We start from the raw sequence: 141,330 nt of genomic DNA, 5'->3' as shown, positions 1-141,330 counted from the left end.
TTTTAATTATGTGTCTTGAACCACCTTTGAAACCTTGATGACACTGGCCAAATGTACATCCAGGACAGTATTACATTATTGTTCCTAATATATTACCTCTTTCTAGATTATATCAACCCACTTACCACTGCTCTGTGGTAGTCCAAGTAGGGTGAATGCTCTGGTGTGAAATAGTAGGCCAGTTTTATTGCTTCTTTAATCAGGACAACAGTTTTCTAGCATAATTGCTAAATAGTTTTCTATGATCAATTATCCTTTTAAAATGATAAACTTGGATTAGCTAACACAGTGTGCCATTTTTGAACACAGGATGGTTGCTGATAATGGGCCTCTGTACGCCTCTGTAGATATTCCATTCAAAATCAGCAGTTTCCAGCTACAATAGTCATTGACAACATTAACAATGTCTACACTGTATTTCTGATCCATTTGATGTTATTTTAATGGACAGAAAATGTGCTTTTCTTTCAAAAACAAGGACATTTCTAAGTGACCCTAAACTTTTGAATGTTAGTGATATCGTGATGGTTATCCAATACTGCCTATAAGTACAGTATGTCTAAGCTCTGAGTGAACTCTCAAATCATATATAAATGATTTACCCATTTGGATAACAGCTAAAAGTATACCTTATTTTAAAGTGACAGACCTACAAACATGTATAACTGAGTTATTAACATTTATAACTACAAAATTATACCATATTTTAAAGTGGCAATCCACTGACCATTAACAAATGAGTTACCAACATTTAAAACGGCTGAAAAGAAACCTTTCAAAAAAGTGGAAACCTACTGACCATTTGTTAATGAGTTGCAAATATTTATAACATCATATAATCTCCACAATCATGCAATACATAGTAAGAACAACATTTAATTTAATTAATAAAAGGATACATTGGGAAAACAATTTCACAGTTTTTCCTAATTGTTTACACACTAATATTGGAACTTGAAATGCAATCACCGAAACCTGAAACTCATGTACCAAATCCCTAAACCAAGTCTGCAAAATTGCAAGCACAATTCCTGCTTTACACTCAGTTTTCAATTCCATATCACACGTTTTGCAAAATACTACACACAGTTCTCTACATTAGGCACAACATTCAAAATTAATATATCTTCAGCCCCTTTGGAAAGCAACGCCAATCACAATGCCAAGCTCTATACACCAGTTGGCAACACCCACTCCTCACAGGTGTGAACACTAGTTGCTGAATTGTTCACTTGTTCACTTATGAATTGAGTATGAGGAAGGCTAACCTTGAGCCGCTACACGGTTACATCTATCATCCGTACATTTAGAAATGACAACTGGAAAGTTACCTACAATCTACACTATGCTCTTTATGCATGTATACTGTAGTATACTGCAGTCTGACATATCAGTAGGCCTATGTTACTCAGTGATTGTTGGCCAATGTTACAGTAAAGCCATTTCATATTGAAAGAAAATTGATTATTTTAGCTTCCTGTAACCAATCACATCATATTTGTGGATCTCCTGCAGAACTGAGAGACGGCCAGGCCATAGTGAAAGACACCGGGTGTTCACACCAAAACAGGAGGCCGCTATTGTGAACATGGTGGTGGCAAACAACACCATTAGACTACAAGAAATCCTGAACCACATAATCACTACACATTGGACCGTGTATTACAGCGCAACCGAATCCGGATGAAACAGGTCTACAGGGCGCCATTTGAGGAAACTCAGAGGGTTAAAGAACAGCGCTATGAATGTGTGCAAGTAAGTACTATACTGTGAATTTACTATCATATCAGCACTGTATAGACACATTACAGTACTGTAATCCAGTGTATTGTGACTCACCATATTGACTGCTGTAGGTCTATGTTGTCTGGTTGTCTGTTTCAGAGAGTCTTGGAGCTGGATGCTGCTGCAATTCAGCACGTTTGTATTTACATTGATAAGGCTGGCTTCAGCCTAGCCAAAATAAGGGGACAGAAAAGGAACATTATTGGCCACGGTGCAATTGTGAATGTCCCTGGACAGCATGGAGGGTATATCACCATGTGCACAGCCGTTAGCCAGGAAGGCGTCCTCCATCCCCACGCCAACCTTGGTCCCTACAACACCTCCCTTCTCATCACATTCCTGGACACACTACATGGCATCCTCATTCCAGCCGAGCAGAAGGGTGGACCAGGGCAGCCCAGGTATGTTGTCATCTGGGATAACGTGAGTTTCCACCGGGCTGCTCTGGTCCGCAACTGGTTCATCGACCACCCACAATTTACTGTTCTATACCTCCCACCATATTCCCCATTCCTAAACCCAATTCAAGAGTTTTTTTTCGGCATGGCGATGCAAGGTGTATGACCACCATCCCCTCGCGTGCATGCATCTTCTCCAGGCAAAAGAGGATGTATGTGGTAAAGTTGATTTGAGAGCTTTCGGGAACTTGATCCGTCACTCCAGAAGATTCTTTCCCCGTTGTTTAGCCATGGAGAACGTATCTTGTGATGTAGATGAGGTGCTGTGGCCAGACCAAAATAGGAACCAGGATGCAGCCTAATGTCTTTTTTCTTACATTTTGCATGTGCTTTTGTCTTTTTGTGTTTAGAGTTTAGAAAGAATGAGCCACTTTAATTTTTGTACAGAAAATCCTTTATCTTACTGAATGTTTTTCCTGGTTTTCTCCTGTTGGGTACGGAAAGTGTTACATACACAAGTGTTAAAAAATACTGCATTTTGGAAATAAATGGCAATGCTTTTGTTACTGTATTGCATTTGTGTGTGTTTATTTATGTATATTTCAGTAGGTATACATTACTGTAACAATCTTTTACAACCGGCTACAGTGTAACACTGAAAATGCAAAAGGCATAAACCTACTGATGGGATATTCATAGTAGTGTTTTGTGTTGAGCACATCAGTGTGTTGTTGGTTGGTAGACAGATCTATTCATATGACGTGTGTGTGGACCATTTTGATGCAAAAAAAAAACATTTTGGAAAGAGATAAAACAGTTTTGAATGCAATGTTTGTTTTTGCTAGAGATTTGTAGTGTTTTGCATTTTGCATTTGTGGTTTTATGTTTAGAGTTTTGGGAAAATTGGCCAAAGATTAAGCAAACGTGTGTAAACAATTTGGAAAACTGTAATTGCAGTGTCTCGATCTGTAGCCTATCATTGGTAGTGAATAGCCGAGATTAACAGGGGGTGTCAGAATATACATTTTGGATGGGATTTTAAATGAGTGTCCTGACACTCTGTGGTCATTAAAGATCCCATGGCACTTATTGTAGGGGTGTTAACCCTGGTGTCCTGGCTAAATTCCCAATCTGGATCTCATATCATATCATCATGGTCACTTATTCAACCCCAGCTTACAATTGTCTCATTCATTCCCCCTCCTCCCCCCGTAACTATTCCCCAGGTTGTTGCTGTAAATGAGAATGTTCTCAGTCAACATAGCTGGTAAAATAAGGGAGAAAAAAAATACATTAGGTTACAGCCTTATTTGAGAAATTATTAAATCATCAATCTACACACAATACCCCATAATGACAAAGCAAAAACTGAAATTTACATACATTTCAGTAAATTACACATTCACATAAATATTCAGATGCTTTACTCATACTTTTTTGATGCACCTTTGGCAGCGATTACAGCCTCGAGTCTTCTTGGGTATGACGCTATAAGCTTGGCACACCTGTATTTGGGGAGTTTCTTCCATTCTTCTCTGCAGATCCTCTCAAGCTCTGACAGGTTGGAAGGCGAGCGTTGCTGCACATCTCCAGGGATGTTCGATCAGGTTTAAGTCTGGGCTCTGAGTGATCATTCAGAGACTTGTCCCGAAGCCACTCCTGCGTTGTCTTCGCTGTGTGCTTTGGGTCGTTGTTGTCCTGTTGGAAGGTGAACCTTCGCTGCAGTCTGAGGTCCTGAGAGCTCTGGAGCAGGTTTCCATCAAGGATCTCTCTGTACTTTGCTATGTTCATCTTTGCCTCGACCCTGACTAGTCTCCCAGTCCCTGCCGCTGAAAAACATCCCCTCAACATGATTCTGCCACAACCATTCTTCATCGTAGGGATGGTGCCAGGTTTCCTCCAGACGTGATGCTTGGCATTCAGGCCAGAGTTCAATCTTGGTTTCATCGGACCACAGAATCTTGTTTCTCATGGTCTGAGATTCTTTAGGTGCCTTTTGGCAAACTCCAAGCGGGTTGTCAGGTGCCTTTTACTGAGGAGTGGCTCCCATCTGGCAACTCTACCATAAAGGCCTGATTGGTGGAGTGCTGCAGAGATTGTTGTCCTTCTGGAAGGTTGTCCCATCTCCACAGAGGAACTCTAGAGCTTTGTCAGAGTGACCATCGGGTTCTTGGTCACCTCCCTGACCAAGGCCCTTCTCCCCAGATTGCTCAGTTTGGCTGGGTGGCCAGCTCTAGGAAGAGTCTTGGTGGTTACAAACTTCTTCTATTTTAGAATGATGGAGGTCACTGTGTTCTTAGGGACCTTCAATATTGTAGAAATATTTTGGTACCCTTCCCCAGGTCTCGACACAATCCTGTCTTGGAGCTCTACGGACAATTCCTTTAACCTCATGGCTTGGTTTTTGCTCTGACATGCACTGTCAACTGTGGGACCTTATATAGACAGGTGTGTGCCTTTTCAAATCATGTCCAATCCATTGAATTTACAACAGGTGAACTCCTGTAGAAACAGTTGTACAAACATCTCAAGGATGATAAATGGAAACAAAGGGTCTGAATACTTATGGAAATAAGATATTTCTGTTTTAAATGTTTTATAAATTATATATATATATATGACGTATTTACTTGAAGAACTAGGCAGCAGCTCTATAGAGATGAGACGACTTGAAATGAAATCATAAAGTCATCAAATAAGTTTGATGGTTAAGCAAGTAATGTGAATAAATGATAGTTAATAAGTGATAAAATGTCACTACCATCATGAGTCTTTTATTAATTGTTTTATTCAATGTTCTTACAGCATTCAATCCACATAATGCATAGCGCATTTAATGTCTAAAAAAGAATTGAAACCTAAATCAAAAACATGATTATTTTTTAATAATCAAACCGAAACCAAACCGACCTCAAAAGGCACTCATCGCTCAGCACTACAGTCCTGACAAATGATGCAAGGTAGCTAATTTACCAGCTACCTAGCTAGACAGTATCTGAGTTCACAGGTTATATAATTTAGCTAGCTAGCGTCCTAATCCCAAAACGTTGGATAAACAAATTGCATGTAAATTCTGTCATGTTGACGTTAGTTAGCGAAGCTACTTTATCACATTATCTCATTAGCTAGCTAACTATATCATGGCAAAGATTATATAATGCTAAACCATCTAGCAGAATTTCTATATTCAAAAAGACGTTTCTGGTTTTACCTAATGCTAGCTAGCTAGCTAGCTAACATTTCCCGAGCTAGCTAGGTAGTTTCTATCCCACAATGCTTCTGTCTGACCTTTAAACACTTCTCTCCATCCTTTCACAACACACTGTCACATGATGTCAGTGTCAACACAAAATTCGGGGCACATTTCAGGTTTCAAGAATGAATTTCAAGAATGTTTCATAGATGGGCAGATCTCACAAATTCGGGGTAATTTCTCCTAATCCAGCAAACCACATCAATAATATGCCTTGAAATCTTCAGATGAAGCCTTCATTCTTGGAATAAGTAAGGGTACCAATGCGTCATCAGAGTTTCACACGTGGGGCAAAACACATCATTGGATTTGACCATTGATCTGAAAACCAACTATTTCTGTTCCTATGACGGCAACAATTCATCACATACAAAAGAGAGACAATAACTATTGTTCAACTGTGCAACCATAAAAAAATAAGGTTGCATGGGGATACATAAGGGTTCAATATTATACGCATTTGTAAGTGCTTTTATAAATGATTAATAGCTGGAGGTAAATAGTAGCTCACTATTTGGCAAGCACTGACTGGCTTTCACACTATTTTTACCAATTATAACCAATTTATATAACCCATTTATTAATAGTTTATAATGCATTTACAAATGATTAAATAACTGATAATGACATAATTACAAACCATTCATAATCCCTTTTAAAATGGAACCTTATTGTAAAGTGTAGCCATTCTTTCTCGCTACTTAGGTCTATTTCTTAAAAACCTCTGAAAATAGTTTCGGTTGACCTTGCTGGAAACATTCACAATCTTATCCAGTCTGTTCTTGTTGCACACATTCAAATGACTAAACCAGGCCACCATAGAGAAAGACTGAGTATATAAACACAACAGTAAGGAGATATAGCTACTTTAAGCCCCCATCCATACTTTATAAGCCCTATTATAAACTGCACAACATTTGCCTCTTTCATGACGCTATGTGCACAAGAGTAATGTAATATTTAGGATAAATTACCCAGAATTTGTAAGACCTGCCCATCTATGAAACACTCTTGAAATAAAGACGAATGAGAGAACCCACTGACACGTGATGGAGTGTGTGGGCTGCCAACAAAGATTTCCTAGCAGCAGGTACTACATCAGAAGATTTCACAATGTGTTATTGTGGTCCCTTGTGGCTCAGTTGGTTTTACTGGCATTTTCAATGCCAGGGTTATGGGTTCGATTCCCATGGGGGACCTGTGTGAACAAAAATGTATGCACTCATTACTGTAACTTGCTTTGGATAAGAGCATCTGCTAAATTACTCAAATGTAAACATTTGATTTGAGGGGCCTTTGGAAGATTGTCAACATGTATATATATATATTTTATTCGGTTCAATGAGAAAATCACAAAAAAGTAATCAATAAATGTTAACATGTGTAACACACCTGTCACACCTCAATACACAGCTACTATTTCTGAATATGAAAAAATGCAATGAATGAAAGCAGAAAAAAAATCGAACTTTAATTAAGAGGCTTCATGAATTGAATTACTTATATGCATCCTGAAAAGGAAGAATGACACACAGAGGAGGGCTTACCTGTTTGGAAATCCTCAAGGTCAAACATATTTAGCCATGATATGATGTCATGGTACAAAATGTTTACATTCACAACTCTCACATGTCATGTTTCACACACATTTCAAGGATTTCCTACAGAATTCCCACCTGGCTTTCAGCATCCTCGACTCAAGATAAAATGTCCTTACCTGTCAGCATATTTTTGTGCCCATATACCCTTATTTGGGGGTCCGTTATCTACGTGTATATGCCTGAGGAAAGAGTATAAAAAACTACCCTAACTACTGCCGTTTCACCCATACCTTCTCGGGGCTCTAAGGTAAGTGCTGTGCTCAGTATTCGTACTGTATGTGTGTGAGCTGCAATGACTAACACTATGTCTGGTTTTAATGATTTTCCCTATGTGGTTGTATTTATCCTACAGTTCTTTTGCTGCTATGTTTGTGTTGAAGTTCACTGTGGGTCTCCTGACCCTGATGCTGGTGTCCTCTGCCTGGGTTGAGGAACTGACTGAAGTGAGTGACACAGGATATGGAGCTACCATGCCATAAGATCGCTGCTTTGCTAAACTCAGTCAAACAGTCTGCATATTCAAAGTAACAGTGGGACCTTAAAAATCCTTCACACAATAAATACAGTGAGCTCCAAAAGTATTGGAACAGTGACACATTTGTTGTTGTTTTGGCTCTGTACTCCAGCGTTTTGGATTTGAAATGATACAATGACTATGAGATTAGCGTGCAGACTGTTAGCTAAAATGTTAGGGTATTTTCATCCATATTGGGGGAACCGTTTAGAAATTGCAGCACTTTTTGTACATGGTCACCCCATTTTAGGGGAACAAACATGTATTATGTGTATTAAAGTAGTAAAATGTTAAGTATTTGGTTCCATATTCCTAGCACACAATGACCACATCAAGCTTGTGACTCTACACATTTGTTGGATGCATTTGCTGTTTGTTTTGGTTGTGTTTCAGATTCTTTTGTGCCCAATAGAAATTAATGGTAAATAATGTATTGTGTCATTTTGGAGTGACTTTTATTGGAAATAAGAATATAGTAGGTATCTAAACACTTCTACATTAATGTAGATGCTACCATGATTACGGATAATCCTGCATGAATTGTCACGCCCTGACCATAGAGAGCCAAGGCTAGGCAGTTAAGGCAGTTAGGCAGCTAAGGCAGTTAGGAAAGCCAAGGCTAGCTTTTTCAAGCAGAAATTTGCTTCCTGCGACACAAACTCAAAAAAGTTCTGGGACACTCTAAAGTCCATGGAGAATAAGAGCACCTCCTCCCAGCTGCCCCCTGCACTGAGGATAGGAAACTCTGTCACCACCGATAAATCCACTATAATTGAGAATTTCAATAAGCATTTTTCTACGGCTGGCCATGCTTTCCACCTGGCTACCCCTACCCCGGTCAACAGCCCTGCACCCACCACAGCAACTCGCCCAAGCCTCCCCCATTTCTCCTTCTCGCCTCCCCCATTTCTCCTTCTCCCGTATCCAGTTAGCTGATGTTCTGAAAGAGCTGCAAAATCTGGACCCCTACAAATCAGCCGGGCTAGACAATCTGGACCCTTTCTTTCTAAAATGATCTGCCAAAATTGTTGTAACCCCTATTACTAGCCTGTTCAACCTCTCTTTCGTGTCGTCTGAGATTTCCAAAGATTGGAAAGCAGCTGCGGTCATCCCCCTCTTCAAAGGGGGGGGACACTCTTGACACAAACTGCTACAGACCTATATCTATCCTACCCTGCCTTTCTAAGGTCTTCGAAAGCCAAGTTAACAAACAGATTACCAACCATTTCGAATCCCACCGTACCTTCTCCGCTATGCAATCTGGTTTCAGAGCTGGTCATGGGTGCACCTTAGCCACGCTCAAGGTCCTAAACGATATCATAACCGCAATCGATAAGAAACAATACTGTGCAGCCGTATTCATCGACCTGGCTAAGGCTTTCGATTCTGTCAATGCCCACATCCTTATCGGCAGACTCAACAGCCTTGGTTTCTCAAATGATTGCCTCGCCTGGTTCACCAACTACTTCTCCGATAGAGTTCAGTGTGTCAAATCGGAGGGCCTTTTGCCAGGGCCTCTGGCAGTCTCTATGGGGGTGCCACAGGGTTCAATTCTTGGACTGACTCTCTTCTCTGTATACATCAATGATGTCGCTCTTGCTGCTGGTGAGTCTCTGATCCACCTCTATGCAGACGACACCATTCTGTATACTTCTGGCCCTTCTTTGGACACTGTGTTAACTAACCTCCAGACGAGCTTCAATGTATTACAAATCTCCTTCCGTGGCCTCCAACTGCTCTTAAATACAAGTAAAACTAAATGCATGCTCTTCAACCGATCGCTGCCCGCACCTGTCCGCCCGTCCAGCATCACTACTCTGGACGGTTCTGACTGAGAGTATGTGGACAACTACAAATACCTAGGTGTCTCGTTAGACTGTAAACTCTCCTTCCAGACTCACATCAAACATCTTCAACCCACTGGCTCCAGGTCATCTACAAGACCCTGCTAGGTAAAGCCCCGCCTTATCTCAGCTCGCTGGTCACCAAAGCAACACCCACCCGTAGCACGCGCTTCAGCAGGTATATCTCACTGGTCATCCCCAAAGCCAATTCCTCCTTTGGCCGCCTCTCCTTCCAGTTCTCTGCTGCCAATGATTGGAACGAACTACAAAAATCACTGAAACTGGAGACACTTATCCCCCTCACTAGCTTTAAGCACCAGCTGTCAGAGCAGCTCACAGACTTGTTTTTCTACTGTATTATTGACTATGTTTTTTTTACTCCATGTGTAACTGTGTTGTTGTATGTGTCTGTAACAATCTTCTTCATCTGAGGAACAGGAAAGATCGGACCAAAACGCAGCGTGGTAAGTGTCCATGTTAATTTAATATAACTGAACACGAAAATACAAAATAACAAAGTGAAACAACGAAAGTCGAAACAGTCCTGAAAGGTGACACGACACAAAAAAGGAAACAACTACCCACAAACACCAGGTGGGAAAAGGCTACCTAAGTATGGTTCTCAATCAGAGACAACGATAGACAGCTGGGAACCATACCAGGCCAAACACATAGAAAAGAAAACATAGAATTCCCCCCCCACCAACTCACGCCCTGACCAATCCAAAATAGAGACATAAAAAAGGAACTAAGGTCAGGGCGTGACAGTACCCCCCCCCCCCCCCCCAATGGTGCGGACTTCGGCCACAAAACCTAAACCCATAGGGGAGGGTCTGGGTGGGCATCTATCCGCAGTGGCGGCTCTGGCACGGGAGTCTTGGCCCACTTAGGTGGCGCCTCTGGAGCGGCCCCTGACTGGGGACCCTTGCAGCGGGCCCAGGACTGGACGGCAACTCTGGCAGCTCCGGACAGGAGGGCGACTCTGGCAGCTCCGGACAGGAGGGCGACTGGCAGCTCCGGACAGGAGGGCGACTTTGGCAGCTCCGGACAGGAGGGAGACTCTGGCAGCTCCGGACAGGAGGGAGACTCTGGCAGCTCCGGACAGGAGGGAGACTCTGGCAGCTCCGGACAGGAGGGAGACTCTGGCAGCTCCGGACAGGAGGGAGACTCTGGCAGCTCCGGACAGGAGGGAGACTCTGGCAGCTCTGGACAGGAGGGAGACTCTGGAAGGAGAAGATGCAGAGACAGCTTGGTGTGTGGGGCTGCCACAGGGCCCACCAGGCTGGGGAGACCTACAGGAGGCCTGGTGCGTAGAGGAGGCACCGGATAAACCGGGCTGTGGGGGAGCACTGGAGCTCTGGTGCGCAGCCTTGGCACCACTCTTCCAGGTTGAATGCCTACTTTAGCCCGGCCCCTCCAGAGTGCAGGCACAGGTCGAAACGGGCTGTGGGGGGGCACTGGAGATCTGGTGCTTACCACTCGCACCTCTCCATTAGGCTCAATGCCCACTTTCGCCCGATATGGGCGGAGCGCAGGCATAGGCCGAACAGCACCCTCCCAGTGCCTCGGAGACACGGTACGCAGAGCCGGCGCAGGATACCCTAGGCCGAAAAGGCGCACCGGAGACCAAACACGCTGGGCTGGCACAATCCGCCCTGGCTGGTTGCCAACTCTCGCATGGCACTTGCGGGGGGCTGGCCTATAGCGCTCTGGGCTATGAGCGCTCACTGGCGACACTGTGCACTTCACAGCATAACACGGTGCCTGACCAGTACTACGCTGCTTCCGGTAAGCATGGGGAGTTGGCTCAGGTCTATCGCCTGACTACGCCAATCTCCCCGTGTGCCGCCCCCCCCCAAAAAAATTGGGGGCTGCCTCTCGTGCCTGCTGCGCTGCCTTACCTCATATCGCCGCCTCTCCGCTTTCACCGCCTCCAGTTCTGCTTTCGGGCGGCGATATTCCCCAGCCAGTCTCCAGGGTCCCTTACCGTCCAATATCTCCTCCCAAGTCCAGGATTCCTGAACCCTCTGCTCCTCCTTACCACGCTGCTTGGTCCGTTGGTGGTGGGTAGTTCTGTAACGATCTTCTTCATCTGAGGAACAGGAAAGATCGGACCAAAACACAGCGTGGTAAGTGTCCATGTTAGTTTAATATAACTGAACACGAAAATACAAAATAACAAAGTGAAACAACGAAAATCGAAACAGTCCTGAAAGGTAACACACCACAAAACAGGAAACAACTACCCACAAACACCAGGTGGGAAAAGGCTACCTAAGTATGGTTCTCAATCAGAGACAACGATAGACAGCTGCCTCTGATTGGGAACCATACCAGTCCAAACACATAGAAAAGAAGACATAGAACGCCCACCCCAACTCACGCCCTGACCAAACCAAAATAGAGACATAAAAAAGGAACTAAGGTCAGAGCGTGACAGTACCCCCCCAAAGGTGCGGACTCTGGCCGCAAAACCTAAACCCATAGGGGAGGGTCTGAGTGGGCATCTATCCGCGGTGGCGGCTCTGGCGCGGGACGTGGACCCCACTCCACCTTAGTTTTGGCCCACTTAGGTGGCGCCTCTGGAGCGGCGACCCTCGCCCCCGACCCCGGACTGGGGACCCTTGCAGCAGGCCCCGGACAGGAGGGCGACTCTGGCAGTTCCGGATAGGAGGGCGACTCTGGCAGCGTGACAGTGTCGAACTGCTTTGCTTTATCTTTGCCTACCTGGTTAAATAAAGGTGAAATTAAAATAAAATAATGATGAGTGAGAAAGTTACAGACGCATGAATATCATACCCCCCAGAAAATGCTATCCTTCTGTTATTGTGATGGTGAGTAGTTAGCATGCCTTGAGGGTACAACATTTGTGATATGGATGAAAATACCCTCAAATTAAAGCTGACAGTCTGCACTTTAACCTCATAGTCATTGTATATTTTCAAATCCAAAATGCTGGAGTACACAGCCAAAACAACAACAAATGTGTCACAGTTCCAATGCTGTTGGAGCTCGATGTATATTCCTGTATTTTGTTCTTCATGAATTCATATTCTCTATATTCACTTTATATGTATTCTCCGTTGTTGTTGTCTTTTTTCACATTGTCATCCAAAGTTTGAAGGTGAGAAAAAACAGTTTTGGCACTATCTCACATTACCAAGCATATAAATAATAAAAGCAATGTCATGATTCAGCATACTTCATGGATCCAATGTTCTTTCTTACAGAGAATGTTGTGGAAGAAGACACCTCTGCTGAGCTCTCTGTTGGTGAGCTGCTGACCAGAGCCAACAGGGACCTCAGTAAGTTGGTTCAATGTTCAAGGAATAGAGGATGCAGATTAATTATTTAGGACTAGCCCCCACAGTAACCTGTTCTCCATGTTCTTTTCTCAAGCCCCAGAGGCCGATGAGCCTACTCTGATGGGTGACATTGCCATGCCCTCGGAGAAGAACGCTGACCCCTGCACCGCCACCGGGTGTCTGTGGCAAAAGTACAGTGACGGAAACATCTGGGTGCCCTACGTCATTGCCAACCACTTCTGTAAGTGTTCACTTTCGTGTACATTTCATTTCATATGTGGAGATATTGTACAAGCGATGGAACAATTTCACTATCTGTTGTTGTTCATCTACAACAGCATCTCGTGAGATAGCCATCATCCAGCGTGGTCTTGACTCCTTCGCCGAAACCACCTGCATCCGCTTCTTCCAGCGCCAGAACGAGAGGGACTATCTCAGCATTGAGTCTCGCAGCGGGTGATCCTGAATTTAAATAACATTATTAAACAAATGAAACATCACATCAATACGTATGTAACTGAATTTCCCTTTGAAGATTATAATCCATACAAGAATACATTTTGATCCCCAGCACCATGTATCTCTTATGAACCCCTTACCCCGAGATTTCCTAAAACCCTTACAATGAATTAGATGATTAGTGAAGGCCTTATTTCTGGCATTGGCTTGGTGCACCTTGACCCTCCTCTGCTCTTCTTCCCAGATGCTACTCCTATGTTGGCCGTCAGGGTAATGCCCAGACTGTGTCTCTGGCCCGTCAGGGCTGCCTGTACCACAGCACCGTCCAGCATGAGCTCCTCCACGCCCTGGGCTTTAACCATGAGCAGACCCGCAGCGACCGTGACAACCACATCCGTGTCGCCTGGGAGAACATCATTGATGGTCGATACCATTCATTTATCCTGTTGCCCTTTAACTTACTTTCACTTTACATGATAAGAAACTGCCTCTATCTCTAACTGCTAATTCTAACAAAAGACAATATTTTTTTATACTGTACTTGTCAGCATGCCTGCTTTTTGTTTTTCAAGCTGTAGTGTGATCTATAGTTCTATAGTTGTTCATTTCTGTTTAATATTGTAACTGATTGATCCTGCTCATAACGTAGGGTGAAACACAGCCTATCAGCTCTATGAACATTTTGTCTTTAATCTGTTCATCCCAGACATGAAGTACAACTTCGACAAGATCGCCACCCTGAACCAAGGAACTCCCTATGACTACAACTCTGTCATGCAGTATGAGAGGTCAGCTCTGTGATGTCTTTCTAACAATTACAAATATTTCTGGAATGGACCCCAATTATACGTAACGTTCCATCCCTTCCGCAGTGTCCTTTCATTCAGGCCAAGATATACTGTAGCAGTGACATTGTTGAGTAGGCATAAATTGTATTGCATTGTGATTTGGTGTGGTTACAGGTACGCCTTCTCCAAGAACAACCGCCCCACCATGGAGCCCATCCCCAACAACAACGTGTCGTTCGGCGAGGCCACTCAGATGAGCAAGAACGACATCGACAGGCTGAACAGGCTGTATGGCTGCTGTGAGTACTGTCACACTGAACAATTTACAGTACTTGGGTTTGGATGATTAAAATATAGGCCGAGGCTGCTTGACCGGATCAAATCTCCTCATTCCGACCTCAGGGTTTGCCTCTTCCCCAGAGCTAATATAGCTCGAATGTACCTAGAGCTTAATAACTGTGAGAATTGCGCCATTGAGGGTGGGAGTATATATCACACTGGACATAGCTTGATGTGTATGACTAAATAATCACTATCGTTTCCTCCTTCCCCCCCCCAATAGAAACCTGTGGTCCCACTTCCCGATGAACTCAAGATCATTCCGCTCAAGGAGTAGAGTGACCTCTAGTGGTAGAACTATTCGAATTCAATTAGCCTCTTAACATCAAGGCTGTGCAACCTCTAATAATCACAATAAAAATATGATCAACTGAAATCAAAAGCTTCATCTGTGTTGATCCTTCCATTTCGATACAAGTTCTCCAAATACGTGTCCATACATGCTTTACTCAACATTAGTATTATGACGCGTCGAACAAGTATTACAGCTATGGAACATCTTCACAGTAACCCTGGACAGAAAAATGTGTGGTGTGTTTTGAATAAGAAATACTGTCGTGGAAGTCTTTTGTGTTTACTTCTACGTTAGAAAAGTATAATAACCAGTTTGAGGAAAATATAAAAAGTGACTTCTCACTCACAACATTTAACTCATCTCAACAGAGAATACGTCAATGTAAAATTTGAATGCACAGTATTATCTATAAAAGTGTGCAATATCCATAGTTTATCTAAGTTTTCCCTAATTCCCTTATAGTACATAGTAGGAATTTAGACAGTGAAGCTATTATGTTTAATTTGGCTCTATACTCCAGCATTTTGGATTTGAGATTAATGTTAAATATGAGGCGACAGTACCGAATGTCACCTTTTATTTTAGGGTATTTTCATTCATATCTGTTTTACTGTTTAGAAATGAAAGCACTTTTACGTATCTAGTCCCCCCGTATTCAATTTAGTCAAAAGTTGAGTATTTGGGCCCATATTCCTAGCATGCAATGACTACATCAAGCTTGTGACTCTACAAACTTGTTGTATGTGTTTCTTAAATTGTGTTTCTTAAATTCTGTCTGGTTAATCCCTCTTACTTCGGACGTGTGAGACGTGTACGGGGGGACTAGGGGACTAGATACGTAAAGTGCTTTCATTCACTGCCAGTCCTGTCTAGTCCAGCGACGGTGGGTTTGTGCCCATAGGCGACGTTGTTGCCGGTGATGTTCAGCCTCCCTCAGTCCAGCCTCTCTCAGCCTATTGCTGACAGTCTGAGCACTGATGGAGGGATTGTGTCCGTTCCTGGTGTAACTCGGGCAGTTGTTGTTGCCATCCTGTACCTGTCCCGCAGGTGTGATGTTCAGATGTACCGATCCTGTGCAGGTGTTACACGTGGTCTGCCACTGTGAGGATGATCAGCTGTCCGTCCTGTCTCCCAGTAGCGCTCTCTTAGGCGTCTCACAGTACGGACATTGCAATTTATTGCCCTGGCCACATCTGCAGTTCTCATGCTTCCTTGCAGCATGCCTAAGGCACATTCACGCACATGAGCAGGGACCCTGGGCATCTTTCTTTTGGTGTTTTTCAGAGTCAGTAGAAAGGCCTCTTTATTGTCCTAAATTTTCATAACTGTGACCTTAATTGCCTAGCGTCTGTAAGCTGTTAGTGTCTTAACGACCGTTCCACAGGTGCATGTTCATTCATGGTTTATGGTTCATTGAACAAGCATGGGAAACAGTGTTTAAACCCTTTACAATGAAGATCTGTGAAGTTATTTGGATTTTTACAAATTATCATTGAAAGACAGGGTCCTGAAAAAGGGATTTTTTTTTCTTCTTCTGAGTTTAGGATGCCAATACCAGCCAGCCAGCACCATGGTGAGAGACATAAGCACTGTTGTTTTAGTTTGTTTTTATGTTGTGTTATCATCGTCCTATCCTCTGTTAGTTTTGCAAGCAAGTTTAGCCTAGTAGCTAGGTACTGTGTGTAGCCTAACCTAGGTACCATGTTAATGTTATTTATTTATTTTCTGAACCACACCAAAAAGAAGTTCCCTTGCGGGAAAAACAAAGTTATTCTATTCTATTCTATCTTATTTAACTCTGATTGTAACGGTTGTTCTCCTCCTTTTCATCCGAAAAGGAGGAGTAGTGATGGAACCAAGGCGCAGCGGGTTGTGAACACATAATTTATTTAAAGATAAGACGAAAAAACACGAACTTCACTATAACTAACAAAACAACAAATGGAGTAGATAGACCTGGACGACGAACTTACATAAACACGAAGAACACACGAACAGGGAAAATAGACTACACAAAATGACGATGTACAAAAACAAACCGAACAGTCCCGTATGGTGCGACAAACACTGACACAGGAGACAACCACCCACAACGAACACTGTGAAACAACCTACCTAAATATGACTCTCAATTAGAGGAACGCAAAACACCTGCCTCTAATTAAGAGCCATACCAGGCAACCCTTAAACCAACATAGAAACAGAAAACATAGAATGCCCACCCAAACTCACGTCCTGACCAACTAACACATACAACAAACTAACAGAAATAGGTCAGGAACGTGACATAACCCCCCCCTTAAGGTGCGAACTCCGGGCGCACCAGCACAAAGTCTAGGGGAGGGTCTGGGTGGGCATCTGACCACGGTGGTGGCTCAGGCTCAGGGCGAGGTCCCCACCCCACCATAGTCAATCCCAGCTTACATCTCCCCCTACAAATGACCACCCTCATATTACACCCACTTAATCTTTTGGGTAACATCGAGACAAGGGGCAGCACCGGGATAGAGGGATAGCTCAGGACAGAGGGATAGCTCAGGACATAGGGATAGCTCAGGACATAGGGATAGCTCAGGATAGAGAGGTAGCTCAGGATAGAGGGGCAACTCCGGACTGAAAGGCAGCTCCGGACAGAGAGACAGCTCTGGACTGAGGGGCAGTTCTGGACAAATAGCCGCTCTGGGCTGAGGGACAGCTCATGACTGGCTGACGGCTCTGGACGCTCATGGCTGGCTGACGGCTCTGGACGCTCATGGCTGGCTGACGGCTCTGGACGCTCATGGCTGGCTGACGGCTCTGGACGCTCATGGCTGGCTGACGGCTCTGGACGCTCATGGCTGACTGACGGCTCTGGACGCTCATGGCTGACTGACGGCTCTGGACGCTCATGGCTCACTGACGGCTCTGGCAGATCCTGTCTGGTTGGCGGCTCTGGCAGATCCTGTCTGGTTGGCGGCTCTGGCAGATCCTGTCTGGTTGGCGGCCCTGGCAGATCCTGTCTGGTTGGCGGCTCTGGCAGATCTTGTCTGGTTGGCGGCTCTGGCAGATCCTGACTGACGAATGGCTCTAGCGGCTCCTGACTGACTAACGGCTCTGACGGCTCGGGACAGACGGGCGGCTCTAATGGCTCGGGACAGACGGATGGCTCAGACGGCGCTGGGGAGACGGATGGCTCAGATGGCGCTGGGGAGACGGATGGCTCAGATGGCACTGAGGAGACGGATGGCTCAGATGGCGCTGCGGAGACAGATGGCTCAGATGGCGCTGCGGAGACGGATGGCTCAGACTGATCCTGTCTGGCGGAAGGCTCTGTAGGCTCATGGCAGACGGGCAGTTCATGCGGCGCTTGGCAGACGGACAGTTCAGGCGCCGTTGGGCAGACAGCAGACTCTGGCCAGGTGAGACGCACTGTAGACCTGGTGCGTGGTGCCGGAACTGGAGGCACCGGACTGGAGACACGCACTTCAAGCCTAGTGCGCGGAGCAGGGACAGGGCACACTGGACTCTCAAAACGTACTATATGCCTGGTGCGTGGTACCGGCACTGGTGGCACCGGGCTGAGTGCACGCACCTCAGGACGAGTACGGGGAGAAGGAACAGTGTGTACAGGGCTCTGGAGACGCACAGGTGGCTTAGTGCGTGGTGCCGGAACTGGAGGCACCGGGCTGGAGACAAGCACCATAGAGAGAGTGCGTGGAGGAGGAACAGGGCTCTGGAAACGCACTGGAAGCCTAGTGCGTGGTGTAGGCACTGGTGGTACTGGGCTGGGGCGGGGAGGTAGGGCCAGAAATACGGGACCGTGCAGGCGTATTGGCTCCCTTGAGCACTGAGCCTGCCCAACCTTACCTGGCTGAATGCTCCCCGTAGCCCGACCAGTGCGGGGAGGTGGAATAACCCGCACCGGGCTATGTAGGCGAACCGGGGACACCATGCGTAAGGCTGGTGCCATGTAAGCCGGCCCAAGGAGACGTACTGGTGGCCAGATATGTAGAGCCGGCTTCATGGCGCTTGGCTCAATGCTCCATCTAGCCCTACCAGTGCGGGGAGGTGGAATAACCCGCACTGGGCTATGCACACGTACAGGAGACACCGTGCGCTCTACTGCGTAACACGGTGTCTGCCCGTACTCCCGCTCTCCACGGTTAGCCTGGGGAGTGGGTGCAGGTCTCCTACCTGCCCTTGGCCCACTACCTCTTAGCCCCCCCCAATAAATTTTTGGGTAGTACTCACGGGCTTTTCGGGCTTCCGTGCAAGACGCGTCCCCTCATAACGCCGGTTCCCTTCTCCGATTGCCTCTGCTCTCCTCAGTGCCTCCAGCTGTTCCCATGGGAGGCGATCCCTTCCCCAGTCCATTCCTCCTTCTTGCGCTGTCCCTTCCTCTGATTACACCGCTGCTTGATTCTGGATTGGTGGGTGGTTCTGTAACGGTTGTTCTCCTCCTTTTCATCCGAAAAGGAGGAGTAGTGATGGAACCAAGGCGCAGCGGGTTGTGAACACATAATTTATTTAAAGACAAGACGAAAAAACACGAACTTCACTATAACTAACAAAACAACAAACGGAGTAGACAGACCTGGACGACGAACTTACATAAACACGAAGAACGCACGAACAGGGAAAATAGACTACACAAAATGACAATGTACAAAAACAAACCGAACAGTCCCGTATGGTGCGACAAACACTGACACAGGAGACAACCACCCACAACGAACACTGTGAAACAACCTACCTAAATATGACTCTCAATTAGAGGAACGCAAAACACCTGCCTCTAATTAAGAGCCATACCAGGCAACCCTTAAACCAACATAGAAACAGAAAACATAGAATGCCCACCCAAACTCACGTCCTGACCAACTAACACATACAACAAACTAACAGAAATAGGTCAGGAACGTGACACTGATGTCAATAGAATCTCCAGATACCTCATACCGTATTGCATCGACATTAAATTAAAATGGGTAAGTAACCATGGCTGATGCCATATTGTAGAGAATGGCATATTCACTCACTCACTCATCTTTGCTCGCTCCTTGGAGCGTGGCACCTCAACATATGGATCTCCACACCATCCTATTCTGTGCCAGGTCCCAGGCTGATGTGGTGCTGATTCCGAGGGGGTGTAGGTTGTCATCCAACTGGTAGGACCATCTCTGGCTCTTGGTCTTCCTCTTTGGTGTGGCCAGTTGGGGCATGGCTCCTTGAGGATAAGGGCAGGCTCCAAAGGTGGGTTAGATTGGCCAGGTGACCAAACAGTCGGAGACGGGAGAATCTAACCAGGGTGGAGACAGGTGGTTAGTTGGTCTTTTGGAGTATTATAGAATTTGGGATGTGGTCGCGCCATATACCCAGTACTCTGCGAAGGCCCTTGCAGCCAAAGGCGTCCAGGTGACGTGTGAGGTCCAAAGTGAGAGTTCATGACTCTGATCCGTACATCAGGATGCAGATGACCATGCTATTGTAAATGCAGAGTTTTGTTTTCAGAGACAGGGTCCATTGTTTCCAGATGTTATCGAGGCTGGTCATGGTTGAGGCTGCCTGGCCAATTAGTACTGTAGGTAGATGTCGGTGTTGCTCCTTCAGTTAGTTGTTAGGGTGCTTCCAAGGTAGCAGCACTTAGGAACAACGCCACGACGGTGGGAATCCATAACAGGCTTGTTGGAGGGGGGTTCAAAGTCACTTAAAGATGCACTCTCAAACTTTTGTATAATTTTAGCCAGTAGTTTCGAAAGGGGTGCTTACGAGCCAAAAGTGGTCCCCGTTTTTTGTGGATTATGTCATCCAATTGTGTACTATGTCATCCATTTCATGGGATATTCTACAAATGTGTTGTGCTTAAGATCCCTGAGTACATCTTTAAGGACTGGATTTTTGTTTTGTCCAGGCTGATCATGTGCCTGAGTGGGTCTCCTCATCCATGATTTCAAGGGCAAGATGTAGTCTTCCCAGTGAGAACCCGGAGGGTTTTGTAAAGAGCCCAGGGGTTGCTTACCTTAGAGGCAGCCTTGGCTTCATCAGCAAGGGTGTCATGCCACGTCTGTTTGTCCTTGTTGCACAAGGAGTTCAACCTTCTGAACTTCTGTACACTTCTGGCCTCACTTGTACTCAGAGTTTCCTGAGATGAAGTACTCCTTTGTTATTTTGTGACCAAATATCTTTGCAGCTGCTTCAGTGATTTTGTTCTTGAAGATCCCCTCTGGATTGGCTGGGATATTGTGGGCGGGAACAGAGAAGCGGTTGTGCAGCTTAAGCTGGAAGATCTGTTTTACAGCAGGGAACTGTAGTTTAGCAACATCAAACCTGGGTTGATTGGAGGAGGATGCATTGCGTTTTAGGTGAAGATGGAGGGTCATGCATAGAAGCCTGTGTGATATGTGTTATCAAATTCTGCACTGCGGTAGACCCAGCAGTTTGAGGAGGTATGTCAGCGGGGGTTAGTGAATATGTGATGTGTATGTGATCTATTTACTTGATTTTGCGGCCATCATTACTAATCTGTAATGTATGTATTTATGAGAGTAGAAGGATTGTTCAGTCCTTAGACTGTGGCTGGTTAAAAATTCCAGGAGTCCGTTACCATTGTCTTTTCGGATGCAAGAGGCATAGTTGTCCTAGTGCGCTATCAAAGCCATTGCTGTCAGAGCCAGTAGTTCTATTGGTTAGGCTTTCCATCTGTGTAAAATAAGTCATTTTCATCTTCTGAGGCCACAGCTGTTGGATCATAACACACTATAACTGTGAGCTTGCCGTGTTATATAATAGTCAGGCTAGTAGGAATCGGTTGTGTATTGCTCACCAGGATATGAGGGGCCGATTTGCAGCGGCTGAGTAAGCTAGGTCCACACCTTGACGATGTAATTCTCTGCCTGACCAGAGAGAGGTCATGCCGTTGGAGGTGCAGGTGCCAGAGCAACTCAGTTAGCAGAGCAATGGCAATGTTCATGCTCAACAGTTCGTTGGCTACTAGTTGAGCCATCTTTTTTCATAGATAGGACATTACAGCTTGCAATGTTGAGTGTGGGTCCAATATTCTTATGGTCAAGGTGGTCCAGGGTCAAGTCATCAGGGCCAGTCTGAGTAGAATTTCATTTTTGTCAAGGTTTTGTGGCAATGTCTTTTTCTGTGGTGGGTTGCTAGCCCAGCGCACAATCTCTCCATTAATTTATATATCGCCCTGTGAGGGCGGTGCAGGTGCTATTAGCCAGCAGTAGCTCGCCCTGGATGCGGTATTGAATACTAGGGTCATTGCTGGGGTCATTGCTGGAGCTGTTGCCCGGGGAATATAACAAGGAGGTTAGCACTCTGACTTAGTCTGATTTAGTAGAGACGGGCATAGCCTTGTATTTATGCCATTAACCTTGTATCCAGAAATAACTGAAAACATCTCTACAGTTTTGAGCAGCGGTTGGATTGAGGACATGGGGTTTTGAATCAGCAACAGAATGACACCATTATATAAATAAAGCACTAAACTCATCGTGAGAGCAATGAATGAATAGCGGAGACCAGGGTTGGTTATCACACGTTTTACTCTTCTGTGTATTTCTTAGCACCAGTATATCTTACAAGACTATTTTCAACATTAGGAGAAAGACCAAGGTCTTTGGTTGAAATGGGGACCCTTTTTATCCTCACATCTTATTCTGACATGGGGATAAAAGCCATCAAACACACTCTGTCCACCTGTGACAACCAGCCCCATTTTCTTTTGTAACAGGAAATGAAGCAATATAGTATACAGTCTTAGAAATTGCATTTCTTTGATAGAATGATATTCCAAACAAAATTCAGCGTTTTATGCCTCAAATTTAGTGTCAAATAAAAACTGAGTCTAGGCTATATTTGTTTTTAATGAAGGCATACTGTACATACCGTTTTCAAGGACAAAGCTAAGGCTTTGATTTCTGGTCTTAGAAAACAGTAGAGTATAGTTCAGTACAGTACAGAAAAGTACAGTACAGTACAGTACAGTAGACCATAGTTCAGTACAGTACAGCACACTAGAGTAGAGTACAGTATAATTGACTGTATTGTACTGTACTCTACTCTATTGTGCTGTGATGTGCTGCGCTCCACTGTGATTTACTGTGCAGTATTGGGATGTCCAAAACTGTGAAACATAGACATCTATGACTGGTAAAGATTTGTTCCGGTCCGGGCCAACCAAATGTGGTCTTGTTTGGGGGCGGAGCTCATTAACATATTAGCTATTGTAGAATAATACCCAAACATGCAAAGGAACATTCTAAAATGTTCTACTTTGTGTACCTATTTAGGATACATCACCATGAAGAGAATGACATTCATAATTATGCATTTATGTATCGGGGACCCATGATGTCATTCTGTTACCAACATTCTATTACTGTGGAATTGCCCATAACCAACCCCCAAAATTGTTAGAATGGAGTTGTGACAACCAACCCCACATTCCATGTAACAACCCCCCAGAAATAGGTTTGAATTATAGCTCTCCATTTCATCTTTTTAACAAACATAATTGCTGATGGATACTCCCAAAATGCATATATTACAAAGAAAGTTCCTATAAAAAACACATTAATTCCCCTCACTCTCAATGTTTTGTCATGCTGACATTAATTGACCAGTTGGATGAGTTCTTTCAAAGAATTCACACATTTCACCTTTAAAATTATTGCACGGTGACATTTAGTTTGGGAGTAATTAGGACTATGACAACCAACCACTGAGAAAACCTAACCCCTGAGAAAACCTAACCCCTGAGAAAACCTAACCCCTGAGAAAACCTAACCCCTGAGAAAAACTAACCCCTGAGAAAAACTAACCCCTGAGAAAAACTAACCCCTGAGAAAAACTAACCCCTGAGAAAAACTAACCCCTGAGAAAAACTAACCCCTGAGAAAAACTAACCCCTGAGAAAAACTAACCCCTGAGAAAAACTAACCCCTGAGAAAACTAACCCCTGAGAAAACTAACCCCTGAGAAAACTAACCCCTGAGAAAACTAACCCCTGAGAAAACCAACCCAGGTCAAGCCTAACCCATTGAGTAAACAACAAAATAAAGGCCTAAGACATCTTTGTTTTTTCATTTTATTTGACAGGTGCTTTATTTGCACGGGCAAACATTTACTGTATGGGAGATCCAAAGGAAAGATTATCTCTCATAGTGGTTGTGAAAGGCTTCCATAATGGCAACTCCCACACCCACAGACAGAAAATCCTTTAAAGGAAATGTAATGTTGTTCTCTTACTTTTGCATTTTGGAAGTCTGAAACAATGACATGAGGAGGTTACAATTACTGTAGAGGTACAGTCCAGTACAGTCAAGGATGGTAGCCTATTTGTTTTTCCAACTACTTAAGTCAATTTGTGGAAAAACCTCTGATAATTGTGTCGGTTGCCCCTCTATGACCTTGCTGGAAACCGTTACAATCTTATCCTGTGTGTTCTTGCACACATTCAAACGAGTAAATCAGGCCACCTTAGAGAGAAATAAAGTTAACAAACCCAACAAAATGGATGTAGCGAGCTACTTCTAGCCCCATCCATAGGCCTACAGTATAAGAGACAACATTTGATTACGCTATGTGCACAAGAGTAATGTAACATCTATGATGAATGAGAGAACACACTGACACCTAATGGAGCGCGTGGGCTGCCAACAAAGATTTCACAGCAGCAGATAATACATCAGAAGATTTCACAGTGTGTTATTGGAGCAGTCTTTTGGAGATTACCAACATGTTGTGTTTTTAAAAATATGTTGATTTCTGTTCAATGAGGAAATTACGAAAAAGATCCAACTTTTGGAGAATTTTTTTTTTACACCTCAAGGTATAACTACTATTTCTGAATATGAAAAAAAGCACCTGATTTGAAGTCCTCAAGGTCGAACATAAGAACACAAAAAGTTTACATGCACACTTCACACATGCCACGTTTCACACCGGTTTCAAGGATTTCCTGCAGAATTCCCACCTAATGTCCTCAACTGTCAGCCTATTTTTGTGCTCATATTCCCTTATCTGGGGGTCCGTTATCTACGTGTGTATATATGCCTGAAGACAAAGTATAAAAAACAACCCTAACTACTGCCATTTCACTCATACTTTCTCGGAGCTCTGAGGTAAGCAATGTGCTCGGTATTGTGTGAGTGAGCTTCAATGACTAACACTATGGCTGGTTTTAATGAAATTCCCTTTGTGGTTGTATTTATCCTACAGTCCTTTTGCTGACATGTTTGTGTTCAAGTTCACTGTGGGTCTCCTGGCCCTAATACTGGTGTCCTCTGCTTGGGCTAAGGAACTGACTGAGGTGAGTGACACAGGATACGAAGCTACCATGCCAAAACATTGACTGCTTTGCTAACATCTATCGAACAGTCAATGCATATCCAAAGTAACACTGGGACCTACTGGGACCCAGAGAATGGCAGTATTTCTTTTAAATGTATTTGAAATACGTACAGTATTTCCATTACCTTTGAGTATTTTGTAATATACAGTGCCTTCGGAAAGTATTCAGACCCTATTACTTTTTTCACATTTTATTACGTTACAGCCTTATTCTAAAATTGATCAAATAATTAGCAATCTACACACAATACCACATAATGACAAAGCGAAAACAGGTTTTTTGAAATTTTGGGAAATGTATTCAAAATAAAAAACAGAAATACCTTATTTACATAAGTATTCAGACCCTTTGCTATGAGACTCGAAATTGAGCTCAGCTGCATTCTGTTTCCATTGATCATCCTTGAGATGTTTCTACAACTTGATTGGAGTCCACCTGTGGTAAATTCAATTGATTGGACATGATTTGGAAAGGCACACACCTGTCTAAGGTCCCAAAATTGACAGTGCATGTCAGAGCAAAAACCAATCCATGAGGTCGAAGGAATTGTCCGTAGAGCTCCAAGACACGATTGTGTCGAGGCACAGATCTGGGGAAGGGTACCAAAAACTTTCCGCAGCATTGAAGGTCCCTAAGAACACAGTGGTCTCCATCATTCTTAAATGGAAGAGGTTTGGAACCACCAAGATTCTTCCTAGAGTTGGCCACGCTCGGCCAACCTGAGCAATAAGGGAAGAAGGGACTTGATCAGGGAGGTGACCAAGAACCTGATGGTCACTCTGACAGAGCTTTAGAGTTTCTCTGTGAAGATGGGAGAACCTTCCAGAAGGACAAGCATCTCTGCAGCACTCCACCAATTTTTTATTTTGTCTTTTTATTTCTCCTTTATTTAACCAGGTAAGCTAGTTGAGAACAAGTTCTCATTTACAACTGCGACCTGGCCAAGATAAAGCAAAGCAGTGCGACACAAACAACAGAGAGTTACACATGGAATAAACAAGCGTACAGTCAATAACACAATAGAAAAAAAAGAAAGTCTATATACAGTGTGTGCAAATGGCGTGAGGAGGTAAGGCAATAAATAGGCCATAGTAGCGAGGTAATTACAATTTAGCAGATTAACACTGGAGTGATAGATGAGCAGACGATGATGTGCAAGTAGTGATTTTGGTGTGCAAAAGAGCAGAAAAGTAAATAAAAACAATATGGGGATGAGGTAGGTAGATTGGGTGGGCTATTTACAGATGGACTATGTACAGCTGCAGCAATCGGTTAGCTGCTCAGATAGCTGATGTTTAAAGTTAGTGAGGGAAATGTAAGTCTCAGGCCTTTATGGTAGAGTGGCAAGACGCAAGCCACTCCTCAGTAAAAGGCACCTGACAGCCAACTTGGAGTTTGCCAAAAGGCACCTAAAAACTCTCAGACCATGAGAAACAAGATTCTCCTGTCTGATGAAACCAAGATTGAACCCTTTGGCTTTAATGCCAAGCGTCACATCTGGAGGAAACCTGGCACCATCCCTACGGCGAAGCATGGTGGAGGCAGCATCAAGCTGTGGGGATGTTTTTCAGCGGCAAGGACTGGGAGACTTGTCAGGATCGAGGCAAAGATGAACGTAGTAAAGTACAGAGAGATCCTTGATGAAAACATGCTCCAGAGCGCTTAGGACCTCAGAAGGCGGCGAATGTTCACCTTCCAACAGGACAACGACCCTAAGCACACAGTCAGGACAATGCAGGAGTGGCTTTGGGACAAGTCTCTGAATGTCCTTGAGTGGCCAAGCCAGAGTCTGAACTTGAACCCGATCGAACATCTCTGGAGAGACCTGAAAACCTGAGCTTGAGAGGATCTGCAGAGAAGAATGGGAGAAACTCCCCAAATACAGGTGTGCCAAGCTTGTAGTGTCATACCCAACAAGACTTGTGGGCTGTAATAGCTGCCAAAGGCACTTCAACAAAGTACTGAGTAAAGGGTCTGAATACTTATGTAAACTCAGTTTATACATTTTTTTATTAGCAAAAAGTACATGTTTTTCCTTTGTCGTTATGGGGTATTGTGTGTAGATTGATGAGTAAAAAAAACGATTTCATCCATTTTAGAATATGGCTGTAACGTAACAAAATGTGGAAAAAGTCAAGGGGTCTGAATACTTTCCGAAGGCACTGTATATTTATTTTACCTGAACTACAATCCAATGAATTTTATGACAAAATACTTTCAAGAGCTGTCATTTTTATTTAAAAAAAGACAAAATACTTTTCTATAATAATTGTTTTTATAGTGGTTCACAATTTAGTGGCTCCTTTCAGCCTGCGTTGGTATCAGAAGTCTGATCCCCGCAAACCGGGAATATTCACAGAACATTAGCTAAGATTCCTATTCAATTCTAGTTAGGGTTTTATCTAACATTAGCATGATAACATCCCAAAAACATTAAAAGAATGCTTTTGATAATTAAAAATATACATTTTAATGTTTGAAATAAAATGTCCTTGGAATGCTCTAACATTCACTAAAACATTGTGAATAACATCTGTAACATCAAAGACAAAACATTCCCCCAAATTTCTCATTAGGTTTCCAGGTAATGTAATAACACTATGTTCCAGTAAGGTTTTCCCAGCAAACAAAATGTGGTTCTGTAAAAGTTCCCAGAACATTTGTTAGACCACGGCAAATAACACAAAAACTGTACAGTCATGCTGATGATGATACAGTGGTTGTACAAAACATTCACCTGATGTTAGAAGAATGTTCTAAGAACACATTTTGTATGTTCTTTAATGGTTCCCAGAACGTTTCATTAGGTTGTGGTGACAGTCTGGTGAGGACATTGTGGGGACATCACAAAAAATATGTCTCCAAAACATTAAAACGTGTCCAGTTGTGCGAATCATTTTACCATGTATATTTTAGTGCAAAAAACATTTACCTGATTTTACAAGAATGTTCCCAGAACACATTTGGTCTGTTCTTTAAAGGTTCCCAGAATATAGCTTTAGGTTGTGGGAACAGTCTGGTGGGAACATTATGGGAACATCACATAAGATATGTACCCAAAACACAAAAACTGTTCAGTTGTGCGGATGATTATACAATGTTTATTTTAGGGAGACTGTGTTACGGAGAAGTGTAAAATGCTTTTTTTAGGCTGGATCATGTTGTATTGTATTGTATTGTTGTATGTTTTAATTATGCAATGTATTGATTGTTGCTGCCTTCTTGGCCAGGTCTCCCTTGAAAAAGAGACTCTGGCTCTCAATGGGCTTTTCCTGGTTAAATAAATGTTACATTTACAAAAAGGGTGCAAAAAAACATTCACCTGATGTTACAAGAACGTTCCCAGAACAAGAAATGTGTAGCTATGACAAGAGATAGGTTCCCAAAACACAAAATATGCTCAGTTGTGATGACATTCACACAATGTTAAAGTGCGGTTGCACAGGATATTACGCTAATGTTGTAAAAATGTTGACAGAACACTTGGTCTAAGTTATTTAAAGGTTTGCAGAATATTTAATTAAGTTATGGGACTTGTCTGGGATGTTGCTAAAATATTATTGTGATATTCACGCAGGTTGCACAAACATTACCACAATGTTCCACGATTTTCAAATAAGTCATGCAGTTTTTATGATGTTCAAAGCATATTTGTTGTAGGTTTCACATAATATTCTATTGATGTTCACGCAATATACATTTTACTTTGTCTCGGATGTCCTCAGAACATTTCAAGAACATTTAGAAAATGTTATATTTACCACAGCATTCTCAGCATTCAAATTTGTAGCTCCTTAAAGCATGTTGGAATACCAGTGGTGTAAAGTACTTAAGTAAAAATACTTTAAAGTACTACTTATTAAGTCGTTTTTTTGGGGCATCTGAACATTACTTTACTATTTCTATTTTTGACAACTTTTACATTTACTCCAATACATTCCAAAAATAAAATAACGTACTTTTTACTCCTTACATTTTCCCTGACACCCAAAAGTACTTTTTGAATGCGTAGCAGGACAGGAAAATTGTCTAATTCACACACTTACCAAGAAAACACCCATGGTCATCCCTACTGTCTCTGATCTGACAGACTCATTGAACACAAATGCTTCGTTTGTAAATTATGTCTGAGTGTTGAACTGTGCCCCTGGCTATCCGTAAATTTAAAAACTTGAAAATCGTGTCATCTGGTTTGCTTAAATTATTTATACTTTTACTTTTGGTACATTTAAAACCAAATACTTTTAGACTTTTACTCAAGTAATATTTTACTGGGTGACTTTTACTTTTACTTGTCATTTATTTGTATCTTTACTTTTACTCAAGTATGAAAACTGGGTACTTTTTCCACCACTGTGGAATACCTCCCCATTAAGTTTCTTTTTTATTTCTCACATGTTGACAATCTGCAGCTTATTTAATTTATAGGACATTTGAACAGTATAATATGTGTGTCGTCCGGGGTAGGCTGTCATTGTAAATAAGACTTTGTCTCAACTGACTTGCCTAAATATATTTTTTTTACATCATATAAACACAATCATATTTTTTGCACTTCATATGTTGACAATCTGCACATGTGGCGTTTCTTTCCCAAGCCAGGTCTTTCAGCCTCTGCACAACCAGGGAAGGTCTCTTACATCTTATTTTTCAGTATATAGCCATGGCAATATGTGACCCGTTTCAGGAAACTATGTGTATGTCGCGCGTCACTACTTCACAGGAGAGGCATTTGAACTTTTTTTAATCAAAATGTGTTTTTTGGCAGAAATGCCTTCTGGAGCAGGTAACTTTGATGTGCCTTTACCACTAACTTATATGCCATATGTGAATAAGAATAAAATTGTTAAATTACGAGACTAGTTGGTTTAGCTACGGAAAAAGACTGGAACCTTCCCGCCAGTCATGATTGGCTGAGATAATGGCTGGGCTGGACATGCCGAGAGATGCGTTCGGATTGGTGGTCAGGAGCAAGCCACTGGCAGCATCGGGGATGGGGTAAATATTTGGTAGGTAGAACGCACTTCTTTGTAATTAGCAGAGGTGGGACCAAGTCATTGTTTTACAAGTCACAAGTAAGTCTCAAGTCTTAGCACTCAAGTCCCAAGTCAAGTCCCAAGTCAAGTTTCAAGTCAAGATCGTCAAGTATCAAGTCAAGTCTCAACTCCTAAACTTTGAGATTTCGAGTCCTAAACAAGTTATAATGTGCTCCTCACCAAATGTAATACCATTTCATATTTTTAACAAGAGTAATAGTTAGTATATTACATGAATGCTTTTAAAAATATCTATATATTTATTACTTTCCAAATAAATGGTTTTAGGAACAGCAGTAACATCAGCCAGTTGTAGCTCAATCTTGGGTGCAATGATCACGTTCCCGCACTGGCTGACTGTGTGGAGGCTCATTGATTTAACGTTACGTTAGCCTACATGCTACACTAGTAAAGTTATAAATTATATAGCTATCAGCTATGTTAGCCACAACTTACCGTTCTTTGTGCAGCTTCAAATGTCGAACAAAGTTGGAAATTGTTGCGCCTCCGTCTGTAATTTTCTTCCAGCATGTTTTGCAAGGTGCAATCCGTTTTTTGTTGATACAGCGTCGTCTTTATATCCAAAAATAATAATTTGGGGTATCATCTTTCCAAGGGCTCCATTTGAATTCACCCGCCGACGTTCCTCTGCACTGCCACACACAACTTTTTGTCAGGTGGCACAATTTGATTGGCTGCTGTCCGATTCAAACTGTAATCCGTTGAATGAAGAGTTGATGCACTGCATACTTTTTAAAATAGCATCATTTTTAATATTTGACCTTGGGGAGTGTATCAAGTCAGGTCGATTCAAACGGCTCAAGTCCAAGTTAAGTCACGAGTCATTGGTGTTAAAGTCAAAGTCGAGTTGTAAGTCATCATATTTGTGACTTGAGTCTGACTCGAGTCCAAGTCATGTGACTCGAGTCCACACCTCTGGTAATTAGCACTGCCAGACACAGAACACCACACGGGCATGATGACAAACGTTCGTGAAAAATAAACATTTGAAAAAATATATATTGCCTAGAGAAGTTCTGAGATTATTGTGTTGGTCGTTTGAAGTAAACAGTTATCCAAGTTTGTGGGCACGCCCCATCTATCTAGCAGGTGGTATCTGCATTCACTATGAATGCTAGATTTTGTGGTACACTATGAGCAGCAGTATACAGAAGAAATCGTAACTTCCCGGTTCTACCAGAGAAATGTAGAACTGATGCATAACAACATATCAACTTTCCCACAGTACATTTTTTTTAAATGCTGTGCCATTATGCATCATTTTTATTGAATTACCTTTTAACTTGTAGGGATGGGCACTCTCGAATGTCTTATTTATAGGCTACCCTGAGTTCCTCTGTTTCATATTTCTATCATAATAAATATTAGCCACTGTCAATATTGACTCTCCGTAGGCCTAACCACGCATATTCAACTGCCAATTTACTGTTAGTTCCCTTCAGTTGTATTGCCTACATTATCATTCAATTTAATTTCATTGTTTGGTTTAACTTGATTTGCTTCCTTGCTGAGGACCATTAGTAACAGTTGATAATATAATAAAGGCATGTTGTCTAATTAAATCATTTTCGAGCAGAGCGCAGACCAAGCCGTAACAGTTTGAACCCTACGCATGGTGCAATACTTGCCCTTGTCATCACACAGTTCCATGGTTAGTGTAGGCGATAGACAAGGGTGTAGCCTTCTATTGTACACTATTCTCCCTATTATAATTCTATGTACACTAACCTTCTATCCAGGGGTTGGAACCGGTTCAGGGAACAGAACAGAAAACCGTAACAGAAAGACATTTTCAGAGGAACAGAATCACAACCTGGAATGCAAGTGATCTACAGTCGTGACCAAACGTTTTGAGAATGACACAAATATTAATTTCCACAGTTTGCTGCTTCAGTGTCTTTAGATATTTTTGTTACTATGGAATATTGAATTATAATTACAAGCATTTCATAAGTGTCAAAGGCTTTTATTGACAATTACATGAAGTTGATGCAAAGAGTCAATATTTGCAGTGTTGACCGTTCTTTTTCAAGACCTTTTTCAAGACCAAGACCTCTGCAATCCGCCCTGGCATGCTGTCAATTAACTTCTGGGCCACATCCTGACTGATGGCAACCCATTCTTGCATAATCAATGCTTGGAGTTTGTCAGAATTTGTGGGGTTTTGTTTGTCCACCCGCCTCTTGAGGATTGACCACAAGTTCTCAATGGGATTAAGGTCTGGGGAGTTTCCTGGCCATGGACCCAAAATATCGATGTTTTGTTCCCCGAGCCACTTAGTTGTCACTTTTGCCTTATGGCAAGGTGCTCCATCCTGCTGGAAAAGGCATTGTTCGTCACCAAACTGTTCCTGGATGGTTGGGAGAAGTTGCTCTCAGAGGATGTGTTGGTACCATTCTTTATTCATGGCTGTGTTCTTAGGCCAAATTGTGAGTGAGCCCACTCCCTTGGCTGAGAAGCAACCCCACACATGAATGGTCTCAGGATGCTTTACTGTTGGCATGACACAGGACTGATGGTAGCGCTCACGTTGTCTTCTCCGAACAAACTTTTTTCCGGATGCCCCAAACAATCGGAAAGGGGATTCATCAGAGAAAATGACTTTACCCCAGTCTTCAGCACTCCAATCCCTGTACCTTTTGCAGAATATCAGTCTGTCCCTGATGTTTTTCCTGGAGAGAAGTGGCTTCTTTGCTGCCCTTCTTGACACCAGGCCATCCTCCAAAAGTCTTCGCTTCACTGTGCGTGCAGATGCACTCACACCTGCCTGCTGCCATTCCTGAGCAAGCTCTGGACTGGTGGTGCCCCGATCCCGCAGCTGAATCAACTTTAGGAGACGGTCCTGGCGCTTGCTGGACTTTCTTAGGCACCATTAAGCCTTCTTCTCGACAATTGAACTGCTCTCCTTGAAGTTCTTGATGATACAATAAATGGTTGATTTAGGTGCACTCTTACTGGCAGCAATATCCTTGCCTGTGAAGCCCTTTTTGTGCAAAGCAATGATGACGGCATGTGTTTCCTTGCAGGTAACCATGGTTGACAGAGGAAGAACAATGATTCCAAGCACCACCTTCCTTTTGAAGCTTCCAGTCTGTTATTCGAACTCAATTGATCTCCAGCCTTGTCCTCGTCAACACTCAAACCTGTGTTAATGAGAGAATCACTGACATGATGTCAGCTGGTCCTTTCGTGGCAGGGCTGAAATGCAGTGGAAATGTTTTTGGGGGATTTAGTTAATTTGCATGGCAAAGAGGGACTTTGCAATGAATTGCAATTCATCTGATCACTCTTCATAACATACTGGAGTATATGCAAATTGCCATCATACAAACTGAGGCAGCAGCCTTTGTGAAAATTAATATTTGTGTCATTCTCAAAACTTTTGGCCACAACTGTATACTGTTCTGGAACAAAACCATTATTTTAAAAGCATGGAAAACAGTTAATAGCGTTATTTTACGTTTCTTGCATTTTTTCCCAGTCCCACAAAAAAACACAACACAGCTCCCATGCAAAGCCCTTACTCTTGTCACTCATAAATGTATTCCGTTGTCTGCCAACCAGCTGAAAATCTTTGCCAGTAGGTGTGTGTGTAGGCTACCTTCCCCTCCCCCTCTGAAGCATAGGCTACTGTAGCCTACTGACATTACAAGTGTGATTCAGAAATTAGGGAGAGAGATATTTAATTAGGAAAATAATGGATTTACTTTTTTAATGTTAGTTAAGGATACTATCTATGTTTCCCACCTCCCCCACCCTCTCTTGCTCTCTCCCAACCTGCAAAATCGCAGCCGCATCTCACACCCTACACTTGTCTGTCCAATGCATGTAAACAACTATAGCTTGCCCGCTCCAGCAAGCTGCTCTATCCGCATTGATTGGTGAAGAAATGTAATGTTGAGCTAAATGTAAAACTATATATACTTCAGAGGTTTAAAAAGGAACAGAAAGGAATTATATAAACCGTTACATTTTTGGGTTTCAAACGGTTTCCTAACTTTATTTTGCTGGTCGGAATGCGTAAAGTCGGAATATTCTTTCAACATCCCAGACAACTCCCATAACTTAATTAAATGTTCTAAGAACATTTAAAGAACAAGGACCAGGTGCTCTGTCAACATTCTTACAACCTTATAGGAGTGTCTTGTGCAATCTAACTTAAACATTGCATGAATATCATCACAACTGAGTATATTTTGTAATGTACCCACACTGTTCCCACAACCAAATTAAATGTTCAGGCAACCTTTAAAGAACTCAGAAATGCTGTTCTGTTAACATGCTTGCAACATCAAAGGAATGTTTTGTGCACCCTGACATGAACATGATCTGAATGTCAGCACAACTGGAAAGGAACATATCTTATGTGATGTTCCATAAATCTTCTCACCAGACTGTACCCACAACCTAATAAAACATTCTGGGAACCTTTACACAGCGTTCTAGGAACGTTCTTGCAACATCAGTTGAGTGATTTATACAAACATTCTATAATTACCAGCACAACTGGACAGTTTTTGTGTTATGAGAACTTGCACAGAACCAGTTTTGGTTTGCTTGGATGGCACTATATTGTGGGATGTCTGTTATATTACCAAAATGTTAATGTTGATGTAGAAATGAACACTTGCAAAGCATACCTAGTATTATTCTGATGAGCTTTGCCCTGAAACAAGGCCAATACAAAAACGGTCTGCTTTTCAGTTGTTCATTTGTACATTTACATTTGAATCATTTAGCAGACACTCTTATGCAGAGCGACTTACAGGTAGTGGATTCAACTAGGTAGATAAAGAAGACAATCACAGTCATAGCAAGTAAAACATTTCTGTAACAATTACTGAGAATGTTGTTGTTAACGGGGCTACTTGCTAAAATAATGAAAACGTAAGTTGTAATTTATTTTGTTGGTCTTATTTTGTAATTGTATTTTGTCATTTTTGTCCATCCCTGCTGTGACCTTAAAAAAACTTCACACAATAAATATATTCATGTAATGTGTTCTTTATGAGTTTGTACACTTTACATTCATTTCATTTGTATTCTACTTTGTCATTGTCTGTCTTATTTCATGTTGTTCCCCGAAGTCTAAAGGTGAGAAGAATAAAAACTATTTTGGCACTATCACACATTTTCAACCATATGAAAAATATTAACAATGTCATGTCATGATTTAGCAGACTTTATGGATCCGATGTCCTTTTTACAGAGAATGTTGCTGAGGAAGACACTTCTGCTGAGCTCTCTGTTGGTGAGCTGCTGGCCAGAGCCAACAGGGATCTCAGTAAGTTGGCACTATGTTCAATGCTCAAGGATTAAAGAGCATTTTTTGACTAGCCCTCAGAGTAACCTGTTCTACGTGTTTTATTCTCAAGCCCCCGAAGCCGATGAGCCTACTCTGATGGGAGACATTGCCATGCCCTCGGAGAAGAACGCTGACCCCTGCACCGCCCGCGGGTGTATGTGGCAAAAGTACAGTGACGGAAACATCTGGGTGCCCTACGTCATTGCCAACCACTTCTGTAAGTGTTCACTTACATGTACATTTCATTTCATATGTTGAGATATTGTACAAGCGATACAATCATTTTACTATCTCTTGTTCTTAATTTGATCTCTACAACAGCATCTCGCGAAGTAGCCATCATCCAGCGTGGTCTTGACTCCTTCGCCGAAACCACCTGCATCCGCTTCTTCCAGCGCCAGAACGAGAGGGACTATCTCAGCATTGAGAATCGCAGCGGGTGATCCTGAATTTAAATAACATCGTTAAACAACCTCTTGCGAATATAGGGGGTGCTGTTTCGCATTAGCATAATTTGCACTACAGATTAAACGGCTTCCTACTCAATTCTTGCTCGTACAATATGCATATTATTATTATTATTGGATAGAAAACAGTCTCTAGCTTCTATAGCCGTTGGAATTTTGTCTCTGAGTGAAACAGAACTCAATCTACAGCACTTTTCATGATAGGGAGTCAGATTTCAAACATTTTGGCCACTGATCTGGATTCAGTTTGAAGGTCCGTGTAAATGCTATGGAGAAACAGACACGTCTTACGTCTTCCCCTGGATGTCAGTGCGTGATGACGCTTTGAATGGAGTCGATTGCGCAATCAGGGGCTGCATAAAACAGCAAATACCGGAAGTAGCTTCCCTTTGCTGCCTGCGCCTTGCGCGCGAAGGACATCGGACTCGCCTCCTTCCAAGCTTTAGTTTAGCCAGTAATATTTCTCTGGTCATGTTTTTACTCGTTAGAGGTGTTAAAAACATCATAAGGTAGTTAATTTAAACCGTTTTATAGCAATTTATATCCGTTTAGTGCGATTTTGAGGCATTGCTTTGTGTTGCACTTTGAAGCGCCGGGCACGTTTCGGGGTCCCGGTCGAACGTTAGTGGGCATTTCAACGGACAAGAGGACATCTTTCGACCAAAAGACGATTAGACCCAAGAAAGGATTCTTTGCCCAAGATTCTGATGGAAGAACAGCTCACAGTAAGAACAATTTATGATGATAAATCGTGTTTCTGTCGAAAAATTTTAAACGCTTATGGCGCCATTTTGTTTTCTATAGCTTCGCTTGGCGCAACCTGTATTGAAAAGTAAGGATAATTTAAAAAATGTAAATCAGCGATTGCATTAAGAACTAATTTGTCTTTCGATTCCTGTCAACCCTGTATTTTTTTGTCAAGTATATGATTAGCTTTCAATTAAACTAGATCACTCTGAAAGATGACGTCAGACATTTTGAGGCTTGATTTGCTACTATTTTCATCGTATAACCACGTTTTTTTATGGCTAAATATGCACATTTTCGAACAAACAATATATGTATGTTGTAATATGATGTTACAGGAGTGTCATCGGAAGAATTCTGAGAAGGTTTGTGAAAAAATTAATATATTTTGGCGATGATTACGTTATCGCTCTCTTTGGCTTGAATTCATGCTGGGGTAACGTTTGCATATGTGGTATGCTAATATAACGATTTATTGTGTTTTCGCCGTAAAACACTTAGAAAATCTGAAATGTTGTCTGAATTCACTAGATCTGTGTCTTTCCATTGCTATGTGCTGTGTATTTTTAAGAAATGTTTTATGATGAGTAAATTGGTAATACAAGTTGCTTTCTGTAGTAATTCTAGTCGCTTTGGTGAGATTTGTGATGGTGGCTGCAATAGCAAACTATGATTTATACCTGAAATATGCACATTTTTCTAACAAAACCTATCCTATACAATAAATATGTTATCAGACTGTCATCTGATGAGGTTTTTTCTTTGTTAGTGGCTATCAATATCTTAGTTTAGCCGAATTGGTGATAGCTACTGATGCAGTAAGAAAATGGTGGAGTAAAAAAATTGTTGTCTTTTGCTAACAGTGGTTAGCTAATAGATTTACATATTTTGTCTTCCCTGTAAAACATTTTACAAATCAGAGATGACGGCTTGAATCACAAGATCTGTATCTTTCATTTGGTGTCTTGGACTTTTGATTTCATGAACAATTTTTTTTATGATATCCCTGTAACTTTAGGCTAGGCTATGCTAGTCAGCAAATATGCTGGGGGGGATCCCGGATCCGGGTTTGGTGGTCGGTAGAGGTCGGTACACTTAGAATATTACATCAACACATTATTCATTGAATTTCCCTTTGAGGATCATCCATACAATAATTGTTTTTGCAAACATGCCCGTTTCCTTTATCCTTCATGATTTACCTTTATCTTTCATTAGCCTGAAGTTTTCTGAACGTTATGCTGCGTTCGTAACCAAGTGGGAAGTGGAGACGACAAAAGGTTATTTATAAAAAGCAATCGATTAATATGGGTTTTGAACACTATAATTAGTTTACAACAGGGGCGAAAATCTGATATCAACCTTGGAGGGGACAATTACATGAAATTTTCTCAGGAGCAATTCCTGAGGGGGACACCAAAAGTAGTGCTGTAACACATAGACTATGTTGTAATATGTTAAATGTATATTGAGGGACCATAATCACTACTACTGGATAATTGTTAGGTACAGTAGTTAACTGAAGGGTTGTCCCAACTTGTTTAAATCATTATAATACTACTAATAATAATAGTTATAGCAATGTTCCTTATCAGTGCAGTGTTCCTCTCTCTTGAAACGTTTGCGGTTCTATAAATTGTGGGTGTGGCTGATATGGTTTTGTGTCATCACTGAGGTAACTGGACGATGCTGTGCCACTGTCCCCTATACTGGTGCTGCTGGCAACAAGGGTGACACCTGGTCCTGCCGTGGCTGTGACACTGTCCTCAAGTCTCTCTCCTTGGCTCTTTCCCTTTCACCACCCTCACTGACTCACAGTCTGTCTCCTAGAAAAGAAATAAGGTGTTTGCTGTACTCCTAACTACCGGTACCCAAAACTACACAATTAATCACAACAGCAATACCATTGCCTTAAACAAATCTTGGTTCAGTCACCAGTTTAAATTGAGAGTGGGGGTATTCATGGCATTTTCCAATTATGTCCCTATTTTACAAATCAAAAAAATTGAGAACCTTTCATAATGTTGCCAAACAAAGACTCAACAAACTTACCTGAGACTCCCTGTCTCTGCCAGTCTGTCCCTGCATATCTGTCCCCAGCTCTGCTGTCTGTGTGCCATCTGTTGCCTGCTCTGCCTAATGACATCATTGTGAAATATTTCCATTAGCATTTCACTTCTTTCTTATGAACATTTTATCAACTGGTCTTTGAGATATTAGGCTACTAGAGTTCTTACTTTGCGTTTTGGTGTTCTGAAAAATACTCTGATGTCCGTCTTTTTACTTTTTTCTGACATTTTTCTACCTGGCTGGCTGGCTGACCGGTCTAGCTGCACACACACATTTACACAACACATGCTGCAACGTTTTGAAATTTTTACATAGTTTGTTTCATATTGGCAGGCTTCCAACAATAGCTGAATTTGCAAAGCTAGCGAGCACCAATTCCGTTTCTGTGGTGTTTGCTATAATCTTTGCTACCTGGTTAAAGGTGAAAAAAATAAAAAATTCACTAGCGACAATTTAGCTTTTGCAACGAGACCATTAAATATATTTAAGACAATGGTATAAGAGAGTGTAGTTTTGTTCAGTTTGGACTTCAGTTTATCGCTAACCTTATCACACGGACTTTGAAGCACTACAGCTGCATGCTAATCTTGGAATAAACTGACGATAGCAAATATTCCATCTTTGACGACGCCACATAAATGGAATAGGTACTAGCTAGCTTGATAGTTAATGTTTGCTTTAGTTTGCGCGCTAGCTCTGCAAATTCAGCTAGTGTGTGAACCCTGCAACATGAAAAAAATATATACATTGCTAAAGCGCGATTGACTGGATTACCTCACGTCAGTTACGTACATTGAGTGCCTTTCGGACAGTAGATACGAGCCCTCTATTACCTTGCCAGCTAAAGAACTGGCAGTGGATCAAACCATTGTGAGGCAAAGGGCGGGGGGGTCGCAATCTTGTGAAATTTAAAAACGCGCTATTAAGTGTCTATAATCAGTACAAGTGCTTTCATTGCGTATTATTAATATTATTGAAATTACATAGTTATGTTTACAGTGATATATTGGGGGGGACAAATCATATTTTCCCCAGGATGGGGGGGTCGTGTCCCCCCCGTCCCCCCTGGGATTTCCGCCTATGGTTTACAAGCATGATATCTGCACTTTTAGTTGATGGTATGCACAAGTTGTTGGCCATTAGCCAATCAGGGTTTCTCAACGAGTTCAAAGCCTGTAAATGCATCGAACTGGTGTATTCATGACTTCACAACTGGTAAATTCCAACCTCCCACTTGATAACGAACGCAGCATTACTGAACTGACTACATACATAATTTGGATATTTTCTGGCATTGGATTTAATGGTCTGCCTCGATCCTCCGCTGCCTTATATCCTCAGCTCTAGAATTTCAATAACATCCTTAAACAATTATAATGTCACATCAACACATAGTTCATTGAATTTCCCTTTGAAGATCATAATCCATACAATAGTTGTTTTTGCAAACCTGCACTGTCAGGTGATTCCCACCACCATTCATCGCTTATGAACCCATTACCCTGAGGTTTCCTAAAACCTTTACAATAAACTAGATGATTAGGGAAGGCCCTATTTCTGGCATTGGATTGGGACACCTTGACCCTCCTCTGCTCTTCTTCCCAGGTGCTACTCTTATGTTGGCCGTCGGGGTAATGCCCAGACTGTGTCTCTGGCCCGTCAGGGCTGCCTGTACCACAGCACCGTCCAGCATGAGCTCCTCCACGCCCTGGGCTTTAACCACGAGCAGACCCGCAGCGACCGTGACAACCACATCCGTGTCGCCTGGGAGAACATCATTGATGGTTTGATACCATGCCTTTATTCTGTATCCCTTTCACTGACATTCATTTCTAATGATAAGAAATGGAGTGCCTCTATCTCACTGATAATTCTAACAATACACACTGGGTTTTTCAAGGAGTGACTTCTTTGGGGTTGCATTTGACTTGTCAGTAAGCCTGCTGTAACATTAGTGTAATCCAGCTGTAACATTAGTGTAATCTATGGACCCCAAATTTGAGGCCTATAGATGATATTACAGTTGTTGTTCATTTCTGTTTAGTAAACAGGTAGCTGCTGAAGCCGTCTAAGTGGTTGGCTTCTGAGCCCATCATACCACTCCTAGTCCCTCTGATGGACTCCGCCTTTCCCAATCAAATACAACAGGTGTAGACCTTACCGTGAAATGCTATACTTACAATCCTTTAACCAATAACAAAGTTTTCAGAAATATAAGAGTGAAGAAAACCTTTTCGAAATAAACTAAAGTAAAAAATATTAAAACAGAAGAAAAAAATGCAACACAATAAAAGAACAATAACGAGGGTACCGGTCCCGAGTCAATGTGCCGGGGTACAGGTTAGTCCAGGTAATTGAGGTAATATGTACATGTAGGTAGGGGTAAAGTGACTTTGCGTAGATAATAAACAGTGGATAGCAGCAGCATTAAAAAAGGGTGGGTCAATGCAAATAGTCCCGGTAGCCATTTGATTACCTGTTCAGCAGTCTTATTGCTTGGAGGTAGAAGCTGTTAAGGAGCCTTTTGGACATAGACTTGGCGCTCCGGTACCGCTTGCCGTGCGGTAGCAGAGAGAACAGTCTATGACTAGGGTGGCTGGAGTCTTTGACAATTTTTAGGGCCTTTCTCTGACACTGCCTGGTATAGAAGTCCTGGATGGCAGGAAGCTTGGCCCCCGTCATGCCCTGTGCCATATGCACTACCCTCTGTAGCCCCTTGCGGTCAGATGCTGAGCAGTTGCCATACCATGCGGGGATGCAACCAGTCAGGATGCTCTCGATGGTGCAGCTGTAGAACTTTTTGATAATCTGAGGATTCATGCCAAATATTTTCAATCTCCTGAGGGGGAATAGGTGTAGGTCGTGCCCTCGTCACATTTTTTGGGGTGTGAACTTGAAGCTCTCGACCTGCTCCACTACACCCTCGTCCATGAGAATGGGGGGTGCTCGGCTCTGCTTTTCCTGTAGTCCACGATAATCTCCTTTGTCTTGATCACGTTGAGGGAGAAGTTGTTGTCCTGTCACCACACTGCCAGGTCTCTGACCTTCTCCCTGTAGGCTGTCTCATCGTTGTCTGTGATCAAGTCTTTCAAATGACCAGCCTTTCACTGTCTGTGATCAGGCCTTTCCCATGACAAGCCTTTCAAAGCACTTCATGGCTACAGATGTGAGTGATATGGGTCAGTAGTCATTTAGGCAGGTTACCTTGGTGTTCTTGGGCACAGGGAATATGGTGATCTGTTTGAAACATGTAGGTATTACAGAAAATGTCAGTGAAGACAGTTGCCAGTTGGTCAGCGCATGCTCCGAGTACACGTCCTGGTAATCCCTCTGGCACCGCAACCGTGTGTATTTTGACCTGTTTAAAGCTCTTACTCATATCGGCTACGGAGAGCGTGATCACAAAGTCGTCTGGAACAGCTGGTGCTCTCATGCATGCTTCAGTGTTGCTTGCCTCGAAGCGCGCATAGAAGTCATTTAGCTCAACTGGTAGGCCCAACTGGGTATCTCGCGGCTGGGCTTCCCTTAGTAGTCCGTAATAGTTTGCAAGCCCTGCAACATCCAACGAGCGTCAGAGCTGGTGTAGTAGGATTCACTCTTAGTCCTGTATTGAAGCTTTGCCTGTTTGATGGTTCGTCGGAGGGCATAGCGGGATTTCCTATAAGCGTCCGTATTAGAGTCCCGCTCCTTGAAAGCAGCAGGTCTACCCATTAGCTCAGTGTGAATGTTGCCTGTAATGCATGGCTTCTGGTTGGGGTACGTACGGTCACTGTGGGGACGACATCATCGATGCACTAATTGATGAAGGTACTATTGTATAGTTTTTAGCCAGTAGACTCCTAGGAAAAAAGGTGCAATCTAGAATCTAAAAGGGTTCTTCGGCTGTCCCCATAGGAGAACCCTTTGAATAACCTTTTTTAGTTCCAGGCAGAATCCTTTTGAGTTCCACGTAGAACACTTTCCACAGAGGGTTCTACATGGAACCCAAAAGAGTTCTACCGGGAACAAAAAGGGTTCTACCTGGAACCAAAAAGGGTTCTCCTATGGGGATAGCCAAAGAACCCTTTTGGAACCTTTTTTCTAAGAGTGCAGTTCTGAAAGTAGCACTCAGGAGCCAAAAGTGGTCCCCAAAAACTGCATCCCATGTCACATATGTGCACCACGTCATATCTCTAGTAATGTATTCAATTATTTTCTTTGTTATTGTTTCGCCGTAATACTACTAGCCACCTAGAAATTTGGCTTCAGCTAGCCCAGATTGGTTCCCAATCTCAACCGTACAGAAAGACATGAACTTAAGGGTACTTTGGTGAATTTACGAGGCATTCAAGACAAGACATTGCGAGATACAGATTACCAAGACATATGCACATGGTTCTTTCTGCTTGCCCCTTTCCTCTCTCCCTCACGCTGGTTCACCTGCTCTTTCTCTTCACTAATGATGCGAGCATGTGTTCAGTCTTCGTTCTGTTGCATGTAGAATATCCTAGCCTATTCATTGATGATAGGCCCTGCTTTACTGAAGTTGCGAGATGTTGCAAGCCAAGAAATTGCAAGATACAGCATTCCATTGCGAGATACAGCTTTTTCTTGCCGATAGATAGGCCTAGTGAACGGTTCCAACTGTCTGCCTGGTGACCAACCAGCCTATAGTGTACCCCTCAGAAGTACTGCAACTAACCAGTCGCCTCCCTTTCAAAAATACTGAATCTTAAGAGTCGATTCCTAGCAGAATCTTGAAATGGGAGTCAAGGAGTTGAGGAATCAATCACAGAACCAGTCAAAAGTTTGGACACACCTACTCATTCAAGGGTTTTTCTTCATTTTATTATTTTCTACATTGTAGAATATAAGTGAAGACATCAAAACTATGAAATAACACATATGAAATGATTTAGTAACTAAAAAAGTGTTAAACAAATCAAAATATATTTTAGATTTTAGATTCTTCAAATTAGCCACCCTTTGCGTTGATGGCAGCTTTGTACACTTGGAAATCTCTCAACCAGCTTCATGAGGTAGTCACCTGGAATGCATTTCAATTAACAGGTGTGCCTTGTTAAAAGTTCAGTTGTGGAATTTCTTTCCTTCTTAATGCGTTTGAGCCAATCAGTTGTGTTGTGACAAGGCATGGGGTGGTATACAGAAGATAGCCCTATTTGGTAAACGACCAAGTCCATATTATGGCAAGAACAGCTCAAATTAGCAAAGAGAAACGACAATCCACCATTACATTAAGACATGAAGGTCAGTCAATCCGCAAAAATTTCAAGAACTTTGAAAGTTTCTTCAAGTGCAGACGCAAAAACCATCAAGCGTTATGATGAAACAAGCTCTCATGAGAACCGCCACAGGAAAGGACGTTACCTCTACTGCAATAGATAAGTTTGATGTGTGCGTGCTCAGTCCCCTCCTGTACTCACTGTTCACTCACGACTACATGGCCAGGCACGACTCCAACACCATCATTAAGTTTGCAGACGACACAACAGTGTAGCCTGATCACCGACAACGACGAGACAGCCTATAGGGAGGAGGTCAGAGACCTGGCCAGGTGGTGCCAGAATAACAACCTATCCCTCAATGTAACCAAGACTAAGGAGATGATTGTAGACTACAGGAAAAGGAGGACCGAGTACATCACTGGGGCTAAGCTGCCTGCCATCCAGGACCTCTACACCAGGCGGTGTCAGAGGAAGGCCCTAAAAATGGTCAAATACCCCAGCCAACCCAGTCATAGACTGTTCTCTCTACTACCGCATGTGAAGCGGTACCAGAGTGCCAGGTCTAGGAAAAAAAGGCTTCTCAACAGTTTTTACCCCCAAGCCATAAGACTCCTGAACAGGTAATCAAATGGCTAGCCGGACTATTTGCATTGTGTGCCTCCCCCAACCCCTCTTTTACGCTGTTGCTCTCTGTTTATCATATATGCACAGTCAGTTTAACTATACATTCATGTACATATGTACATACTACCTCAATTGGCCTGACCAACCAGTCCTCCCACACATTGGCTAACCGTGCTATCTGCACTGTGTCCCGCCACCCACCACCTGCCAACCCCTCTTTACGCTACTGCTACTCTCTGTTCATCATATATGCATAGTCACTTTAACCATATCTACATGTACATACTACCTCAATCAGCCTGACTAACCGGTGTCTGTATGTAGCCTTGCTACTTTTACAGCCTCGCTACTGTATATAGCCCCGCAGCTGTTTTTCACTGTCTTTTTACTGTTGTTTTTATTTCTTTACTTACCTATTGTTCACCTAATACCTTTTTTTCACTATTGGTTAGAGCCTGTAAGTAAGCATTTAATTGTAAGGTCTACTACACCTGTTGTATTTGGCGCACGTGACAAATAAACTGTGATTTGATTTGAAGTTCATTAGAGTTACCAGCCTCAGAAATTACAGCCCAAATAAATGCTTCACAGGGTTCAAGTAACAGACACATCTCAACATCAACTGTTCAAAGGAGATTGCTTGAATCAGACCTTCATGGTCGAATTGCTGCAAAGAAACCACTACTAAAGGACACCAACAAGAAGAAGAGACTTACTTGGGCCAAGACTTACTTGGGCCAAGAGTCCAAATTTGAGATTTTTGGTTCCATCCGCTGTGTATTTGTGAGACGCAGAGTAGGTGAACGGATGATCTCCGCATGTGTGGTTCCCACCATCAAACATGGAGGAGGTGGTGTGATGGTGTGGGGTGTGGTTTGCTGGTGACACTATCAGTGATGTATTTAGAATTTGAGGAACACTTAACCAGCATGGCTACCACAGCATTCTGCAGCGATACGCCATCCCATCTGATTTGCGCATAGTGGGACTATCATTTGTATTTCAACAGGACAATGACCCAACACACCTCCAGGCTGACCAAGAATGAGAGTGATGGAGTGCTGCATCAGATGACCTGGCCTCCACAATCACCCGACCTCAACCCAATTGTGATGGTTTGGGATGAGTTGGACCGCAGAGTGAAGGAAAAGCACCCAACAAGTGCTCATTATATGTAGGAACTCCTTCAAGACTGTTGGAAATGCATTTATCATGAAGCTGGTTGAGATTAATGCAAAGAGCGTGCAAAGCTGTCATCAAGGCAAAGAGTGGCTACTTTGAAGAATCTAAAATATAACACGTATTTTGATTTGTTTAACACTTTTTTTGGTTACTACATGATTCCATATGTTTTATTTCATAGTGTCAATGTCTATTCTACAATGTAGAAAATAGTAAAAATAAAGAAAAACCCTTGAATGAATAGTTGTGTCCAATCTTTTTACTGGTACTGTACATGTAGGTAGGGGTAAAGTGACTATGCATGGATAATAGATAATGAACAGTGCAATTCAATGCAAATAGTCCAGGTAGCCATTTGATTAGCTGTTCAGCAGTCTTATTGCTTGGGGGTAGAAGCTGTTCAGAAGCCTTTTGGACCTAGACTAGGCGCTTCTGTACTGCTTGCCGTGCGGTAGCAGAGAGAACAGTCTATGACTAGGGTGGCTGGAACTCCCAAAAACACATCAATGCTCATGAAACGAACTCCAACAAGAAACGAGGGATTATTAGACCACTTATCTTCATCAACAACTTTGATCCTTTTTGCAACTTTCCTCTTTATCTGCTGACAAGATAACTACTCTAACAACCAACCTACAGTGGGATAGGCCAGAGTCCAAATTTCCATTCGGACATGCTGATTGGCTGAAAGGAATGGCCTTTTCTACAAATGAGGGGATTCAATTAAGCTACCCCGGGTTGCACAAGGCTATGGCCAGTCACGTTACTGGGTGAAGCCGGACTGGGAGGCCAGAGAGGAAGAGAAGAGTCTTCTCCTGCATGTGGCGATTTCTTGTATGGAGGTCAATGAGAGAGCGTCGAATTTGGTTAACAAAAAATGTAATTTCTTATTTGCTATGCGTGGCTTATTTGATCAAATAGAAGTTGTGTAATGCTTAGGTTGTTATTAGTGTAATGATATACGTAGGACACATGACTTCCTGGCAACTTTGAGAAAAAACACTTTATATCAGAGTTGTCCCTGTTGTCACACTTGTATCTGCCTTCTCATTGGCTAGAATGGCAGCCTGGTCTCATGGACTAGGCTTAACATAGTAAATGCAAATCAGGGACACTCAAATTAGTATGATAATTTATGTTTGGTATGGTTACATAAGACAGAAGGTACTTAATGCAAAAACGAAAGGAGGGTGATTGGTCGGGTGGATGGGTTGGGTGTGTAAGGCGAACGTCTAGCAACCCAAAGTTGCGTGTTTGAATCTCCTCACGGACAACCTTAGAATTTTAGCAAAATAGCACTTTTTCAACTACTTACTTATATTTAGCTAATTTGCAACTACTTGGCATGTTAGCTGCCACTTCCCATAACCTTAACCCTTTTAGCTAACCCTTTTCCTAACCTTAACCCTTTAACTAAATCCTGAATTTAGCCTTAACCTTAACCCTAACCTCAAACCCCTAGCCTAGCTAGAGTTAAGAGTGGCCAATGGAGTAGCCTATCTGGTCAATATAATGGATAATCGGTGGGGAGGCATGACCTGCTGAAATCGAACCATAATCTGCGCCTCTTGACTTATTGTCAATACGGCAGCATGATGCATCGTTCAGAAACATAGGCCTACATCTCTTTTCCATAAAATATATGTTTGAATTGTCAAACTAGTTTTCATTGGGAAGGCAGATCTTGGCCTCTATTCAGTCTGTATAGCTGAAGCATTACAGATTGAGTGATAGAAATGTCATGATCATTTCTGATTGAGCCGACATATGCAGCGTTTACTGTGAATCCAGTCTCCGCTATAACACAGGAATATTGCCTTTACATTTAAATGATGCTGAACTTCCGCAATACGGACTGAATAGAACCCAAAACGTTTTTACTAAAAGCAAAATCACCTTCGCATGTTAAAACACAGAATCCTACATTACTCCACGTGCTTAACACGCTTCACTTTTGATTTGAGCCCAATTCGCCATTGGCCAGAGTAGAGGCATCCCCTTTCAAAAATGAACGCAATCACTTTACACCCGGGCACCAGGGCCATCTTAATCGAATCCCCTTACTGACTTTGCTCATGAAGTAGATTGAAACACAGCCTATCAACTCTGTGAACATTTTGTCTTGTGTTTCTCCAGAGTATAAGTACGCATTCGATAAGATCGCCACCCTGAACCAGGGAACTTCCTATGACTACAACTCTGTCATGCAGTACCACAGGTCAGCTATGAGGTCTTTATAATCATTACAAATATGTCTGGAGTGGACCCCTATTGTATTGCAAGTGCTAATACACCATCCATTCCTGTGAGCTGTCATTCAGGCCAAGCTATATTGTACCTTCAGCAGTGACATTGTTGAATAGGCATGTATTGTGATTCGGTGTGGTTACAGGTACGCCTTCTCGAAGAACAACCGCCCCACCATGGTGCCCTTCCCCGACAGCAACGTGTCTTTTGGAGAGGCCACTCAGATGAGCAAGAACGACATCGACAGGCTGAACAGGCTGTATGGCTGCTGTGAGTACTGTCACACTGAACAACTTACTGTACTTGGGTTTGGATGATTAAAATATAGGCCGAGGCTGCTCGAATGGCTCATACATCCTCGTTACAACCTCCTGGATGCCTCTTCCCCAGAGCTAATATAGCTCTAATGTACCTAGAGCTTAATAACTGTGAGATTGATGGTGGGAGGATATATTACAATGGACATAGCTTTATGTGCATGAGTAAATAATCAACAAAAATTATAATTTCCCCCCAATAGAAACAGTTGGACACCTGTGGTCTCACTTCCGATGGACTCAAGATCATTCCGCTGAAGGAGTAGAGTGACCTCTAGTGGTAGACCTGTTAGAATGTAATTTGCCTCAAAACATCAACACTGCAAACTGAAAATCACAATAAAAATATGATCAACTGAAATCAAAAGCTTAATGTGCATTGATCCTTCCTTTCAATACAGTTCTCCAAATATGTGTCCATACAACATGCTTTACTCAATCTAAGTATTCTAATGCTAAGTATTCTAAACAAGTATTAAATAAGTAGACAATTATTTTTACCAGCTTGAGGGAAAGACTTCTTTCAACAAAATTTTACTAATCTCAACAGTGGATACATCAATATCAAATTTGAATGCACATTATCTATACAATTTCATAATATCCATAGTTCAATCAAGTTTCTCCCAAATTCCCTTAAGGTACGTAGTAGGAATGTATGTACCCAGAGTGTACTGGGCTACTCTGCATAAAATTATACTGGTCCATGAGTATACTGGTATACCAATATTGCCAACAAATTGTGGTGATTTACTGAATCTTATAAAAGTACCAAAATCACTGTGAAAACAATGAATAAATAATCCATTGAGTAAATAACAAAATAACAGAGGCCTGAGAAGAGATGAATATTGTTTGTCACACTTTCACTGTCCACCATTGGCTTTAAGTTTGTCAAGTTCTGTCTGTATCAGATCAGCAGTGTAGTTCTGATCACAGGAGCGAAGGGCCTTTATCATAGTGTCTGTTTTGGCCTCAGCTTTCTGCATTTTTCGCCATTCCTTCAAAAGCTCCACCACTTGCTCCTCCAGGTCATTAGGGTGTTTCTGTGAGATGTGGTCCAGTTTGGCCTCTGGCAGGCCAAGTTTACGGCCATATGCTCGCCACCTCCTTCCAAGGTTGTCAGTGATCACTTTGGTTGCAATGTCAAGTTTTACTGGGAAGAGAGAAGATGCCAAGGAATGTAAATAAGTCCCCTACAAAAGTCATATTTCCAACACACTGCACTATATACAGTAGGCTATACATTATCTGAGGAATACAGTTGCATTTCATATTTGCCCTCAGAGGAAATATCCTATTTACACTGGCAAACATTTACTGTACGGGAGATCATGTCAGAAAGATAGTGACAATGTAGCCTAATATCTTTCATAGCAATTGTGACAGGGTTCCCGAAATAACATGAAGTCATGATCTCTGATACATTCTTACATTCAACAAGACATAGGGCACTCCCCTCTGTAGAATGACTAAGCAACACCTCCCTTTTAACTGTTGAAACAGGCGTCAGAGCCCAAGAAAAAATGGCCTATGCTATGTCAACATTTTGCCATCAATATTCGGGAGTGGGGATAACCACTTAATTTACCTTGCTCCTCGTCGTTAGGAAGATCATTCGGTGATCCAGCATATTGACTTTCACAGTTGGTAATTTTGTCTGCAAGATCTAAGCGGCCAATGTCTTTCAAAAGCGAAACTAGAAATACCGTGTTGTCAGGTCCAAGTTTATTTCTTTCCATTAAACCCGTGAAAAGTTGTAAACCATTGGTCATCTTCTCGAGACGATTTTTCCCTATTTCTTTAATACAAAGGAACTTCATTTTCTCCAATTGATCACCAACAAGTTCACCTGAAATCTTCAGCAAAAGGTTGTTAAATGAGCTCATCTTGGCAGTAGTGAAGCAAGTAACTTCCTCACACACGACAGCCCGTCTTCTTTGGGATTGGGTTGGCGGATCGCATTCAACTTTCAAGGTGTATATATCGCCACCTACTGTACGGGATTGGGAGCCCAGGCACGTGCAAACTACATTAAATTCTCTTCATTAGTCCCGTTCCTCTAAGAACGTGAAATAGACCCCTAGACACCACTTCCCTCCTCTCGTCTCCCCACACTACACCACCCGAACATGCCTCTCTAACCCTGTCACACAACCTCTCCCTGTCTACTTCATACAATTCACAAAATTACCAACACATGCTCCCCAGTTTCCTCCGGTAAACACTCATCACACATTCCCGTTTGTCTCCCTATCATCCACAACGTGGCATTCAAACCTGTGCCCAAACCGTAGTCTATTGCACACAACTTCATCTCTCTTACATCCCATACTCCCCACCTCTTCCTTTACTGACCAATGCATGCCATAAAATTGCCTCCCTCTACTACTAGCATCCCACTCCCTTTGACAAAGATCGAGCCCTTTTTCCCGGATCAAGGACTTGACTTCTCTGCGGCCCTGCGGGACCTGAATATCTACCCCCTCTCCTCAACAGCACTCTTAGCCACCACATCAGCCTTCTCATTACCCTCCACACCCACATGGCTGGGAACACAACAAAAGATGGCCATCACTCCCATTCTCTCCAATCCCATTAACAGCACCATCATCTCCACCAACAAGTCTCCCCAATTCAACTTGCCCTTCTTCACACTACTCAACACTGCAGCCGAATCGGAGCAGACCACCACTGTGTGGTTTCACCTCCTCCACCCATCTCAAACCTACAATCATGACCATCATCTCTGCCGTATACACTGACACAATCAGTTAACCGTTTACATACTCCAACATTCAAATCGGGGATATATACCCCAGACCCCACCCTTCCACTCACTGGATCCTTTGAACCGTCTGTATATATCCTTAAATACAAATAAAACTGGATTCTCTCTATATCTCTCCACATACCTTCTCACGTCCTCACCCCATTCTCTCCTGGCCTCAGTCACGTCCCCATAGGCCCTCTGCTTACCCCCTCCTCACTACACACACACACATGACAGCTCTTGCCAATGTTTCCACTTTTGATTAACACTAGTGGCACTTTTGTTCCATGATCAGGGTGAAAACATTGTATTGCTAACATGAGACATCAATTATATAAAGAACACATGACACACATATACTGTACACTTCTCATAACTTGTATTCTTTTATTGGAATCCAAAAATGTTAACTTTAGGCTGACAGAGACCTCTAGTGTAAATATAAGCCCTGCTGTCAAAAAAAAGAAAATCTCAACTGAAATATGAAATAAATGTAGTACTATCCTAATCAATTATAGTTGTAATGTTGCTGTACAATTCAGGTAAAGATTTAATACACCAAGTTGATCTCTACTGCTCCAGTTAAATCTATATCAAGAGGAATATCAAGGAGTGAAATATCTAAGGATCAGTTGGGAATAAGATGCCACTCGAATCAAAAACAAGGTATTGTGGCTGCCATTCAGCGTCGGCCTATAAGTCATACAATGAACATACATTAAGTCGATTAGTAGTTGAAAAAAAACACAAAAAAACAAGAATGTGTCCTTGCATCAGAAATTAAAATATGAGGTAATGCAATATTCTGCAGTGTCCTAACAAATACATTTTAGCCTACGTTTATGGTCAACAGAGTTCTTTCTATAAGCAAAATGAAAGACATCTTATATAATCAGTATCAAGCACCTGGGTATGCATCCAGGCGTAATGTAATATTCCAAACATATTATATGGCAAGAAGTCGATGTTTACACATTTCAATACCGTGGACACACAAAACAGAAGTTTAAGACAGTTAAATATTGTACATATCATTGAAAATAAAGTATATCATAATTGTTCATTGTGAATAACGTAATTCATTCCAACAGTGGGGGGGGGGGGGGGGGGGGGTTAGGTTCCATGTCATTCCATTGAAGTGAAGTAAAAAATAAAAATAAATAAAAAAACACCTGTTTGATCAGAAGTCTTATGGCACAAAAAAGGGACTAAATCAAAGGTCTGTCACATTCCTAAACACAGATTTACAGATCATACTGTATAAAAAACAGTGGTCACAAACAAGAAAAACAGGGACATGGTACCACAAAGGATAGACCTTTTTTTTTTCCTCTCGTTTGTTTTTGTGCTTCATTTGGCCTTGGTTTGATCATGCGGTTTTAAAAAGGCTTTTAATGATGTTGTGCAACTTGTGTTAAGATTTTTTTTTAATGAAAGTTGATCCTGTTTTTACAAATCATATACACTGAGTGTACAAAACATTAGGAACACCTGCTCTTTCCACGACAGACTGACCAGGTGAAACCGGGTGAAAGCTATGATCCCTTATTGATGTCACCTGTTAAATCCACTCAAATCAGTGTAGATGAATGGGAGTAGACAGGTTAAAGAATAATTTTTTATCCTTGAGACATGGATTGTTTGTGTGCCATTCAAAAGGTGAACGGGCAAAACAATAGATTTAAGTGCCTTTGAACAGGGTATGGTAGTAAGTGCCAGGCGCACTGGTTTGAGTGTGTCAAGAACTGCAACGCTGTCGTTTTTTTTTTTTTTTTACACTCAACAGTTTCCTGTGTGGTCCACCACCCAAAGGACATCCAGCCAATTTGACACAACTGTGGGAAGCATTGGAGTCAACATGGGCCAGCAACCCTGTGGAACGCTTTCAACACTTTGTAGAGTGCATTCCCTGATTAAGTCCATACCCTGAGGGCAAAAGAGGGTGCGACTCAATATTAGGACAGTGTTCCTAATGTTTTGTAGACTGTGTATATTGATAGGATTCAATATTGAATATGTATCAGATATGCATTAAAAAGTATAGTTTACTTACAAATGAAATGCAAAATGAGCTGACAAAATACCTTCTTCTCCTTGAAATAGTTGTCTGTGCATGGGATCCATTTAAATTTTTGTTAATCAGAAAATAAACTCCTTCAAAGTAATTTGTGTTTATGAAACAGAAATGTAGGCCACTGTCCCAGTCTAAATGTTTGAATTGCTAGAATTTTATTCACAACATGGCTATTATAAAGTTTTCCATCCAAACTTTTTATGCTGGTAAAGTACATGTCAGGGTAAAAAAGGTAATGACAGGTCTGATGGAAACAGTCAAATGTTTAGTAAACTTTGCAAATGTCGACAAAATACGATCGACAAGGTGGGTTCTTCTTGTGTAGGTAAAATTAATTATGCGAGAAATATCGGTGGAATAACCATCATATCGAAGTAAACTTGGGAGTCACGCGATGACATGTGTGGTCCTGCCACTACGAATCGTCGGGAAAGCAAGCAGTTTTTTAGGCTACAGATTAAATAAATTATGATGAACTTCACATGGTGGTGAAAGTGCTAGGTGATGAGCTTGATGCTCCTTTCCAGTAAATATCGAGGATCTTATTCTGGTGATATGATCGTCGATGCTTGGCTGCTATTTGACAAATAAAAATAATCTCGCTCTTTTGTCCATAATATCCTCATGTAGGCTATATGCGCACTCTAGCCAACAGCGCGCCAATACGTTGGCTAGAGCGCATTTGCCAATACCAAAGTGGGCACACTCGCTATATAACGTAACATTTTTTTGTGAGAAAACCATCAGTAAATTTGAAAATGTGATGGATACCTTTAACTTGTAGGCAATTTTTTTATTCGGTATGTGGGAATTTAACTGCAAAAGGTATTTTTATGTGTACTACGTCATCATGCACATACTTTTATCTACAACATGTCAATTTCACGGAAACATCTCTGGTGGGAAAATTTGCATATTGTTTTTTTGCAGGTTTTAGAATATTTGCATGAAAATCTGTTGCCAATTGGATGTCTAATAGTCTAATAACAAACAGGACATAAAAAACATGACATAAGGGCAAATTGGCATGGTAAACAGGCAGAATGGCAAGCTCCTTTACCTGATCTCAGTGTCTTAAAAAGGCAAAAGTTACAAAAAAACCATTAGCTAGCAAAATTGCATATTCAAAAAAGATCTATATGTTTTCCTGCATTGTATTATTTTTGTGCAAAAGAGAGAAAAAGCACTTTGAGCCTTCTGCCTGATACCTGGTTCACCAAAAAGATGGGCAATGACTTGCTACAAGTCAGAAGGGGTGCAGGTGCAGAAGCCTGCCAATAACTGCCTCCCTCTTTTCTTGAGTAGGCCGCTGTGTGTGTGTGTGTGTGGAGTGTGCAAGTCCAGACAGAGGGACTGAAGGTTTTTAAACAGACCAGATGAACGGACAGATGGAGCCGCCACCTAGGGCACTAGCAGTTAGAATGTGTATGCGAGGCAGGGCGAGAGCGGGGCTGAAAAGGACTTTGGTTGGTGTGGTTGTCTCGAAGGAGCTTCTTGCCCTCTTCCTCCTTCATGAAGAGCTCCACCATGAGGATCTTCTCCTTGTGGATCTGCAGACTGATGTCCTTGGGAATGTCTGGGATCAGCCAGTCAACAAAGTCACTCATCAGCATCACCACATTCTAGAAGGGAAGACAGATGGTACGGATCGGAGGCATTTCTTTCACAATTCCTTCAATACAATTCCAAAAACAGTCATTCAAAAGGATATGATAAAAATACTTTCAGCATAAAAAGATTAAACCCTCAATGACTCATAGGTTTGTTTTTGTATAGGCATCTGACCTGAAAAACAATGACAAAGGCCAGCCGGCAAGCCAGTATAGCCCAGAACTCCTTGGAGAGGTCATAGGGGGTGTTGGACCATAGTGTCTCTCTGTAGTCTTTGTATCTGGAGAGAGGATAGAATTGGCAAAATGATTGACTATAAATGACAACGCATCCAAAGAGTACGATAGACTTCACACACATTCTCATGATGTAATACCTATTTGAAAACAAGGCACAGTAAACATGTCGGCCCCCGCAAGAATGACGCAGCGCCCCCCACCTGGGACAATTAGTGGCAACAATTCAAAAACGGGAGAGGCTATCCGGACACGCCTGGTGCCCAAATTGAGAGTCGAGTGGAGATGAACGGATTCGGTTCAGTCAGTCGTCCTGATGAGCCCTTCCCAGCTAGCTAGTTGATGCTAGCTAGCTGGCAACAACAGCAGCATGGCTCTGGTTAAAACTTGTAAAATAAAGTGAGTATTTCGAGGGGCGAGGGAGAAATACCTTGTAGTATTGGTCACCATCTGGATGTCCCTGGGACATGGAAACAAGCTAACGCAATGACAAGTCGGTGTGAATGACAAGTGCAACAGTGTAGAATCGAGGTGTTTCCAATTTACCAATGTTGCTTCTCGCTGGGCAGCAGTTGCTTCACCGGGCAGCTGTATCACATGTCGCTGGCGGTAGCTACGTTAGCTACTTTATGTTTAGCTCACATAATACAATTTAAAAGTATGCATTAAGGTGTCATGTCATAAACACGGCAAAAACAAATGTAGACATGAATAAATGCATATTTTTTACAATGATGGGTTAGCGCCAAGACAGACAGATCAAAACAGCTCACTCTTCAAAACAGCTCACTCTGTCAGTCATCTAGTGTACGCAATGAACAAAAATTTAAACGCAACATGCAACCATTTCAAAGATTTTACTGAGTGACAGTTCATAAGGAAAATCAGTCAATTGAAATAAATTCATTAGGCCCTAATCTATGGATTCCACAACTGGGAATACAAATATGCATCTGTTGGTCAAATATACCTTTAAAAAAAAGTAGGGGCATGGATCAGAAAACCAGTCAGTATCTGGTGTGCCTCATGCAGCGCGACACACCTCCTTCGCATAGAGTTGATCAGGCTGTTGATTGTGGCCTGTGGAATGTTGGCCCACTTCTCTTCAATGGCTGTGTGAAGTCGTAAACGTCAGTCCAGAGCATCCCAAACGTGCTCAATGGGTGACATGTCTGGGGAGTATGCAGGCCATGGAAGAACTGGGACATTTTCAACTTCCAGGAATTGTGTACAGATCCTTACGATATCGGGCTGTATATTATCATGCTGAAACATGAGGTGATGGCTGAATGGCACAACAATGGGCCTCAGGATCTCATCACGGTATCTGTGCATTCAAATTGCCATCGATAAAAATGCAATTGTGTTCATTGTCCGTAGTCCATAGCTTATGCCTGCCCCTGCCATAACCCCACTGCCACCATGGGGCACTCTGTTGACATCAGCAAACCGCTCGCCAACACAACACCATACACACTGTCTGCCATCTGCCCGGTACTGTTGAAACTGGGATTCATAATTTGCCCACTGAAGTCGGTTACGACGCTGAACTGCAGTCAAGTCAAGACCCTGGCGAGGACTATAAGTATGCAAATTAACTTTCCTGAGACGGTTTCTAACAGTTTGTGCAGAAATTCTTTGGTTGTGTGAACCCACAGTTTCATCAGCTACAGATAATTCTGCAGGTGAAGAAGCTGGATGTGGAGGTTCTGGGCTAGCGTGGTTACACATGGTGTGCGGTTGTGAGGCCGGTTGGACATACTGACAAATTCTCTAAAACAACGGCTTATGGTAGAGAAATGAACATTGAAATATCTGGCAAAAGCTCTGGTGGACATTCCTGCAGTCAGCATGCCAATTGCACACTTCCTTAAAACTTGAGACATCTGTGGCATTGTGTTGTGTGACAAAACGGCACATTTTAGAGTGGCCTTTTATTGTCCCCAGCACAAGGTGCACTTGTGTAATGACCATGGCGTTTAGTCAGCTTCTTGATATGCCAGACTTGTCAGGTGGATGGATTATCTTGGCAAAGGAGAAATGCTCACTAACAGGGATGTAAACACATTTTTGCACAACATTTGAGCGAAATAAGCTTTTTGTGCTTATGGAAAACTTCTGGGATCTTTTATTTCAGCTCATAAAACATGGGACAAACAGTTAACATGTTGCATTTATATTTTTGTTCAGTGTTTCTAAATCATTGGGCACAGTGTTTCCTTCGCTCCCGCTTGCAGAGCACTGCTGGGGGAAGTAGCTCGATAGTGTAGCCAATGTTATCATGCCAGTGTGACAGCTAAAACATTCATTGGAGTGATTTTCACCCAAAATGTACAACTACGGCATTAACATCTATGTTTTGGGATGAAATAAAACAAACAATTTCTCTGATAAAAACAGAATGATTCTGAACACTCTCCTAAGTCCCAACTATGGCAGACAAGTTTTAAATTCTCACTGAATTTTCTAGCCACAAGCATAAACTAGCGAGTTGGAGAAGGCTCATTAGGATGACTGATGGAACTGACGGAACCTAATCCGTTTGTCCCCACTCAACTCTCCCTGCATGACATAAGTCATCAATATTGGGAACCAGGCATGTCCATATATCCTCTCCCAATTCAACCTAGACTATACTGAAAGTAACAAAACATGTGCCCGTTAGAGTGCCATTGTGTGGTCGATATGAATGTGATTGCATGTGTTGAGTCTTGAGAATGGTTGCAAAGGGACGATATATTACTGGAAACTTGTGAAGTTTACAAGTAAACAACCAGAATTTTGGTTTCTTTCAAGGATTTTATGTAATCTATCATAAACAGATTGTTACAGGTGTCTGTAATTATCTTTGGCACACTGTGTGGCCTTATCACATGTAAAATATATGAAATAATATAGAATGACAAAGCTATAAAACCTCCTAATCCATCAACTTTGTGAATACCATTGGTGTTTAATATGAGGGTTTCAGCATTATCCCTTTTATTATACACTTGTATTTATTTTACGATGTCAATATGTCCACTATATATAAAAACGTATGTGGACACCGCTTCAAATTAGTGGATTCGGCTATTTCAGCCACACCCATTGCTGACAGGTGTATAAAATCGGGCACATAGCCATCCAATCTCCATAGACAAACATTGGCAGTAGAATAGCCTTACTGAAGAGCTCAGTGACTTTCAACGTGGCACCGTCATAAGATGCCACCTTTCCAACTAGTCAGTACGTCAAATGTATGCCCTGCCAGAGCTGCCACGGTCAACTGTAAGTGGTGTTATTGTGAAGTGGAAACGTCTGGGAGCAACAACGGCTCAGCCGCAAAGTGGTAGGCCACACAAGCTCACAAAATGGGAGCGCAGAGTGCTGAAGCGCGTAACGCCTAAAAATCGCTTGTCCTCAGTTGAAACACTCACTACCGAGGTCCAAACTGCCTCTGGAAGCAATGTCAGCACAATAACTGTCCGTCAGAGCTTCATTAAATGGGCTTCCATGGCCGTCAAGCCTAAGATCACCATGTGCAATGCCAAGCATCAGCCGGAGTGGTGTAAAGCTCACCGTCATTGAACTCTGGAGCAGTGGAAACGCGTTCTCTGGAGTGATGAATCACGCTTCACCATCTGGCAGTCTGACAAACGAATTTGGGTTTGGCGGATGCCAGGAGAACGCTACCTGCCAGAATGCATAGTGCCAACTGTATAATGGTCTCGGGCTGTTTTCCATGGTTCGGGATAGGTCCCTTAGTTCTAGTGAAGGGAAATCTTAACGCTACAGCATACAACGACATTCTAGACGATTCTGTGCTTCCAACTTTGTGGCAACAGTTTGGAGAATCCCCGTTCCTGTTTCAGCATGACAATGCTCTCCGTTCACAAAGCGAGGTCCATACAGAAATGGTTTGTCGAGATCGGTATGGAAGAAATTGACTGGCCTGCACAAAGCCCTGACCTCAATGCCATCGAATACCTTTGGGATGAATTGCAACGCCTACTGCGAGCCAGGCCTAGTCGCCCAACACCAGTGCCCGACCTCACTAATGCTCTTGTGGCTGAATGGAAGCATGTGTCCGCAGCAATGTTCCAACATCTAGTAACATCTAGACCAACTCCATATTAATGCCCATGATCTTGGAATGAGATGTTTGACATTTTGGTCTTGTAGTGTATTTGTTGTCAATGTTTTGTTGTTAAACTGGTGGAAGTTGTGAAAAAAGTCAATAGTTGGAAGAGTTGCAGAGTTTATTGAAAATAATGCCATTGTTGATTTGATGCTTTTTTTCATTAATTAGGCTATTTTTCTCTTGAACCATATGATCTATCTAATATAAACTCATGGACACAGATATAACAAAAATAAAAGTTATTTAAGTATAAATGACAAAAGTGACCATGGATTCTGTTAATTGCCCAAATTATTGAAGACTCCGGTTGCTTTGGTAAATTACCATTAGCTTTGGTCAATATTGTTGTTTTAATTACTAGTCTGGAAAATATTGCATTGAGACCTTTCGTGCAGATCGATAATTTGGTACCAGAGTAGCGTTTTTAGTGTTTTTCACAACATTCAAAATGGCGGAAAATCCATCATGGTGGACCTTATGGGTCGGTGAGGCAAACTTGTTCCTTGTGAGGAGAGGGACCTATGTAGCGAATTTCATGACATTATGTCAAACAGAGTGCGGAGCGTGACCTTTCAAAGTTGTAATTTTCACCATCTGGCCAATCAGCACCACCATCTGGCCAATCAGTGTCATTTTGTAAATGCCGGACCTCTATGGCAAGACATCATTCACCCAAGTTTCGTCAAAATCGGGCCAGTGGTGACGTACACACATACACACGGAGACAGATTCATAGTCCTCTTCCCGATTTCATCGTAGGGGGCAATAATATTTTGACTGTCTTACCTGCATATCTGCACGTCATACCCCAGGTGCATAGGCTGCAGAGGGGCAGTGCCAGGCTGGAAGTCACTGACGTTGAAGTAGGACAGAGTGTGGTTGACAAAGCCGTGCATGGAGCCATCGGGGCTGTACATGTACTGGTAGACTAGTCGAGGGATGAAGTCTGACGTAAAGGAAATCACAAACGCCTGGAGAGAGCAGACAGAGGAGAGGGGAGTGGAGTTATGACCAAAATTATTTTCAAATGTCCACTAATGCAAATGACAAAATGTCAACATTGTATAATCTTGGTGACAGACCTGGAAATAATGAGCACATTAAATGTTTTTATTAATGTGAAGGTATGCACTTACATTTACAATGACTGCTACTTTGCTGAGCCCTCTCAGAAGATTATACCAGATGCCTGAGAGAACAAATAAGATATAGAGATATGCTCAAAACACCAATAACTGGTTAGACAAGCGGGCTTCATAACATGTACCTATTTTAATTAAAAATGGTAGATGCAATGGTTGATTCATTGGTTCATTTTTTTTTAAATAATGGTCACACCATCAATGTGCACCACCAGAAAAACATTAACTTAAAATGTATATCTCACTGATATACTGAATGGATTGTTAATAAGGGGTTAATAAGGGGTTTTAAGGATCATTCGATTTTACTGCATTATTGTAGGCAAAAAAATGTACTGCATTATTGTAGGCAAAAAATGTACTGCATTATTGTAGGCAAAAAATGTACTGCATTCAAACCAAATAGCCACAGTATTTGGTCAAAGTCAGAGACTGACTCAATGATGTATTCACACCAACAAGACCAGAACATTTGTGAGGGACCTGTGTTTTCAGATGGGAAACTCCTGCAATCTAATTTCATTTGGTATCTATTGTGTAGGGTCAAGTCTAGGAATCTCCAATTATGTAAAAATGCTCCTTTTATTATAGCATCAATAGACCAGTGCTGTTAAAAGTGTGGAGATGGAAACCTACTGTACCAATGTCTTTTGCTCTGGCTGCGATGGGCCTCCTGACCTCTGTGACAAACTTCTTAGCATCCAGACGGATCTCGATGATGTTGTTGAGCAGAGCAAAGAGTGGCGCCAAGGGAAAGGAGGCCACAAACAGGGTCACCATCCCAAACTGGATGACTGCAAGTTAAAATAAAAAAATAAAAGATATTCAAAATGGACATTATAACCACAAGGAAATCAACACAAAGCATGCTGGGTAGATTAGATCTCAAATTAGATAACTGGAGCACGAGTATAGAGGGAAGTGGAAAGAGGAGCACAAGCCTATAATAGTCTACTCTTAATACCAGACTACGCTAGATACGCGTTTACATTTAAAATACACAATACAAGGAGAACATATGAGAGACGAACATGAATGAGATGGTGGAATGAGGACACGCCATGTTTCTGCACTTACTTTCGGATGGCCAGTCAGAAACTGAAATGTACTGGGTAGAACTTCCAGAGATCCAAGCAACAAAATATATACGAAAATTGCCCACTTCACACTCTGAATGGGTTCAAACACTCTGGCCTTTTGTGCCTGTGTGCAGGTTTTATGTCTGCTGCATCCATATATTAAACCTAGCTGGTTTTCAGTTGAGTACCCTTGAAAAAGCCACTTAAAAACAGGCATGCCTACCAACCTAAAGATGGACTGAATCTTTGAGTCAGAGTATATAGGACTGCTATGCTACAATAATATGACTGTGCTTCTATAGCTGCTATCCAGAGATGAACTATTTCTAGTTGATAAAGTTGAACAGTATAAATAATAACTAGACATAATGAACTAACCCTGGAATCATTACCATAATCCTTCTTTATGGCTTTTGTGTATCAGGGTATGGAACTGCATTATAAACACTTTAGTTCAAAATACTGTGAATGAATACCATACAGTAATTATTCAAGGTTTATCCACTGCACGGATAGTGAGAGGGAGCAGTAAGGCTTCTTATGACTGATATGGTGTGGGAAAAAGAAGGGAAAGTGGGATACCCCATTCAGTTGTACAACTGAATGCATTCAACTGAAATGTGTCTTCCACATTTAACCCCTCTGAATCCGAGAGGTGCGGGGGGGCTACCTTAATTGACATCCCCGTCATTGCGCCCAGAGAACAGTGGGTTAACTGCCTTGCTCAGGGGCAGAACAACAGATGTTTACCTTGTCAGCTCGGGGATTCAATCTAGAAATGTTTCAGTTACTGGCGCAACGCTCCTGGTATACAGTAAGTAATGTAGTAGTATCAGTATGTTATGGCACAGATGTATGGACGTTTGAGGTTTCCCCGATCTCCGTCTTACATAATGTGTCTTTTCAATGAACATGCTTTTGAGATTGCCCAGTTATTCAGTCGGATGCTGCAATTATGAAAGAAGCCACTGATAAAGACATCTAAGGACTAAAGTAAAATCAGGTCAACTAAATCCACTTACGTTGATTACGTCGGCATCATAGACAAAACAGTTCTCTGCTTCTCCACTGAAGATAATCTCATGCAGAGAATACGCATTTTAGAAAGGGTTCCACATCGGAGGTTTTACAACTAATCAGGATCTAATACCGTGAGCGGCATGAAGTAACATTTCTTATCAAATGTCACGCTATGCCGTCAATAAAGTGATTACTGGAATTAGCAAGCAAGAAAATGTTATCCTCGGTAACACCGCTCTTTACGCAGTAATCAGTGACATTTATAGAAGTTGCCAATTTCATACAAACATGGTTTTGTCGTCCCTGCATAAAAACACACAAAGACCTGACCTCAATAGCAAGAGCTTAAAAGCTTAAAATAATTGGTCAACTAATGTACATTAGTTGACCAATTATGTATGTAGTGCACAGTACATTAGAAGTAATTCATTGCCAGTAATTAGTTGACCTTAAAAGGGAAAATCCAATCAGACATGCTTATCACACTCCCTAGAATGAAACAGTATATCTATGATCTCTATGATCCTTTGCCCCAAATCTCTACTCACGGCACACTGCAGTAGTTCATTTCCCCTCTGTCTCGTGTGATAAGGAGCATTTGGAATAGGGTGGGTTGAGGGCGGCTGATCCTCAGTAAGCTGTCAGGAGCTTTACTGGACAGACTGACATATGACTCACTCATCTCCATGTACTCTGGGCTGAGGCCCACAAAGGGACCCAGGAAGTGGTCCTTCTCATGACGCTGTAGGGTCATGTTATAGTCCTCCTGCTGCTGAGAGTCCATGTCAGACTTCCGACGCCTGATCATCTTCTTTATTTTACTGTTTTGAGCAGAGAAAAGAAATGGTAGTAACATGAGTCCAGCCCTGAGCATCTTTCTTTTAGTGCTTGGGTGTGTGTGTGTGTGTGTGTGTGCCTGCATGTGTGTGAGAGTGGGTGTGTGATTATGTCCTAGTTTCATCCAGACAGAATGGCGCCTGCTCTGTACTGTACTTACGGGATGCCGATTTCAAAAAGGTTGTTCTGGATGAGCTGTTTGCCAAGCATGGTGATGCAGAGCTGAATACACAGCTCCATCAGACAGCCTGCGTGGGCACACTGGTGTACAGACGAGACAGCAGTCAACACCATCAGACACACAGATAACAGAGGTAATCTCCATCTAACAGGTTTGAAGGTTGGCTAGCTTTGATTTGATCTACAACGCAAACTGTCTTTAGGACAGGGCTCAAGGGCACCAGGCCTGGAACCTATACAACTGCCCTGGGATACCTATAGAGCAGGGGTGTCAAAGTCAAATGGACGGAGGGCCAAATAAAAAATTTAGCTACAAGCCGAGGGCCGGACTGTTCGAATGTTCATTGAAAAATTTTTAAATGACGCATATAGTCTAGTGAACCTAATTGAACCTACTGAAAACCTAACAAATATATTCCAATATGATCAGATAAATAAAGCAATATTTTCTTATGGCTCTGTCAGTAATCTTTAATTTTCAACAGACACAAAAGACAAATTTCCTTTATATAAAAATCCCCATAACATGAACATTAAATGAAAGAAACCGGTATTCAAGGCACCATCAGTAGCCTATATTTTCTATTTTAGCAAAAGTGGGCTAAATTTACTTCAAAGAAAAAAACAATAATAGCAATTTTCTATCATCCACTCAACTGAAATATTTTTAAAATATAATTGGATTGAAATACAATAAAATAAAGTGCAAAAATCTATTAATCAAAAACAACACTTTGTTTAAGGAGAAGTAACATGCAGTGAAAACAAATATTAAACTTTAACTTTTAAACTTGAACTGAGTAAAAACTCTAAATATGTGATTGCACAGTAATGTTCACTTGTTTGAGGTTGAGGGTGATACTTGGTGGTGTCCCATCTTTTCCACAAGTTCATCAATGTTCGGGGTAAGGCTCTGAGCTGAGGAAATCCTCAGAATTGAGTGGAGGTGTTCAGCAGTAAGTCGACTTCTGTGTGATGTTTTGTTCAGGTTCATCAAAGAAAACAGTTGTTCACACAGGTATGTGCTGCCAAACATAGACAACGTTTGAGCAGCCTGGATGCGCAGCTGGGGCATTGTGTCGGGGAGGAAACGGGCGAACTCCGCAGCACCCACTGCCGCATATTTTGCCCTCAGTGCATCATTGCATTGGAGGTCAATCAACTCCATTTGGAGGTTTGGTGGTGAGCTTTCCACGTCAACAGCAAATGGGTTACCGAGCAGTTCCAACCTGCTTTTTTGTGCTTCAAAGTCAGCAAATCGGCGTCGAAAGTCAGCGGCAAGCATACCTATTTTATCAGCCAACTGTGCGCTCGGGAACGCACTGGTAGAGAGCTTCTCTTTCATGGTCTGGCAGCTGGGAAAGTGGCTCAAATTTTCTTTCCGCATCTGCGTCTCCCACAGAGTCAGTTTGGTTTTAAATGCCTTCACTGTACTGTACATATCAGAGATGACATGATCCCGACCCTGCAGCTGCAAGTTCATTGCATTCAGATGACTCGTAATGTCACACAGAAAAGCCATTTCACACAGAAACATTTCGTCTCGGAGTTGTGTTGTGTCTTTCCCTTTGCTGTCCAAGAACAGACAAATCTCCTCACGAAGCTCGAAACATCTTTGAAGCACCTTTCCCTGGCTTAGCCATCGCACCTCTGTGTGATAAGGCAAATCACCATGCTCCGTTTCTAACTCCGTCAGAAATGCCTTGAACTGGCGGTGATTCAAACCTTTGGCTCTGATAAAGTTAACTGTGCGCGTGATGATGCTCATTACATGCTCCATTTTCAAGGCTTTACCGCACAATGCTTCCTGGTGTATGATACAATGATAAGCTGTCAGCTCACCTGTCGCGTTTTCCTCTTGCATCTTTTCCCGTATCTTCGCCACCAGTCCGCTCCTGTGTCCACACATCGCAGGTGCTCCGTCGGTTGTCAAACCCACGAGTTTTTCCCAAGGCAGCTCCATCTCATTTACACATCTTGACACCTCTTCATACAAATCATGCCCCGTAGTTGTGCCATGCATAGGACGTAAAGCCAAAAACTCCTCTGTCACGCTTAGGCTGGAGTCCACTCCGCGGATGAAAATTGACAACTGGGCAATGTCAGAAATGTCGGTGCTCTCATCCACAGCCAAGGAATATGCAATGAAATCTTTTCCCTTTTTCACAAGCTGCTCTTTTAGATTGATGGACAACTGGTCTACTCTCTCGGCAATGGTGTTTCTGCTCAGACTCACATTTAAAAAGTTGCCTTTTTTCTGGGCAAACTTCGTCACAAACTTTAATCATGCAGTTTTTGATGAAATCCCCCTCCGTAAATGGCCGGGCTGATTTAGCGATCTCTTCTGCCAAAATAAAACTGGCCTTGACAGCAGCCTGGCCTTGTGATTTGGCTTTTTTGAACAGAGCCTGTCGAGATTTGAGGCCTCGTTTTAATTCCTCTGCCTTTTGTAGCCTTTGTTCCATGTCCATATTCTTGTTTTTGTCCGCGTGTTTCGTTTCATAATGTCGTCTCAGATTATACTCTTTCAGTACCGCCACACTTTCTCCACACAGAAGACACACAGGTTTTCCAGCTACCTCCGTGAACATATACTCCGACTCCCACCTTGTTTGAAACCCCCGGTTCTCAGTGTCCACCTTCCGTTTTGCCATTTTTGATGGGTATCTGAAAGTTAATTTTACTGTGATGCTGACGACTGCTGTGCCAATAAATATTGAAATGAAGCAGCCTACTGCTCGGTGCGTCACCGTTGCATTGTGGGAAATGTAGTATTGGTGCGTGTAAAAGATCTGCGGGCTGCCGGCTTGCTGCGGTCTGCGGGCCGGTTCTAATAATAAATCAAGATCATCCCAGGGGCCGTAAAAAACCTTCTCGCGGGCCGGATGTGGCCCGCGGGCCTTGACTCTGACATATGTGCTATAGAGGATCTTGCCCCTGTTACTTCGTAAATAAGGGAGGGTTATAACCATTACAGCATATGGTAATATTTCCATTGATTATCCAGCATTGAATCATTAGAACTTATTTTGGTCAACATTTAAAAGGCATTCTGGTCAATGTTCAAAGATAAACAAAGACAGTTGATTACCTCCTCCATCCTGTATGACCCGATAACATACACATAGTCCCCAGGACGCCCAACCATTCTGTGGACATACAGGTTGAAAAAAGTTCATATTCATTGGCCACTATCCTTAAGAGGTGTAAATCACACTACAAAACAAATGATTAAACATAAAATCAGGTTTTATGGTGAAAGTGTATCTATGGTCGAATATATGTTAAGATGTTTGAGTTGTGGAGAAGCTTATTAGTCAAATAGAGTAGAGGAGAGTTCAACCTGCCCCTGAAGAAGGCCAGGTAGACGATGGGGGAGAAGGCATTGGCAAACTTCAGAACAAAGGTCTTGATTATCAGCCTCTCCTCAAAACTCTTGTCAGTCTTTGGCACCTCTGAGAATAAAAACACAATGAGTTTATATCACTTGACTGATAAAGAACTGAAGAGGTTTCAGTGGTCAAGGGGGATATAATCCAGAACTGTAGCTTTTGTTGCCAACACCAGAAAGTAGTTAAAAATGTAGTTTAAAAAATATTGGTCAATACAGGTAGCACTCCCAGATAGACTGCAGGGTCTAATACAGGGAGAGCTTTGCTAAGATGGTACAGTTGTGTGATCACATGCTTCCTTTTCATATTTTGAGGGACTAACCAAGAAGAGTGAGCCAGCGAGCTACGGCTCCGTAGACCTCATCCATGATGATGATAATCACCAGGTTGATGACAGCAGCTGTGCCCTTGACAGTTGCCCGGATGTTGGAGCGAGCCGTGGGATTAGAGCTCATGTGTAAGGCAGCCTTGATGGAGATTCTGTACAGGATGACCCCGAACACTACAGCAAAGGTCACACCAACCTGCAGAGGAGACAAGAGAAGAAAACCTTTGACTTCATGAGCTGTTTAAGGCCAGGCACCACACCCTAATAAAGGTACATATTTTTAAAAAATCTTAATCATATCACAAATCAACTTTTACCAGTTGAATGTAAACACAAATTAAATATTTTTTTGTATTAAAATGTTTCTGAAATATTGTGTTAAAATATGCAAATTAGGCCATATCTAATTAAACATGCACATATTTGCATACCATGCAAATACATTTTTCTGGACACTGGATGAAGTCAAGCTAAATATTTTTGTTTCCTTTTGTCAGGACACTCCAGGACTGGACTTGTCCACAGCTGCTTTCAAAATACTTTGTATCCCTCATTTACTGAAGTGTTTCCATTATTTCGGCAGTTACCTATAGGCCTAATTGTGTGTGTGTCCAAAAGATCTGCATTGCTTTCAATTGCTAGACTAATGATCATGAGCACTCACTTCAACTTAGGTAAACTTTCCCAGCCTAATTGTGTAACCAAATATACAAATGGAGATTCAGTGAAAACAAAAATCAGACATTGATTTATCAAGACGAGTTCCTGTGCTTGTCTCAAGGCAGCACAATGCCAATGTCCCAATTAAAATGGTGCTGAAATTACCATCTACTTGACCACACACGGCAATTGCTTTACGTTTATTATAACGGTTGGATGACTTTGGGAAATTCACGTAACCCCCGGCTCTACGAACTAAGCGTGTACCCCACCCTGGGTTCAAGGCTAAATCACTGAAAGCCCGATCCTAGTGACGTCCCTGGATCTAATACCACAGACTAACATGCTGTGTGGGCCCTGGGCACATCAACTTACCATAAAAAGCATGATGAAAAATCCCATCATATATGCTGGTGCACGGTCTGTACATGTCAGTTTCACTTTTTTATCCTGAAACAGAGTAATTAATACATAATCAGGTGAGAAATAGGAGCAAACCGAAACAACTATCTGACAGCGATGTGTGTCCTCAGCCGTGATTGCTTATGCTGACAGCCATTTCCAATCAAGTCAGAGCGACTCTCGCCCCGAGCGGACTAACACCCCTCCAACCAAGCACACATAATCTGAGCTCCTGGACACGAAACTGTGCCGTCAAATCGCATCTCAATGTGTCTACAAAAGTATTCTTTTTTAATAAATAAAAAGAGGGTCAGCGACTTCAGACCGTGTTTCCAGATGAGCAACGGGGATGTAACGTAATGACCCCTTCGTGGTCTGATGAGAAAGGAGCTGACATGCACGAGCTGCAGTTCAGAGGAAGCCAGACACAAACAACCACCTGTGTTGATATCCAACATGTGCTAACTGTTGTTATGCAGCAGTAAATAGACACAGGGGAGGTTGTTCAGCTTACTATAGACTGCAGAGCATCTAAGACTAATAAAATAGCTGATAGGAGTATTGAGGGTGGGGGTATGGGTTGTGGACACTCCAGGATACATTATATTTTAGAGCCTAGGAGAAGATGAGACGTGCATGTGGAGACAGTGTCAGTAGAATTGAGGTAATCTGTATAGGAGTCCAACTTTAGATTGGCATTCTTCGGTGACATTGAATAAAGTTCTGGACTGTGACTATGTCGATAACTTTACAATGGGTGGAGTTCACGAGAGTACAAAAAGGTGGAGGCGACAAACGCCATGTGTTACGTAACCGTGCCTTTACTCATAGCACATGTGTGTTCGCAAATAGGAAATGTCGCCCAGAGACAAGAGCGAGAGGGGAGAAGCAGTCTGTGTGATTCCATTAGGATGGTTCCAGTCCCCATCTCTGACACTATAAGTCAAGAGCACCAGCGCAACAGACACTTGATGCAGCAAAATAATAGACAGAGAAACACTGAACACCATAAATAATCTTCAATATTTCATTTATTCTATGCATGGATGCATACATAGAATGAAATAAATCATGTAATAATATTTATGGTGTGTTGTTTGACAGCCCACCAAGAGGCACATGAGTGATAGGAAAAGGCCTACCTTGGGAGACATATCCTGTTTCTTCAGGGTCTTCTGCATGACTTGGATCTCATACTCAGCCCTATGGTGGTCCTAGAGTGGACAGATGCACATTAATAAACAAGCTCGTCCAGCGGTATCATCAACACATTTCACTCAAAAATGGAGGAACTGACATCATCCAGGTCAAATGGCGTTTTTAACCAGTTGTCAAGTACATAGCAACACCCACACAAAAAAATCTCGGTCATCTGCTAAGTGTTTCGGCTCGGTGCGGTGGGGTACCACCACCGACAGTTCTAGCATACAGGAGGAAATGTGTGACAGAACAATGTTAGGAGTACAGTAGCTGTAAGAGGGGATGCAGGCTTTCAAAAATGGGTTTGGCATTCATGCATTTGGAAATGTTTACTTCATTTTGATAAGGACACCTACTAGAATACCTCTACGGGTTATATTCATTATCTTGCCTGTCTACTTAACAACCTTACCCCCATCTACCAGTAAACATAAACAGTCATTGCAGTCATTGGATATTAAACAGAAACAAGCCCATAACTGTGCGAGCAGACAGAAACGGAGAAGGCTAAGCAAGTGTCTTTTAACCATCTCTGACATGCAAAGAGCCGAGGGAGAACCGGGGCAGGCAGTCACGAAGCACGGTTTACCAGACACCCTGGTGGTAAGGCAGGTATGAGGGAAACAACTGTCAACTCTGCTAACATCAGTAGGTGCTGCCTAGTGACTAAACGTTTTTAAAAAAAGGACAGGGGATGTTAAGAAGCACCTTAGTGAGAGAGAGAGAGAGAGAGAGAGAGAGGGAGAGGGAGAGGGGGAGAGAGGGAGAGAGAGAGAAAAAGAGAGAGAACAGATATTCCTTCCATATCTAGACAAAAATACACCTTCTTTACACGGCCTCTTCTTTATATTTAAAAAGGGGTGAGGTTAAAAAAAAACGTGGTACATTAAATTCCACCTCAAGACCTAGTCATTGTCTTGATCTTATCTCATATTTCTTGTGTTTTTATTTGTTATTTTATATCACTACATTGTTGGGAAAGAGCTCACAAGTAAGCACTTCACTGTACTGTTTTACATCCGTTGTATCCTGTGCATGTGGTGAATAAACTTTGAAACTTGAAATGATGACCAGATCGCCAGGCTACTCCCACCCCTCACCCCTCAAAGTGGCAAATAAGGGACTGTTTGAAAGGGGGTCATATAACCAATTCCTTATTATTTTGTTTTTACAAGTAACATACCATGAATTCTGTCTGAAATAGATAAGAATGTCAGAGTGAGGGAGAGTGATATAAACCTTGTCGGGGAAGTTGGTTAGTATTGAGTAACAGCAGCTGTAGAGAAAGCTGCAAGAAAATTAAGTTAATAAATAAAATCAATTTCAAACCTTGTGCGCCTGCTTCAGGAACCACCATAATATAAAACATAAAAAACATGATTAAGAGGAGAAATCCTTTTTCATTGTATTAGACGTTCATGTCCAAATTGGCCAAACAGGTCCAAAACAAGGGCATAGGCTCACCTCTTCCTCTTCAAAGCCAGTCAAATCCCAGATGTAATTGAGTCTCATTTGCCTTCTCTTCCAGTGCTCCATGAACATGGTAGCTGGGAAACAAAACACAACCCATCCTTAAAAATCAATCCCGCCAAGATTTTGCGATAAAAATTTCGCCAGGAATTTCGCCAAAATAGCCAGGATATTATGCACAGTCTCGAAAACCAGACACTAGGCAACAATGACCAGGGTCTGGCTTCAATGATGGACTCTTTTGGCATAGAGGAACTACTCTATCCAGGGTGGGTCCTATTCAGACAGAAAACTCGACCAACATATCACGAGGCAGACATACCAGGACGTCCTCGACTCAAACCAAACATTTGAAGGCAAAACCTTTGCAGTGGTTTTAGAAAGGTAATTGATGTAAAACTAGCCACTTGTGAAATGCACTCATTAAAAATAACCTCTGATCTCCATCTTGCTAGCTACTATTAAAGTGTACTGACTGACGTCGGCAATGTTGAAGTTCCTCTATGCCAGGGGTATTCAACCTTTTCTTGCCCAGGGATCCCCTCCCAGGCAAACCGGAGGCCCAGGGACTCCCATCATACGTTAGCAAAAAAATAATAATAATATGGCAAGGAGAAATAATCAATATATTAAAATTTATAGATTTGGTAGATAGATATTCATTATTTTGATCTCCCAACGTAATTGGAAGAGAAAGTGTAAACTAACATAGCCCATAAGCTAGAAAGGTAACTCAGAACTCCTAAGAGCAGCTGTTTAGACAAAGGTTAGCCATGTGTTGGCAACAATGTATATCCAAGTCAAGAAAGCTGACCAGCAGCCACACTGTAGCCTATTCGCAGATGATTTTTTAAAGTCTGTCAGATACTCCAGTTAGTGTAATTGGCTCCAATGAGTGTTATTTGCTCAACATTAGGAGTTGAGAAATAAAGTTGAAACCATTAGAAATAAGATTGTCCTATTTTCTACTGTAGGTATGCAATTCAAAATGCCTTTATTCCGTTGGTGCTAGCAATACATTTGGAAAAAATGTGGACCCCCTGCAGTACCTCCACGGACCCCTGGTTGAATGCCCCTGCTCTATGCCAAAAGAGTCCAATATTGAAATCAGACCCTAGGTCTAGTTACTGTCTAAGGTTTGGTTTTCGAAACTATTATGCAAGGGGTGTGCAAATTAGACCAATTAATGCACTATTACCACATAAAACAGTCAAATCATTGCAGTAATATGTCATTAAAACTGACCGATCACCGCATAACAAAGAGGACTCACAATTTCAACCAATCATGGCACATTTACCGCATAATATGGTTCAATCAAGCCACATGTCAAACTTTTTCCCTCAGCGTATTTCTGACAAATTGGACAAAATCATCGCATTTTGCAATGAACAGTATCAGAATTGCCGTAATATTTTTTATAACCACCCCTGCTTAATGACTACAGTACGAGAAAGACAAAGGATCAGGGTTTATACTTTATACTTTATAAATATAGTAAAAAAGATCAACATCTCTGAAACTCAAACAAGTTACGATATTATCGGCAGGGTAACCTAGTGGTTAGAGTGTTGGACTAGTAACCGGAAGGTTACAAGTTCAAATCCCCGTGCTGACAAGGTAAAAATCTGTCGTTCTGCCCCTGAACAGGTAGTTAACCCACTGTTCCTAGGCCGTCATTGAAAATAAGAATTTGTTCTTAACTGACTTGCCTAGTTAAATAAAGGTAAAAAAAATAAATAAAATAAAAAAACATAGGAACCTACAATCCAAACCATTATCACAATTTTAACTCAAAAGATTGTCTAATGGCAACACACTGGTCTCCCGTGGCTCCTGCACTTCCTGGTCTCATAGACTAGACGTAACATAGTGAATGTAAATCCGGGACACTCAAATAAGTATGACATGTTATATTTGGTATGGTCACATAAGACAGATGGTTATTTAAGTCATAAACGAAAGTAAGGTGGCTCTGAGACCAGGTTGCTCTGCAGGACTCTGCCTGGTCCTGTGGTCTGTAGCAGATGGCATTGTTTTATTGGCAGAAGATGAGGGAGAGAACATGGGAGGTACGGCTCACCCCAGAGGGCCATGAAGATGGAGAAGAAGACAGTGGCCGGGTTGTCAAAAAGATGGCTGGCCCTGGCCGTGCCGCATGCGGTCTTCAGCTTCCAGTAGCTGCAAGCGCGGTCACACAGTGGGCACATGGTGATGTTGTTTCTCGGATCACAAATCTCCATGCTGCGTGTGGGAGAAGAACGTTAGTGGAAAGCCTGAGTAAACGAGATCTAACCAGAATGGTCAGCATAAACTAAATGACCAGTTTGAGAGGCTATAGAGTCCAAAAGCAACGAGGAATGAAAGAATGTAATAGAATGTAAAAAAAGACTAAACCTTGCATGCGCCAGTTCCAGCAAAAGGTTGGTATTTATCAAATGTTGAACTTGACGGGAAAGTGTGCGTATCTCCACGCACATCTCAGACCATGCGTACGCACAACTTCTAGTGGTTGATCAACTGTACTGCAAGCAAATACTGTCATTTTTGGGAAATGGAGGTGGTTGATGAACAGTAATTCTAGTAGGCTAATAAAAACGTAGGTCTAATGATAAAACGGATGCATTTACATGTAAGAAGATGGCATAGCAGCATTTACTGATACACAACAAATATTAGGCTACCATTCCATCGCTCATTTAATAGCCAACCATGCTCGAAAGTAAATAGACCGGTAGCCTATGGCAGTATGGGTAGGCTACAGTATTGCTGTGCAATAGGAGCGCAACAAAATGGCCTGTTTAATCGCAGAGCCTATACCAAGGTAGGAGACAGAAACACAATCGTGTACTGATGAACAAAACATTGAACGGCAATTCGTATTTTGATTAGAAGTGTTGGCTGTAGGCAGCATTTACTTTTAAACTGGTCAATAGACAATCAATCTTGTAGAATGTGCGGCCAGTGTTTGGCACCAGGTATAGGCAGCATGAATTTTTTTGTTTGAAAAAAAAACTACTGCAAAAACATTCTGCCCACACCTTTACAGAAATGTGATCAACTTTGCCATTGCTCTCTCTTTTATAAACTGTCATGGTCCAGTTTCAACATCTCCAAATCATACAGCAAATTACGGTGTTTTTTTGTTACCATAAAAGGTGAATAGAGGGCGTTTTCTAGGCGGGGTTGTAACGCTCGTTAATGAGCGCAGAAATACAGTCTGGGTCTGAATTATCAATGAAAACGTGTATATGTTGCATGCAACAGTTTGTTGAGCACGCAAATCCTGGAACGCCAGAATCTAGTGAGAAATGTATGCATGGTTGACAAACAAGGCCCCTAGAGAGCTACCTTACTGCAGGTTTACTCCAGCCCTAATCTAGCGCACCCGATTCTAATAGTTAGCTGGTTGAGTAAGCTGAATCAGGTTTGTTACAACTGGGGTTGGAGCAGAAACCTACAGGAGGATAGGTCTCCAGGGAAAGTCCTGATGGGATACGTGATCATAAAGTGGGTCTGCCGCCCGATCGTTCTGCTCTAAGTAGACTGTTGTGGAAAAATCCACTCTCAACTCAGGCCAACAGACCGTTAGAAGGCGCTACACAGGTAGGGTCGCTTATAGATACATACAGGGAAAAAGACACCAGGAACGCACAGACTCAAAATGAAAAGCAAATAACAAATCACAGCATGTCTGTGCAAGGCAACTGTTACAGCACTGTGTTCAGCAGCTCTTGGGTTATTGATAAACCATCACTTGTGCTTCCATGCCGTTAGAAATCTAACCATGTAAGTGTAGTTGTGGATTTAACTGTAGTTGTGGGTGTAGTTGTAAGATGTCATTGTACCTGGGAATGTCATTGTCCACAGTCGCACAGCCGTACAGGAACACGATGACCCCCACTATGGCAGCAGGGATCAGCATCTGGGTGTAAACCCCCAGCCAGGCAAAGTACAGGCCAATCTTCTCCCCAAAGTACTTCCTGCAGGAGAGGAAGGAAAGCAGTACTGAGTACATACATCAGGAATCAGTTCAGATATGGTGATTAACTAACATTAACTCAAGCCAAGCCAATGATATAATGCTTTGTCTTTTTGATTGCTACAATACACTATAGCATATAGTCTCTGCCTTATCATGTCTTAGAGTTTAGAGCAGGATTTTCTCACCTGATTAACCCAATTGGTTGGTACTTGTAGAAGACACTGTAGCTTGCCCATTCTTCATACAAGATCTGACGAGACAATAACGGGTAAAACAACGTCTTAAATTTAACAATACTTAGAGGCAAAACCATGATGGAAGACTACATTTAATATAGCTTCTTATCTTACTTCTGAGTCTCATTATAGAACAGAGGAAAAGTCGGGTTGGGCTCATAAATGATTGAAATTCATCATGCAAATTATTAATTTAAACAAGGCTGGTAGGAAAGGGTCAGTCCCATTACAAAGCCCTTATGAAATAATGCATAGCCGTTACTAGTCACAGCTATGCTGTGATCTCAATTGTAACGATGTGCGCTGAGAGTCGGGAAGCAAGTTCAGAGAATGAGTGTTTTAATAAAACAAACGGAACATAATACAAAAACAAGAAACACTAACAGCACACAGACATGAAACAGAAACAATGACACCCGGGGAAGGAACCAAAGGGAGTGACATGTATAGGGAAGGTATTCAGGGAAGTGATGGAGTCCAGGTGAGACTGACGACACGCAGGTGCGCGTAACGATGGTGACAGGTGTGCGCCATAACAAGAAGCCTGGTGACCTAGAGGCCGGAGAGGGAGCACACGTGACATCACAATGCTATATTTACAGCATGAGTTTTGCTAAAGAAATCAGTGCCATTAAGGCCCAGGGGCCGGTTGCATAAAACTCCTTAAGTTTATTTTTCCCTGATCTTTTCCCTTAAAGTTTCCTTAACTTGAATCGGGTGCAGAACACATTTTAAGGTGAATTCCCCCTTAAATTAAGTAAAAAAGTTAAAGGTGCCTATGAAGTCCCTTAACTGCTTCCTTCAGTGTGGATATCAATGTAAACAGCATTTGTGGAGGTGAATGTTGCTTTTATCTGCACTGGTTACAATAGGAAAACATCAACCTGCTAAGCTACCTAGCTAAACAATGGAAGATGCACAATCCATAGCTATTCAGCTAGTAGAAACTAATAGAAACAATTTGAGAAAGAAGTTACAACAAGAAACGTGGTTCATTATCTTCTGAAGCAATTTGGCTATCCGGTCTTGATTGTAGAAGTTCTATTTTGCTAGCTCACAAAATAAATGCGATCTCTTTGATGAGATGTTCAGTCAGTGAATCAGGCCGTCTCCATGGTAACCAAATACTATTTCTGCAGTACATGCCTTCAAACTACCACGAACCCCCCTTAACCTGTTAAACTGACCCCCTCTGGTGGCATTTTCTAAATTATGCATAATCTTGAATACTACCCTCATTTCGTAGAAAGGTAAGAACTGTGGGATTCCGATAAAGGTGTCAGAAATAATGTTACTGGGCCTCCCTAGGGGACCCGGGTTCGTTCCCGGGCTGTGTCACAACCGGCCGTGATCGGACGTCCCATAGGGAGGCACACAATTGGCCAGGCGTCGTCCGGGTTAGGGGAGGGTTTGACCGGGGGGGCTTTACTTGGCTCATCACGCTCTAGCGACTCCTTGTGGCGGGCCGGGAGCCTGAACTCGGTCGCCAGTTGAACGGTGTTTCGTCCGACACATTGGTACAGCTGGCTTCCGGGTTAAGTGAGCGGGTGTTAAGAAGAGCAGTTTGGCGGGAGGACGCATGACTCGACCTTCGCCTCACGAGCCCGTTGGGGAGTTACAGTGATGAGACAAAATCGAAATTGGGGAGAAAAAGGGGGTAAAAAAAAAAATATATATAATAATAATGTGACTACTACAGAGCCCAAGATACTAGCTAGCTAACAAGACTAGCCAAGCTATCTGCGTTGTTGCTTGCATGCGATTGGCTGTGGTCTTTGGGGTGGCACTCGGCCTGGGAAACAGTGCTACCTGTCAGGCATCATTCAGGGCTTAAATACCCCACGAGCTCAGAAGCTCTTAGGTCAAGTTAAGGAACATTTAGCTTGCTAACAATCTAACTTATAAACTGATAACACAAATGAAAGCATGATGTTTACATGAAATGTAGCATCCCTTAGTGTAGCAATCAATAAAAACGCATGCTCCGATCCACTGTGAGCTCTGCCGCCCAGCCATACTGACAATCTATCATCATTACGTCTACTCCTATTTATAGAGTTTCTCGTGATCTCGACAAAACAACTTCTGTTATGTCGTGATCATGGGATAAATAAGTTGTGAACCTCGATAACGAGGGAATTATTTTTATTCATATGTCCTCTCTGGACTTTCGTACTTAAGGGAAACACTTAAGATGTTTTATGCAACTGGGCCCAGGATCAGCATGTAGGGACAGGGTGCTGTGGTCTGTGTCGTCTGACAGGTCAAGGTTATCCTTGAGCATCAAATGTTAGATTACACTTATATTGCCCCTCAGTAGTCCCTAGCGTGCATCTGCATTAAATAATATAAGTGAATTTCACTGTTGGTTTTATGTTGCACTCCTCTGCCTGTCATACATGAGGTTTCACTAATGAAGTGCCATCACTGTCAGGCAGGGAAATGGGCACCCAGGGGTCATGCCATCAGAGCCTCACAAATATTTTTTTTTACTGAACACTGAACAGTAGTCTCAATGGCACAGCACCGAACAGAGCTTCAGTAGGTTACTATCCTCCAGCCAAATGGTCCTGTCTGTTCCCAAACAGAGCTCCCACTTTGCAAGACAAATTAGTGATGCTTGTGACTCATCATAGACCAGCCTAGCGTAACAGAACACAGGACTGGAAAAACAACAAACCATGGAACAACTCATCACGACATAGCCTCTGAAATGTAATCATGCCGTCATCTCAAGGACATAAGTCATTTCTGTGACAGAGCACTCAATTTGCTCTGCACACGGACTACACCAGATGAGTGGGAAAAAACATACCCCTGCCATATCGCAGCTTGGAAATTGAGTATTTCTCTGAGGCTTTAGATTTACTTTGCTCTGGGCTTTAATCGCTTAGATTCGACCAGACTGGTTGTCGTACAATGCTTGAGGATGGTGAAAAGGGATTAAGCCTGTTGCCGTGGTGACACTTTCAATACATACAGTATAATTACTTTCTAAGCCAAAGGGGGCTTTTCCTCTCCAACGTTGCTGACGGCTTGTGTTTAGAAAGCGTTTGAATTGTGTGCTTTAACCTTTTCAATATGCTCTGACGCTATCGACAAGACTTTCCTGTCCTTTCCTGGTTTATGATAATCACTAACAGTGACACAAATGATGGATGTGTTTGTAGTTTCATTGATTGCTTATTGACATGGCCGATGATTTGCTCGTCTCACCTTTCTGTCATTGGCCTCCGCCCCCTTGCCGTCAACATCCCCCTGCAAGACAAGTAATGACAGAATTATATCTGGTCACAGAGTGCCTGGCTTCGCATGGGTATTGATATGTGTGGTAATATACTCACATCGTGAAGAGGGTACGCAGCAGTGTAAACACCGTTGCCAAGGAGACTGGTGATTCCTGTAAACGTCATTTTCAAGAGATCAAATTTACTATCAAACAGAAGGCACACAATAGCAATATTATTCTACTACAGCATACTACATGTAGTGCTGTCTGGAAAGATAAGACAGATGTCATTTACACCCCTAAAGGATCCAAATTCATTGTAATATCCCTAAGAGATAGGGGACATGGCTTGGCTTACCCATGGTGTATTTGGCTTTCGTGCATCTTGTACGTTTCAACACTTCATATACCTAAATGGGTAAAAAAAACATGAAAATAAATACAAAAATACTTCTGAAATGTATTAAGATGATCTCAGGTAAGAATCACATCCAAATAGGGCAGAAATCCTGTCTTGTGCCATGAATGTGTTAAGAAATGGACCTCAGCTCCTGGCCATTTATAAACAACTCTAAATGCATTGATGGACAAGTTGTTTTTAAACTTCACAGCAATCTCCACTGCGAGCAACATACGCTGACTGAGAAAGAATCCAATGAAAAGTAAATTACATTAGCAAATCATACATTTACTTGTGGTGCGAAGGGCTTGTAATTGACTTGCCCATCATTCAAGCAGATCTATAGTACTTACTATTGAGGCCCTGGTTTTGCTGTCGAAGAAAGAATCTCTGTCTGAGAGATCAAACCTGTTAATACAGAGGAGCCTTCTGTCAGCGGTTTATTTCAAGAGCCATGTACTCAACCAGGAGAAAGAATGTTAGTTTTGTAGGTACGCGGAGAGCAATGGTTTTTTTTTTTGTGGCCAAGATGTCACACACATTGTCATTATTTAGACCAAACATACAATACAGGGTGGCTACAGGGATAATACTGGTTGCAACATGTCTTGGTAGCTAGTCTTAGTCAGAAGCCTGGCCTACACCGTGTTCATTGAGAGACAGGAGCTCAAAATAGCCTGTAACCTCTATGCCCACTCTCTTGAATAAAACCTAGCTTGTTTACTAGCCTCACTCAAAACACATTCAAATATTGTGCTTTTTAACAATACATAATATTCTAACATCCAAACGCAGATTAACTATTCGCGGAACATCAGAGGATAAGTCTCGGATTAAAAATAAAATTGAATCGCAGTGTGGATCTCTTCCAAACAACAGCTTGGTTCAGATTTTGTTTCTGTTGATTTTGTATCCGTTGGTTTTGTGCCTGGTGATTTTGTGCCGGTTGATTGCACCTCCATTATTACTGTCAAGGCACAGTGGGGCCATTAGCCATGTCAAATATGACAAAGAGCTCAAGACTGGTGAAGACTGCGGGTAGAAGAACAATTTAAATTCCATTTACTTCAGCTCAGCCAGATCACATTATGGGGAAATGCACCTACTGAGATGAATAATTACAGGTAGCAACCAGTATCATTCATACATAATCACATCTCCTACACATTAAGCATCCAGCTCACTAATTAAAATATTTTAACATTAAAACCACTGGGCCTTGTGGGACTCCCCTTCATGCTAATGAACAGTCATTTTTACTGCAACACTAACAGTGTAATTAATATATGTCATACATGCGATCGCAAAAGTTATAATTTGATTGTGTTTATGAAGGTCTAACGTAACAGAATACTCTTTATTTTATTTCAAATAACTATTGCATTTTCATTCGATTCTGTTACTGTAGGCTATACAGTATGTAAAGAAAATTATTAAATAAAAACACAAAAATGTAAGTGTTCCCTCAATTTTATTCGTGGAGTGCCTTTGTTACAGCTATGAAACAGAAAGCATACAGTATGTCCATTGAACACGCTAACAACTTATTTTTTTAAATAAATGAGCCCCCCCCCCCAAAAAAATATAATAATAACCCAACCACCAAGGCGCGCAGTCTAATGACGAAAACATCAGTAGCCTAAACATCATTATAAGCCCAAGTGTGCTTAATAAATAGTGAAAATCAGCACATAAGCAATAATGGCATTATAAGAAGTGTCGATATGACAGCAGTGAAAAATAGTCCATTATTTATACGTTGGATACCATGGCAAATGTGTTTGTTACTTCGTTATCAAAATCTGAAGCCATCCCGTGACATGTTTTATCCAAATAAAAGTATCCCATACAAGTCTGACCAGAAGCTCTCCATATACACACTCTTTCCACCATATGCTCCATGGACATACAGGATTAAAATGAACGCTTTCAGCTTAACAGACAGATCCCAGGCAGTGTCTCCTTACCCCGTAATGACATTTTGAGTTGATAATCGCCATGTAGCAAATGTCATCGGCTTGTTCTATCTAAATGGTGCCATTCTTTCCGCTCTCCTGTCTCACTGGCGGGGGGACCTACACAGTGCCCACCATTCTGGCTTTTTTTGCTCTTAACTCTAGAAGGTGTAGGTTATTCAGGCTGAGGCTTAGAATCAGAAGAATAATCAGAGATGTCATGATTCATTTCTTCCCGCCATCTGAGTTGTTTTCAATCGGAACTTGTAGCATCGCTAACACAACATGTGCATCCGTTCATCTTGGTCGTCTTGCCATTGTAAATTACGCACGCTCTCACTGTGTACTCCCCCCAATTATATATATTTTTTAAATGGCATGTCCTCATAAAACTGGTTGTAACTCCAGTTCTGTTTGTCCTATTGAGATTCTAACAACGGCAGTGTGTTATATGTAGTTATTTAGGAAAAGTCAAGGACTGAGGCGGCAAAACTTTAAAAATGGCAGAGTAATAATTGTTTTAAACTCATGAGCAGTCAAAATGACTGCTTTAGCGGTTATAGTGTTAATAAGCCACAACCAGTACTGTAATAATTTCAATAGCTATACTCTTGCATTGTACCCATGTCTTGAATTGCAAATACATTTCTTTCCTATTGCATTACAAACATTTCAGGCCACTTTGAATTTCTCACATGCAGAGTACTGGAAGTAGACCCATTAACCTTTGAGCTCTGCATCATTGATCACTTGTCAGAACGTGCTTAATGTTCAATGATGAGCCTAAACCCCTGAACCCATGCCACAGGTCTCAGTGCTACTACTATACTCACAGGTGCTGCTTTTCCCGGGAGAACGGGTGGGAAAGATGCTTCACATTTTGGGGTCTATTTGGCTCCACTTTAGGATGAAGTGGCGCAGTCACTTTGTGGATGAACAGATTGATCCTCTCCACCACATTACCTCCCTGTTTGACTTCGTACACCTGAAGGGAAAGGGAAAACAGGAAGAAGACATGTTTAGAAATGAGTGCATGAAAGGTTATCAGTTACATTATTCTTTTTTTACTTTTTTTGTCAATTAGCAGACGCTCTTATCCAGAGCGACTTACATTTAGTGCATTCATCTTATGATAGCTAGGTGAGACAACAACCCATCACAATCGTATCAAGGACATGTTCCTTCAACAATGTGTTTATCAGCAACGTCAGTGCTAGTAGAAAAAGTCCCTTTTTTACTTTTTTTGGGGTGGGGAGGGTGGCATCGTGACACTGTGAGAGTTATTTAAGATACTCTTCAAAAAGAGTTGTAGATGTTTTCGGAAGTTTTGCAGGGACTTCGCTGTCCTGACTTTAAGGGGAAGCTTGTTCCACCTTTGGGGTGCTAAGAGAGAGAAGAGCTTCGACTGGGCTGAGCGGGTGTTGCCCTCCCATAGAAACGGACCAGTGATCCATCTAAAGGTACCTTTTTGGTGGGCATCTTGAGCTTCATGAATTCTGCCTCCCGACAGAGCACATCCCAGGGAGCATGGATCTTCAGGAAGCCAATTCCTGGGATTTTGTTCTGGAAAACAGAGAATGTGATGTTGAATAAAATAAAAATCAGGCAAAAGGTTTTCATGGATATTTTATGTGTGTTGAAATAAGTTTCCCCTGTTTTACCTGCGTGATATATGCATACCTAGAATAAAGCTACCGTCACGTCTCTAAGGACTACAGTAAGTTTTTCCAAGGTAAAGCACAGAAATGCTACTTCAGCATTGCAACTGAAAAGAAATAAAAATGCTACAGTAGCAAGGATTGTTGTTGGTTAGTGTCAGCCAAAGGCTGTATCCACTTGAATAGAAAACAATGTCTGATAGTCGAATATATACCGGACAAAAGTTCTCTCTCCACAATCTCCTCTATAAAAAAACAACAACGGTTATGTAAGTCCCTCTCATATGCTCCTGACCTACTTCCTCATACCTCCCAGCCCACTTCAGGGTCCTGGCCCTGTCTGTTGAGAACACCGTGGCAGACTACACTTTCCACAGCAATATCAAGCAGAAAAGATCCTGCCAATTCTATTTTGGGGCTCTGGTTCGATTATCCACAAACAACCCTCATTCATGGACAAAGTCAGTTAATAAAAGAACACAAGGAGGGTTGAATAAACTATGTTCAGACTTACTCAACAAAGCATAAGGATGTTGTCAACAAGTATGAAATCATTTTGAATTTGCCTTAATATCACTCAAAACAAAACTTCTCCCTTGTGAGCAACACGCACTAAATGGTAAGAGACCTCTTCATGCATGCAATGGGAAACCAACTCCCACAGAACCACATGCCTCCTACCATTTTTCGGCGAAATGTCGCGTAGCAGACATTACGAAACACATATCAACGATAAAAGATAGAACAGTAAACACATGTCAAATCTTTTCTTGAGTGGTTTCAGTAGAGGTCTGCAAAATGGAGTGGTTAGGAACTAGGCCTTACCATTACTCTTTCATACGGGGCAGTTACCCATTGATTTTAAAAACCAAATATGTTTTACGCTGTACAGGTAATTCAATCTGAATGGGACACACAATGTACCTTGTGTCTTGATCAATGCAATGATTTATGCTGAATGAGTAATGATTAATGGGTCAATAGCCACTCTCTAGGGTGTACAGTATGTAATTACCTATGACAATAGGCTTCTTTTTGCTTGTAAGGCTGAAAATAATTACTGCCATTTTAGATAAAATCTATTGCACATTATGGTGGCAAAATTGCAAGATTATGTTATAATACTTTTATTGCATCAAATGGTTGTTTTATTCAACAGAATAGAGTATTGTTAACTATTGTGTGTGTGTGTTCTACTGAGGATGGGCCTCTGGGAGATAACACTGAGAGGAGATTTACGATTTCTTTTGGGTGATAAAACCTAAAGAGCATTCCAGAGCATGAGTTAATGTTTCTGTTCTATACCGTACCAGGGAGAGATGGCTCCAGTTTGGAGTCGGAGGGCCAGACACTGTTCAATACAATGAAAACTGTTGACACAGCAGATACTGTCTGCTATGTATTTTAGGTATCTTTCATACAAATCTTAACCTTGTGACCCATTCTATATATCTGTTGTTCGTCATGTAGGTTGAAAGGGGTGTATCTTGGCTATAAAAGACCTTTGTACTTTTGTCTCGGGGCTCTCAATGAATCATCAAAGACGTTGATTCGTCAACCAGCCATCGCTATTGCAAAGCTCTCACTAATAAAGATTCAGTTTAAGTATAACTCTGACTTGTGTAATAAGTTTGACTCTCCTCATTTGATAGTACAGAAATGAACCACCACATTTGGCGACGAGGATGGGATGTGAATCTTCACTTGGTGACCGCTCCTAACGACATGGGTAAATCGTGCACGAGGGATCCCTCAAATGTGGGATCTCAGGGAGACCACGCTTCGGGAACGAAGCAGATGGACCCACCTTTGATCTGATACCACATCTCGAACATAATAATAAAATAAAAAAGTTAAACATTTTAAAAAGAAGTGAGCGAACAGCACGCGAAGTTGAGTTTTTAAGAAAAGCTTCTGTTACGTAGGCCCTGAGTGTGTATTCCTGTGTGAGGGGGGCACCTTGCAGGCGTAAACAGGGCCGAGTCAGTGGAAGATGATCTGAGAGTTAGTCAACTCAAAGACACCTATTATTGGTCGGTTGCGGGCGACCTAGAGCCGTCCTGACACTGAATTGATCACAGTGGGGATTAGTGCGGTCTGTAGGGGTGAGGGGCCAGGGTGACTGTGGGTTCTGTGTGAAGCACGGTACCTGGTGAAACCCTATTGGAAGAAGAACCTCATTCTGAAAAGTGTCTGTTGACTGTCTAACTGACCCTCAGAAGTGGTGAATTCCAATTATTTTAAATGTGCTAGCCAGGTATTCCCTGGGTTTGGTAATTTAGCGTTAAATATATAGAATCTGTGTGAACTAGTTTTGGCCATTTAATGTTAAACCATACAGAATCTGTGTGAACTAGTTCAGACCATTTGTGATATAGTATAAGATAGTAAGGTGAACCTGTACTTGTTTTAAACTTGTAATTGTTTTAAACATGTACCCCATTTTAGAAGTATTGAAATATGTAAATGTATGAGTTGCATTATCCTAGGAACTAATCATGAGATAGAAAATATTCCTGCAGGTTAAAATATTGTTGAAAAACAACTAATTGATTAGGTATGTTTGAGAAAAGCATTGTGTGAATGTGATATGAGAGTTGTGTGAATATGGAAATTAGTCTTAATCTGACGTTTGGCTAGTAACATATAGAAATATGCTTAATCAGATTATTGAAATTTGGATAATAAGCTTTGATATAACGTTATCGTGGGGTTCTGTTCCTTCACTGCCCATCATAGAATATGGTGGTATTGAGAGAGCGGGATGATATTTTAGATAAAGTAATACTGGGAATATAATTAGATACAATTTAAACCACCCATTTGTAGACGTACGTAGGTTTTGAGTGGGTATCTTTAATGGATAATTTGATAAAGATGAGGTTTAAGCATTATTAAACTGTCTACAAAGTCTGGGCAATTGTCTAAAAACTGATTGGAGTGTGTTACGCTTGTCGTTTGAATGAGGAGACCAAGGTGCAGCGTGGTAGGCGAACATCTTACTTTTATTAAAATGAACACCGAAAAACAACCAAATACAAAACGAACGTAAAGTTCTGCAGGCTACACAGCAACTAACAAAATCGAGATCCCACAAACTAAAGGTGGAAAAAAGACTGCCTAAGTATGATCCCCAATCAGAGACAACGATAGACAGCTGCCTCTGATTAGGAACCATACCCAGCCAACAAAGAAATAGAAAAACTAGAATGCCCACCCAAATCACACCCTGACCTAACCAAATAGAGAAATAAAAAGGCTCACTACGGTCAGGGCGTGAAAGAGTGTGTCCACTTTTGATTAACTTACCCTAATGATGTAAGTAATAAACGCTTATTGGATTTTCTCCATCTGGGTACTACATTTGAAATAAAACTGCCCTTAAGGCCTGAAAATGTGTTTTATTTCTTTCTTCCCAGTATGAGAGGAGTTGCTGGATATATTGAATAAACCTTTTTCCATAAAGTTAGAGTGATTTAAGATGGAATCTCGATGTAATTTATAACGTCGTACAATGCCTAGGGTATCCATCAAACTAATTATCACTGCGTGATTAATGTGATGTAGTAAAGTAATTGAAATACGTTGCATGAGAAAACAATCTAGTTTTATTAAAAAGCGCAAGATCTGGGGCCTCCCGGGTGGCGTGCTAGCTGTGCCACCAGAGACTCTGGGTTCGAGCCCAGGCTCTGTCACAGCCCGTGACCGGGAGGCCCATGGGGCGGCGCACAATTGGCCTAGCGTCGTCCGGGTTAGGGAGGGTTTGGCCGGTAGGGATATCCTTGTCTCTTCGCCCACTAGCGACTCCTGTGGCGGGCCGGGCGCAGTGCACGCTGACCAGGTCCTTAGGTGTACGGTGTTTCCTCCGACACATTGGTGCGGCTGGCTTCCAGGTTGGATGCGCGCTGTGTTAAAGAAGCTGTACGGCTTCGTTGAGTTGTTTTTCGGAGGACGCATGGCTCTCGACCTTCGTCTCTCCCGAGTCCGTGCGGGAGTTGTAGCGATGAGACAAGACAGTAACTACTAACAATTGGATACCACGAAATTAGGGAGAAAAAGGGGGTAAAGAAAAAAAAAATAATAAAAATAAAAAGCGCAAGATCTGTTTCCCAGTCAATGAATGTCGATTTAACTCAGACTGCTAATCTATTCATTTGGCATGTGAGAATCATCGCTGGAGAAAATCTTGGACCTTTAATTAAGGCTATATTCTGGGAATTGTGTCGTTAGTGTGTGCCTGATTTTACGACTACAGACAATCATAAATTGGGTTATTTGCGGGGTTTCAATAGCATCGTCATTTCAATAGCATTGGGTAGTATATGGTATTGACTAAAATCTGGGTTTCTGATTGTAATTCAACTATTGGTATGTTTTGCCTGGAACGATACGGTCGCTAGTGTTTGTTTAAGATATAAACTGAACGTTTTAACAGCTTGCTTAGTTCAAATTGAAAGACTAACTCATTCAACATAAATAGCGATGTTGCCTAAATGGTCTGCTGAAATAACATATTGAGAATGGAGTCGTATTTAAATAACTGAATCAAAGAAGAGACAGTTACCTAAATCTAATGAATTCTGATAATAGCGGATAGGTAATTGCGATAGAGTTGGGCCCACCAAAATGTGTTTTTTATTCTTATGGATTGACTGATGTATTTTATAAATTTTTTGTTTTTAATCTTACGATAGAGGTAAGGCAGAACGTTGTTTGAGTATGGATTATATATTTTTCCTACTGGTAAGAACAGTAGAGTTGGTTGTGCTCGCTGGGCTATATTGGGCTGTAAGGGATTCAGGTCTGAATAGTTGAATCGGAAACGTTTTGTGACAGTTTCTGATTATTGTTGCTTGGTTTTATAGTTTAGGTAACACCAGTGAATTTGAGCAGGAAGTTAATGTGTTCTAACATTATAATCTGTTTCTATTACGTGGAACAATGTCAGCTCATTAAAGCGGATTGCAGTTTGAGTTAGATTTTTACAGGGACAGTGCACATTAATCACAGTTGTGTGTATCAAATGGCAGGGTATTCCAGACATGGGAAGCTCTCACAGAGTAAGCAGATTGACTAAAGGTGCTTTTCCTTAAGGGAACTATACAATCACCTCTCATGGCGGACCTTGTGGATCTGCTGCCATAAGGTTTGGGTTTTCTGTTTAACAACAATACTGAGTGGAGGGGGAGCCTGGCCATTTATAATCTTGAATACAAGACATGCACAAGACAGTGTACTGCACAATATTTTTCCAACTCAGGAGCTCATGCTTTCTGAGAATGTAACAGTGATGATAGCTATTGGGCTTCCTATCAAGCACTTTGAGAGCCTGTCTGCAGACAGACTGAATAGGTTTTAATGTTGTAAAGCAAGCTTGGGCCCAACTAGTCAAGTAGTATGTTAGGCTGGGGAGTATCATAGATTTGAAGTACAGTTTTGTTACCTCTGTAGTCAAACAATTTCATACGTTTTGGAAATTAGCTCAGTTGAATTTGGTTATTTGAGTTACCTTCTTCATTTGATTTTTAAAAGAGAGGTTGGAATCAAGTATGATGCCAAGGTACTTAAAATCGGATACCACCTGGAGCTTTTCCCCTGACACATAAACATCTGGCTCAGTGGCATCAGTTGTCCTCTTTGTGAGGAACATGCAGACTGTTTTGTTTTTTTTACATTTAGATGCAAATATGAGTCCCTGAGCAACTTTGTCACCTGGACCATTACAGTAGGGGGGTTCTTGTTTAACTTGTTTGTTATTTGCATGCATATATCACTGTATCATCTGCATACATTGGAACTTCTGACCCAGTACAGACAGAAGGTAGATCATTAATGTACAAGCTGAACAGTATTGACCTTTGGGGCATGCCAACATTGTGGCTAAGAGTGGGAAAAAATTCGTTTTGACTATTCCACTGATGAGACAGCAGCAACTTTTGAAAGGTTTCAGATTTGTTAAACAACATGTTTGTTTTTACTACATTTATGTAACAGGTTGAAATGTATAGATTACTGGAAAGGGGTTATTTATTGTATATTGTTTATTTTAGGTGTCAAGTTCACTTAATGAAACACTGTATTATCTGATGTGTTTTGAGTAGGATTCCTCCTTCTGGGACTGATGGACGTCACCAAAAGTACATATGTTAAAGGAGACATAGGAGAACACGTCTCAAACAACATTTTATTAAATGCCTGGGATTAAATATCACTGACTATTTGTTGGTGTTTAAAATACTATGTTTGATTTGTGTGTTCTATTTCCTTTGGGTTTAGTAAGTTTTCCCGTTGTCTTAGTGCCAAGGTATCTTAAAGGGGCACGCACACACATGGAATTTTCAGAAGTTTTTATTTCCAGAGTTTTAATTAAACATGTGAATTATTTTGATAAAGGAATGTACTGGAAACCTGAGATACAACATGTATGAAATGTTTGACTGTTTTTCATTAATTTGTCTAAAATAGTAAGAAGCACTTCTTTGAAGGGTTTATGTGACCTCTGACCTCTGTCATGACTTTCCATTGTGGTTTGATCACCCTCATTGGAAAGCCATTTGGATAATGAATTTAAGGTAATTTGTAATACTGATTTCAAGGTCATTTGTAATATTGTTAATTATGATGAAGTTTATAGTTCTTAGCCATATTTGTGATTTGGATGAATGTGAAGAAAGAGAGGGCTGTAACGGCTGTCTAATTCCTCCTCCTCCTCAGACGAGGAGAAGGAGTAAGGGTCGGACCAAAACGCAGCGTTGTATGAAGACATAAATGAATTTATTAAACAAGGCGAACACCGACACGAAATACACTTGAATAACTACAAAACAACGTAGACAGACCTGAACATGGAACTTACATAATAACACGAAGAACGCACGAACAGGAACAGACTACATACAAGAACGACAACGAAACAGTCCCGTGTGATGCGACATACACAGACACGGAAGACAATCACCCACAAACAAACAGTGAGAACAGCCTACCTTAATATGGTTCTCAATCAGAGGAAACGTCAAACACCTGCCTCTAATTGAGAACCATATCAGGCAACACATTTAACCAAACATAGAAACACATAACATAGAATGCCCACCCCAACTCACGCCCTGACCAACTAAACACATACAAAAACAATGGAAAACAGGTCAGGAACGTGACAAGGGCATTGCCTTTGACTAAGGGTAGGCTGCCTTAAGTCTATTTTCCTATGACCATACGGGTACAATCATTTTTCTTTATGGAGTTCTTAAGAGTAGTGATTTTAATTTGATTTTGCTATTTGAAATGTTGTTTTATTTTTTGACCAGTAGTAGTGTTGTTTTTTTTATACACATTACTCACATGGAGAGTTATGTGTCAAAAATGGGGGAGGGTACAGTCCTTTGAGGTTTTGGATGGAAGTTTACACACCTTGAGTGATGTGTAGGAGTGTATGGAGTTACATGTGAAGGAGTTTATTGTTTTGTTGTTTGTTCTGTTCTATTCCTGATGGGTTATAGGTCACACTTCCTAATCCTGTGGCTCTGTGATGAAGTTGACAGTGGGATGGGGAGTATAAGCCAATTTGAAAGAATAGTCTCAACAGAATGTGTTATTCTCTTTGACATATGTTTAGACATTGTATTAAGAATAATTGATAAAAGTAATAATTTAGCATATAGTTAATGAACTGAACTAAACTGTTGTTCTGATCTATCCTTTCGAGGTTATCATGAAAGGTGACATCGGCCAGTATCTTAATGCATGGAAGAGATAATTGGACCGAACAGTGTGTGTACCTCAAACCCCCCTCTAACTGACTGAAGAAGAGTGACAAAGGCGTTCAATATGTGACAAAGTCGTTCAATATGGCCCTGTCCGCACCACTTCTACCGAGAGAAAGTAGTCCGAGCCAGCAACCGGTGTACAGCATCCAATCTAAGCTATCAACTGCTCTTCTCTCATGTTTTTCTCAGGAGTGTGAGTTGAGTCCACGTGGAGTGAGCATGGGGAGAAATCTGTTCTAAACTTATCTTATGCTGCTGGTATACTGGTTGACGAATGGACAAGACATAATGGGTGGTAAAGGTGATGGCGGCTCAGGTGAGACATTATCATGGCCATCCACTTTGAACTGTAAAGCTATCTGAAGAAGATGAATAGGACGCCAAAAGAATCAGTGCCTGAAGGGGGGGTTGGTCAACTGTGCCCAAAATTATTTTTGACTTTTGGGGTATCAGGTTGATTGTAGAGGTCTACACAACACATAAAATTATTGTAATTTAGATTAAGAATGCATTGAGATACTGATCTGTATTATAATCGTGATAAAAACGTTAATAGTAGAATTATGGGATAATTATACTGGATGTTAATATAAATGTACATTCTGCCAATGTTGATGTGTGTTAAATTGAGTTTTTTTTACTTTGGGTCATGTTCATTAGGCACCAATGGAATACATTTTACTTTAACTAGGAGTTCCTATCTGGATTTGTCCAACAAGATATGCAAATTATAGTTTCTGGGATGGAAAAAGTTATTTCCACCATGCTGATCCATTGGAGTGTGATGGATAAACTAAAGCTTATTTTATTAAACTCCATTGTTGCATGCACTGCACTATGCATTAAATATGTGATTTTCACTGTCTATGAAGATATAGCTTTGAATCTCATAAACTGTATGCATTTTTCTTCATGGGTTCGTGCAGGTGACTGTGCATCATAACCTTCCCAGACAAATTGCTAGAGTGCTTAGAAAATGTGTTGGAGGTTGAAATGGGAGAAAGTGCGAAGTTTCTTGGAAGGAGGCTGAGCCAGTGCTATAGCAGCTGGTCATGTGCAGGAACCCATGCAATGAGTTATTGTTTTCATGCTTCTTGGTTTTTGTAGAATATATGCATTTTCTACATGTGAATGAATGTTCTTAAATGTTGTAATTTTCTTTTAAATTGAGAGGATTCTCACGATGGGGGATTATGGTACCAAAATTGCAAGATTATGTTATAATACTTTTATTGGATCAAATGGTTGTTTTATTCAACAGAATACAGTATTGTCGTAGCTGAATCAGAATTAGTTAGGTAACATAGATAAATAAGATGTTTTATTTACTTTATACTTGTCATTAGAATGTCTTCTTTTGGACTATACTGTTGGCAGTTGCATTTTCCTTTCTCCTCTAGGGAAAAAGTCACTTGGGGCCCAGAGAGGGGAGAGGTCAGGCTTGTCTTTTACATGTCTGGTAATAGGCAGAATATCAGAAAGGGAAGAGTCAGGTTTGAACATTGTCTTCATAATGAATATATCTGTGAAACCATGTGAAGGGCTCCACTATGTCTGTACTCCAGTCATTTCCTCCTTTTCCCATTGGGGGGAGGCGTATGGCAGTGTCTGGAACCATTGTATGTCCCCTCTGATGTTGAAACTTATCTTTCATAGTATATGACCTAGAGGCTCACTCCCCTCAGGGAGCTTGTCCAGGGGTGGGTTGTATTTGAGATGGGGGTATCTAGAATTGACAATTGATACATGCCATTGGATGAGGTAATGTTTTGGTAATATGACGTACCAAGAACGAGAAGTAGAACCTCGTCTAGGAAACCAAACTGAACGATAATTTATAGCTAATGCTATCTGGCTATGGGATACTCCTCTTTCAAGTAAAAGGCCCTTTGTGAAGTTCCTAAGATCTGTGGTTTGTCATGTGAGTTGAGAGGGGTGTATCTTGGCTATAAAAGATACTAAGTATTCTTTTGTAAGCACTCTCAGAGAATTCATTTATAGACACTGAATTAATCTGAGAGTCAAAGGGCTATGGTGAAGCTCATATAATTAAAAATGAACTTTAAAATATAACTCTGACTTGTGTGTGGTTTGTAAACTCACCTCGTTTAGTAATACAGGAAATTACCACGACAGTATTCTTAACTATTGTGTGTATGTTCTACTGAGGATGGGCCTCTGATATATAACACTGACAGGAGATTTTCGATTTCTTTTGGGTGATAAAACCTAAAGAGCATTCCAGAGCATGAGTTAATGTTTCTGTTCTATACCGTACCAGGGAGAGATGGCACCAGTTTGAAGTCGGAGGGCCAGACCCTGCTCAATACAATGAAAACTGTTGACACAGCAGATACTGTCTGCTATGTATCATAGGTATCTTTCATACAAATCTTAACCTTGTGACCCATTCTATATATCTGTTGTTCGTCATGTAGGTTGAAAGGGGTGTATCTTGGCTATAAAAGACCTTTGTACTTTTGTCTCGGGGCTCTCAGCGAATCATCAGAGACGGTGATTCGTCGACCAGCCATCGCTATTGCAAAGCTCTCACTAATAAAGATTCAGTTTAAGTATAACTCTGACTTGTGTGATACGTTTGTCTCTCCTTGTTTGATAGTACAGAAATGAACCACCACAACATGCTGTCCTTTCTTATCAGATGTATATTTGGTGAAAGCTGTTCATTTGATAAAAATCAATAACGTGACGAATGGAGGTCTATTGTAGATTTGAAAAATCAAAATTGATCACAGTAAACCCTCAACGCTTTGTTCCAGTATGAAAAAGATACATGACACAATCGCTACATGAAAAATAGATGGACAAATGTCAACCAGTAAGGAGGAATGGAGAATTAAGTCGTGTTCAATAGAACAACCTGACCTCAAAGACAACATCTGAACATTGATTGCCAAGATGTGAAAGAATGCAGCTACAAGCAAGCATTTCGGCTAAATGCACCACCACGCCAGGGCTTGAATATTACCCCAGAGTCTACTACAGAATAGTTTGATCAACATTTTTGTATCAGTTAGGTTAAGGAGTCTAATTGCTAGGTTATTCCAAAAAGACTTCTTGAGATGTTCTACCGTTGAGGTCTTCCAAGCTGTGGGGGAAACACACAGTCCAAGGCCACTAACTCACCCCCTCATCCTTCTCAAGCTCCAGTCCCATCTCTCGAAGGTTATCCTCAAACTCAGTCTGCCGGAAGCGCTTGTCATCCTCATGGTAGTCAAGGCGATGCTTGTGGGCAGCAATCTCAGGGTCTTCTTTGGATGGTGGCGTGTCCCCACTTCGCATCATGCTCAGACTGCGGCGCAGGCTCCTGAGGATGCGGTAATCTGCAAACCGGGATGTCTTGCGGCGAACACTCTGGGGTTTCTGGACATGATATGTGAGAACATAGTCCACCCGCCGCTGGCCGTCCTGGAATGTAGGCCCCTGATTTGGGCCTGAGGCTGCCTCATCTGACGTGAGGTAGTTCAATGGCTGAGAAGAGAGAGAAAGGGGGATTGTAATTTTAATGGAGACATGTTGGCAGATCATGAGGAGAAGGCATGTGTGTTCTAGCCTGTGAGAGTTTGTTGTGTGTACATTTGCTTATCTTTTAAATTGCAAAAGCTTAAGCCTTGTGAATAGTCAAATCCCCTCTCTCCACCGTGATGAATCAGTGCACTCAACCCCATCTCTGCTACTGCCTTCTTCAAGGAGCGGAAATTTAATCGTTCTGTACAGATTAAAATGATGCCCCTCAAAAGATGACAAAATAATCTTTGCACCCTTCAAAACATTACGTTAGACTTTCTCATAATACTACATGTCCTAATCCAACTCATAAGGACATACTATACCGGAAGACCAGTGACCAAATCAATTAAACGCTATTTTACAGTACGACTCATAGAGGAACATATGGTAACAAAGTGACTCTGGTGTTTGTCTTCACCTGTGACCTAAAAACATTATTGCTCCATTATCCTTAAATACATGATTTGTTGTAGTGTGAAATGGGATTTGGCAGCAAATTGAAGTAAGGCTTTAAGTTAAATGGAATATTGTCATTTAAAAAAAATATATATATACACATCACAAATAAACAGAACATCAAACACAAAACATACATGTTGTAACGGCAGTCTAAGTCGTCCTCCTCCTCAGACGAGGAGAGGCGAGAAGGATCTGAGGACCAATGTGCAGCGTGGTAATTTTCCATTATTTAATTCACACAAAACAAGACACTATACAAAATGACAAAACAAACTAACCGTCACAGTCCTAGCTGGTGCAGACAAAACACAAAGACAGGAAACAACCACCCACAGTCCCCAACACAAAACAAGCCACCTATTTATGATTCTCAATCAGGGACAATGATTGACAGCTGTCTCTGATTGAGAACCATATTAGGCTGGACACAGAAACAGACAAACTAGACACACAACATAGAATGCCCACCCCAACTCACGCCCTGACCATACTAAACAAATACAAAAACAAGGAAAAACAGGTCAGGAACGTGACACATGTAAAACTATATCTAAAAATGCAAACAAACAGGGCAGATCCGAGTTCCCCTAACGCCTCGAGCCACCGGCCCGGCGAGGCCCCTATCCCAAAGGGATAATAATTTATAAATGTTGTAGTTCAATTTGTCCTACTTTACAAAATCAAAAAGATGTTTGTTTTACAGATGAGGATTGTGTAAATGACACATGGATTGTATTTAATCTTTCAAAAATTGACTGTACTTGTCCACATTGAACTCACGACCTTGTCAAATTAAATTTACTGCATCTGATAACAGCTGATATGTGAAAAGCTACATGTGTGCCATATAGCATGTTATAAACAAACATCACAACTTTGACTCTGAAATAATCCTACTCTGCGGGGAAGGGTTCATGAATGCAATCATATTTACACATTTATATATTAAGCACAAATATGTTCCCCTTTTGCTATATAGATGTATTACTGCAAAATAATTGTTAGGTATAGTGACACACATTGATATATAATAGGGATATAGTTATTTTTACCTTAAAATAACTCATTCAAAATGGATTGTATGCATTAACACAAACTAAATGTGTGTAGATATTGTTTAAGGACACTAGTTTGAATGGCCTCACCTGTCTGTTCTCTCTACTGGTACGGCACACCAAAACACAATATTTGCTCTGCAATTATTTGCTTGAAATTCATCGCTTTGTTGAGAACAAACAGTTGTCTTCTCATGGAAAACAAACCTAATTGATAATCGAGAGACAAAAGAGCTCTAGTTTTGGGAGAAACATCTCAGGCCAAGCATCCCACTGGACGACAAGCCTCGGCCCTCTCAGAACAGGAAGTCACAGCAAAGGTCACTCCTCACAGGGGAAAATAAGGATGTGGTTACGGCATGTTACAGATAAAGGAACGGAGAACACCAGTACCCTTCCTTCAGCCACCCACCTCCTAGCTCCTGTGCTGTGAGAAAAAAAACAGCATGCATATCAATCGTGTTATTACTCAGCCACAGGCCCTCCTAATCTAGAGAGGCATGCATATCTTCTTCCACATTTGCATATCAACCTTTTCAGGTGTATGGCTACTGAAGCTAAGCCGCCTAACTATCATGCCCATTCATTATCAGCTAAGTCCTGTGAGAGAGGGTTGAACATAACATCCATAGGGTCACTATATGATAGCTGAACAACAATACTGCATCATTTTAATATCATAATGAATACATGAACTAATTCTGGAAATAGGTCCTCACAACAAACAACAAAAATCCATCAGTGTCTGTTATATAGTCACTTGATACATAACAATACATCCACATTCCGCACTGATTTAATTGACTCAGTGTTTTCGAACAATGTACTTGACCTTTCTTAACTGCATTAGGTGCGTATATCAGCTTGCTTAATCATTCCAGTGTGTCTGTGATTAGATAGACCAAGACCGCAATTACTGTCCAAATGACCCTCTGACCCAATGGAAGATGCACAAGTTTGACCTAATGCAGTCTTCACAGTGATGGGGCAGTAGTCCTCATCAACAGAGGAACACCAACTCTGACTTTTTAACCTTCTACAGGCAGTACATGAGGGCGACTTCCTATGAGAATTCATTAATTGCACCATTTCTTTCTTCAAAAGCCAGTTGAAGAGTGCTGAAGAGATTATTTTGAACAGCTTTAGGTTATTAAGATACAGTAATTATACACAGAATTGCATCTTAGTGTGGTAAAAATGATGAATGAGGATCAAAACAAAGATTCCACCCAGGATTAGATACAGTTGAAGTCGGAAGTTTACATACACTTAGGTTGGAATCATTAGAACTCATTTTTTCAACCACTCCACAAATTTCTTGTTAACAAACTATAGTTTTGGCAAGTCGGTTAGGACATCTACTTTGCGCATGACACAAGTCATTTTTCCAACAATTGTTTACAGGCAGATTATTTCCCTTATAATTCACTGTATCACAATTCCAGTGGGTCAGAAGTTTACGTACACTAAGTTGACTGTGCCTTTAAACAGCTTGGAAAATTCCCGAAAATTATGTCACGGCTTTAGAAGCTTCTGATAGGCTAATTGACAAAATTTGATTCAATTGGAGGTGTACCTGTGGATGTATTTCAAGGCCTACCTTCAAACTCAGTGCCTCTTTGCTTGACATCACGGGAAAAATCAAAAGAAATCAGCCAAGATATCAGAAAAAAAACTGTAGACCTCCACAAGTCTGGTTCATCCTTGGGAGCAATTTGCAAATGCCTGAAGGTACCACGTTCATCTGTACAAACAATAGTACGCAAGTATAAACACCATGGGACCACGCAGCCGTCATACCACTCAGGAAGGAGATGCGTTCTGTCTCCTAGAGATGAATGTACTTTGGTGCGAAAAGTGCAAATCAATCCCAGAACAACAGCAAAGGACCTTGTGAAGATCCTTGAGGAAACAGGTACAAAATATCTATATCCACAGTAAAACGAGTCCAATATCTGTCACGACTTCCGCCGAAGTCGGTCCCTCTCCTTGTTCGGGCAGCGTTCGGCGGTCGACGTCAACGGCTTTCTAGCCATCGCCGATCCACTTTTCATTTTCCATTTCTTTTGTCTTTGTCTTACACACCTGGTTTCAACCCTCCAATTACCTGTTCATTATTTAACCCTCTGTTCCCCCATGTTTGTTTGTGAGTGATTGTTTCTATGTAGGTAGGTCCGTTATTGTGGGCTCTGTTTTTGTATTGCATTCATTATATGTTGAGTAAATACGTTTATTTACTCTTATCTGCTGTCCTGCGTCTGACTCCTATACACCAGCTACACATAGACCTCCTGACAATATCGACATAACCTGAAAGGCCGCTCAGCAAAGAAGAAGCCACTGCTCCAAAACCGCGATTAAAAAGTCCGACTACGGTTTACAACTTCACATGGGGACAAAGATCATACTTTTTGGAGAAATGTCCTCAGGTCTGATGAAACAAAAATAGAACTGTTTGGCCATAATGACCATTGTTATGTTTGGAGGAAAATGGGGGAGGCTCGCAAGCCAAAGAACACCATCCCAACCTTAAAGCATGGGGGTGGCTGCATCATGTTGTGGGGGTGCTTTGGTGCAGGAGGGACTGGTGCACTTTACAAAATAGAAGGCATCATGAGGAAGGAAAATTGTGTGGACATATTATAGCAACATCTCAAGACATCAGTCAGGAAGTTAAAACTTGGTTGCAAATGGGTCTTCCATATGGACAATGACCACAAGCATACTTCCAAAGTTGTGGCAAAATGGCTTAAGGACAACAAAGTCAAGGTATTGGAGTGGCAATCATAAAGCCCTGACCTCAATCCCATAGAAAATTTGTGGGCAGAACTAAAAAAGCATGTGCAAGCAAGGAGGCCTACAAACCTGACTCAGTTACACCAGTTCTGTCAGGAGGAATGGGCCAAAATTCACGCAACTTATTTGTGGGAAGCTTGTGGAAGGCTACCCGAAACATTTAATCCAAGTTAAACAATTTCAAGGCAATACTAATTGAGTGTATGAAAACTTCTGACCCACTGGGAATGAATGAAAGTAATAAAAGCTGAAATAAATCACTCTCTCTACTATCATTCTGACATTTCACATTCTTAAAATAAAGTGGTGATCCTAACTGACCTAAGACAGGGAATTTTTACTAGGATTAAATGTTAGGAATTGTGAAAACCTGACTTTAAATGTATTTGGGTAAGGTGTATGTAAATTTCCGACTTCAACTGTGTGCCCATCAGCTGTTTACACACTTTGAACTACATTATTAAATGCTTTGATCTTGAGGGGGGAAAAAGTCACATTATTTTTTAATTATATCCCACAAGACATGCCATCAGAGGTCTCTTCACAATTCCCAAGTCAAGAACAGACTATGGGAGGTGCACAGTAGCGCATAGAGGCATGAGTACATGGAACTCTATTCCACATCAGGTAACTGATGCAAGCAGTAGAATCAGATAAAAAAAGATACAAATACACCTTATGGAACAGCGGAGACTGTGAAGAGATACATACACACAGGTACTGTATAGACACGCGCATACACACGCTAGCACATGCACTCTACACACATGCACATTGTAATCTTGTTGTATGGTGTTATTATACATTTTGTATTGTAGATATGTAGTGGTGTAATAATGTTATATGATGTACTGTTTTATATTTTGTTTTAGGTGTGATGTAAGTGCCTTAATGTGTTTGGAGCCCAGGAAGAGTAGCTGCTGCATTGATAAAAATGCAGCATCCCTAATAAATACACATTCCCAATGTAGAGAAGACCACTTACGATGGAGTCATACTTGCTATATTTGCTAACGCCACCATCCTTAGTGTTCCCAAAGTCATCTGCCTTCTCCTCGCCGGATACAGGGATATAATAGTCATTCCTCCTCATGGCGTCTTGCTCTTCCAACTCAGGGAGAAGACTACCAGAGAGGTTGTGTACTAGGAAAGTTTTACCTGTGTGGGAGAAAAGAGATATGATTAGTATGGAACAATATACTCTAAGTATTTGATACTCTGAGATGTGCTTCCAGGTCAAATGGTGCTAAGAGTGTACTGTCCTCCCGGGTGGCGCTGTGGTATAAGGCATTGCATCGCAGTGCTAGCTGTGCCACCAGAGACTCTGGGTTTGAGCCCGGGCTCTGTTGCAGCCGGCCGCGACCGGGAGGTCCATGGGGCGACGCACAATTGGCCTAGCGTTGTCCGGATTAGGGAGGGTTTGGCCGGTAGGGATAACCTTGTCTCATCGCGCACTAGCGACTCCTGTGGCGGGCCAGGCGCAGTGCGCACTGACCAGGTCGCTAGGTGCACGGTGTTTCCTCCGACACATTGGTGCGGCTGGCTTCCGGGTTGGATACGCGCTGTGTTAAGAAGCAGTACGGCTTGGTTGGGTTGTGTTTCGGAGGACGCATGGCTTCCGACCTTCGTCTCTCCCGAGCCCGTATGGGAGTTGTAGCGATGAGACAAGATAGTAACTACTAACAAAATTGTAAATCACGAAATTGGGGAGAAAAAGGGGTACAAAAAAAAAAGAGTGTACTGTCCAGCTCAATGGCATGAGAAGCATCCCACCATTGTGTATTGTCTGATGAGGTTCTTGACAGCCACAGAAAAATAACCAACATGCTTTGGGTATTCATTTCTAGGGTAAACCAACAATGTGGATGAGGAAGTACCCATATAGCTGACTATAATCACTGAGAATCTGACCGTAGTTTAATTGCACTCAACATCTACGTGCATGTTGTGTGAATGTTGAGCAAAAAGGTTTTTTCAAAGAGCTAATGTAAAAGCACTGGTTTGTGTAAGCACGTCCATTAATCTCTCATGGCCTAAAGGCTAATGTTGTTTCGGTTTACCGCTTAGTCTTTCGCTCATTTGTCACCCCACATGCCTGTATGACAATATTTCTATAAATATTTTAATATCTGAGTGTACCTAGACAACGTGCAGATCTGGTCTTTGATTAGGAATCATTGAGATGCCTTTCACAGTACATTGAGAAAATCTTCTAGAGGGAATACAATGGAACCCCACCAAGTATCTGCCTTTTCTTGGGCAGCGACTTACAGGGATTCCCCTACCCTCGGCAATGCTAGGGACAGCTTCTGACAGCCAAAGACTCCTATATACTGTAAGTCAAATCCTTGTAATAACCTTTCACAGATAAGGGCCCTTGGGTGCTCTTTAGGAGAGAAAAAAGGAGTGTGTGCTGAAATTTGGAGGAGCCTGATATGGACCATAATAGGCTTGATATAATTACACTGGCAGCTCCATTCAAATCAAAATCTGTGACCTGATGTCTTGCACTGCAAAATTCTGTGTTGGAATTTACAATTCAGTAATATTCAGTAATGATCCAAAAATGATTTTGTATCTCTCCATAAAGATGCTATATGAATCAAAATGGCCAAATAGTCAAGTGAATTTATTCTGATTTAGAAGCTTGATTTGCTATATCAACATGAAACAAACCTATGTGAAGTTATTGAGAGCTGAAGGAATATGATGTGATGGAGTAGCTAATACAAAATGAAATTACACCAATTAGATGGACATTTCTCAGCTATGAACCAGCCAACTATGAACCAGCCTTCATGCTTATCAGAAAAAAAAACACATTTCTATGCTAATTCCATTCCTCATGCCATTCAACATTAGAATAATTCAATAGCAGTCGTAGATAGATACTGTATATACCAAAAGCTGTCAGAAACATATTTCTTAACATATTTATTTTTATGAATTCAAGCTGGAATGGTTTGAATGATAGTATAAGGCATGCTTGAATAGAGTCGTGCTTACATAAATATATCTGTCTGTGCGTCTCTCTCTATCAGCTACTGTAGCCTAGGGTAGTCCAACTGGTTCCACAATGAACACTTGTCTCAGAATACTGACATCCAGGTAAACAAACCTCTCAAAGCTACATTATAGTGAATGGCCATGATGACAAATGTGTAATAAATCGTTTCAAACCCCCCAAAATAATGTGGTGTGTTAAAACTAAATCGAGAGGGCTTATATATAGTTAATTAAAGGCTACAGCCTGCCTGCCTTCCTACATTTCACATTTACTTTAGTCATTTAGCAGACACTTATCAAGAGCGACTTAGAGGATCAATTAGGGTTAAGTGTATTGCTCAAGGGCACATGGACATATTGTTCGCCTAGTCGGGTCAGGGATTCTAACCAGCAACCTTTCAGTTATTGTCCAACGCTCTTCACCGCTAATCTGCCGCATATTCATCCATCAAATAAAGCTCTACTTTATGCAACCTGTGGTGCGCTTTTTATTGGAGTTGATAGCCTACATTTAGAAAATAATTTCAAATGAACCATTATTCAAACAGCATTAACTTACCAGATACTTTATCATGATTGATTATGGTTTGCATCGGATCATCATCACCATGTCTCTCCATTTGAACAGACTATTTAAACCGGTGATCACAACAGATTTCCTCTCTCTATCCTCCACGCTCTGAAAACCATCTATCTAGCCGATGCCTTCACTGCGCCCGTGGGCTCAATGGTTATGGCGTGGCATGGAAACGTTGGGTTTCCCACAAACGTCCCACTGCTTCCCCGCGAAGGCTAGCCTACTACAGAGGCTCGCTCTCTCTAAACAAGACATCTAATCCATACGCGTTACGAACTATTTAATGTGCATTATGTGCCCTCCCACAGTACGTCGCGCAAAATAGCTGTAATATATTTCAGTGCAGTTCATCACTAGGATTTTTAAAAGTGGTGGCGAGAGCACCAGCAAAAGACAGATGGTGCCGCCCACGCCACGATCTGATATCTCCTCCAACATGGGTAGGTGTGAGGGTATCTGGCAAAATCAGATGTTTCATGCATTACGAAACTCGTTTGACTGAGCAACATATTACAGTGCATATGGTTCTATGATTTCTAATAATGTAATGATTTGACCTGCACTGTCATGCACTCGGCTTTTCATAACCGTATCAAATTATTGATTGCTGATTTGGTGAACCCCACAAATTAGCAAATTAACTTAATCAATGGATTTATTTTTTCAATGAAAGAACCCAGTATATAGTAGTTTGAATGAGGACATTTCACCAAGTCAATACCTGGAGGCGACAGTCCGAACCCAAGAGGGACAGTCACAGATGAAGCGATCAAGAAAAAGGTCAGAAGTATACTAGAACATGTACAGAATGTACAATTTAGATGCCCAGTCGCAAACTATATCTAACTTTTATGGGGGACATTATGGATACCTGCGGAGTTTGAATTTTACGTAGCCGGCGTGGGAACGACTTCGTTCTGTACAATGCTTACATTTGTCAGGAGCATGATCATGGTACAAAATGTAACTCTCCATAACAAAACATTTAAAAACGTGTTTTTATATGTAGAGATATTTCGTAGGCCTATATTTACATGTGGATAATCTGTTTTTCGAAACATTCTGGAAAATATACTCTTTACGATTAGGTTTGCGGGATGCCACCGGGATGCCACATGGAAACACCAGCGAAACCACCACCGCGACAACGAAACGCACCTGGGCTTTGAATGAACTTGAAATGAACTTGAATGAACGAAACAATATTTACTGAAATTACTGAAAGACAGCAATTAGGCCTACCTTAGTTCAGCACAATAAAGCAATACTGTCCAGACACATAAGTTTAAAAAAACTGCACTTTCACACATGGTTCCAGTCTCACCTTTTTCTGCGACTCACCTGTGTCGAAGATTATATGTTATAATGACAAGATAGCCGACTAGAAATACGTGTCCTCAAAGTTAGGGTCAAACGAGATCAGGTGGGACCATTCTAGCCAATGAGAGGGCAAAACAACAGTGAAACAACTAAGTCGTTTTTCTCAAAGTTACCTTATGCCACTTGCTTCCACTTATGTCAGTACATTTTAACAGCCTAAACATTATGAAACTTATATTTGATGAAATATGCCTTACGTAATTCGACACTCTCTTACAGACCTCCATACAAAAAATGGCTCATCTCACGCAGACAGATTTTGGGAAGAGTAAATCCTCTCCCTTTGCTTCTTCCTCTCTGCCTGTGTCTACCTGCTCAGCAACCCCCCTACTACTACTCCCTCCTCAAGGATGAATCAGGAAAAATGTATTGTTGTCGTCACCTTAGTGCCACAACAAACAATAGCCTACAGAGTTTCGCATTGGATTACCATTGAAGTTTACAAATAGTCTTGCAAGTCTGTGATTCAGAATAATTACATATCAATATCAGGTAAGCCTAGGATGACAATAGGAAATGCAATTCAACACATTAGAAATGCTTTCAAAATCTCTGCACATACATTCCAGCCTGGGCGTGTGGGGACTGGTATGCAGCAGGGAATAAGGTCCAACAGGATGGCACTCTCGGCTGTTCTCAGATCAGAGCCAGACAACCTGAGACTTCGGAATTCAGTAGGAAAGTGACAGTACATGCATAAAAAGTATTATATTGTGCATCATTCACATCTGGATTCAACCACTTGTTCTGTCACATCTTTAAAAAGTAGCCTGTGTCTGTGAATACAGTCTTGTTTAAAATGTTGAAAACACAGATGGGAAATGGAATAGAAATACCTGTTGAGGGGATGGATGTAATTAGGTTAAAAAGAAATAGTCATATTCAACTGATGGACTTTTTTTAATGCAAATAATCAATGGACAATGAAAGGCCATCTGAAGATATTTTCCTACCAAATGCTTTTGCAACGACAGTGACTTTACATATGTAAAATGTTTCCTACAGTTCTCTGGACAAATAGGTATGTTATTCTGGGCGGTAACAAAAATAATTTCTCCTTCCAATTTATCCAAGCATTGGTATCCTTGTATTGTTAATTTGATGAGTTGTCTGGAGCCTTTTCATGATGTCAGTCCTTTGGTAGAGGCTGTGGTCTTCTCAAACCACAATGCCAATGAATGTATCCATGCAGAGCGTGCAACTACTCAGGAATTCTTCTTCATTCACTTTCTGTAGTAATCAACTGTGTAACAATCAATGTGTGTTTTGCCTTCAGCTAACAGTTTGGTATGGTGGTCTTCTTTCAAATACTAAGTTTGGTCTCTCACTGTGGGGCCACACCATTTTAGGCAGAGTCACAGGGAGCTCCAATCACACAACGTCTGTCAGAGAACCCAACTACTTATAAGGCGCCACGCACCCATCCTCTACTTAATGATTTGTTTTGTTCCTTACAGCAAAGGCAAGATCTCTATCTCTCCTCAGCACGACTTGAACCACTTCTGTCCTGCTTAACTGTTCACAGGTGACCTGTTCTGCACTCGCCACTGAGCGTAGGATAACAGCATTCCGTCGTGAAGTTTGAGCACACTTACCGAAAAATGTACTTCTCAGTCTCCAGTCGAAGATAGCGCCACATACTTCACCCCTCTAGCCTAGTTAGCCACCCGCTTCATGCTGCTTTTTTTCCCACCATGGTGGAAGAGAGAAAAGAGACTTTTGAGATTTGGTTAGAACACGCTGCAAGGCTAACCTAGCTAGCTCACGAAGAGCATGCTTTCTCTCCAGCTAGCGGTGTGCTAGCAATAGCTAGGATATTAACCCAAAGGGTGAATGCTAGCTAGCTAATGCCAGGACTAGCTCCACAGCTAACATTGGCCAGCACACCATTAGAGATCACTCTTTCTGCTAGCTATTTCTAACTACACTTGGTAGCATTACTTATCTACTCGTTTAGCTTATCAGCGCCCGCACTGGCTAGACTAACTGGTTTTGCCTCTCCATACTACAGTTGTGGGAGATTTTCAGCCTTTAGAGTATCACCCTCACGCGATGCTCTCCGGCTAACGAAGTGATAACTACAGCTAGGCGTTTAGCATCTTAAAGATGCGTTAAAGGTTTTGTATAATTTCAGCCGGTAGATTTGAAAGTAGCCGCTCACGAGCCAAAATGGGTCCCCAAAAATTGTGCACAACATACGAGATGGATGACGTTGCACACAGTTGTGCACAATTTCTGGGGACCTATTTTGGCTCTACTTTCAAATCTACCGGCTGAAAATATACAAAACCTTAAATGCATCTTTCAGAAGGTTGAATTATCCTTTTTACATCCTGCAAAAAAAGTTGATATATACACTGAGTATACCAAACATTAGGAACACCTTCCAAATACTGAGTTCCACCCCCCCTTCCCCCTTTGAACAGCCTCAGTTTGTAGGGGCATGAACTCAACAAGGTGTCGAAAGCGGGGCCACAGGGATACTGGTCCATGTTGACTCCAATGCTTCCCACAGTTCTGTCAAGTTGGCTGGATGTCCTTTAGGTGGTGGACCATTCTTTATACACAGGGGAAACTTGAGCATGAAAAACCGAGCAGCGTTGCAGTTCTTGATACAAACCGGTGCGCCTGAATGAAAATGGAAAACTCATTGGATTTGCAAAATGTCATCTTCACCCAACTTTTAACCTAAATCCAATGACATGACATTGTTCGTTTCTAGTTGAATTCACGTTAGTTGACAACTCAACCAAATGAAAATCAAAACTAGACGTTGAACTGACGTCTGTACCTAAGTGCGGTGTTTCAATCACTGAGAGAATATTTAAAATAGATAAGATAGTGGCGTGTTGTATTACTTCATGGAGCAAAACATGTATTTATTTTAATAACGAAACACCTGCAACTGAACACAGACATTTTAGAAGATATATGTTTGGCCGAATTGAGAACGGAGATAGTATTGCCAAGTTAAGATTGGACTAAAATTCTCTGTGCTACCCCAAACAGTACCTATCCTGTAACAGCTATTGACACATCACATTAGCCCGTTACAGTCTGTTAGCTACCCTCCCCCACAACTACATACATAGCCCCAGGAAGATGTTCTGCACTCAATGGAAGCAGAAATACCTCTTTATATATATATATATATATATATATATTATTCAATAAAGGGTGTGTCAAGAAAAACATCACACATGGATGTGTAGGGAAATACGACAGATACCAAAGGAGTGGCAAAGTTTGGTTTGTTTAAAGCAGGGATAGGCAACTCCAGCCCTCGGGGGCCTGATTGGTATCACACTGTTTCCCCCAATCCTAATAGCTAACACACCTGATGAAAGTAATTGCATTCCAAACGGAAGACCATGATTAGAGGTCTTCAATTTATTGGAGTTACAGTACATGTACATGAAGCCAGCCACACCAATGTGTCGGAGGAAACACCGTCCAGCTGGCGACCGTAGTCAGCTTGCAGGTGACCGGCCTGCCACAAGGAGTCGCTAGAGCGCGATGGGACAAGGAAATCCCGGCCGGCCAAACCATCCCCTAACCCGGACGACGCTGGGCCAAATGTGCGCTGCCTCATGGGTCTCCCCCGGTCACGGCCGGCTGTGACACAACCTGGGATCGAACACAGGTCTGTAGTGATGCCTCAACCACTGCGATGCAGTGCCTTAGTCCGCTGCACCACTCGGTAGGTTACATGTATTTTTTTACATTAAATATTTTCAACTGTTAGAGATTCTCAGTAACAACCAAACGGTCGTGATGCCGTTTACAGAGGAAGCAAATTAAGCTAAAGAAACAAAGGTTTAAATGGAAAGCTATACCAACTGAAGGGAACTAACAGTTAATTGGCAGTTAAATATGTGTGCTTATTAGGCCTACTGACGTTTGATTCTGATAGAAATAGGAAACAGAGAAAGTCAGCGTATGTAATTAAAACATTGGAGAGTGCCCAAATGTCAAATTTGCCGCAATGCTTTGCATCTTCAGTACCTTCCCCAAATAGAGAATGATAGAGGCCTCTAGTGGCCAAAAGGCCATTTTAGCAATGGCAGCGCCACTGAGAGCTTTCACCATTTTAATGTTGTTTCACCATTTTAACTACATCATCAGGAGGGATCAGCCAATCGTGAAAAACAAAATTGATGACTTCAAAATTTGGCGCCTCAATGGCGCTGCCAGTGCCCTCACAGACACCATAGTGGGAAGTATATAGGGAAGCACTCTCTATCATGCTCTATGGTATACCCATTTGGCTTGTGTCTCCAAGTTTCAACGAGGGACGATGTGAATATATTTTCCTACCAAATGGTTCTGCAACAACAGTGACTTTACATATGTAAAACTTTCCTGCAGTGCTCTGGACAAATGCTGGTGCACAGCCTACAGGCCTACAACCACTAACATTAAACACATCAGATTAATCCACTATGGAATATAGAATAATAGGGATATCAATCTGGGTGGTGTCAAGAATAATTTCTCTTAAAATTTATCCAAGCATTGGTTTCATTCTATTGTTCATTTGATGAGTTTTCTGGAGCCTTTTCATGATGTCAGTTCATTGGTAACCTGAGCTAGGCTAAACTCATGTGACGAACCACAATCCTGATGACTGTATCTATGCGGAATGGTTAACTACTCAGGCATTCTTCTTCATTCACTTTAACTTCTTATGGCTGCAGGGCAGTATTGAGTAGCTTGGATGAAAGGTGCCCAGAGGTGCCCATAGTAAACTGCCTGCTCCTCAGTCCCAGTTGCTAATATATGCATATTATTATTAGTAATGGATAGAAAACACTCTAAAGTTTCTAAAACTGTTTGAATGATGTCTGGGAGTATAACACAACTCATATGGCAGCCAAAAACCTGAGAAGAAATCCAAACAGGAAGTGGGAAATCTAAGGTTGGTCGATATTCAACCCAGCCCCTATTGAATACACAGTGGGATATGGATCAGTTTGCACTTCCTACGGCTTCCACTAGATGTCAACAGTCTGTAGAACCTTGTCTGATGCCTCTACTGTGAAGTGGGGCCGAAGAAGACAGGAATGAGTCAGGTCTACCATGACCGGACCATGCTCTGACCATGCGCGTTCACATGAGAGGGAGCTCTGTTCCATCGCACATCTGAAGTCAATGGAATTCTCCGGTTGGAACGTTATTGAAGATTTATGTTAAAAACATTCTAAAGATTGATTCAATGCATCGTTTGACATGTTTCTACTGACTGTTACGGAACTTTTTGACATTTAGTCTGCTTTTAGTGAACACGCTTCCTGACTTTGGATTTGTTTACCAAACACGCTAACAAAAATAGCTATTTGGACATAAATGATGGACATTACCGAACAAAAGGAACATTTCTTGTGGAAGTGGGACTCCTGGGAGTGCATTCCGACGAAGGTCAGCAAAGGTAAGTGAAGATTTATAATACTATTTATGAGTTTTGTTGACTGTACAATTTGGCGGGTAACTGTATAGCTTCCTTTTGTGGCTGAACGCTGTTCTCAGATTATTGAATATTGTGCTTTTGCCGTAAAGCTTTTTGAAATCTGACACAGCGGTTGCATTAAGAACAAGTGTATCTTTAATTCTATGTAAAACATCTATCTTTCATCAAAGTTTATGATAAGTATTTATGTTATTTGACGTGGCTCTCTGCAATTTCTCTGTATATTTTGGAGGTATTTCTGAACATGGCGCCAATGTAAACTGAGGTTTTTGGATATAAATATGAACTTTATCGAACAAAACATGTATGTATTGTGTAACATGAAGTCCTAAGAGTGTCATCTGATGAAGATCATCAAAGGTTAGTGATTCATTTTATCTCTATTTCTGCTTTTTGTGACTCCTGTCTTTGGCTGTAAGCCTATTTGAAATCGGACACTTTGGTGGGATTAACAACAAGATTACCTTTAAAATGGTATAAGATACATGTATGTTTGAGGAATTTTAATTATGAGATTTCTGTTGTTTGAATTTGGCGCCCTGCACTTTCACTGGCTGTTGTCATATCGATCCCGTTAACGGGATTGCAGCCATAAGTTTTAAGTTACAACTGTGAAACAACCCATATGTGTTTTGCCTTCAACTAACAGTTTGGTGTGGTGAAAGTGGGTCCTCTTTCAAATACTAATTTTGGTCTCTCACTATGGGGACACACCCTTCTAGGCAGAGTCACAGGAAGCTCCAATCACACAAGTGTCAGAGAACCCCACTCCTTATAAGGCGCCACACTTCCATCCTCCACTTCATGATTCGTTTTCTCCCTTGCGGAAAAGGCAAGCTCTTCATGAGGATTGAGCACACGTACCGAAAAATGTACATCTCAGTCTCCTGTCGAAGCTAATGCCACAGCCTTCCCCCCTCTAACCCACTTAACTTCCCACTTTGTGCTGCTTTTTCACACCATTGTGGAAGAGAGAAAATATCCTTTTTGAGATTAGGTTAGACCACGCTGCAGGGCAAAGCTAACCTATCTAGATTGTGAAGAACACGCTTTCTCTCCAGCTAGCAGTGTGCTAGCAATAGCTAGGATATTAGCCCAAGGGGTGAATGCTAGCTAGTTGACGCCTGGACTAGCTCCACAGCTAACGTCGGACAGCACACGATTAGAGCTCACTCATTGTGCTAGCTATTTCTACCTACACTTTGTAGCGTTACTTCTCCCCTCGTTTAGCTAGCACACGGCTAGCTTAGCTCTCTTAAATATAGTTTACCTACTTTCTGTCAGTCGTCCTTGCTTACTTAAATGGTCCCACTTACACGGTACTACGGTCCAAGAGACTCTAAAACCAAGCCAGCTACCACGTCAAGGCTAGTTTTTACAACTACTCACCGAAGCTGGGCTAAAAGACGGTTGTTCTGTGTCTTCCAAGCTAAAGTTGTCCCCTCTGTACCGATTTAAATTCAAGCAGAGGCTGGACTGGTAAATATCAGTCACCACCTCCAGAAATATATCACTCTATGTCCCCTTGCCAAGGGGCACAGAGCCTTGTTATGCCTATAAAAGCCTACTTCTGGTGAGTGCGAGTCATCAGGCTTGTGGACAGCTTTCGGCGTCCAGGGGCTCCAGATCCCACCGACACAGTCCTGGGCAAGCGGTCCTTCACTGCAGCCGACCTAAAGGGTCTGTCCCCAGCGGCAGAGAGGAGCAGGGCACAGCTCATACAGTGTCCGGCCCTGCCCCTTCTCGGGCAGAAGACAGACTCCCCCAAAGTGGAGGAGGAGGGCATCTGCTTTCTAGAGTTGGGCTTGACACGAGAACTGCTCTCCTTGTCTCCTGTGTGCCATCCCAGGAGACAGGGAGGACACTTCTCTCTCGTCTCTCTCATCTATACCAACTGAAGGAAACTACCAGTAAATTGGCAGTTAAATATGTGTGGTTATTAGGCCTACTGAGTTATTAGGCCTACCTAAGTTAAGCATAGTTCATGTTAATATTCCATTACCCTAGGTCCTCCATTCCCGAACATGAAGCCGCCTGACCCTAGCAGAAAGGACCAGAGAAAAGTGTTGGCTTAATTAAAACTTCTTCAGGATTGGTGGGTCCCCTGCGGGATGGTTGAGCTAACGTAGGCTAATGCGATTCGCATGAGGTTCTAAGTAACATGAACATTTCCCAGGACATAGATATATCTGATATTGGCAGAAAGCTTAAATTCTTGGTAATCTAACTGCACTGTCCAATTTACAGTATCTATTATAGTGAAAGAATACCATGCTATTGTTTGAGGAGAGTGCACAGTTTTGATCATGAAAAGTTATTAATAAACAAATTAGGCACATTTGGGCAGTCTTGATACAACATTTTGAACAGAAATGCAATGGTTCATTGGCACAGTCTAAAACTTTGCACATACACTGCTGCCATCTAGTGGCAAAATCTTATTTGCACCTGGGCTGGAATAATACATTATGACCTTTCTCTTGCATTTCAAAGATGATGGTACAAAAAAAAAACGTTTTTTTTTTTTCATTGTATTATCTTTTACCAGATCTAATGTGTTATATTCTCATACATTCCTTTCACATTTCCACAAACCTCAAAGAGTGTTTCCTTTCAAATGGTACCAATAATATGCATATCCTTGCTTCAGGGCCTGAGCTACAGGAAGTTAGATTTTGGTATGTCATTTTAGTCAAAAATTGAGAAAAAGGGGCTTAAGAGTTATGACTTAGTATTGAGTAAAATTAAGATCACTCATGTTCATATTTAGATTTAGAGTAACTGACAAGAATTGGATCATGACCAGCCTCAGTCTACACTCAGGTGGAACAACATATATGTAATGCATTTGTTGTGCCAATTAATTGTGCCAATTAATGCATATCACAACGGTCGAGAAGTGCATACACACTGCAATCTACATCCGTTGTTAAACTTGAGTGATGACTAAGCCCAAGAAGATTTGTAACTTCACATGATTAAGCCTATGTCAATACAGATCTGAATGTTTGATATCCTTTTTTTCTGTACACTGTTGATAGTAGTTGATGCCAAAGTTAATCATTGAATGTCCTACTACAAGGACTCGGTCAGCTTGACAAACGTATGTGTCATATGAACTCACACACACCAGGGATTGCCAGGGCGGGTACACTGAGCAGTCTGGAAAAGCTAATATTGTGCAATTTGTGACTGAATGCGACAAAAAGAAACAGCACAGTGACATGATCACACAGTTCACTCTTTGCCTCTCAATCACAGACTCACTCATGCACTCACTTACTCACATAGTTTCGCTTTAGGATTATTCTCATTTAAGATAATTGGATCTCTATTTCAGGAGAGGAATGACATGCATGACCTTCTGGCTCTCCTCTCTGCTCAGGCCCCAGCAGAACAGGCCCAGCTCTCACAGTGGTCTTCTCTACAGGCTGTCCTGCTCCGCTCCCCTTTGGCACCAGCTCCTGCCACTACAAAAGAGGATTCCTCTGAAGAGTTCCTGCTGGATACAGGTAATCTGAATGATATCACACACATACTTGTAGGCACTAACTCGTTCTGTCTCTCACACACACACACACACACACACACACACACACACACACACACACACACACACACACACACACACACACACACACACACACACACACACACACACACACACACACACACACACTTGATTGAGCTTCACGCATATTAAAGACTTTGTCATTAAAATAATGTTGTGCCTCGTTCAGATCTTCCAAGCACACCTCTGCCAGCCACATCACCACTGCCCGTGATAGCTTCTAGACCCATCAAGAGATGAGGTTGCCTCTTCATCTTGGACCACGGCCGATGGACAGAGCCCCTTGAAGCTGCCAGTGATGTCCTACTGGCCAAGCACCATGGGGAGGAAGAGATCCGGAAGTGGGTAGATTTGCTTTGCTCTCAACACCAGTCCAGAGAAGCTCCTAGAGACACACAGCTGTGACATTATTTTACTGCAGAGAGTAAAATGGTCAGTGTCGCAGTCACGTCCCCTACCACCTGCACTTACACAGCAGAAAGCCTCACCAATTCAAGGATGCCATTTCAGTATTTTGCTGCCGCAGCCTTCTTTCAATGGGAGCTGGAGGCCTCGAAGCAGAGGGAGGCTGTGAGGAAGGAGCAAACTGAAGAAAGAGAAAATCCTTAGAGCAACATCCCTCTGTCCATCTGTACAGGTTCTGCCACCAGTCGCTGAAACAAGGCTCCAACAGCCATCCAACAGCTTTCCTTGAGTGGCAGGAAAATATCTACTACCTAGCCAAAGTTTTCTCTGTGCCTGATACAGGGCATTGGCGGATGCGCCAACAGTCTGCCTTTTAATGAGACTGAAAAGTAGATGGATGGTGGGGAAGGGAGAGTGACTGAAATAAATTGGAGCTGAAAATTTCCATTGATGGAAGTGGTTTGTTTGATTTTGTATTTATTTCACAGGTACTGTCCATTCTTTTACTTTACTGTACATACATTGCTGTATATCACTGGATATATTATCAGGGCTTTAAAGTACTTAGGTAAAAATACTTTAAAGTACTACTTAAATCGTTTTTTGGGGTGTCTGTACTTTACTTTACTATTTATATTTTTGACAACTTTTACTTTTACTTCACTACATTCCTAAAAAAAAATTGTACTTCTTACTCCATACATTTTCCCTGGCACCCAAAAGTACTCATTACATTTTGAATGCTTAGCAGGAAGGGAAATTGGTCCAATTAACGCACTTAGAGGAGAATCTCTACTGCCTCTGATCTGGCGAACTCACGAAACACAAATTCTTCCTATGTCCGATGTTTGAGTGTTGGAGTGTGCCCCTAGCTGTCTGTAAATTTGAAGAAATAAAACACATTGTGTCGTCTGGTTTTCTTAATATAAGGAATTTGAAATTATTTATACTTTTACTTTTGATACTTAAGTATATTTAAAACCAAATACTTTTAGACTTTCACTCATGTAGTATTTTACTGGATAACTCACTTCTACTGAGTCATTTTCTATTAAGGTAACTTTACTTTTACTGAAGTTTGATTTCATTAAATTAAACCTCAACGTACAGCAATCTTCTCTTGTTTTTTCATGTTGTCTTTATATATGCATTACAATGGCAAATGCAACGTCCTCCAAATGCAAGATGTCCTCCAGCAATGTCTTGAAATTTAACTTTTGAGCGATATCCCAACTATAAATACAGTAAAGTACACAGGTTACAAAATACATTTTTAACAAAATAATGTTTTTTTAGACACAACGTTTCAGTCATTCAAGGTGTTGGTCTGATGGGAATTTGTGATTTAATCTTGCTTGAGGAACAATAGAGGAACAATAGAGAACAAAAGAGGAAAGCTCCCACTTTTGCTGTGTCATGACTTACCTGGAACACCTATTGAGATGTGCCTCTTGTTAAGTAAATCAGGTGTTACATGAGGTGTAAAGGAGACGAGTGCCATTTTTAAGAAAATAAAAAGCTTTGTATTTACATTCCCATATCAAACCGTTTACACTAAACAGACCTTAAACAACTATCTAGGTTTGTTGCATGAAGAAATTCATAAATAGGTGCTGATCATGAAGCATGTAACTGCCAAGGTAGAATATTGAAAGTGTGTTTAACTAAGAGATTTTCTTTTTCTTTACATTTCACAGGATATAGATGCCTTGCTCTAAAGAGGCACTCAGTTAATCACAGTGGGTCCACTCCTCTTCTGTAAAACTAGTTAATCACAGTTGGTTCCCTCCTCCTGTAATTCATGTGTCCTTGGGTGGGATTGAACCATGTCTCAAAACACGGCAGAAAAGGTCAAATAAGGTCACCAAAATCGTGTTACGGTTATACACGACTGGCCAGCCCCCAAGGGCTGGTGTTGCCTATCCCTACTCTAAACAAACCAAACTTTCTCTGCCACTCTTTTGTCTTTGTCATATTTCCCTACACTTCCTTGTGTGACATTTGTTTGGACACACCCTTTATTGAACAATGAAGAGAAAAAAATAGGTATTTCTGCTTCCATTGAGTGCAGAACATCTTCATGGGGCTATGTATGGAGTTGTGGGGGAGGGTAGCAAGCAGATTGTAACAGGCTAATGCGATGCTCCATTAGCCGTTACAGGATAGGTACTGTTTGGGGTAGCACAGAGAATTTTAAACCAACCATAACTTGGCAATACTATCTTTGTTTTCGAGTTGGCCAAACATTTATCTTCTAAAATGTCTGTGTCCTGTTTCAGGTGTTTTGTTATTAAAATAAAGAAATGTTTTGCTCCATGAGTAACACCTCCACTTTGAGGTGCACCCAAATGGTAAATGCTTAGGGGACTGTCATTTGAGCATGAAGGGCCAGATTAAGAAATCATAGGCCCTGGGGATTCTTTTTTTTTAGTCCCTGAAAGTTATAAGGCCATCATTTCATAAACTTCACTGTGGAAAAGTTGATATGTATAGGAGAGGAAGACAAGCATGAGAGGAAGTTGTTTACACTTAATGAACCCCCCCCCCCCCCCCCCCCCCACACACACACACACACACACACACACACACTCCCATGAGAATGGTGGACAAACAGAAGATTGGACAGTTTTACAAACGCTTCCTTCTGGTCAACATCTGTGTGTCTTGCTAGACATAGACCCTCCCAGCCTGAATGACTTTCTTCTCTATCTCTCTCTATCTGTCTCTCACGCACACACACACACACACGCACAAACACACATACACACAGACACAGCAATGAATACAATTAAGTTCACCAGCTCCGCTTCCACTTTTACCCATGCCCTGTGGCCTTTGGATTAGTGTAAGGGATCTCTTTGCATGGATGATAGTACTTCTGCTAAACAGGTCAAACAAAGAGATGGGTAGGGATTGAACGTTGTATGCTACCAGTGTTCCTCCTTTTTATACTCTGCTGGTTGACATTCACAGACGGCAAAGAATGAAATTTAAACATAAGTGGAGATTGTTTGAGAAGGAAGGTCTGTGTTCACATCTTATTCTGATTATCAGCTTATTTAGGTTGGGCTGAGAACAGCCTGAATGTGTTTTCAAGCCTATCTTTCATCATCAGTAAAACATTATTTATGTGACCTCAGATTTAAGTCAAGGTTAATCTGTCAGTTACAAAGTCAAAAAACAAATACCCTAATATTTTTATTGTGGCAAAATCACCAGCCATGGTTTTGCAAAACATGGGTTCTCATTCTCTATGAGAAGCGTTTCGAGTGTCCTCCTCACAGCGGCAAACACTCTAGTCTAAAATAAGTGCATTAACCATTTCCCACGCACTGTCATTTCCTGATGCCCCCTACACATCCTGTCATGACAAGGCTGAAATTAAAACAAGCTGGCAGATCCAATCCCTTAGAGCAGACAGTGAGAACATTTTCTCACAGATAAAGAGAGTGGCAATCGAGATTGATAGAGCACTGCTGGATGTCGGAGTGATTTTTTTTTCCAACTGGAATGGAATGCTGTGTGTTTTATGTTATTTTTTTAAATCGTCACTCTGTGTCTAATAAATCACAGTGTGTATTTATTTCATGAAAATAACAAAAAATATATTTTGATCATTTATTTCCCTGAGCCTCCTTTTGCCATTGAAATGCTCAGGCTGATCGTGTGGGCATGTTGATACAAAATTGAAATATATTTACATACAGTACACAGCCTGGATTGGCGGATAGGATTGTCTAGACTCTAGACTAGAGCCTACCCCGCTTTCCCCTTGAAAGTAGGAGGATACATATGCAAATTAAAGATGACTGGTCATTGGTCAGAATAATGAGATCAGATTGGTATGTCATGCTGTTGTGGGCCAAAAAACTCCATCCCACCTGAACAGGCTGAAATTCCAGTCATTTAAAAAACTTTTTTTTAAAGCTCTTACACTAAAAGGGCATTATCATAATTTTCACAATTTCAGAGTATTATTTTGACCACATAGTGTGATGACGTCATCAAAAAACTGCACTTCCCCTTTAATAGAAACATACTCTACAAGCCTCTAGTACAGGGGCAGTGTAGTGCATTGTGGCTATGATGCTTTGACTCTCTCATTTCTGGAGACTTGGAGGCAACTATCACAGGCTAATTCTCAGATACGACTTAATCACTTTGGTTAGTGTGATGCCCTAAGGGCAAGTGAAGTGTTATTTTATGGGGAATCAGTATGTCTACTCTGCACAGTAGTCATACATGCCTTTCCACAAATGGCCAGACATGGTGTTTTATGTTCACACTGTCACTGTGATACTGTTAGATAAAGCCGTGCCCTAACATGTGGGAGGCACAGTTTTCAGGTTATTCGGCCACAGTATACTGCCACTCTAATGTCCTCTTGCAGCCATAAAGGCAGAGGAAAAACAAATACTCTAAAAGGCAACAACTGTGGGTGAAATCAGTAATACATTTTAAACACTTCCCTATTGGAAGATAGTCTGTAAGAGACAAAGTGCCTGGGCATTATGAATTAAGGTAACATGTTGACATACATAATTGTTTTGCCATGATTGAGCCCAGTATGTTAGGAGTCATTATTAAATCATATTATCTACTGTTGTTAAGGTTTATTTATGAATGCATATTTGAATAACACACAGTTACAGTATGACTGTTTTCTGCTGCTATACAAATCTCTGTCCATTTTAACATAACTAAACAAGCTTATGTTTAGTTCACTATCACCTCTAGTGGGGCAGTTAAGCTGATAAATCATTCACTTTTTGATAAAAGCACCAAATTTGGCCGAGATGCTGTTTTATGTACCCTTAAAATAATTAAATATGGAGCCACCACATATTTGGCCCCTATTTCACGTCAGAGAGACTGCTTTGAGGTAATGGCACCAAATATGTCACAAAGCTTGATTTATTGTCACGCCCTGGCCTTAGTATTCTTTGTTTTCTTTATTATTTTAGTTAGGTCAGGGTGTGACATGGGGAATGTTTATGTTTTGTTGGTTTTGGGTGTTGTTTATGGTAAAAGGGTTTGTGTATAGTATATGGGTTTGTGTGGAGTAAATGTTTCTAGTGTTGTCTATGTATGTTTAGTTGTCTAGGAGAGTCTATGGTTACCTGAATGAGTTCCCAATTAGTGACAGCTGATTTCGGTTGTCTCTGATTGGGAGCCTTATTTAGGGTAGCCATAGGCTCTCATTGGTTGTGGGTAATTGTCTATGTAGAACGTTTGTAGCCTGTATGTATGTGCACAACGTTTGTAGCTTCACGGTCGTTTTGTTGTTTTGTTAAAGTGTTTTGTGTCGTGTTCATCTTCGTGTTGTTAAATAAAAGAAGATGGCTTATTTTCCAACTGCTGCATTTTGGTCTGTCAATCCGCCACACGATCGTGACAGAATTACCCACCATAGGACCAAGCGGCATGGAAGGCGGCAACAGGACCTACCTACACAGGATTTCTGGAGATGGGAGGAAATTCTAGACGGGAGAGGACCCTGGTCACAGCCAGGGGAATATCACTGCCCCAAGGCAGAGATAGAGGCAGCACGGCGACACGGGAGGAAGCCCAAGAGACAGCACAAAATGTTTTTTGGAGGGGGGCACTTGGAGCAGTCGGCGAAGTTGAGGGGTGAGTCTGAGTGTGTCGAGGAGTTATTGGACAGATTGGAGGAGAGTGAACGAAGGGGAGATTATGAGACATTCGAAGAGTTGTTGACGAAATTGGAGGAGAGTGAAGAGAGAGAGCTGTTGGTTTGGCAGAGTATGCAATGCATTATTCCTGAGGAGCGTATTAGCTGTCCGATGCCACCTGTGTCAGTTCCTCGTACTCAGCCTGAAACTCGTGTTAAAGTTCCGGAAGATTTGATGCCGGCTATACACACCAGGTCTCCAGTACACCTTCACAACCCGGTGTGTCCTGTTCCTACTTTTTGCACTCATCCTGAGATGCATGTCCCCAGCCCTGTACCACTAGTTCCGGCACCAAGCACTAGGTCTAAGGTGCGTCTCCAGAGCCCTTTACGCACTGTTCCTGCTCCCCGCACTAGCTTTGAGGTGCGTGTTTCCAGCCCATTACCACCAGTGCCTACACCACGCATCAAGCTTCCTGGGTGTCTCCAGAGCCCTGTTGTTCCTCCACGTACTAGCCCTGTGGTGCGTGTCTCCAGCACATTACCACCAGTGCCTACACCACGCACCAAGCCCTCTGTGTGTTTCCAGAGTCCTGTACGCACTGTTCCTTCTCCCCGTACTCGCCCTGATGTGCGGGTTCTCAGCCCGGTACCACCAGTACCGGTACCACGCACAAGGCCTATAGTACGCCTTGAGAGTCCAGTGTGCCCTGTTGCTGCTCCCCGCATTAGCCCTGAGATGCGTGTCCCCAGTCCGGTACCACCAGTTCCGGCCCCACGCACTAGGCCTAATGTGCGTCTCCAGGGTCCAGTATGCCCTGTTCCTTCTCCCCGCACTAACCCTGAGATGCGTGTCCCCAGCCCGGTGCCACCAGTCCCGGCACCACGCACCAGGTCTACAGTGCGCCTCAGCCGGCAGGAGTCTGCCGTCTGCCAGCGATGACTGAACTGCCCGTCTCCCCAGCGCCATCTGAGCCATCCGTCTCCCCAGCGCCATCTGAGCCATCCGTCTCCCCAGCGCCATCTGAGCCATCCGTCTCCCCAGCGCCATCTGAGCCATCCGTCTGCCATGAGCCTGCAAAGCCGCCCGTCTGCCATGAGCCTGCAAAGCCGCCCGTCTGCCATGAGCCTACTGAGCCGTCCGCCAGACAGGAGCCGCTAGAGCCGCCAGCCAGACAGGAGCCGCTAGAGCCGTCCGTCAGACAGGATCTGCCAGAGCCGCCAACCAGACAGGATCTGCCAGAGTTGCCAACCAGACAGGATCTGCCAGAGCCGCCAACCAGACAGGATCTGCCAGAGCCGCCAACCAGACAGGAGCAGCCAGATCAGTCAGCCAGCCATGAGCAGCCAGATCCGTCAGCTAGCCATGAGCAGCCAGATCCGTCAGCTAGCCATGAGCAGCCAGATCCGTCAGCTAGCCATGAGCAGCCAGATCCGTCAGCTAGCCATGAGCAGCCAGATCCGTCAGCTAGCCATGAGCAGCCAGATCCGTCAGCTAGCCATGAGCAGCCAGATCCGTCAGCTAGCCATGAGCAGCCAGATCCGTCAGCTAGCCATGAGCAGCCAGATCCGTCAGCTAGCCATGAGCAGCCAGATCCGTCAGCCAGCCATGGGCCATCCCTCAGTCCGGAGCTGCAGTCCCTCAGTCCAGAGCTGCAGTCCCTCAGTCCGGAGCTGCCATTCTTCAGTCCGGAGCTGCCCCTGACCCTGGTACTGCCCCTGACCCTGGTACTGCCCCTGACCCTGGTACTGCCCCTTACCCTGGTACTGCCCCTTACCCTGGTACTGCCCCTTAGTCCGGAGCTGCCCCTTAGTCCAGAACTGCCCCTTAATGCAATGGGGTTAATGTGGAGAGGGGTCATTTTGAAGAAGCTAAGGAGGTGGTTAGGGACTGTGGTGAAGTGGGGACCACGACCAGAGCCGGAGCCGCCACCGTGGAGGGAAGCCCACCCAGACCCTCCCCTAGACTGTGTATGGTGCGCCCGGAGTTCGCGCCTCAAGGGGGGGGTTATGTCACGCCCTGGCCTTAGTATTCTTTGTTTTCTTTATTATTTTAGTTAGGTCAGGGTGTGACATGGGGAATGTTTATGTTTTGTTGGTTTTGGGTGTTGTTTATGGTAAAAGGGTTTGTGTATAGTATATGGGTTTGTGTGGAGTAAATGTTTCTAGTGTTGTCTATGTATGTTTAGTTGTCTAGGAGAGTCTATGGTTACCTGAATGAGTTCCCAATTAGAGACAGCTGATTTCGGTTGTCTCTGATTGGGAGCCTTATTTAGGGTAGCCATAGGCTCTCATTGGTTGTGGGTAATTGTCTATGTAGAACGTTTGTAGCCTGTATGTATGTGCACAACGTTTGTAGCTTCACGGTCGTTTTGTTGTTTTGTTAAAGTGTTTTGTGTCGTGTTCATCTTCGTGTTGTTAAATAAAAGAAGATGGCTTATTTTCCAACTGCTGCATTTTGGTCTGTCAATCCGCCACACGATCGTGACATTTATGTACCCTGAAAAGATACGGAGAAACCACAGATTTGGCCCCTGGGGGCTGTGGCAGCACTATTTATTAGTTCAGAATATTTTTTGTGACAAACACACCAAATGTGTTACAGAGCTATATTTATGTAGCCTGGAAACATTTAGATATGGCGCCATTACAGATTTAGCCCCATTACAGATTTAGTCTTGATTTTATGTTGATGAGGTAGCCTTGCCTGAGATTTAACACCAGCCTCGGCCGTGAATGAAATATTATTTTGGTCTATTGGTTAAGACGTTGACTTCCTGAGTGGGAGACTGGGGTTCACATTCTACATGATCATTTATATGAATGGCTACTAATGCAACTTTGCAATGCACGGAGACATTGAGTTAGAATTGTTTACAATTGCTGTGGAACATTTTGAAAGCTGTGCTTCAATCAGACAAGAACTGTGGCTGACACACCTCTTTAACTTTCAACCCGTTTCATGACAAAATACTGTATGGGCTCCCGAGTGGTGCAGCGGTCTAAGGCACTGCATCTCAGTTCTAGAAGCGTCACTACAGACAATCTGATTCAAATCCAGGCTGTATCACAACCGGCCGTGATTGGGAGTCCCATAGGGCGGCGCACAATTGGCCCAGCGTCGTCCGGGTTTGGTCGGTGTAGGCCATCATTGTAAATCAAATTTGTTCTAAACTGACTTGCCTAGTTAAATAAAGGTTAAATAAAATTATACACTAGTTTTTCTTCTTGCAGTTTAATATAATATCCTGCTATTTCAACAAAGTAAAGGCCATGCCACAGTTCGGTACGCTATGGACATTTGATGGTGAATGTTGGTCTGAGGCAACATCAGGTAATGGTGTACTTACTGCTCCCTAAGAGTCCTCCAAAATCTTAATTTAAGATAGCCTAATTATTATCTTCAAGAACAATCTGGCCTTAATAATGGGCATGTACTCTTATAATCTCTACCCAGCACAGCCAGAAGAGGACTGGCCATCCCTCATAGCCTAGTTCCTCTCTAGGTTTCTTCCTAGGCTCCTGCCTTTTTAGGGAGTTTTTCCTAGCCACTGTGCCTCTACATCTGCATTGCTTGCTGTTTAGGATTTAAGGCTGGGTTTCTGTATAAGCACTTTGTGACATCTGCTGATGTAAAAATGGCTTCATAAATACATTTGATTTGATTTGATTTATTGGGTCAGTGGAGCAATACACAGCAATAGACAGAATATCAAAAGAAATCAGCACAGCATCAAAAGCCGTTACCTGATACCCTGCATTTAAGTGTATGCTGTACAACCAATTCCGTATATCAACCAACAGCAGGCATGTTACAAAAACGTTGGGAGATGTGCACAGGGGTCTCTAAACTATAATTAAGCAACAAGGCCGAAGGGGGTGTGGTATATTGGCCATTATAAATTGGGTGGTTCAAGCCCTGAATGCTGATTGGCTGACAGCCATGGTGGTATATTGGCCATTATAAACTGGGTGGTTCAAGCCCTGAATGCTGATTGGCTGACAGCCATGGCAGAATATCAGACCGATTAACACGGGTATGACAAAACATGTATTTTTACTATACTAATTACGTTAATAACCAGTTTATAATAGCAATAAGGCACCTCTGGGGTTTGTGGTATATGGCCAATATACCATGGCTAAGGGCAGTATCCAGGCACTCCGCGTTGCGTTGTGCAAAGAACAGCCCTTAGCCATGGTATATTGGCCATTTATACAATGGGTGGATCTAATCCTGAATGCTGATTGGTTAAAACCGCATTCCAATCGGTGTCTATTTCACAAGTTGCCACCAGCTAAACCTATGACAATTAAAATGCCTATTTACTCTGACTGCGCAATCCATTGTCTCATCAGCCCAGCTAAGCAATTTATGAACTTGATCTCCACTATAAAAAGCATCTAGACATTATCTCACATTTATTTAGACTACCATTTAGTTTTCAACAGCAGAGATTTGCATAAACCTTGCTTTCTGTCTCTCCGACATTTGCAACATTGTTTCAATATTCAATCGATCTCCTGCTGTCCCATAGTAATGAATGTGTCGTGAGTCGGGACAAGACAGACAGGCTGTCACGCCCTGACTGTAGAGATATTTTTATTCTCTATGTGTGGTTGGTCAGGGTGTGACTCGGGTGGGAAACTCTATGTTCTTTATTTCTATGTTTTGGCCGGGTATGGTTCTCAATAAAGGACAGCTGTCTATCGTTGTCTCTGATTGGGAATCATACTTAGGCAGCCTGTTTTGCCACATTAGTTTTGTGGGATTGTAACGGCTTTCCTCCTCCTCTTCATCAGAAGAGGAGGAGCAGGGATCGAACCAAAATGCAGCTGAGTTTGTAGACATGATTTATTAACGAAAAACACGAACTCGACTAATAAACTAACAAAACAAATAAACGGTGTAGACAGATCTGAACGACGGACTCACATAACACACGAGAACGCACGAACAGGGAAAAAAGCCTACACATAAAAAACACTGAACAAACAAACCGAAACCAGTCCCGTGTGGCGTAACGACATACACAAACACAGGAGACAATCACCCACAACGAACACTGTGAAAACACCTACCTAAATATGACTCTTAATTAGAGGAACGCCAAACACCTGCCTCTAATTAAGAGCCATACCAGGCAACCCATAAACCAACATAGAAACAGAAAACATAGAATGCCCACCCAACCTCACGTCCTGACCAACTAACACATATAACAAACTAACAGAAATAGGTCAGGAACGTGACAGGGATGTTGTTTTTTGTTAGCTCTCTGAAGCCTACAGAACGTGACGTTCGTTATTATTTTGTTGTTTTGTTTGGTGTTCTGAGTAAATAAAAATCATGAACACGTACCACGCTGCACCTTGGTCCACTTCTTCCGACGGGCGTTACACAGGCAGGCAGCGTTTCTCAGCCAGTCTAAATCTTGATTCAGCTGGCATCATTTTCATGGATATATACAAAAAAATACGAAACGCAGCTAATTTGCAGTCTTTCCAACGGCAACCTTGAAGTGATTGTGTTACTGTAGCTGTGTGGTTGGCTAGCTCCTCCGAACAACAGTGTCCTGATGAGTGAGCATATTTTCTATGCCAGGCAAAATCGCGCCTCATCAGCTTATAGTTATGGATATATCCAAATACATGTTACTAGAAAACAGCTTAAACAAATGCAAATGCAGCTACTTTGCTGTTATTCTGGCTGCACTTTTTGACGTGACTGTAAGTTAGCCGTAGTTGGTTAGCTAGCAAGCAAGGGATAAGAACATTGCCAGCCAGCATGAACAACTTTGTCTTGGGCCTGCCAATATATCCTCAAAACACCGGCATCTCAGGCATTATCACTTAAATACCACACCCCCTCGGGCCTTGTTGCTTAGATATACCACAGCTAATGGCTTGTAACAATGGTTAATATTATAACACAGTTAATGTAATAAAATGTTGAACGGGTAGCGTAATACATTTCTCCGCTTAATGTAAATAGTTAATACGTTAACCAGTAGATTACAGGCAACATCCGCACTGAGCTAAAGGCTAGAGCTGCCGCTTTTGTGGAGCGGGACTCTAACCCGGAAGCTTATAAGAAATATTGCTATGCCCTCCGACGAACCGTCAAACAGGCAAAGCATCTATACAGGACTAAAATCGAATCGTACTACACCGGCTCCGATCCTCGTCGGATGTGGCAGGGCTTGTAAACTATTACAGACTACAAAGGGAAGCACAGCCACGAGCTGCCCAGTGGCACGAGCCTACCAGATGAGCTAAATTCCTTCTCTGCTCACTTCGAGGCAAGTAACACTGAAACATGCATGAGAGCATCAGCTATTCCGGACGCGTCACCCTATGGACCTCGTATTCCGGACGACGCTCTCCATAGCCTATGTGAGTACGACCTTTAAACAGGTCAACATTCACAAGGCCGCAGGGCCAGATGGATTACCAGGACGTGTACTCCGAGCATGCGCTACCAACTGGCCAGTGTCTTCACTGACATTTTCTTTTTTTTTAATGATTATTTTTACCCCCTTTTTCTCCCCAATTTCGTAGTATCCAATTGTTAGTAGTTACTGTCTTGTCTCATCGCTACAACTCCCGTACGGGCTCAGGAGAGACGAAGGTTGAGAGCCATGCGTCCTCCGAAACACAACTCAACCAAGCCGCACTGCTTCTTTAACACAGCGCGCATCCAACCCGGAAGCCAGCCGCACCAATGTGTCGGAGGAAACACCGTACACCTAGCAACCTGTTCAGCATGCACTGCGCCCAGCCCTCCACAGGAGTCGCTAGTGCGCGATGAGACAAGGATATCCCTACCAGCCAAACCCTCCCTAACCCGGACGACGCTAGGCCATCCAGGACCTCTATACCAGGCGGTGTCAGAGGAAGGCCCTAAAAATGGTCAATGACTCCAGCCACCCTACTCATAGACTGTTTTCTCTGCTACCGCATGGCAAACTGTACTGGAGCTCCAAGTCTAGGTCCAAGAGGCTTCAAAACAGCTTCTACCCCCAAGCCATAAGACTCCTGAACATCTAATCAAATGGCTACCCAGACTATTTGAATACCCCCCCTCTCTTTTACACTCCTGCTACTCTCTGTTATTATCACTTGAATAATTCTACCTACATGTACATATTACCTCAATTACCTCAACTAACCGGTGCAACTGCACATTGACTCTGTACCGTCACCCCTGTATATAGCCTCTCTTTTGTTATTTACTGCTGCTCTTTAATTATTTGTTACTTTTATTTCTTCTTTTTTTAGGGTTTTTTCTTAACTGCATTGTTGGTTAAGGGCTTGTAAGTAAGCATTTCACTGTAAGGTCTACCTACACCTGTTGTATTCGGCGCATGTGACAAATACAATTTGATTTGATTTGATGAACTACTTTATCAGATGAGTCACAACTCTTTGGATGAATAATGTAGTAACTTCAACCGATCATGTAATAACATACCAAAATCCATGTGTGTATGTATGTCTTGCCTCAATTTAATACACATACCACCACTAACCAATTACAAACACTACAGTGTGTGTGTGTGTGTGTACTTGTTACTTGTTCTATAAGATATACTGAACATGAAATGTATATCAAAACATTTCTCATTCCATTCCAAAATTGACTTAGTTATGACACCTCTTTTTTAAAACTAAAGTCATCGACATACAATAAAGTATGATCGTCCTGATCATCTCCATTAACAGTAAAACAGACTCATCTATCCGATTGAAATGATTACCTGTAACCTGATATTGTGATTGTGGGTCATGTTGTTGTTGGTCCACATTTATTTCTGTCTTTGTCATGGCTTGTTCAATTCTATCAAAAATGTTAGTTGGCTTAACAACCAAATGTTCACATTTTTGCTGTGGATTTCATCATACCTACAATTTGCGGTCAAATCTGTGCGCACAATCATTTTATAAAAAAGGCCCCTGGTCCCCATCCAGGGAGCAAGTAGCAACAAGCCTGCTTAGCGTCAGAAGCAAGTCACTCTTTTGATGTATGGGGATGGGGCTGAGGAAGCTTTCAAATTCATACACAGTGCTGTAGATGCAAGGGTAATCCATGACAGCCCCGTTGATCGTTTGAAAAAGGAGCTACACACCGTCTCTGTCTTACCCAGCTGACTGATGAGCAGTCTCAATGTTCAGTGTCTGAAGAGTCTCTCTGCTCTAACTCTCTCTGAGACTTTAATACAGCCACATATGAATATTTATAAACGTCATAGGTGAGAAAAAAAGGATTGTCCACTCCTTAAAGGTCCAATCATGTGAGGGTGTGTTAAGCAAGAAGGAAAACACCTACTGTGTCTAGTGTAGAACCAGTAGATTTCTCAAACTCTCATACTGTATCCCACATGCACGTGACATGCACAACTGCGACACACACGCACACAAGCTCAACACACACACGGAACACGCACCCACACAGATGTGTACACACACACTAAAGTTTGACCCTGTTTTTTACTTGTTCGGTATGTTATACAAAAGGGTTTTGTAATATACATCTTGCGATGCACTTGGACACATCATCGGTGATGTAACATGGGGTCATTTGGGTGTTTCGGTGTCTTTCAACATCAGACACCCTCGCCCAGGTGACCCAGCCGGGGTTGATCAAGCCCAGACGTGTGTCCAAGTAGGAGTATGTCACTCACTGATCATTTCTCTTGATCCACAGCCACATAGAGGCTCTATCGGCTGCCTCTGTGGCGGTCTTGATGGAATTCCGCCTGTTGGCCCCTGCGATGACCACACTGACACACACACACACACACACACACACACACACACACACACACACACACACACACACACACACACACACACACACACACACACACACACACACACACACACACACACACACACACACACACACACACACACACACACACACACACACACAAACAAACACACATTCTCAGGTAACACTCTACTTGATTATAGATAGTCATTCACAGCACCTTTATGAAACCAGTCATGACATCATTGGAAAGAGATTTTCTAAAAAAAAAAGTTTCATTGTACAACTGGAACTTGTATTTTTGATGTCACATTATCCAACCCCTGACACACCAAACACAAAACGCGCTGTGTATCATGATGAGTAACCTTGCTTGAGACCCGGGTTAGAATCGAGTCTGTGCCAGGATGGGTCTCTTCCAGGAAGGGGAAGTCAAAGGGGGGTGAAGTGTAACAGAGGTGGTTTGGTAGTTTCATGTTGAGTGCGATACCTGAAGACTTGCGTTAGTTCCCCCGAGATTAAGAAGATTACACCTTGGAACCATTTTGTGGTTGTACCTTGCTCATTGGCACAGCATTTTACATTTTAGAAATTTAGCAGACATTCTTATCCAGAGCAAATTACAGTACTGAGTGCATACATTTTCACTTTTTTTTTTACTGGTCTCCATTGGGAATTGAACCCACAATCCTGACATTGAAAGCACCACGCTCTACCAACTGAGTTACAACGGCAGGAGATAACATCTAAGATTAGATACCAGCAACCTTTCAGTTGCAGGGTCACATTCACTAGATTTTTCCCATCAGACCCAGAATTTAAACCAGCATAGTTCAGCAAGGTAACAAGAGGCCCCAGGTTTGATAACACCAGCACCTGTCTGGTCCGAGCAAGCGAAACAGCACCTGTCTGGTCTGATCCGAGCAAGCGAAACAGTGCCTGTCTGTCTCTGTATGTGTAGCCCATATATCTAATGCTGTCTGGTTAAAAAGAGTATGACATTGTTGCCGACCGTAGCATTGAATGCAAAGGAAGCCAGCGAGCATTTGGCTTCCCTTGATAAAAAAGCATAAAATAATAGCCAGTCAGCATTGAGCTAAACTGAGTGAGTTCAACTGGGAATGTTTCTGGCGCACCAAAAGAAAGTGTCAAGGGAAGCTAGTTTGGATTTGGCTTCACACCAATCACATCAAAAGCAAAAAGTAATTGACAGAAAAAACTTGAATTATTGCATCTCGTTTTGTTGTTGTCCTCTGGTGGTTTGTCAAGTCAACCAGCGTTTTTGTTATCAGCTCCTGCTTTTCCCAGTCTCTCTTTTTCTTGCCCTCCTGGTTTTTGACCCTTGCCTGTTCTGACTCTGAGCCCACCTGCCTGCCCCTGAGCCTGCCTGCCGTCCGGTGCCGTTGCCCCACCTCTGGTTTACTGACCCCTGCCTGCCTTGACCTGTCTATTGTCTGCCCCTGTTGGAATATTAAACCATTGTCAATTCGACGTGTCTGCATCTGGGTCTTACCTTGATTCCTGATAGTTACATTCAAAAATCCCAAGGTCGGTAGCAAATTGTTTTTTATCAAAGTGAACAATTGAGTCAAATTTTGCAGCTTAACCACTCCACTACTCTGGCTTATGTACGTATGTCAAATCAAATCAAATGTTATTGGTCACATACACATGGTTAGCAGATGTTAATGCGAGTGTAGCGAAATGCTTGTGCGTCTTGTTCCGACAGCGCAGTAATATCTAACGAGTAATCGAACAATTCCCCAACAACTACCTAATACACACAAATCTAAAGGGATGGAATAAGAATATGTCAATATAAATATATGGATGAGCGATGGCTGAGCGGCATAGGCAAGGTGCAATAGATGGTATAAGGTACAGTATATGCATATGATATGAGTAATGTAAGTTATGTTAACATTATTCGAGTGAAATTGTTTTAAGTGACTAGTGATCCATTTATTAAAGTTGCCAGTGATTTGGGTCTCTGTGTAGGCAGCTGGCTCTCTGAGTTAGTGCTTGCTGTTTAGCAGTCCTCAGAGAGAGAGACACAGCTGCATGTGAGCTCTCACATTATTCAACATGTTTTTTTACAAAAGGATAGATTTGGAGTTAGATAAACTTTTTTCAGCAGGAACATATGCATGATGCTACCCTCTACAGCATGGCCTTTGCTCCAGATCAAGATTCCAGACCTACAACCTAATTTTGACCAAAATTAACCGGAAAGATTACTGCTACCAAGTTTTCCTTTTCCAAGCTATACGGAGGGTGCTCTAGCAAACAAACAGCAGAGACCTGAGGACACCATCCAACCTGGAGCTGAGTGAGTAGTGTTTGGTCTGATGCTATTTTGAAAGCTAAGACAAAAAATGAAATTAATGTTTTTTTTAAGTACATTACAATGATATAATTTACTTTATTGGGACTGAATGCTGAGTTAAGGCTGCCAGGCATGCAAGGACAGACCAGATACAACTTCAATTAGCACTGAGGTATGAAGTAAAAGGTGTCAAGGCCTTTGGGCCCAACAAGTGGCAGGAGTCTTTGAAGCCCCCTTATGAAGCACCCTCCTGCTGTTCAAAGACCATTCACTGGCATTTTCTACAAGAAATCTCCCTCCAGAAAATCATAGACATCAACATAGCTCAGGCAGTAAGAAGCTCTCGCATCCATTTATATGCAGTCTTATACTCAGCTGGCCCCTCCCCGGATTTTGTGTGAAATACTCTACAACAAAACTTTCTCTACCCTTAACCTCGTTCTGAACACCTCCAAAACAAAAGTCATGTGGTTTGGTAAGAAGAATGCCCCTCTCCCCACAGGTGTGATTACTACCTCTGAGGGTATAGAGCTTTTTTTATTTAACCAGGCAAGTCAGTTAAGAACAAATTCTTTATTACAATGACGGCCTAGGAACAGTGGGTTAACTGCCTTGTTCAGGGGCAGAACGGCAGATTTTTACCTTGTCAGCTCAGGGATACAATCTAGCAACCTTTCGGTTACTGGCCCAACGCTCTAACCACTAGGCTACCTGCCGTAGTCACCTCATACAAGTACTTGGGAGTATGGCTAGACGGTACACATTCCTTCTCTCATCACATATCAAAGCTGCAGGCTAAAGTTATATTTGGACTAGGTTTCCTCTATCGTAATTGCTCCTCTTTCACCTCAGCTGCCAACTAACCCTGATTCAGATAACCATCCTACCCATGCTAGATTTCGGAGACATCATTTATAGATCGGCAGGTAAGGGTGCTCTCGAGCGGCTAGATGTTCTTTACCATTCGGCCGTCAGATTTGCCACCAATGCTCCTTGCAGGACACATCACTGCACTCTATACTCCTCTGTAAACTGGGCATCTCTGTATACCCGTCGCAAGACCCACTGGTCGATGCTTATTTATAAAACCCTCTTAGGCCTCACTCCCCCCTATCTGCGATATCTACTGCAGCCCTCATCCTCCACATACAACACCCGTTCTGCCAGTCACATTCTGTAAAAGGTCTCCAAAGCACACACATCCCTGGGCCGCTCCTCTTTTCAGCTCGCTGCAGCTAGTGACTGGAACAAGCTGCAACAAACACTCAAACTGGACAGTTTTATCTCAATCTCTTCATTCAAAGACTCAATCATGGACGCTCTTACTGACAGTTGTGGCTGCTTTGTGTGTTGTATTGTTGTCTCTACCTTCTTGCCCTTTGTGCTGTTGTCTGTTCCCAATAATATTTGTACCATGTTTTGTGCTGCTACCACGTTGTGTTACTACCACGTTGTTGTTATGTTGTGTTGCTACAATGCTGTGTTGTCATGTGTTGCTGCCTTGCTGTGTTGTTGTCTTAGGTCTCTCTTTGTGTAGTGTTGTTGTCTCTCTTGTTGTGATGTGTGTTTTGTCCTGTATTTATATTTTATTTATTTTTTATTTTTAATCCCAGCCCCTGTCCCCGCAGGAGGCTTTTTGCCTTTTGGTAGGCCGTTATTGTAAATAAGAATTTGTTCTTAACTGACTTGCCCAGTTAAATAAAGGTTAAAAAAAAATATTAAAAAAAAATAGAAGCTCTTTTTCAGTCTCTCGGTCCCAGCTTTGATGCACCTGTACTGACCTCGCCTATGGATGGTAGCGGGGTGAACAGGCAGTGGCTCGGGTGGTTGTTGTCCTTGATGATCTTTTTGGCCTTCCTGTGACATCGGGTGCTCTAGGTGTCTTGGAGGGCAGGTAGTTTTCCCCCGGTGATGCGTTGTGCAGACCGCACCACCATCTAGAGAGCCTTGCGGTTGAGGGCGGTGCAGTTGCCATACCAGGATGCTCTCGATTGTGCATCTGTAACAGTTTGTCATGGTTGTTGGTGACAAGCCACATTTCTTCAGCCTCCTGAGGTTGAAGAGGCGCTGTTGCGCCTTCTTCGCCGCTCTGTGTGGGTGGACAACTTCAGTTTGTCTGTGATGTGTACGCAGAGGAACTTAAAACTTTCCACCTTCTCCACTACTGTCCCTTCGACGTGGATAGGGGGGGTGCTCCCTCTGCTGTTTCCTGAAGTGATGCCTCTAAACATGTGATACCTCTAAACATAATTGACCAAAACACACACCACATAATTACATTAGGACAGGCCTAAAGTGGTATACTGAACCAGTCTGGTGCTCAGGGGTGTCCAGTAAACCAATAGGCTCTCCCCTAGCCACAATAGGCTACCTGCTTACACTGGTAGTGGAAATCTATCAACATCACACCATATGGCAATGTGGGAGCTGGTGGTAGAGCCTAATAGCCCACGTGTCTTCCATGCGGGCATAGTGAGACTGAGAGTCCATTGGGTTTTTGTTGTGGTAGAAAAACCAGTCAAGCAAGATGGCTGGAGGGAAGCAGGTGGAGTGTGAAGGAGGGGGGTTGGGACACTAAAATCCCATGTCTGCTCATCAAAACAGAAATGACACAGCACCACCTAGGGTTAGACTATTAGTGACCATGTAACAAGGCTGTGTTTATTTTGGTGCTGCTCTGTGTCGATGTCATCCTACAGATTGCCTCCTTGATAGGCTATTCCTAGTAGAGGAGAATTCCATAGGGCAACAGCGACATCTCCTAAGAAGTTTGTAGTTTGAGTAAAAAACATTGTGAAAAGGTAAATCCCATGAATGCAATGTATTCATTTAGTTCAAACTAATAAAGCACTGCAGTGTCTGCATGAACGCAAATTCACAACTTTGTTAACTAAAATGTTCATTTAAATAATGTGCGTGAATGTTCTGTTTGTTATTGTGTAATTTAATTAAGTTAATTTAAGGATGTGAGTCTCAGTCGCTCTGGATAAGAGCGTCTGCTAAATGACTTAAATGTAATGTAATGTAATGCCTGCGTCTGTACATTTAAAATCATGAAAGACAATAATTTAGCCTAGGCTTCACCAGGGCTTTTCAAACGTTCCTTCCACAGCCCAGGCAAACCGGCAACCTAGGGACCCCATCATATGTTAGAACAAAAAAAGTAATGTATTGTCAAGTAGAAGTAATCCATATTTAAATTAATAGATTTGTTAAACAGTTTCATTATTTGACTCCCCCACAGAACATTGGAAAATGAAGTGTTAACTCTAATATAGTCTATTAGCTAGAAAGGTATCATTGCAGTGGAGAGACATTTTGCTGTTGTAATGCTAATGATCTGCAATTCTACACATTTTTCCATTGAGCTGAGAGAACATTTTGCAGATTTTGCAGTCGACGGATAGTGAACTTGAAATTGAACCTGACAAAAGTGAGGAGGAAGAACCTGCGTCGCCAGGTCACCCCAATGATCAGGAAAATGACCTGGATGACTCTGGCCCAGTGGGAGGACAATTCATGGAGAAAGTGGTTCCATGCCTTTTGGATGATCCGTTTATGGAAGGAGTTGGGTTCGGTCAATTCAATCAAAGTATCCTGAGTGGGATTTCTTGTGTGTCTGCTGCTCAGAGGGAGAGGGCGTTTCAAGACTCGGGATGAAAGCAGTGTCATGCCACCGGTCCTGCTTTGCTCTCCGGAGCAGAGCGCCGCTGAAAGGAGTGAGAACTGGGCTGGGGTTGAGTGTTAAGTTGGATCGACGGAAGTTGGGGATCCCCATTGTCTGGGACGCGCGCCATTTGGTGCGACGCAGATGTTTGGTGCAACGTAGTTGCGGTGGAAGAAATGTTGTGTTTCAATTGTGGGGGTGGCAATGTTGCTGAAGATCCGAAATGTTCCTTATTTGTACCACACAGATGGAAAGGAAATCCCAGAAGATTGAATTGATAGTAGCAGCAGCAGAGAAGTTTTGGGATGTTAGATATTTTAGTGCAGAAGAACTACATGGGGTTTTGAGAGAAGGGGTTCCAGCCTCCCAGGCCAACGGCCTGGTGTAGGATCTGTTTGGGCCAAAGTAGTGGGAAGGGGTGGTGGGGTGTGTTGGGTATAGTGGTATATACACTGAGTGTACAAAACATTAAGGACACCTGCTCTTTCCAGGACATAGACTGACCAGGTGAATCCGGGAGAAAGCTATGATCCCTTATCGATGTCACTTGATAAATCAACTCAATGTTAGGAAGGTGGTCTTAATGTTTTCTACACTCAGTTAGATCAGGTCCTCAGGAGCCGGAGAGGTGTCACAGTTTTTTCCCATCCCTAGAAAACACAGCTGATTAAACGAATTGCATTCTAAACTGAAGATCATGAATAGTTGATTATTGGAGTTCGTGTTATCTGGGTCTGGGGCAGTTGCCCAACCCTGGGTTAGATGGTGGTGCAATTTGTTAATTTTTTTAATTCCCTTTTCTTTGTGAACGAATGCGTAATGCACGTTCCAAACTGTGAAAGGTAGCAATACGCAACATAGTGTCTACTCTGCCGGAAAGCACACGAAGAAGAGGCGCAATTTAGACACACAAGCAGCCCTGAGCACTTGCACACCCAATGTTTATTTCCGTGTTACTTCCTTGTTCTGTCTAGTCTCTGGTGTTTTCCCGGAGAGAAATAGGTAAACAGCGGTAACATTTGATTCGGCTACATATCAACGCGAGCGACACATAATTCTAATCGTTATTTTCTTTAGATCCCCGGCTTGCGGTTACTGATTGGGACAGACCCGCTGAGGAGATCAGGAACTGTAGGACTTCTTCGCCCCAGTACTTCTCGTCGATGGCAGACTCCCGAGAAAGAAGGAAAACTGGCGAAGATGAGCCTCAGGGTGCAGTCGGGGGTGAAGGTACATATGAATAGGCGCATGAGACTTTGAAAGGTCGTCACCTAAATGTTTTAAAATCTAAAATATTGTCAAATAACAAACTATATGCTCCCATCAGAATCCTTACTTGCGGTCGAAGCTAGACTTCATGTTGTTCTCTGATCTTTCAGCATATAGGCCTAATTCTAGACTAATTAGCGAAATGGTGAAAACAGTCAAGTGAGGTCGGCTATTTCAAAAATAAAGAAATCTAGCACTAACAATCTAGAACTATTTTGGCCAACACACTTTGGGCTTGGAAGTCCAAAGGAATGTCCTCTGACGTCACTTCACTGTAACAAATGTGAAACAAAAAGTGTAATACGAGGTCGGGAACTCTAGAAAGGGGCCAGAGTTGGAATTCCGAGTTGTATGACTGTTCAAATAGATTTTTTTCCCCGAGTTCCCAGTGGTTTTGAATGCACTGAAGTTGTAAGTCAGAGATTGTTGAACGCGACATAACTCTAACCCCCAAGTACAGTGAAGTACAAAGTCTACATCATGAAGTTAACATGTAGGTCCTGGGAGTGAGGGAAAAGTATCTACCAATTGAATTGGAGCACAATGCGTGATAAACACGTCTATCTAATCACCCCAATAAACTATCATCATGTCATTAAACATTGATAATAAAAACATAAAATCACTAACAAAATCTTTGTAACAGATGTCAACGACGACAGAATTATGGAACAAGGAGCTATTGTTTTAAGAGGGTAAATAAACATAGCACTATTACCATTAGTATCCATCCTGATTATCACATTATCCATTTTCACCCCAAAAAATGTATTTTTTTAATCCATGAAGGTATGTCGTAGAGAGGGTCAATGAAGAAAACCCAGAGAGGCATTTGGCTCCAGAGGACCTTGGTGGCAGACCCAACGAACAAGAGGACCACCAAGTCAAAGACGTGGTACACCAGCTGCTGCTGATTGCTGATGACATGAACAGAAATGCTGAGCTACAACAGTATGACATTATTTTCTTCTGAATTAGCATATTAGCTACAGTACCTAAAGAAAGTATTCATACCCCTTGACTTATTCAAAGTGTTGTGTTTCAGCCTGAATTCAAAATGGGTTAAATTGTTGTTTTTCTCACCCATCTACACACAATATAACGTAATGACAAAGGTGTGTATATATATATAAAAAATGTTTGCTAATTGATTGAAAATTAAATAGAGAAATAGCTAAGTTACATAACTAGTTACACCACTGAGTCAATACTTTGTACAATCACCTTTGGCAGTGATTACACCTGTGAGTATTTCTGGGTAAATCTCAAAGCGCTTTCCACACCTTGACATTTCCCCATTATTGTTTTCAAAATTCTTCAAGCTCTGTCAAATTGGTTGTTGATCATTACTAGACAACTATTTTCAGGTCTTGCCGTAGATTTAAGCTAAAACTGTAATTTGGCAACTCAGGAACATTCACTGTCTTCTTGGTAAGCAACACCAGTGTAGATTTGTGTTTGTGTTTTAGGTTATTGTCCTGCTTAAAGGTGAATTCATCTCCCAGTGTCTGGTGGAAAGCAGACTGAACCAGGTTTTCATCTAGAATTTTGCCTGTGCTTAGCTCCATTCCATTTCTGTTTTATCCTGACAAACTCGCCAGTCCTTAACGATTACAAGCATGATGCAGCCACCACTATGCTTGAAAATATGGAGAGTGGTTCTCTGTAATGTGTTGTATTGGATTTGCCTTAAAAATAACACTTTGTATTCAGGACAATTTTTTTTTTGCTTTGCCACATTTTTTGCAGTATTACTTTAGTGCCTTGTTGAAAACAGGATGTATATTTTGGAATATTTGTTTTCTGTACAGGCTTCCTTCTATTTAAATCAAATCAAATTGTGTCTGTCACATGCGTGGATATAACAGGTGTAGACCTTACAGTGAAATGCTTACTTACAAGCGCTTAACCAACAATGCAGTTAAGAAAAATACATTAAAAAGTAAAGTAACAATAGCGTGGCTATATACCGGGGGTACAGAGTCAGTGGGCGGGGGCACCGGTTAGTCGAGGTAATATTTACATGTAGGTTGAGTTATTAAAGTGACTATGCATAGATAATAACAGAGTAGCAGCAGTGTAAAGGGGGGGGGGGGGGGGGGCAATGCAAATAGTCTGGGTAGCCATTTCATTAGATGTTCAGGAGTCTATGGCTAGGGGGTGGAAGCTGTTTAGAAGCCTCAAGGACCAAGATGGCAGGAAGCTTGGCCCCAGTGATGTACTGGACCGTACGCACTACCCTCTGTAGTGTCTTGCTGTCGGAAGCCGAGCAGTTGCCATACCAGGCAGTGATGCAACCAGTCAGGATGCTCTCGATGGTGAATCTGTAGAACCTTTTGAGGATCTGGATAGTATTGTGGAGTAACTATAATGTTGTGGATTCATCCCCCGTTTTCTCCTATCACAGCGTTTAAACTCAGTAACTGTTTTAAAGTCACAATTGGCCTCATGGTGAAATCCTTGAGCGGTTTTCTTCCTCTCTGGCAACTGAGTTAGGAAGGAAGCCTGTATCTTTGTAGTGACTGGGTGTATTGATACACCATCCAAAGTGTATTTAATAACTTCACCATGCTCAAATGGATATTCAATGTCTTGTTTTGTTTTTTACCCATCTACCCTTCTTTGCGAGGCATTGGAAAACCTCCCAGGTCTTTGTGGTTGAATCTGTTTGAAATTTACTGCTTGACTGCGGGAACTTACAATTATCTGTACGTGTGGGGTACAGAGATGAGGTAGTCATTGAAAAATCATGTTCAACACTTATTACACACAGTGAGTTCAGGCAACTTCTTATGTAACTTGTTAAGCACATTTTTACTCCTGAACTTACAGTATTTAGGCTCCCCATAACAAAGGGGGTGAATACTTAGACTCATTCAATTTCAGCGTTTAAGTTTGAATTAATTTGTAAACATTTTGAAAAACAGATTATGGGGTATTGTGTGTAGGCCAGTGACAAAAAAAATCAAAATGTAATCCATTTTAAATTCAGACTGTAATACAACAACATGTGGAAGAAGTCAAGAGGTGTGAATACTTTCTGAAGGCACTGTATTTGGCTGGTCTATGTTATGGTGGTGGTTTTATGTACTATTATTTTACTCAAACAACAAAGATTGTAAGCCTGGATGTGAACACAAATGAGTATATTCCCATATCCTATCGTGGTGGTCTGGCAAATGTTCATCGAATTAAGAACTTTATTATTTTGTCATTGTTTCATTTCCTTGACAACAAGAAACATGGAAAAAGAAACTCTTCCTCAGTTTCTAATTATTTGCCTCTCCTTCCTCTGACAGCCTAATAAACAGAGTCCAGGTAAACTGTGCCCAGGATGTGTTCTTCTCAGTGGCCAGGGAAATCTTTGCAGATGGTATCAACTGGGGCCGAGTGGTCTCCCTGTTTCACTTGGCCTACAAGCTCATTTACAAGGTAACACCCAGAATGTGCATGTTACTGAATATGAAATCATTGAAACGTTCAAATGTAAAGCAGAATGAATCTCCCCTCGCTATATATATATATATATATATGTATTTTTAATATTTTTTTTATCCCCCTTTCCAAGGCACTGACACAGAACCACTTAGAAAGCATCAAGAAGGTTATTAACTGGGTATTACAGTTCATCAGGGAAAATGTCTCCACTTGGATCCGACAGCAAGGAGGATGGGTGAGTACCCTGCTGGAGTATGCCAACATACCCACCCATGAAGACTCCACTGCCAGATTTACAAGGATACCGTATTTTATTTATTAATACCACAAGAGCAGAGACACTGTCACAATCAGTACATACATGCAGTAAAGAGATCAATTGAAAACAGACCGTGGGGGGATAGAGGAAGGACGCCGTCTTTGATGCCCATTCTAACAAATTGGATATTCGTCAAATCTGTCATGATGTCCTAAATGTTAACCACCGTTCAGATAAGCTGATAGCATAGCTAGCCATATAGCAATCAGTGGTGTTATTTTCAGTTGTTTTTAAGTGTAATGCAATTGATTGGTAAAGATGACGTGAACATGTATTGTGGTTTCCATACAAGCATTGTACACTTTTTTATTTTTTTTACCCCCAACATAATGTCAAATACACATATAAACAATAGCCTAAATGTAGGCTAACTTTGGGCGGAGGTGAGGAGATTCTGGATCAATCCACCACAGCAGTTCCATGGCCTGTCCATTGGTTTGGACGAACTCTTAACTGATCTATTCAAGAATGCACATCTGACAAGTATAGACATAAGTCACACGCCCATCTGACAAAACAAAAATGTAAAGGATGCTAGTTGAAACGTTCGTGTACATACTGCGTATGGTGACTCACATGCACATGCATGCATATCAAGAGGAGGAAGCACTCACTCCTACTCAAATACGACCATGAACATATGTGTACTCGACAGCATTGTGTGCACGTGTAATGCGGAGGCTCCGAAAGGAGGTCCTGCTTGGGGGTTGTTAGTTTTAAAACACAGATGGAGTTATTAAATGAAGCTGCACCAGGGGTTGGAGGGGGTGTTAGAGAGGGACTTCAAACGTCGCACAGCACATTGGGGCCATTGGCCAATGCAGGCAGGTAATTCCGATGTGGGCAGCACCCGAGTGCAACTACCTGGGCCAAGTCACAGTACTGTCAGTTCATAAAGCTAAGCCTGTTTGATGATGAGTAACCTTGCCTCACACCTATAGATCCCAGAACTAGCACTAGGCTTTAGCTCAGCAGGCTGAATGGTATTGAGTCCAGCCCATGAATATGGTTAGTAGGGACAATGTAATGCTTCCACTGTTGAATGTGACCGTGTGGTTGACTTTTTTCTTTTTGCTTGCAGGAGGCGGTTGTTAGCACTGTGTCACATTGGCGTACGGTGTCGCTTGTGGCTGCAGTGGCTTTCGTGACAGTCATGGTTTACTGGAGGAAAACACGCTGACATCTCAGGAAGTGTCCTTGGTGAAATCAAAGCGCTCTTAAAATGTGTACATTTCTCTGGGAACGGGTTAATGTTAAACGGGTTCATATGTTATGTCCTGTGTAGTAGATTTGACTTTGGGGCAATGGTGACATAGTAATCTTGTTTTATATGTTGAATTGATCTGAGAAGAAACAGTTGGTGCCTTTTGGGACAGTACTCCACACTGAGAAAGTATTTATTAGTACCAATGTGAAACTGTATTTTTCTATTACTCAAAAAAACTACCTTGTAAGGTGTTTTTTTGAACATGAGATGTTTTATTGAATCCCTAATCTCCTATTGATTTGGAATTAAAAGTAAGCCACTACAGTTTTTTCACAGCTTTAAATATATATTATTTGTATGTATCTGAATGGAACAAATGTCTTTTAAATCGTGGCAAACATGCACATGTTTAATAAAAATCTTTTTGCCAAGGCAAAGTAATATTGAATTTGTAATTTACTGTCAAAAAGAAAGGAGGACCAAGGGACTCTTCATATAATTAATTAAAATGCCTTTATTAGTATGGCATGTTCAATAGAAACAAAGTTTTTTAAAAACTGACGCGTTTCGGCTGCATGGCCTTCGTCAGGGAGTACCAAGGCCATGCAGCCGAAACGCGTCGGTTTTTAAAAAACTTTGTATCTATTGAACATGCCATACTAATAAAGGCATTTTAATTAATTATATGAAGAGTGCCTTGGTCCTCCTTTCTTTTTGATGACCAATTTACACCTTTTACCAAAGAGCACCTTCTATCTACCAAAATCTACTATAGTGTACCTTAGTAGCGCTTCCCTTCCTCCTCTTTCTACTTTGTAATTTACTGTGTTGGAACTCCACTTCCTGAGTAAAGATTAGTTTTGTACCCTGCTTCCTTTATCATTGTTTGGCCAGACCCCTCTTTCACTAATATGTTTTATGACAGAAGTTTAGGTTCCTTCTCATTAAACCTGAAAGAATTGCCACATCCCAGGGGTGGGCAATCTTACCCAGCAAATGCTGGTGTGGGTGTAAGCTTTTATTCCAGCCTAGAGGTAACACCTGATTCCACTAATTAAACTTGTATAATAGAATGACATGCAGTACTATGCTTAAACCACAAGATGTCGTAGTACTCTAATGAGAAACATTGGAATTGTACATTAGTTTAGAATATTTCACAAGCCCAATTTAGTCTGCGATATAAATTGATAGAAGCCTTTCACCCAATACGTTCTTACTTCTTCTAACCAAGGCCATGATTACCATTGTAGATATGTTTTATTATAACACGTTTACCTGAGATGCAGGTGCAAGACTCTAGCCCAGACACTAAAAGCAAATTGAGGTTCGGGTGGGATTACAGATATTTTACCCCCCATATTTCCCTCCCCCCTCATCACTGATGTTGTATTGTATTGATATTACCAAGAATATGGTGTTGTCATTTTTTAAATTTGACCTTTATTTAACTAGGCAAGTCAGTTAAGAAAAAAGTATTATTTACAATGATGGCCTACCACTGCCAAACCTCCCCTAACCCGGACGACGCTGGGCCAATTGTGCGCGGCCCTATGGGAGTCCAGATCACGGCCAGTTGTGATACAGCCCGGTATCGAACCAGGGTCTGTAGTGACGCCTCTAGAACTGAGATGCAGTGCCTTAGACCGCTGCGCCTCTCAGTCGTCCCAGTGTTGGCACAGCTGTGAGAAATTGTGCTGGTTGATCCTCAATGTGAGTGACAATGATGAAAGTCCTGTAGGGAAGGTTGTCTGACCACTGGGTGTCACATGTCACAGGTGTGGCGTAATTTGTAGTATGGAGCACAGTGAAGGGGTGTCATTGAGGTACAGCACATTTCCTTGAAAACATACAGTAAGGCAAACTGCCTTCATACAAGATGTATCATTAACGTCTGCCTTCCCAGAACTGTTGTACCTTTTAGGAGCTTGTGAGTGCAACCTATCCTGGCCAGGACTTAGAATGTTTTTATTCTGCTCTGCAGTGTGTATGCACTGTTAGTGATTTTGTTAGTCCTTTACCTGTCTGACAAAATGACCCTGCTGGGTTATACTGAACATGATCAATGATATTACATAACAAATGCCTTTCAATGAACCTTATTAGACTGCTCTGATCGCTAAAAGGAAATGGTGAACATGTATTAATCGTCTCAGTGTAAAGTAGCTTTATTCTCAACCAAGGGCCGGATTCAATCAAAACCGCAAGAAACGGACACTAGTGAAACATTCTGTTGTTCCCTGCTGAAGGGAAGGTTTATTTACGATGACGGCCTACCCCGGCCAAACCCGGATGACGCTGGGCCAATTGTGCGCCGCCCTATGGAACTCCCAATCACAGCCGAATGTGATACAGCCTGGATTCGATTTCATTGTGTAAACACTCTCCAATAAGTGTGTAATTTTTTTTTTTATGCCACTGGTGCAATGTGATTTTTATTCAATGCCGGTTCTTGCGGTGTGAGTCTGATTGAATTCTTCAATGCCAAGTATTTTCGATTGCGTCCCATTGGCAGTGTCCCTTGCA

The 141,330-nt window shown here is 42.1% G+C and overlaps 5 protein-coding genes and 2 long non-coding RNA genes across 12 annotated transcripts; 4 read left to right on the top strand and 3 right to left on the bottom strand.

Moving 5' to 3' along the window:
* The first annotated feature begins 7,402 nt into the window (after positions 1-7,402).
* On the top strand, positions 7,403-14,563 carry LOC129852900 (low choriolytic enzyme-like). Its single transcript, XM_055918507.1, has 9 exons — positions 7,403-7,480; positions 12,513-12,519; positions 12,626-12,700; positions 12,795-12,941; positions 13,039-13,156; positions 13,404-13,582; positions 13,866-13,947; positions 14,122-14,275; positions 14,510-14,563. The coding sequence occupies exons 1-9, from the start codon at positions 7,403-7,405 to the stop codon at positions 14,561-14,563; spliced, it is 894 nt and encodes a 297-aa protein (XP_055774482.1).
* Positions 14,564-24,806: 10,243 nt separating this feature from the next.
* On the top strand, positions 24,807-48,167 carry LOC129852899 (low choriolytic enzyme-like). Its single transcript, XM_055918506.1, has 8 exons — positions 24,807-24,884; positions 35,071-35,077; positions 35,193-35,267; positions 35,359-35,505; positions 35,610-35,727; positions 40,178-40,356; positions 47,740-47,821; positions 47,996-48,167. The coding sequence occupies exons 1-8, from the start codon at positions 24,807-24,809 to the stop codon at positions 48,165-48,167; spliced, it is 858 nt and encodes a 285-aa protein (XP_055774481.1).
* LOC129854077 (uncharacterized) lies at positions 37,853-39,643 on the bottom strand. The gene is made up of 3 exons (XR_008759230.1): positions 39,347-39,643; positions 38,555-38,638; positions 37,853-38,328 (listed from the first exon to the last, which is right to left on the bottom strand). It is a non-coding gene; the product is annotated as an uncharacterized LOC129854077 (long non-coding RNA).
* Positions 48,168-48,301: 134 nt separating the features above from the next.
* On the bottom strand, positions 48,302-50,109 carry fadd (Fas (tnfrsf6)-associated via death domain). The gene is made up of 2 exons (XM_055920700.1): positions 49,759-50,109; positions 48,302-49,323 (listed from the first exon to the last, which is right to left on the bottom strand). The coding sequence occupies exons 1-2, from the start codon at positions 50,054-50,056 to the stop codon at positions 49,034-49,036; spliced, it is 588 nt and encodes a 195-aa protein (XP_055776675.1). The 5' UTR covers positions 50,057-50,109; the 3' UTR covers positions 48,302-49,033.
* A 1,929-nt stretch (positions 50,110-52,038) lies between these two features.
* On the bottom strand, positions 52,039-101,786 carry LOC129854074 (anoctamin-1-like). 5 transcript variants are annotated; one of them, XM_055920697.1, is made up of 25 exons: positions 101,333-101,783; positions 98,753-98,925; positions 93,074-93,418; positions 81,964-82,062; positions 81,333-81,484; positions 78,898-78,952; positions 78,503-78,554; positions 78,260-78,315; positions 78,132-78,173; positions 74,865-74,929; positions 74,543-74,677; positions 72,778-72,938; positions 70,689-70,771; positions 69,167-69,238; positions 67,998-68,072; positions 66,957-67,158; positions 66,586-66,697; positions 66,334-66,391; positions 63,223-63,323; positions 62,904-63,046; positions 60,768-60,920; positions 60,121-60,173; positions 59,771-59,955; positions 54,800-54,905; positions 52,039-54,636 (listed from the first exon to the last, which is right to left on the bottom strand). In XM_055920697.1, the coding sequence occupies exons 1-25, from the start codon at positions 101,391-101,393 to the stop codon at positions 54,424-54,426; spliced, it is 2,952 nt and encodes a 983-aa protein (XP_055776672.1). In that variant the 5' UTR covers positions 101,394-101,783; the 3' UTR covers positions 52,039-54,423. The 5 variants fall into 5 exon arrangements, 3 of the variants coding, with proteins under 3 accessions (XP_055776672.1, XP_055776673.1, XP_055776674.1); XM_055920698.1 differs by lacking the exon at positions 101,333-101,783 and adding an exon at positions 100,774-100,797; XM_055920699.1 differs by lacking the exons at positions 52,039-54,636; positions 54,800-54,905 and having other exon boundaries at positions 59,867-59,955; positions 60,763-60,920; positions 101,333-101,785.
* A 4,196-nt stretch (positions 101,787-105,982) lies between these two features.
* On the top strand, positions 105,983-112,629 carry LOC129854073 (uncharacterized). Its single transcript, XR_008759227.1, has 2 exons — positions 105,983-111,709; positions 111,938-112,629. It is a non-coding gene; the product is annotated as an uncharacterized LOC129854073 (long non-coding RNA).
* Positions 112,630-133,436: 20,807 nt separating this feature from the next.
* Positions 133,437-139,241, top strand: LOC129854072 (apoptosis regulator BAX-like). Of its 2 annotated transcripts, XM_055920696.1 has the most exons (7): positions 133,437-133,573; positions 133,649-133,801; positions 134,487-134,535; positions 134,630-134,791; positions 137,140-137,272; positions 137,409-137,513; positions 138,679-139,241. In XM_055920696.1, exons 2-7 carry the CDS (start codon positions 133,735-133,737, stop codon positions 138,775-138,777), a joined length of 615 nt encoding a protein of 204 aa, XP_055776671.1. In that variant the 5' UTR covers positions 133,437-133,573; positions 133,649-133,734; the 3' UTR covers positions 138,778-139,241. The 2 variants fall into 2 exon arrangements, with proteins under 2 accessions (XP_055776671.1, XP_055776670.1); XM_055920695.1 differs by having other exon boundaries at positions 133,437-133,801.
* The last annotated feature ends 2,089 nt before the right edge of the window (positions 139,242-141,330 follow it).

The sequence above is a fragment of the Salvelinus fontinalis genome, chromosome 4 (assembly GCF_029448725.1).
Source record: "Salvelinus fontinalis isolate EN_2023a chromosome 4, ASM2944872v1, whole genome shotgun sequence".
In the NCBI taxonomy this organism is placed as follows: Eukaryota; Metazoa; Chordata; class Actinopteri; order Salmoniformes; family Salmonidae; genus Salvelinus; species Salvelinus fontinalis.
Note: the sequence above shows the minus strand (reverse complement) of the source record. Positions and strands in the feature narration are given on the sequence as shown.

Coding starts and splice junctions, on each gene's coding strand:
- LOC129854072 (XM_055920696.1), top strand. CDS start 133,735: ATGGCAGACTCCCGAGAAAGAAGGAAAACTGGCGAAGATGAGCCTCAG. Junction 133,802..134,486: donor GGGTGCAGTCGGGGGTGAAG/GTACATATGAAT, acceptor TCTTTGTAACAG/ATGTCAACGACGACAGAATT. Junction 137,273..137,408: donor CCTACAAGCTCATTTACAAG/GTAACACCCAGA, acceptor CCCCTTTCCAAG/GCACTGACACAGAACCACTT.
- LOC129852900 (XM_055918507.1), top strand. CDS start 7,403: ATGTTTGTGTTGAAGTTCACTGTGGGTCTCCTGACCCTGATGCTGGTG. Junction 12,701..12,794: donor CAGAGCCAACAGGGACCTCA/GTAAGTTGGTTC, acceptor TCTTTTCTCAAG/CCCCAGAGGCCGATGAGCCT. Junction 14,276..14,509: donor GTCACACTGAACAATTTACA/GTACTTGGGTTT, acceptor CCCCCCCAATAG/AAACCTGTGGTCCCACTTCC.
- LOC129854074 (XM_055920697.1), bottom strand. CDS start 101,393: ATGGAGAGACATGGTGATGATGATCCGATGCAAACCATAATCAATCAT. Junction 59,956..60,120: donor AAGTAGCAGTCATTGTAAAT/GTAAGTGCATAC, acceptor TGCTCTCTCCAG/GCGTTTGTGATTTCCTTTAC. Junction 54,637..54,799: donor CCTTTGTCATTGTTTTTCAG/GTCAGATGCCTA, acceptor CTTCCCTTCTAG/AATGTGGTGATGCTGATGAG.
- fadd (XM_055920700.1), bottom strand. CDS start 50,056: ATGAGCTCATTTAACAACCTTTTGCTGAAGATTTCAGGTGAACTTGTT. Junction 49,324..49,758: donor TCCTAACGACGAGGAGCAAG/GTAAATTAAGTG, acceptor CTCTCTTCCCAG/TAAAACTTGACATTGCAACC.
- LOC129852899 (XM_055918506.1), top strand. CDS start 24,807: ATGTTTGTGTTCAAGTTCACTGTGGGTCTCCTGGCCCTAATACTGGTG. Junction 35,506..35,609: donor CGTCATTGCCAACCACTTCT/GTAAGTGTTCAC, acceptor TCTCTACAACAG/CATCTCGCGAAGTAGCCATC. Junction 40,357..47,739: donor CTGGGAGAACATCATTGATG/GTTTGATACCAT, acceptor GTGTTTCTCCAG/AGTATAAGTACGCATTCGAT.